This window comes from Capra hircus, chromosome 22 (genome assembly GCF_001704415.2).
Source record: "Capra hircus breed San Clemente chromosome 22, ASM170441v1, whole genome shotgun sequence".
Classification (NCBI taxonomy): domain Eukaryota; kingdom Metazoa; phylum Chordata; class Mammalia; order Artiodactyla; family Bovidae; genus Capra; species Capra hircus.
The window spans coordinates 6606275-6719484 of NC_030829.1; the positions used below are offsets into that span (position 1 = coordinate 6606275).

The 113210-nt window shown below is 46.4% G+C and overlaps 1 protein-coding gene and 1 non-coding gene across 3 annotated transcripts; both read left to right on the forward strand.

Moving 5' to 3' along the window:
* CMTM8 (CKLF like MARVEL transmembrane domain containing 8) lies at window positions 9831–105877 on the forward strand. 2 transcript variants are annotated; one of them, XM_018038315.1, is made up of 4 exons: window positions 9831–10064; window positions 98971–99144; window positions 103915–104031; window positions 105597–105877. In XM_018038315.1, the coding sequence occupies exons 1-4, from the start codon at window positions 9918–9920 to the stop codon at window positions 105678–105680; spliced, it is 522 nt and encodes a 173-aa protein (XP_017893804.1). In that variant the 5' UTR covers window positions 9831–9917; the 3' UTR covers window positions 105681–105877. The 2 variants fall into 2 exon arrangements, with proteins under 2 accessions (XP_017893804.1, XP_013828903.1); XM_013973449.2 differs by lacking the exon at window positions 9831–10064 and adding an exon at window positions 46290–46349.
* TRNAD-GUC lies at window positions 26755–26826 on the forward strand. Its single transcript has one exon. It is a non-coding gene; the product is annotated as a tRNA-Asp (tRNA).

Consider the following 113210-nt stretch of genomic DNA (forward strand, 5'->3'; position numbering starts at 1 on the left):
TGAATGTGGGAATTCAAAGACAAATAAACCGGGGTGATTCTTGGCATTAATGTGCTGCGTGCTAAGTCGCTTCAGTCATGTCCGACTCTTTGTGACCCTGTGAACTCTAGCCTGCCAGGTTCCTCTGTCCACAGAATTTTCCAGGCAAGAACACTGGAGTGGGTTGCCAGTTCCTTCTCCAGGGGGTCTTCCTGACTCAGGGATCAAACCCAGGTCTCCCACATTGCAGGTAGATTCTTTACCGTCTGAACCACCAGGGAAATCCTATTATTAACAGGCAATAGAATTTCTAGAGCCATCCCATAATGCCTTCTACCTTTTATTTGCCAGCAACTCTTCAAGGATGCATTTCAGTGTATCTTTTTGTACAAATGCATGCTTTTCATTTGCATGCCTGCCTGCCTGCTAAGCTGCTTCACTTGTGTCCAACTCTTTGTGACCCTGTGGACTGTAGCCCACCAGGCTCCTCTATCCATGGGATTCTCTAGCCAAGAGTACTCAAATGGAGTGTTTTATTAGTGGTTCTTGGACTCTTTGGCTAAAGATCCTAGCCACCCTTAAATTTCTCAGCTCCATCCTCTCTCTTCAGTCAAATAGTTAACCATCAAGAAACAAACCCTCCAATTAATTCTTTCTAAAGCAAATGTACTTGGTAAGCAAACATCCACTCCCTAAATCGCTTGCTTAATACGCTCCTCTCAGAGAGCCTTCTGGAGAGAACCATGATGGATATAATTATCCTGCTTTTTCATCTCTGCTGTCCAGTTTTGGGGTGTGCTTCTGATCTCAATTGGGAAGATTCCTGGCGCTTCTTAGGGTGTAGTCAGCTATGTGGGGACAGGTCTTTGCTCATCCAGTAACTGGGACAGAGGAATTTGTATGTGGGCGCCTAATTAACACCATTCATTAGCATTAATTACCTTTTATTCATTAAAAGGTGTTGGCAACAGGAACCTCAGATTCACCTCTGTTTCAAATTGTTGTAAGAGCCTAGAACTTTTTTTTTCAGTCCTACAAAAGCCTGTAGATTTAGCCCACAGAGCCTCCACTATTCACAAGCACAGGGTATTCTAGCTGCCACTTCTTCAGATTTTCCATCACTTTTGGAACTTTCTAGGGTGGCTCCTCCAAATTCAGCGGGTCTCCTCTCTAAATCCAGCACCCAGCCACGTGGGCCTCATTCTCAGACACATTCAAGGGTTTCCATTCATTTGTGAGCAATGTTGTCTGTATTGTTGTTTGAATGTGATAAAAGGGTCCCTGCAAGGTATTGTAGGACAATTTGCCCTTCCTCCTAGAAACCTCAGTTATTTTCCACTTGCAGACCTGGTGTGTGGGGCGGGGGTGGGAGTGGTCAACTAACCCGCCCTTCTTGGGGGAGTGACCTGGTACACACCCCCGACCTCCCTTGATCTCTTCTTGATCTTTGGTTTGGTAGCGATGTTACATGTATCGCCCATTTAATTTTCTACCGGCTTGTAAAGTAATTGCAGAGAAAAGTAAAAAACCTATAGACCAAAAAAGTCTCAAATACCTGACCTTGACTTTGTTCACTTCTCTAAGAAGATGATATACGCATATACACCCAGGCACACCCCTGTACCTCTCAGGGTCCAGCACGATCATGAGCTTTATCAGTGTCATTGACGGAATTTCTCCCTGTCTCCCCCTCTGCCAAGCACAGTGTAATCACTGTTTATGGACCAGATGGAGAGGGGGCGGGGAGGTCCGGTTGTTTTTCACCCTGGACAGTCAGGAGGGCTAAAGCCCCCTCTCGGTACATCTCTCAGCACACAAGCAGATCCAGTGCTTCCTGAGGGGGAACTGCATCCTTCCTCCGGAATTTCCTCTTCTAGTCCCTGATTCTTTGCTTAGCTAACTTTGAATGGCCCTTGAAAACACTTAAATGTCTGCTTCTGGAAGAAAAGAACCTTGGTCCCCAGGCTGACCATGCCACCTTTCCCCGTGCAGGCTGACATGGGCCCTCCCCTGGCCAGGCAGAGATCCCCCCATCACTCACTCACTGCTCTCTCCCCCTCCTGATATCATAGTCAATAAAGGAAGGGACAGTTGTACCGAGCTGTATAGCCCAATCGTGCATGGACCTTGTGGATATTAGATCAGTGTTTCTCGAATCAGTGGCTGCAGCCAAGAACTCTGGGCAATCCATCTCTTTCATTGAGATCAAGACTCATAAGATTTCTAATTTTTATTTTTACTTTTAAATTTTATTTTATTTTAAATTTTAAGTTTCATTTTAGTACGGCGCAGCTTGTGGAGTCTTAGTTCCCTGACCAGGGATCTAACCCAGGCCCTCTACAGTGAAAGCATTGAGTCTTAACCATTGGACCACCAGGGAATTCCCAAGAAGGTTTTAAAAAAATCAAATAGAATTCAATAGAATTAAGGCAGTGCTTGACCCAAAACAGACCAATAATAAATTAATTACTCCTTATTATTTTTACATCTTCCAAATAGTAATACCTACTTCTAAATCAGCTGATTTTTTTTTTTTAACCATACCTTGTGTGGGATCTTAGTTCCCCTGGCCGGAAATAGAACTGATACCCCCTGGGTGGAAGCTCAGCGTCTGAACCACTAGACTGCCAGGGAACTCCCTAAATCAGCTGGTTCTTTTTTTTTTAATGGGAGGCTAATTGCTTTACAACATTGTGGTGGTTTTTGCCATACAGCGACGTGACTCAGCCATGGGTGTGCATGTGTCCCCCATCCTGAACCCCTCCCGCCTCCCTCCCCACCCCTCCCTCAGGGCTGCCCAGTGCACTGGCTCTGACTGCCCTATTTCATGCCTTGAACTTGGACTGGTGATCTATTTCCCATATGGTAATATGCATGTTTCAATGCTGTTCTCTCAAATCATATCACCCAATCAGCTGATTCTTAACCCCCCTATATTTGTCCCAATCTTAACCTTCCTTGGCCCCAGAAAACCCTAGTAGGCATTTATCTCTCTCCTCAGTAGGTCCTGCATGACCCCTCCCAGCTCAGAGTCAACACTTCCACCCCAGGTTTCTAGAGGGCCTCCCAGAGGGAGGGGGAGGGGGGAAGAGCGCCTGCTCCCTGTGTGTCAATTAGATGAAGCCAACTGATGGATTCTCGGATACACTGTTCAGCCTGCCAAGGTGGCACATACTGTCTTTTTAAAATGATGAATGTTAGTTGCCACTATTTCAAAATTGGGGTACTTTTTAAATCGGGAGCTCCCTGGTGTCCCAGTGGTTAGGATTACAGGCTTTCACTGCCATAACCCAGGGTTCAATCCCTGGTCAGGGAACTGAGTTCCCACAAGCCAAGAGGTGCAGCCAAGCAGTTAATGTAAATAAATAAAAACTGGGATTCCTAGCACTACTAGGCCCCAAGCTTTGGAACTGAGCTCCTGAAAGCTGCATGGTGTGAGCAAAGTAAAATAAAATAAAATACTGGGATTTCTAGCAGTAGTAGGCCCAACGTTTTGCAAGGTAGCAGTCAGGTGGAGCAGAAACCCAGCTGGCTCTCCTAGAGTGCTCCTGCTCCCGTTCACCACAGTCCCCACCAGTCTGTTACATCCCCCACAACTGAGTTTGTGTGTTGGGCTGATTTCATTACATTCTCAGATTCCCAAATGTGGCTTTATGGTAAGAACAAAATGAGACATTTCTGGTCCCTGTGTTTAAAACCAAAGCACCTAAATACAGTGTGACCAAGGAGAGCATGTACTTCAAGAAAAAAGGGAGTGAACTGACTCCTTTGTGCGAGGGAAGAACTGTCTACAAAGTTAATATTTAAGCCCCAGGGTATCTGGTTAGAAGACCATAATTCAAAAAGCCATTCTGAAACAAAACCGACTGATGCATCTTCTTGTTTGACCTTATCTGCCCAAACCCCAGAGGATTTAAGGTCTCTGGTCAAATTGATAGAGTATCTTGGAGCTCAAACAGACCCTATCTACACCCAGACCCAGGTGAATGGATCTGGGCCCAATGTCTGCCTGTTCTCAAATTGAGGAATAGATCAGACTGACTGATAGCTTTCAGGGCTGAGTGGAAAGAACATTCTTACTTCTCAGCCAAGCTCCTTTTTTCCCTACAAGACCTTAATAATAAGTGGATGGGAAACAGGAAGTTCTGGGGTGGATAAATCACTCAGTCAATTGTGCTTGGAGGATATGAACTACCGTTGGAATTGGAGAACTCTATTTGTGATCAACCATAATCACTATTTTGATTTTCTTAACTTTGGGAAGTAATTTCAAACTAACCAAAAAGTTGCCAAAAAAAAAAAAAAAAAAGATGTCCTCTAAAGTATCATCCAGACCCCACAAATGTTAACATTTTACATAAGATGTAAATTGTGGAATTAACATGGATACAATGCTGTTATCTAGCTAATGTACAGAATTTTATTCAGATTTCCCCCACTGTCATGCTGCTGCTGCTGCTAAGTCGCGTCAGTCGTGTCTGACTCTGTGCAACCCCATAGACGGCAGCCCACCGGGCTCTCCCATCCCTGGGATTCTCCAGGCAAGAATACTGGAGTGGGTTGCCATTTCCTTCTCCAATGCATGAAAGTGAAAAGTGAAAGTGAAATCGCTCAGTCGTGTCCGACTCTTAGCGACCCCATGGACTACAGCCTACCAGGCTCCTCCGTCCATGGGATTTTCCAGGCAAGAGTACTGGAGTGGGGTGCCATTGCCCGCTATCGTACTGAGGCTTTTTTCAGAGTCCTCTAGCAATTTCACTTTGCACTTGGCTCTCAAGTGTGGAACAATTCCTCAGTGTTTGTCTTTCCTGACCTTGATACTTAGTAAAATGTCCTTTGAGTTTGGTCCATTTCTTCCTCATGATTGAAGCTGGGTTATTCGTTCTGATAAGAAGCCCACGGAAGTGACGTTACCTCCTTCTTGATGCCTCACATCGGGAGTTACAACACTGTCTGGTGACAGTGACTTTGACGTCTGGTGGTGTCTCACAGGTCTCCTCCCCTGTAAAGTTACTTACAAATTCATAAGTATTAAAAGGGAAAACTGTATCTTCTGGGGACACACTCTGAGATGATGCAAATATTCTTTTCATTCTCATCATACTTTCATGCACTAATTCTAATATCCATCGATGATGATTGCCTGAAACAACCATAATTGGTTTTAAACTAGAATAATAATGAAGAGAAACACGTCTTAGGCGTATCTATAAAAAATTCTTTATAAAATGAAAATGTCCCTTGACCCTCTTTTAGATAGCAGGTGGAAATCGCAAGGTGCCCACCTTTTCACTGGATTATTGACAAGCCCTGCATCTCTATGGAGTGGCCTGGGCTCCGCAGACTCTTGGCAGTGCTATGTCTCATAGCTTGAAGGTGAAGTGCTCAGTCGTGTCCGACTCTTTGCGACCCCATGGACTGTAACCTACTAGGCTTCTCCTTCCATGGGATTCTCCAGGCAAGAATACTGGAGTGGATTGCCATTTCCTTCCCCAGGGGATCTTCCCAACCGAGGGATCGAACCCGGGTCTCCCGTATTGGAGGCAGACGCTTTAACCTCTGAGCCACCAAGGAAGCCCTGTCTCATAGCTTGCTTGTTGGGTATTATGACCTGGTGGAAACCATAATTTGACTCTGTATAAACCCTCAACATACCCCACACAAGTCCTTTCTTCCATGCCAACAGATCTCCTTAGATTCTCTGTATCTGTTCCCGGCCTACTCCTGGGAGACTTGTAGTGTCACCTGGCCTGGTCCTATAGGCTGGGGTGATGTCTTTCTTACCTGTCCACCTTCTCCTCCAGTTTAACAAATTATATACCTCCCACAAGTCTCAGCTCAAAGCTCTGTTCTGCATGAAGTCTTTCACAGGAGGGCAGGGCCTACCTTTTCTTGCTCTGATACTTTTCTGCATTTAAGAGCAGAGTTTAGGGGAGTTCCTTGGTGGTCCAGTGGTTATGAACCCACCTTGCAATTCAGGGGACACGGGTTCGATCCCTGGTCAGAAAACTAAGATCCCACATGACTCAGAGCAAGTAAACCTGGAAGCCACAGCTATTGAGTCTGTACTCCCCAACTAGAGTCCGTGTGCCACCATGAAGGACCCCACATGCTGCAGCTAAGACCCGATGAAGCCAAAGAAAGAAAGAAAGAATAAAGTTTGGGTTTCTACATTCATTCAACACTTCCTCTGGCAGGGAGGGAGATAAAGAAGGGTAATTCAAGTCCCTCAAGAAGAGGTAAGGAGAGGTGCATAAAATTAATGAATTGTAAAGGAAAGACAACAGCAAGCTTTATGAAAATCTGGAGGAAATCACAGAAAGGTGGCTTTGGAAATGGGCCTGAAGGATGCAGGTTGGAGCTGTGGATGAAGTAGGCGGCTTTCTAGGCTGAGAAAAGCTGGTTATGGCTATAAAGCGGTCATACCTACAGAGACATGTGAAAATGTATTTGAGGTTGGAATGGGAAGCATCCAAGGGCAGTTGGGAAAGGAGCTGCAAGTGTGGGGTGTATCTCCTCCTAGTGGCTTTTACACTGTGCACAGTGAGACGTTAGCCCAGATCCGAGCCTGGCGTTTTGGGACAATAATTCTTGCAGCAAAATGAAGGGTGGATTGAAAAAATATAATTGGAGGAACAGGCATCCCACTGGGAGGCTTGCAGGCAGAAGATGAGCACATGGGTTTAGGCAGCAGTTGGGAAGAAGAGGACATTTGTCAACAACCAGTGTAGAACTGCTTTTTTTGTAATTCTGAAATCTAAGACGCTGAAACCCAAAAGTTTCCTCTCAAGCTGGCAGAAAATGTATCTGGAGAAACATCCAGCTTAACCTGATAGGAAGTTAGTCACTGTTGTTATTTGCTCCACTTCATGGACGAAAACACGGCCACAACCGTTTTCTGCTCCTCTCATCTGGACCTGGTGTCTGTTTCCCTGTTGCCTGAATCAGGCTGCCCCAGTTACTGGCTTTGACCAACAGAGGGGCGGAAATGAGGCTCTGTGGCTTTCAAGGCTGGACCTTAAGAGATCTGCAACTTCTGCCCATATTTTCCCCTCCTGGATGCCAACTTCTGTATAGAAGTCCATCTACTCTGAACCCACCATACTTTGAGGAAGCCCAAGCTTCATGGAGAGAGAGAGAGAGAGAGAAGCCAGGTAGTGGAGCGCTGAAGTGCCAGAAAGGAGGTGAACAGAATGTGAATGAAGGCTTTTCAGACTTTCCAGGCCTGCCCTGCCCCCATTGAAATCAGCTGAGTGAATGACTCCAATAGGCATGAGGAGCCAAAGAAACTGCCGCCAAGTCCCACCCAAATTCCTGACCCACAGATTCATGAGTAAGATGGTTGTTATTTTAAACCACTAATGTTTGGAAGCATTTATGACATGGCAGTAGAAAAGCCAAACACACACTTATTTCATTCATGTGTTTTCATTGCCCCAAAGGAGTGTATTTGATTCAAGTGCCATTCCACCACACCAAAGGTGTTATATAGTGTGTGGCATATGTGCATTTTACCTTCCTAAATTAAAGATCTGAGTTTTGAAGTCCATTTGGTCTCAGGGGTTTTCTGAGATGGGCTTGTCCTTTGTAATACAGAAATAGAGCTGTCTTGACTTCCTTCCTCCCTTCCTGCCTTTGATAATGTCCTGCGTGATGCCACAAACTACTTCTCAAGCCATTCCATGTGTATCTTTTATTTCTGTAGCTGCGAGATCGGTTTCTCTAATCCACTAGCTCTCAAACTTCAGCGCATATCAGAGTCTGCTGCAAGGCTAGTTCAAACACAGCCTCCTGGTCCTTGCCCTCAGTTTCTGATTCAGTGAATTTAGGGTGGGGCTTGAGAACTTCCCTTTCTGAGAGCTCCTGGGTGATACTGATGCTGTTGGTCTAGGCACCACACTTTGAGACCCACTGCTCAAGGGGAAAGGGCTATATTTTTTGTTATATTTACCCACTGGCCAGAGATGCTCAGCAAATGTTCACAGATGGAATTCCTCTAAATATCATCATCTTTGCTTTTTTTTTTTTAAACAAACAATCAAACATGTTGGCACACCCTTGTCACCACCGAGACCACAGGCAAGCTAGGGAGCTGCTTCTTTGCTGTCCGTGTATCTTCCTAGAAGTGAAATATCTATTAGTAGCTTTTACCTATTAAAAAAAAAAAACGATTTATTTAATTTTTTGACTGTGGCGGGCCTTCGTTGCTGCACTGGGGCTTTCTCTAGTTGCAGAAAGCCAGGATCCTCTCTAGCTGCGGTGCGCGGGCCTCTTGTTGCCCAGGCTTCTCATGGTCTTGGCTTCTCTTGTTGCAGGCTGCGGGCTCAGCAGCGGCAGAGCATAGCCTCAGTTGCTCCATGGCGGGTGGGCTCTTGGCTCACCTAGGATCGAACTGGCGTCCTGTGCATTGTCAGGTGGATTCTCAAACACTGGAGCACCGGGGAAGCCCAGTAAGGCTTCTGAAGTCTTTTACTTCCTGAGGTCCTCCTGCGTAGGCCCTAGATCTAAAAGAAACGAATTCCTCGTTTTACTAGAGTGTATCGATCGGTTTTGCTTTCTTCTCAGCTCACTCAGCTGACAGGACATGGTGGGAAAAAATGTCCCTTCAGACCTTTTCCCAAAGGTATTTTGGAACAGATAAAGCGGGAATGGAATGCCTTCGCTGTGACCTGAGAGCAACCCTCTCTTTGTGAACAAGGATTATTTCCTTTGGGGCGTGTCTGAATAAAATAGAATATTTCTTGCCATTCTTTCACCAGACAGTAGGAGAGTGTGCCAGGAAGATGTTCTTGTTGGCAAGGCGTCCACCTAGGCATTTTACAGACGGTTCCACTGAGGTCCAGAGACGTGGGGCCCCTTGCTCCTGGTCACACGGCTGAGAAATGCAAGTGTTGAAATTCGGGTCAGCCTGACACGTTGCCTGCACGCGTGGGGCTCCCCCATCCCCTCCCGAACCCCAGGAAAGCGCAGCCCGTCAGAAACTTCACTTTGCACGACCCACACAGTTTTCTAGCTCTCCCCCGAACATTTCCTCCCGAGGCGATGGGACACTGATTCATCGTGACCAGGGACCCCCAAAGATCTCCCCGTTCCCATCTCCGGGCCAGGCGCGGCCTCCACGCATCCGCGCGATCGAGCCTCTGAGAGCGCCTGGAAGCGTCTCGCCTTCCAAGCCCGGCGATGAAGCTGGTTCCTCAAATTGTTCCCGGGAGGAGGGGCAGGAAATCCCGCCCGGCTGCGGCGGGCGCCGCGGCGGGAGGGGAGGCTCCGGCCGGAGCGTCCCGGCAGCCACGCAGAGATCTCGCTCGAGCCTAAGGTCCGGCCAGGTCGGAACTCCAGCCGCTCTTTCGCCACCTGGAGTCATCGCCCCGCCCACCCCCTCCATTCCCGGAGCCACGCGGCCCGGAGGCCTGGCCGCTGACCTCCCTTTCCACCTGGCGGCGACCCGGCCCCGGGAGGCGGCGCCGGGCTGGGCCGAGCAGCCGGCGGCGCGACCCCCGGCCTCCGCCTGCAGACCCCGCGCCCCGCGCCCCCCGGCCGAGCAACAGGTGAAGCGGCGCCGGCCGGCGGCGCCTCCGCGGGGCGGTCCCGTCCCCGCCCACCGCGCGCCCGCCCCTCTCCACGCCCCCGCCCCGCCGCCGGGCCGCCGCCGCCTCCCTCGGCCGCCGGCGGCTCCCCTCCCGCCGGGTCTCCCGCCGCGGCGCCCCCGCGCAGCCCGAGAGCCCGCGCTCGCCGCGGAGAGGGGGCGCCGCGCGCTCGCCAGACTCGCGCCGCGGCCGGACGCGCCCGGCAGGCGCCCCCGCGCGCCCGCGCGCCCCCGCCGCCGCGCGCCCCTCCCCCGCCGCGGGCCGGGGCCCCGGGCTCAGAGCCGCGCGGCCCGCCTGGACGCGCCGGGGGTCCCCGAGGCGGGGCCGGCGCCGCCCGGCCCGGGCGCGACGATGGAGGAGCCGCAGCGCGCCCGCTCGCACACGGTCACCACCACCGCCAGCTCCTTCGCCGAGAACTTCTCCACCACCAGCAGCAGCTTCTCCTACGACCGCGAGTTCCTCCGCACCCTGCCCGGGCTGCTCATCGTGGCGGAGATCGTGAGTGCCTCGCGCGCGCGGGCGGGCGGGGGGCGCAGGTGGGCCCCGCGCCGTGCTCCTCGCCTGGGAGCTTGCTCGCATCCTTCCGACGGCGTCCGAGGAACGCTTTCGGCTGAGCCGCGCCTTCATCCCGAGGTGCCGGACTCCGAGACCCCCTCTCGGAAGAGGGTCCCGTCTCACCGTGGGCTCTTCTAGGGGAGAGGGTCGTGAGCTTCGGGAGGACTGCTGGGGAGAAGCCCGACCTGCTGGGCCCTCTCTGCGGTCGTGCCGTGTCCCCGGAGCGGGATGCTTGGTGAACACTGAGTTTGTGCTCATGAGTGGCAGAGATACCTGGTGCCTCCCTCACCTGATGTCCACGTGGCTGGCCTTTTCCCCAAAAGCGAAGCTTCTCGAAGATCAGGGGAGAAGACTTCTTTTTCCTAGTTATCTCCTTGGTAGATAATTCACTGAGGTGAATCAGGAAGCGTTTACGGAATAAATTCCGAGGGTCTCCTGTCTGGTGCTGTTTGAGGATCAAAGGGGTTCTTGTCTGGCGCTTTGCACATCCTGGTTTAAGACTCAGACCATTCCTCGGGAGGGGGCACATAAACCAGCCTTCTCTCTAGAGGAGAACGTGGACGCTGAGAGCTATCGCGCCTTGAGGTTTCCTCCTGGCTGAGAAAGATCCCGGCTTGTTAACAGCTAACGGAGGCTACTGTGTACTGGCTTCACCAGGTGCCAGGGTCTCTTCAAGCCCTTTAGATACCTTCCTGCCCTCATGTCCTGCACAACAGCCCTATCCTGTGAAAAGTGAAAGAAAGGGAAGTCGCTCAGTCGTCTCCGACTCTTTTGCGACCCCCTGGACTGTAGCCTTTTTACCGTCTGAGCCACCTGGGAAGCCTGTCCTGTGAAGGGAACGTTGATTATGATCCCATTTTACATGTGAAGAAACTGAGGTTTAGAGAGAGGAAGTAGGTCACACCTGCGGGTGGAGGTGGGATTCAAACCTAGGCCTGCCTGTCTCCAGGGCCCTGCTCTTAACTGTTAAGGGGCATCCCTTCCTTCTGCCATATCGCACTGTTTATTTGTGGCGTGTTCAGTTGTATCTGACTCTGTGGCCCCATGGACTGCAGCCCACCAGGCTCCTCTGTCCATGGGATTTCCCAGGCAAGAATACTGGAGTGGGGTGCCGTTTCTTACTCCAGGGGATCTTCCCAACCCAGGGATTGAACCCACATCTCTTGCATTCCCAGGCGAATTGTTTTTTTGTTTGTTTGTTTTTGATTGCCAGACTGGTGTGTTTCAAAAAGGGTGTCATACAAAAGGGCAGGGGACCATGCCTTTTCCAATGGCAGGCGGAATTCTTCACGACTGTGCCACCTGGGGAAGCCCCATGTTCCTCATAGTTTCACTTAAACCTTTGTGGGATTGAAGTCTAGCTTATGTGAGCTTGGGGACGTGATGGTACCAAAGTGCCTGAGGACCCCAGATCCCGTAAGAAACCTGCAACAAAGCATGTAACATAGCTCATCCACTTTTCCAGAGACTCAGAGCACACCGCAGGCCAACTGAATACATCCCCGTTGGTTCCAGTGCATAGAGAGTTTCAAGGTTGGCTTAGCCCATCCCCCATTCCGTTCCCCCAGCTGGCACTGAGGCTGGGGAGATCCAGTAGAAAGCTCGGGTATTGAAATCACCTTGCAGGGCCTGGCTTATAGGAATTCAACAAATATTTGCTGTGTGGATGAAGGAGTTGGCAGGCTGCTCTGCTCCAACATAGCTAGTGGCAGCTACAGTGACAGAGGTGGGGCTTCTACCCTGGTGTGGATGCGGACCAGGTGTAAAGTAGAACACCTCTTGTCTTCTGATTTATGATCAACAGACTCCATGTTCCATGCTTTCTCTGAAAATAGGAAAGTGAGAGAAAAAATGTAAATGGCCCACAATTCTGTTACTAGAAATAATAAATGTTGGCATGTAGACGTTTTGGAAACTGATGGAAAAACATGTGAGAAAAATTATCCTGCATGACTACGAGAGTTTTTATTTTCGGCAGATCTCTACATGCTCAGGTTTTACAGTCACTGGCCTACCGGTAGACATCTAACTCCCCCCCACCATTGCCGTACCAGAGGTACCCACATTCCCATCTCTCAGACCCCTCCCCCACCAATGGTGTTATCCTTGGCTTTGCACGCTGACAAATGAGGCTTTAGCCGTCTTGGGCTACCCCTTCCCCACCCGCATTATACGTACACCTCTATGTCTTTGGGTTAGGTCGATAGCCGGTGCTGACCTTAGGATATCATAAACGCTGTTCAAGAGGAGCTGCTGAGTGGCCTATGAGTGCTTTTCCTTTGCTGTCCAATTTCTTGTTTTTCCTGGAGATTGTGATTTTCCATTTCTGAGTTCTCTAGGTCCTTAGTCGCTGACTTTACTGTTTGAGTCTTCACTCAGGAAACAGAGACAGCAGGTATTCTATCAGGGCCATCTTCTTGACCAGCCCTCCCTGGGAGTGTCTGATCCCCTCTCACCCAGCCTTCTCACCTGGACACTGCTGATGGCCTGGGGTCTCCTACATGTGCCTATTGAAAGCCCCTTCCTCTTTCTCCTGAGTTGATCCTCTGCCTCCCAGGACCAGTGTCCTCCTCCGTCTGGAGGGAAACACACACCCTCTGGTAGTCTCCTAAAAAAGGACGCATGTGTAAATCGAGAGGCGCATCTTTCAAAATGTCTTCATTCCACTGTTACACATAATTAATAGTTTGACTAGGTGAAGAATGGTAGATTGGAAATTTTTTCCTTCAGAATTTTGAAAGCATTCCTCTGTTATCTTCTAGCTCTTCTAATTCTTTTTAAAAGATTCCAATTCTTGATCGCCCCCACCCCCTTTCTGGAAACCTATAGAATCGGTTTTCTTCCAAGATAGCTGTGACATCACAGTGGTGCGCCTTCACATGAGTGTTTTCTTCCGTAATACCAAGAACCTGTTCTCTCAATCAGGAAACTCATGGATATTTAAAGAGATTTAAAAAAATTTTTTTAATATATTTGGCTGCGCTGGGTCTTAGTTGCAGCACATAGAATCTTTCATTGTGGTGCCCAAACTCTCTAGTTGTGGCCCCTGGGCTTAATTGCCCCACAGCATATGGGATCTTAGTTCCCTGGTCAGGGATCGAACCCACACCCCCTGCTCTGCAAGGCGGATTCTTAACCGCTGGACCACCAGAAAGTCCCCTAAAGAGGTTTTGTTTTTTTTTTTCCTGTTTACGTTATATTCATTTATTCAACAAATACATATTGATCACCAATTTTGAGCCAAGTTACTTATTCTTTTTCTAGGCATGCTCCAAATTGCCTATGTCAAATGTTTAGAATGGCCTGAGAAAGTAAGTAACATTCTCTAAGCCTGCTTTATCCATTGTAGTGGAAATTGCTGTAGAAATTTTAAAAACCTTCACTGAAATGCTGTTTTAACTGGAATTTCTTTTACACCATCTTAGCCTCTAGCACAGTGACTTTAAAGATTTAATGAGCATAAAAATCACAGCACTGTACTAAAATGCACATTCTAGAGTGCTGACTACAGAAATTCTGTTTCAGCAAGTTTGCTTCAGTGAGACAGAAATCAGCATTTTTAACAAGCTCACTAGATGCTATTGCAAAGTGTTCTTGGATGGTCCTTTGAGAAAACAGCTACAGAATGCTTAGATACTTTCTTTTATCATAATATGCTATTATCTATAAAACAAAGGTCAATTGCTAATTATTTAAAAAATTCCAATTATGATATTTCAAGTGAGTCAATTGATGATTGCAGAGTTTCTTGTGCTGTTTTACAGATTACGTTTATCTAAATAGATGTTGGGCACGTGGAATGGGAGAGGGTGTCTTCATTCATTGGAAGAACACTTCATGAACTTACTGTCCTTACATGTGTGCTCATTAGCTCAGTCGTGTCTGACTCTTTGCGACCCCATGGACTGTAGCCAGCCAGGCTCTTCTGTCCAGGGGATTCTCCAGACAGGAACACTGGAGTGGGTTGCCATTTCCTACTCCAAAGAGATTCTTAAAATTTTCCTTTTCTTATTTTCGGCCATGCCATGTGGCTTGTGGGATCTTAGTTCCCTGACCAGGGTTTGAACCCAGGGCCCCAGCAGTGAGAGCACCAGGTCCTAACCACTGGAATACCAGAGGATTCTGTAGAACTCTTGAAAATGTTAAAGATCACCCTAAATAGTATATACTACATTTTATTGATCCAGTATACTGTTTATATTTTATAAATATTTTTATTTTTGTTCATATTATAACATCTGAGTCAGGATGTAGCTTGCAGTGGATGGTTTCTTGAACCGTAAGGAAAATGGAACCATGAATTCTTTATTTGGGGGTAGAGGTACAGCAGGTTTCAAACTTTTGCTGTTCCAGCCCTCTTTTAAACCTGCCTCCAGAAGAATGTTACTTTCTGCCTTGAAAAAGCAAAATACTGAGACAAAGAATTACTAAGAACCTGACTTCCTGCTTGAGCCTGGGGGAAATAATAGAGGGTAAAACACACAGTTTCCTCAAATCTGTTGTCAGGATCCCTTGGCCTGGCTTTCTCACAGAGGTGACCTGCTAAAACACCCTAGACAAGGCTGGTGTAACACGGCATGGCAACCAAATTGTGGTGGTTTCCTTCCTCTTAAAGTTTTATAGCAAGCTAGAAGCAATCCAGGACTTGACCTGTGACTTGTAGGATGTTGTGATCTCATAACAGTTATGAGGATTGGAAGAATAAAAGCGATTTGTCAGAAGCTGAGTTATATTGCAGCCTTGCTGTCGTTGGCGACTTCAAAACGAGTTATGTCATGCAGGTAATAATGTCAGATCGCCTTTTGTTTACTTACTGTCATGAGCAAACTTAATTGGGGGAGGACAGATAGGGTTTCCTGAGAACTGGCATCTAAATTTAATTTATGCTGGGACTTGCCTGGCAATCCAGTGGTTAGGGCTTCAAGTTCCCAATGCAGGGGACAAGGGTTCGATCCCCAGTGGGGGAACTAGATCCCACATGGGGTGCGGTGAGGCCGGGAGGAGTTAAATTAGTCTATCCTCTTGATTTCTTTTTGAAGAAGGATGAACACAGTTTCCTAATCTTGGCAGAAAATGAAAAATGTAAGTAAGAAAAAAAGAAAAACCTTGAACCGTGTTCCCTACAGTGGTTCCTATCAGGCGTGTCAATATTGACCCACGTTTGAGCGTGGGGGAGGCTTTTCAAAAATTTTTGGTTATTGTCATGCCTGTTCTCCTGATGTTCAGTGCCCTGGGGTCCAGGGAGTCTAATGTCCTAAAGCCCTTGGGACAGTCTCCAGCCATGAAGAGTTGCTTCACTAGCTGCCTACAGCCCCACTGTTGAGAAACTCTGGGCGAACCACTGTTTACCCCTTGGAGTAAACCACTCCAGGGTTTCCTAAGTGGTTGTGTGTTACTTATCTGCAGTTTTTAAAAAAATGCAGCCACTTGTGAACCGCTCCTTGTTTTCTGCTAAGACCATCTGTGCTGGACGTCTTCCATTCGTCACTCAGAGGCACCCTCCACCCGGCTCTCCATCCTGTAGGGTGACTTGCACAGACCTGGCTGTCTCCAGGGTCCCCTCTGATGCCACACTGGATTCCAGGGTCCTCCTGGCACCTGTAGAATGTGGTAGGTGGGAGGGGAGCAGGTTCAGGGCGCTCGTTCTTGGGACTCCTCCCTGCTGGGGCTCAGCAGCCTAGCTATGTCCCTCTGTGCAAGGCGGGCTCTGGCAGCCCTCGGCCCTAGGCTGTTTTCCCTGGCTCTGTTATCCGGTCACTCCCAGCCACTTCCTATTGCCAGGCCCTGTGCTATGGCTTGTGGTTTTCCTGCACCCTACCTTCTAAATAAGACCTTTATTAAACTCTGCTCAGATTACCCAATCTGAATGTGCCAGTTTCCTGGGGAGACCTGATAAATTACCTTTCCTCATCAGCGGTTCATTTCTTTAGGCATTGTGTTTTGTTTTGTTTCCAATTTTTAAAAACATTTTTTCTTCTGTTCCTGGCTTTAAAAAAAATTATTGAAGTTCTTCAGTCTTTCTTAATGGCTGCCTGTGTGCGTGCATGCTAAGTTGCTTCAGTTATATCTGACTCTCTGCAACCCTGTGAACTGGCCTACCAGGCTCCTCTGTCTATGGGATTCTCCAGGCAAGGATACTGGAGGGGCTTGCCATTTCCTTCTCCAGGGGCTCCTCCCGACTCAGGGATTGAACCCAAGTCTCCTGTGGCTCCTGCATTGCAGGTGGATTTTTTACCTCTGAGCCACTGGGGAATCCCAATGGCCACCTAGTATTCCATAAATATCCAGGCTCCCACTGTTCAATTTAGATTTCTTTCTTTCCTGTAACGAGGTTGTAACAAACATTCCTTAAGCTCCGTCCTTCTGGATACTCTTTTAAGATTTTCTACGGATGTGTACTTGGAATTGAGTAACAGGGCATATGAATCTTCTTGAAGTAAAATTTTATTGATGTCTACAGTAAAATTTACCCTTTTTAGTGCACTGTTCTATGAGGTTGGGCATATCCAGGTTTAAGATACAGCTTTATTGAGATATTAGCCATAACAGATTGATGATTTTTCCTTAAAAAACTAAAAGCAGAGCTATCGTCTGATCCAGCCGTCCCACCCTGGGTGTATATTGGGAGAAAAGACACACGCACTCCAGCGTTCACTGCAGCATGCTTTACCGCAGTCAAGAAGTGGAAGCCGCCGCAGTGTCCGCTGACAGACTCATGGATACAGAAGACATGGTACATACATACAGTGGAACATTACCCAGTCATAAAAAGTAACGAAATAACGCCATTAGCAGCAACATGGATAGATGCAGAGGTGAAGTAGGTCAAAGACCATTATCATGTAGGATATATATGTCCTTTGCTGTACACCTGAAACATTTAAAATCAACTATACCTCAAGAAAAAATTAAGTAAAAAACAAAAAAAAATGAGAAAAGTGAAAATATACATGAAAAGTTGACCTTTTAAGGGCGTACAATTCAGTAATTTTTTAGGATATTCACAGAGTTGCACAGCTTTCATCATTAGCTGATTTTAGGACATTTTTGTCGCCGCAGAAAGAAATCCTATACCTGTTAGCAGTCGCTCCCTGGCCTCCCCTCGCCTCAGCCCTTGGTAGCAGCTGGTCTGTTTTCCGCCCCTGTGGATTTGTCTGTCCTGTTTATTTCTTGTAGATGGAATCCTATAGTATGTGGCTGCCGGGGTCCAGCCCCGGTGGATCCAGGGAACTCGAAGGGTGGACGGCGTTGGCGTGGAAAGACTTGTTTATTTATTAATATAAGATTAGATTAGGAAACTATAGTGTAGTAAGAAGATTAAGTGGAGGAAGAGGGCTGAATAGCTTGGTTTACGCGGAAGGCCAATAAAATTCCAGACAAGGAATTTGCACCATCTACGCTGGGCCACCGGCGCCCGCTTGAATATCTAAGGGTGCCTCGCCTTAAGCTCCCTTTCGTGCGGGTCTTAACAGCCGGGGCAAGTAAGTAGACCTGGCGAGCCTCCGTGCCCCAGATGGAGATTCAGCCTGAAGTTAAAGTAAAGAACAGAGAGAGGGAAGGGGAGAGAAGAAGAGAGAGAGAGAGACATGGGGGGAGCCAGAGTCCCAAGAAACCAGGCCGAGAGACTAGTTTGAGAAGCTGGCCCGAGAAACTGGCCCCCGGCCCCTGGCCCCCATCCTTTATTGTTCAGAAGGCCTTTTATACTTTTGATAAAACATGGAGATCAATGGGTAACACAAAATTATGTAGCGTTCGCAGCCCAGACTCTTTCTATACATCATTTTGTATACAAAAGGTCTCAGGTGATTTACATTATCTTCTGGCCAAGAAGCTTGTTAACACTTTTTAGCTCTCTTCCTTAATGAATGTTGATTTTGTTTCCCCTGAAGTGTTTTTCTTTAATCTGCATCTCCTTAAAGCATTAAAGTTACATCTCTATAGAACAAAGGTGCAGTGGGTTATAACAAAGAAGGTACTTAACTCAAAGATCTAATGTTGCTAATACCAGGTCTACTACTTGTTTTTCTATATACCAACTATATCTAAAAATAAAGGATATGAAAATTTGGCAGCAAGCATTGACCCAAAAAATGAAACTTTTAATCAGTCCTATTCTAAAGATTTTGACTCCTCGGAAGCTCCTGCATTCCTAGGATGTTTTAAGCTTCCTGAGCCTCCTGCGGTCAGGAGGCCTCAAACAATCACATGCGCAGCTGTACGAGTCCTGCAGGCAGGCTAGAAAGCCATCAGAGGGTTTTTGGATTGAAACACTCTTTCAAATGCAGAAGACTAAAGCCCTGAATTGACTTTTTCCAGAAAATGTCAGAAGAGTGGAAAAGCAGAGCACAAAAGCCGGCAGATTTTTGTTGGGGTACATGCTTAGGAATTTCCAGAGGGGTCCCTGAAGTCTGAGCACGCCTTGCGTATGTCAGCTTCCTTCCTCATGACCTTGTCACGGGCGGGATTCCTCACACTGGCTCCCGGCATGTGGCCCTTGCTTTCTGGCTTCTTCCACTTAACATAATGTTTCCAAGGGTTATCCACGCTCTCGCATGTCCCAGTACTTCATTCCTTTTATGGCCAAATAATATTTCATTGTATTATGCATATATATGCATTGCTTATCCATTCACCAACTGGCGAACAGTTGGGCTGTCTCCACACTTTGACTGTTATGAGCACACTGCTGTGAAACTTCATGCACAGGTTTTGTGTGGACTTAGTTTTCAGTTCTCTTGGGCATTTACCTGAGAAAGGAGGGTGGACTGATGTGGTAGGTCTTTCTTTACCATCTGTCAGGGTACTGCTAGACTCTTTCCAAAATGGTGACCCTAACTTATAATTCCAGCACCAACACGAGTGTTCCGATTTCCCCACATCCTCCCCGAGATTTATTTTCTGCCTTTTCTAATCATCCTACAAGGTATGAAGTGATAGCTCATTGTGGGTTTAGTTTGTATTTCCATGATGACTATTGATGTTGAGTATCTTATGTCATTTGTACAGCTTCTTTGGAGAAGTGTCGATTCAAATCCTTGGCCATTTAAAAGGAACAGCCAGGCCCTGAGAAGTTGAAAAGTAATGTCACCAGCAACCTAATAAAGATAATGTTAACAACCAAAAAATCCTTTGCCATTTAAAAATTTAATTTCTCTCGTTGTGGACTCGTAAGCATGCTTTTCATATTCTGGATACCAGTTCCTTATCATATGTCAGATAGATGATTTGCAAATATTTTTCTTCCATTCTGTGTGTTGTCTTTTTGCTTTATGTGATGGTGTCCTTTAAAGAACAAGGGTTTCCTGATTTGACAAAGTACAGTTTATGTATTTTTTCTCTTGTTGCTTGTATTTTTGATGTCATATCTAAGAAGACTTTGCCTACTGCAGGGTCGCAAAGATTTGCTCCTCTGTTTTCTACTGGAAGTTTTATAGGTGTTTTTTGGGGAGGGGGAGGGCGGTGCTGTGCTGCAGTGCGTGACACGCACAACTGCCCTGACCCGGGATCGGACCCGTGCCCCCTGCGCTGGAAGCACAGAATCTTAACCTCGGAACCACTGGGAAAGTCAAAAGTTGTATAGTTTTATGTCTTACATTTAGGTCTGTGGCTGATTTTGAGTTGATTTTTATATTGAATGTGAGGAAGGAGGGTAATTTCATTCATTTCCATGTGGATATCTAATTGTCCTAGCACTATATGTTGAAAAGACAATTTTTTCCCCCACTGACTTGTGTTGGCACCCATTGTTGAAAATCATATGGCCATAAATGCAAAGGTTTATTTCTGCATTATCAGTTCTGTTTCATTGATCTAAATATCTATCCTTTTGCCAATACCACGCTAACTGTAGCTTTACAGAAAGTTTTGAAATCAGACTATGCGTTTGCAAGCTTGTTCTTTTTTGAAAATTGTTTTGGCTATTCTGGGTCCCTTGCATTTCCTTGAGTTTTAGTATCACCCTGCTGATTTCTGCAAAAAGGGCTGCTGGGGTTTCAATATGGGTTGTGTTGAATCTGTAGATCAGTTTGGGAAGTATTGTCATTTGAAAACTGTTTTCTAATTCATGGACATGGGATACCTTTCTGTTTATTTACATCTCCTCTAATTTCTTTAACAATGTTTTGCAGTCTTCAATGGACATATCATATATTTGTTTTGTTAAATTTATTCCTAAATGTTTTATTCTTTTTGATGCTATTGAACATGGAATTATTTTCTTAATTTCATTTTCAGATTGTTTATTGCTACATCATAGAAATCCAGTTGAGCTCTGTATCCTTAACCTTATATTCTACAATTTTGCTGATTTCATTTATTAGTTCTAATAGTTTTGTGTTGGAGTGGGGTTGCTTTATGTGTTTTTAAGGCTTCTGGTATCACTGCCCAGTTGTACAGAAAGGTTTATACCAATTGGCGTTCCCTCTGGTTCTGTTTAATTGTGTTTGTGTGTTTGTGTTCTGGTGGTGTTTCAGTGGGTTTGTTTCTTCAAATACTCAAACTTAACATTTTCCAATTTTCTTGGGGTGGGAGATACTCTAATAAAACCTATTTGGCATTGACACCCACCGGTCAGAGCATCAGCTAATATTCAGGGGAGCCTTGGACATGTGAAGAAAGAAATTTTTTAAAATTTGTATTTCTGTGATGATTAAAATTTAGCATTTAAAATATGCTTATTAGCCATTTATTTCTTCTTTCAGTAAATGCCTGTCTTTCCCCTTCTACTCATTTGAGAAAATAGGGCTCTTTCTTTCTTTAAAAATGTTATAGAGATAGAAAAGGGAGTGAAAAAGTGAAAGCGCTGCCAACATCGCTCAGTCGTGTCCGGCTCTTTGTGACCCATAGACTGTAGCCCGCCAGGTTCCTCTGTCCATGGGGTTCTCCAGGCAGGAATACTGGAGTGAGTAGCCATTCCCTCCTAAATGGGATCTTCCCAACTCAGGGATCAAACCCATGTCTCCTGTGTTGCAGGGAGATTCCTTACTGTCTGAGCCACCAGGGAGTGAAGACATTTATGAAAATTTACTCCAAGGAGGGAAATAAGATTGGGCTGTGGGATGTATTTGAATAGGGAGGTTTGCTTTTTAACTCCTTATTTTTTACATGGTTTTAATTTTTTTGTAATGAGAATGTATTTATACATTAATGTAACTAAAAAAACTTAGCAGTGTGTTCATTGTAAAAAACTTCAAATCATTTATATAGAGTGAAAACTGAGTATCTCTGATAACTTACCTCCTTCACTCTATCCAGCATCTACCCCCATCTACTGAGTGTTCGCAGACCTTTTTCTGTGTGTGTGCATATATATGCACACACATGAAAGAGTGTAGTATACATATTCTGCAACGTCTTATTCACTTAGTGATATCTTGATATTTTTCCATATTGCTTTTTTGTTGATTTGTAAGTTTCCTGTATAAGTATTACCTTTCTCACGTCACTTGGTGTTAGTATCATTCATGCCATTTTCATCAAAATAAGTTTCTAACTTGCATGAAATCTAGAGTCTTAACCTTTATTCAGCCTTCTTGGGTTTACTTTGCTTAAACATGGCTTCCATATACCCAGGATTATACAGATATTTGAAGAAAATACCATTCTTTTAAATGTTAAAAATAGTTACCAGCAGGAGTTCCCTCAATTCCTGGTCAAGGAACAGACCCTGCAAGCTGTGCGGTGCTACCAAATATAAATAAATCAACAATTTTTAAAAAATTGTCATCTGAAGGCATAAGTTCTTTCTCTGTGGATAAGAATATAATTTCGTGATCATGGTATCTCCCCTGCCAGAGTGAAGTAAGTCAGAAAGGGAAAAACAAATATCATATATTAACGCCTGTGTATGGAATTTAGGAAAATGGGTGGAATCTAGAAATATGGTACTAATGAACCTGTTTACAGGGCAGGAATAGAAAACAGTCTTGCGGACCCAGCAGGGGAAGTAGAGGGTGGGATGAACTGAGAGAGTACGACTGACGTGTACGTTACCATGGTTGAAATTCACAGCTAGTGGGAAGGTGCTGTGGAGCACAGGGAGCTGAAGCTGGTACTCCAGTGGGGTGGGAGGGTGGTTCACGAGGGAGGGGACACGTGTATCCCTATGGCCGATTCACATTGTTGTATGGCAGAGACCACCACAACATTGTAAAGCAGTTATCCTTCAATTAAAAATAAATTTAAAAGAATATAATTTCATTTTTCCTCCAAATGGGTAGCCAGTTGTCTCACCATTAATCATATTCCTATATATGTGTAACTGTTGCTTGATTCTGAGTCAATTCTAAATTGACTGTAGCTTTATCATGCATTTAAATATTCAGTAGGGTTAGTTCAGTTCAGTCGCTCAGTTGTGTCTGACTCTGTGAACCCATGGACTGCAGCACGCCAGGCTTCCCTGTCCATCACCAACTCCCGGAGCTTACTCAAACTCATGTCCATTGAGTTGGTGATGCCATCCAACCGTCTGATCCTCTGTCGTCCCCTTCTCCTCCTGCCCTCAATCATTCCCAGCGTCAGGGTCTTTTCAAATGAGTCAGTTCTTTGCATCAGGTGACCAAAGTATTGGAGTTTCAGCTTCAGCATCAGTCCTTCCAATGAGTACTCAGGACTGATTTCCTTTAGGATGGACTGGTTGGATCTCCTTGCTATAAATCATACCAGTTTCCCTCTTTCTTGCTGTGCTTTTGTATACTTACACTTGGAGGTGATTTTTTAAATCATTGTTCCTTACATTCCACTCTGATTTTGATTGAGACTGCATTAAATTTATAAATTAAAGAGAAGTCCTTATGATGTTGAATCTTATCACTTAAGAATATTGTATCTGTTTATTTAAGGTCATTTTATGCTCTTGAAGTCCTAAGTTTTTTCCAGATGAGTCTATGTACTTCTTCTTATATTTGAGAAATAGGATTTCCAAAAAATGAATTGGATTTGGCAATTTGTAACTGTAGTTCGAAAAAAAGCTTTTGATTATCTTGTTTTATATGTAACCATTTTATTTGAATAATTAGTTCTAGTTATTATAGTTAGTTCTAGTATTATTTTATAAGTTATAGTAATATCTGAACACGGATGGTGTTCTTCTTTTTGTATATTTACTGTTTTTCATTATTGCATAGGTTAGGAATGACTGAGACGAGATGGATATCTTTGGCTGACTCAACTTTAACTGCAGTGTTTCCAATGCTTTAATTATAATACAGGTTTTACTGTGGGTTCTGGTAGATATTCTTTGTGGAACTAAGAAAGGGAGGTTTAACTCTGTATTTTAATCAGGAATGATTTCTGAATTTGGGAGCTAGTATTTGGCTGGGAGGGTGCCTTTTGTTAGGTCACCATATAGGGTTTTTTTTCTTTCTATTTGTTAATGGAGTGAATTACATTAGAAAATCTAACGTTAAGTCATTCTTGTACTTCTGATATAATCTCTATTTAATTATAATGTATTTTTTAAAGAAACTATTGGATTTTAACACTTCCTTTTTTAACTCTTGGATTTGATTTGCTGGTGTCATATCTGAGGGCTTTCTGATTGTGTTAATATATGACCAGCCTTCTAGATCACTTGGCTGTGTTCTGTTTTGTCTGACTTTACTAATGTCACCCCAGCTTTTTTTGGCTAGCATTTATCTGATATGTTCTTGTCCCTTTATTTTTAATTGAAGTGAGATTCACATAACATATAGGCATACTTCAGAGATATTGTGGTTCCAGACCCGTGTAATAAAGCAGTACCAAAATAAAGCTAGTCAAATGAATTTTTCTGTTTCCAAGTGCATACAAATTATGTTTACATTATACTATAGACTGATAAGTATTCAATTCAGTACTTTTAAAAAACTAGGTACATACCTTAGTTAAAAATGATTTATTGGTAAAAAAAAAAATGCCAACTGTCCCCAAGTCTTTAGCGAGCCATAATCTTTTTGATGGTGGAGACTCTTGCCTGGATGCTGATGGCTGCTGACTAATCAGGGTGGTAGCTGCTGGAGGTTGGGGTGGCTTTTGCAGTTCCTTAAAATAATACAACAGTGAAGTCTGCTGCCTTCGTTGACTCTTCTTCTCATGAACAGTTTCTCTGCAGGGTGCTGTGTTCTTTGATAGCACCTGACCCACAGTAGAACTTCTTTCAGAGTTTGCTTCAGTCCGCTCACACCCTGCCACTGCTTTATCAGCTAAGTTTATATAATGTTCTGGATCGTCAGCCGTCGGTGCAGTTCACCACCTTTTATGGGCAAGGTTTGTGGCACCTCAGAACAGTTACAGTCGTATCATCAGAGATCACTGATCACGGATCACCATAACAAGTGTAATAATAATGAAAAGGTGTGAAGTATTGTGAGAATTAACATCTGTGACAGAGACCCAAAGTGAGCAAGTGCTATTTGAAAAAGTCAATAAGGCTTCTTTGATACAGGGTTGCCACAAACCTTCAGTTGTGAAAAACAGTATTTTTGAAGCACATGAAAGGAAAGTGTAATGGAATGAGGTATGTCTGTAAAAGTGGCTATTTAAAATGAACAATTGAGTGACATTTAGTATAAAACATTCGATCACTTTTATCTCGTTCTGGAACATTTTCATCTTCTGAAAGGTAACTGTACCTTCAATATTTTCCTTTCTCTGTCACCTTGTTAAGTCTTCTATATTGATCATGTAACTAGTTGTATACCCAGTCTGAGAATTCATCTTTCAATGTGGAAATTTTTAACACGCTTATATTTATTGTGATAACTTATTTAGAATTCTTGGTTTTCCTTATTTTTTTTCTCTAGTGATTATAAGTTATAAATTCCATTTCTATTTTGTTTGGAGTTATCTTTTAAATTTTACCCAAAATATTTATATATATTTTGCTAACTACCCAGAGACTTAAGATGTGTAACCACATAATTCCATTCAAAATATAACACTAACCTTGTCCTTATCATGCTCTTTGTGTTAGACAGTTTTTTATGTTTTTCTTAAATATGTTTTTCTTTCGAGATATAATTCACATACCATACAGTTCACCCACTTGAAGTGTACAACTCAGTGGCTTCTGGAATATTCCCAGGGTTGTGCAACCATCATCATAATCGATTGTGGAATATTTTCATCATCCCAGAAAGAAACGCCCTACTATTAGGAGTCATTTCCCGTTTCTCCACACGCTCTTCCTATGTTATCACTGATTCTGCATTCTGTGTCTATCAAATTTGCCTATTTTGGACATCTCATATGAATGGAATCCCATAATATGTGATCTTTCATGCCTCACTTCTTTCGCTTAAGCTAACATTTTCAGGATTCATCCATGTTGAAGCATGAGTGAGTACTTCATTTCTTTTTATTGCCAAATATTATTTCATTGTGTGGCTTCATTTTATCCATCCATTCATGAGTTCATAGACATTTGGGTTGTTTTCCACCTTTTAGCTATTGGTAACGCTGCAAGAAAATTATTAGAGATATCAAGGGAACATTTCATGCAAAGATGGGCTCGATAAAAGACAGAAATGGTATGGACCTAACAGAAGCAGAAGATATTAAGAAGAGGTGGCAAGAATACACAGAAGAACTGTACAAAAAAGAGCTTCATGACCCAGATAATCATGATCGTGTGATCACTCACCTAGAGTCAGACAGCCTGGAATGTGAAGTCAAGTCGGCCTTAAAAAGCATCACTGTGAACAAAGCTAGTGGAGGTGATAGAATTCCAGTTGAGCTCTTTCAGATCCTGAAAGATGATGCTGTGAAAGTGCTGCACTCAGTATGCCAGCAAATTTGGAAAACTCAGCAGCGGCCACAGGACTGGAACAGGTCAGTTTTCATTCCAATCCCAAAGAAAGGCAATGCCAAAGAATGCTCAAGTTAGTTAAGTCGCTCAGTCGTTTCTGACTCTTTGCGACCCCATGGACTGTAGCCCACCAGGCTCCTCCGTCCATGGGATTCTCCAGGCAAGAATACTGGAGTGGGTTGCCATTTCCTTCTCCAGGGGATCTTCCCAACCCAGGGATCGAACCCAGGTCTCCTGTATTAGAGGCAGACACTTTAACCTCTGAGCCACTACCGCATAATTGCACTCATCTCACACGCTAGTAAAGTAATGCTCAAAATTCTCCAAGCCAGGCTTCAGTAATACGTGAACCGTGAACTTCCGGATGTTCAAGCTGGTTTTAGAAAAGGCAGAGGAACCAGAGATCAAATTGCCAACATCTGCTGAATCATCGAAAAAGCAAGAGAGTTCCAGAAAAACATCTATTACTGCTTTATTGACTATGCCAAAGCCTTTGACTGTGTGGATCACAATAAACTGTGGAAAATTCTGGAAGAGATGGGAATACCAGACCACCAGACCTGCCTCTTGAGAAACCTATATGCAGGTCAGGAAGCAACAGTTAGAACTGGACATGGAACAACAGACTGGTTCCAAATAGGAAAAGGAGTACATCAAGGCTGTATATTGTCACCCTGCTTATTTAACTTCTGTGCAGAGTACATCATGAGAAACACTGGACTGGAAGAAACACAAGCTGGAATCCAGATTGCCGGGAGAAATATCAATAACCTCAGATATGCAGATGACACCACCCTTATGGCAGAAAGTGAAGAGGAACTCAAAAGCCTCTTGATGAAAGTGAAAGAGTCCTCGTTTGTATAGTGGTGAGTATCCCCGCCTGTCACGCGGGAGACCGGGGTTCGATTCCCCGACGGGGAGCCAAAAAAAAAAAAAAAAAGAAAGTGAAAGAGGAGAGTGAAAAAGTTGGCTTAAAGCTCAACATTCAGAAAACGAAGATCATGGCATCCAGTCCCATCACTTCATGGGAAATAGATGGGGAAACAGTGGAAACAGTGTCAGACTTTATTTTTTGGGGCTCCAAAATCACTGCAGATGGTGACTGCAGCCATGACATTAAAAGATGCTTGCTCCTTGGAAGGAAAGTTATGACCAACCTAGATAGCATATTCAAAAGCAGAGACATTACTTTGTCAGCAAAGGTCCGTCTAGTCAAGGCTATGGTTTTTCCAGTGGTCGTGTATGGATGTGAGAGTTGGACTGTGAAGAAAGCTGAGTGCTAAAGAATTGATGCTTTTGAACTGTGGTGTTGGAGAAGACTCTTGAGAGTCCCTTGGACTGCAAGGAGATCCAACCAGTCCATACTAAAGAAGATCAGTCCTGGGTATTTATTGGAAGGACTGAAGCTAAAACTCTAGTACTTTGGCCACCTTGTGCGAGGAGTTGACTCCCTAGAAAAGACCCTGATGCTGGGAGGAATTGAGGGCAGGAGGAGAAGGGGATGACAGAGGATGAGATGGTTGGATGGCATCACCAACTCGATGGACATGAGTTTGGGTGAACTCCAGGAGTTGGTGATGGACAGGGAGGCCTGGCGTGCTGCGATTCATGGGGTCGCAAAGAGTTGGACACAACTGAGCGACTGAACTGAACGCTGCTAAGAACATACATGTACAAGTTTTTGTGTAGACATATATTTTTGTTTCTCTTGAATGTCTTCCTAGGAGTAGAATTTGCTGGCTCGTATGATAACTATATTTAACTATATAAGGAACTGCCAGACTGTTTTCCAAAGCGAATGCATAATTTTACAATCCCTGGGCTACTTTTTAAAAAACTAATTTCTTAGGAATAATTTCTTGCCAGTTGTCTGATGCTTTTACCCATAATGTTGTTGTTGAGTCACTAAGTCCCGTACAACTCTTTTGCAACCCCATGGACTATAGCCTGCCAGGCTTCTCTGTCCATGGGTTTTTCCAGGCAATAATACTGGAGTGGGTTGCCATTTCCTTCTCCTGGGGATCTTCCTGAAGCAGGAATCAAAGCCATGTCCCCTGCATTGGCAGATAGAGTCTTTACTGCTGAGCCACCAGGCTGTAATACCGTTTGATATTACACCCGTAATACCAAGTGACTCTTTTGACAATTAAAAATTTAAATTTTTTCATGCTACTTTTTGGGTCATTTGCTTTCTTGGTTTATTTTTCACTTTCAAAGTACTTTCCTGAGTAACTCCTTTAGCAAAGGTTTAAAGGTGTTGAATTTTTTTGAACCCTTGCCCTTCTAAGAGTGTCTTTCTGTTCACCTTTATACTTGAGTAATTTCATTGGGTAAAATTATAGGTCTTAAAATTTCTTTTCATTACTGCTTTGAAGATGTTGCTTCAATGTCTTCCAGTGTCCCGGGGTGTTAATAAGAGACCTGATGGTCTGGTAGTCCCTGCACAGGCCTGTTAGTTTCAATATCGTACCCCACCCCCAACCCCTAACCTTGTGACTGCCATTCCCACAGATTTAGTTGCAGTACAACCTTGCATGAATGATGCCTTGCACATTCAGTAACTGTAAGAATGTAGAAGGTTGGTATGGATGGTGTAGCAAGAAATGGTAGGTGGATTTTCTTTACGCAGTCAGGGTGAAATGGCTCATGCAAGGCAGTTTTGCAACCATAGGAGGTAATTATACTGGAGCTTCAGGTTGATGTGGTTAGGAATGAAAGAAGATTGTTGAGCTTCCACTTGGAGTTTGCTGAGTCCTGGTAAGATCTGTCCCTGGGCAGGCTGAATACCCTCACCCCATCCTGGGAGAAATCCAGAAGACCTTGAAACCCCTATCAGGACAGCTGTAGCCTGATGTTCCCTGCTGAAAACAAACCTTGCATCTATTTCAGTGAACTATGAGGTTTATGGTATTTAAGTCACAGGCTTGTTTTACTAGCTTTCAAACCCACAACTCTTGGGGAATCAGGTTCTCACTTCCTTTTTTCCTTTAATGTTCTTTTAAGTAATCAAATTTTTTTTAAAAAGTCTCTTTGAATGCTTTTGGAATTTTCTTCCCTTCTTTAGAGGGTGACTTAAAACTCATCTCCCCCAGCACTCCTTGGACCCTTTATAGCTAATACTCAGATCTGTCTTCAGTGCAGGGAGATTCCTTATATTTCTTATATCTCTTCTTTCTGTTTTCTCCTTCAAAAAAGTCTTTATTCAGTCCAGAAGTTCCAGGAGAGATTAAACTGTCTTCAGTATCTTCTAACTTTTCTTCTATACAGTCTGTGTTCTCTTGCAGAGTCCTAGGGAAATAATACTGACGGGTCAAAGTCAGATTTTCAGTTGACTGTGTTCTGCCCTTCAGCCCAACTGCTGAATTAAAAAAAATTTTTTTATTGAAGTATAATTGATTTCTAATGTTGTGTTTATTTATTTTTAATTTTTGGCCACACCCTGTGGCTTATGGGATCTTAGTTCCCAGATCAGGGATGGAACCCTCCCTCCCTGCATTGGAAAGCAAAGTCTTAACCGCCAGGGAATTACCCCAACTGCTGAATTTTAATTTTGGCTTTGATAGTTTTAATTCCCAACGTTTTGTCATTCTTTTTACTTTGCAGCCTGGTTGTGTTCTATTGAATCACTTTAAGACTGTTGGGTATGCAGTTGACGCTTGAACAGCATTGGTTCAACTGCCTGGTTCCATTTACAAGTGGATTTTTTTTTTTGTAGTATCCAACCACAGGAGCCAAGGTTGGCCAACTATAAGTTTTACTTTGATTTTCAACCACAGAGAGTCGAGGCACTCCAACCCCTGTGTTGGTCAAAAGTCAACCATATCTAAACTTTATGGAGAGACCACTTTTACTTGTTGCGTCTGTTGCTTCCCATGTGGCTGTTTTCCTCAACCCTTTGTTGATGATTGTTGGTTTGTGGGGTTTCCCTGGTGGTTCAGACAGTGAGGAATCCACCTGCAGTGTGGGGACCTGTGTTTGATCCCTAGGTTGGGAATATCCCCTGGAGGAGGGCATGGCAACCCACTCCAGTAGTTTTGCTTGGAGAATCCCATGGGCAGAGGAGCTTGGTGGGCTACAGTCCATGGGGTCACAAGGAGTCAGACAGCCTGAGCGACTTAGCACAACACAGCACAGTTAGTAATTGTAGATGGTTGGAGGCTGCTTGGCTTACATGAGAATCCATGAGCCCTCAGGAATGAATGCAGGTTTTCATCATGTGACCTTTCAAGACATGATCTAGTGTCTTTTTTTAGAGAAAAGGAATTACTAACGGTGGGGAGCAACATTGGGAGAAGTGTGGCTGCTCGGACTTTGCTATGAGATGTGCAGATAGCTTGTTGGAGCATCTGGAAGTCTTGAGGCTTTATCTTGGGGGCTCTTTCCAGAAGTAACTGCTGGAGAGTGTGTGGAGAGAATGATCGACTTGACAGCCTTCTAAGTCTGTAAATCTTTTCCTTATCAAATAACCCTTGGCACATTCTTTTCCCCATCTTTGCTGTTACTTTTAACCATTGGACTTTTTTGAGCATCTGCTTGGAAACTTCCCCTTTTGACGGTCCTCTGTTTCCCTCTCCAGGGCTGAAGACTGGAAACCTTATTGCTTGCCATTAGTTTGTTTCCACATGCCTCCCAGGATTCCCTCATGGTTACATATTGTTGCTATTGCTCTTTCCAGCTTTTTAGCACTACTGCATATGTTAAAATTATTTCTATGTATGGTGTTTTTACCTTTTTGTTATTTCAGCGGGATTTAGGGAAGATGGAGAGAGAAACATAGAGGTCTAGTCAGCTGCCTTGAGAGAGCTCTGCCGTTTTATTATTTATATAAAGGCATATGTTCTCATTTTATTTATTTTGCCTGTGCTGAGTCTTTGTTACTGCACGGGTTTCCAGTTGTGGCTGCTGCTGCTGCTGCTAAGTCGCTTCAGTCGTGTCTGACTCTGTGCGACCTCATAGACGGCAGCCCGCCAGGCTCCCCTGTCCCTGGGATTCTCCAGGCAAGAATACTGGAGTGGGTTGCCACTTCCTTCTCCTCCAGTTGTGTCAAGCAGGGGCTGTTCTTCAGTTGCAGTGCAGGGGCTTCTCGTGGTGGAGCGCAGGCTCTAGGGCACAGAGGCTTCCGTCGGTGTAGCTCTCAGCCTCTATCAAGTGTGGGCTCAGTAGATGTGGTGCCTGGGCTTGATTGCTCCAAGACCCGTGGGATCTTCCTGGACCGGAGACCAAATGTCCCCTGCATTGCAAGGTGGATTCTTAACCACTCGACCACTTGGGAAGCCCTGTAAAGGCATTTTTTATGTCATATAAGGAATAGTCACCTTCTTTCTGAGTTGAAAATGTATTTTTCCAGCTTCTCATGCTTTGACTTTATTTACAAAAGCTTAAAGACTTATCTTTAAGTCTATCAGTTGTGTTTTTTCCTTACATTTGGTTCATTAGAAAGTTCTACCTCCCTAACAAAACTAAGTGTAATTAACTGTACATGGCTTTTTAAAGTTTTGTTTGTTTGTGGCTGCGCTGGGTCTTCGTTTCTGCATGCGGCCTTTCTCTAGTTGCGGTGAGCAGGGGCTGCTCGCTAGCGTGTGTTGCTTGGGCGTCTCACTGCAGCGGCTCCTCTCGCTGTGGAGCTCGGGCTCTAGGAACAGGGCCTTCGGTGGTTGCGGCACGCAGGCTCAGCAGTTGTGGTGCGTGGGCTTAGTTGCCCCCACAATGTGGGACTTTCCCGGACCGGGGATTGAACTCCTGTCGCGTGCATTGGCAGGTGGATTCTTAACACCAGGGAGGTCCTGACACAGTAATTTTTAACCTGTATTTTTCTTGTAGTATGTTTTTCTGTTTAGCCTTAATATTAAAATTTACTTTAGCTGGAGGTAGAAGGTTGGCTCTAAGGTTGGGTAGAAGGTTGGGTTGTTTTAAGATGTCTTCTCAGTTGTCTCAGCATGATATATTGATACTCTGTAAGTCTGTTTTTCATTAACTAATGTGGATTGCTCCCTTTATTTCACTGATGTGGTTCATGCATCTATTTGGGTTCACCTCTGTACTTCCTAGTCTATTGCAGCCTTTGCTCCCAAGGTTTAAATGTACGCTTTAACATCTGACAAGGCAAACCACCCCGACCATAATTTTTAGAATTTTTTACAAAGGCATTCATTACCATGCCCTGTCTTTTCTGTGAAATTATCTGGCTTTAAAAAAATTTTTTTAAAACTTTTTGGCCTCACCTTGTGGCGTGTGGGAATCTTAGTTTCCCTACCAGGGATCAAACCCCACGCCCTCTGCGCTGGAAGGCGAAATCTTAACCACTAGACCACTGGGGAAATCCCTGTCTTGGCTTTTGATTGGGTGATTATATAATACCTAGATTAACTTTGGAAAAGAGGTTTATACTATATAGTTTCTAACAAGAAGATGCCTTAGCTGTTCCCTTGTCTCCCGTTACGTATTCCTGTTGATTCTTCGCTCTTCAGGGTCTTTTCCAGTCTATAATGGGAGTTTTACAATGTGAATTAATAGTGCGTATCTTATTTATTCAGTCATCAAATGTGTGCTGAATAATTGTGTTCTAGGACCTTTGTCTTGCATTTAGAAAATAGTGGTATAATACTTTTCTATTTTTATTTAAGTGGATGGTCAATGATAGGATGTAAGACATGAAAAGAAACATATACTTAGAATGATATTGAAGGATAGTTTTAAAAAAAACTCTCAAATTTTCAAATTTGAGCAGAAACTCAAGAGTCATTTATTCCTTGTTGGCCTTTTGCCTTTTACTTACCTCACAGACTTAAATCTAAAATTTAACAGATGCAAAATACGGTTTCTTTCTGTTTTTGCTAAGGTTTATGACTAGAGGTATTCCCAGGAAGGTGGTGGTACTTTTCCTAGACGCACACTTGATCACTCGTCTGCATTTAGAAGGCAATGGTTTTTCACACAGATTTTCTCGCTTGATATGAACCATCCTGACTTTGGGGAACTCCTTCTTTCATTCCCGTTTCTAGTTGAGCAACAATGTGAGGAAACAGTTTCCAAATTACATTTGAGTGAGTCAGCTGTACCCTGTGGGATGCAAGTGAAATGGTTCCATTGGTTGCGTCTCTCTCTTCCATCTCACCCAAGACATTCATGGTAACCAGGCCGGTAGAATCTCCCTTCTACGAGAAAGTAATACGTCAGTTGTCTCAGTCGAGTTTCACTTGCAGACAACATCTGCTCTAGCTAGTGGGAGCAGCGAGAGACTGATTATACATTACTGGATGGCTTCCAGAATTTTTGGTGAGGCTGGAGGCTGACCGGCAGCACCTCCCAGAATGTCAGCCCAGACCTGGCCTGCCTGTCCCGGGAAGTGGAAGCAGGATCTCCTCAGGGCTCCTGGATCTTGGACCTCCCTAGTGACACATGGCCCCACGAGCCCCCTGCTTATCTCTCAATACTCTGAAGCTTGGGATGGGGAAACTGGGATTTCAGTTATAGCTGCCACAAAAAACCAAATGCTGCCTTGGCTGAGTCTGCCAGTGGGAATGCAGAAGGTACCAAAGCGTGTCTTCTGGGCCCACGATGTTCTCTGGCTTCCAAGTCCTGCATGGGTGTGTCTGCCCGAACCCCACCGTGTGTGGGGCCTGAACTTCCGTCTGACTTCCGCGTCTCCTGAGAGGAGGCCATGCTCCAGGGGGAGGGGAGTGGAACTGAAGGGTCCCCGCAGTGCTCCCCACAGCCGCCGTCATTGGGTTTCACCAGGGCCACTGCAGCCGAGGTGGAAGACCTCCTGTGATTTGTCACACTTCCAGAACGTTCTAAGCACTCGCTCCTGTTACATCTGGCTGTGCATCTTCCTGCCTCCCTCCCTCCCTCCTTCCTTGCGGCTTGCAGGATCTTAGCTCCCTGACCAGGGATTGAACCTGCACCCTCAGCAGTGAGAGCTCTCTGTCCTAACCACTGGCCTGCCAGGGAATTCCCTCTAGATGTGGATTTCATTTCTAGCTCTGTGACCTTGCACAACCAATTGAAGATTTCCTGAACTTCCATCTATAATAATGAGAAGGGTGATGATGCCTTTACAGGCTAGCAGATGAAGTGAGCTAACATACCCATAAGCCCTATCCAAGAGGGAAATGTTAGTTAATTTCTTGGGTAAATGTCGGCTCATTTCTTCCCTTCTTCCCTCAGTAGTAGGTCCAGACTTTGTAGATTAATTGCATTTGAATGGGGCTGCATTTGGAATGAGTGGCCACATCTTAGTGAGTTCTCATGTACCCAGCAACAAGCAAGAATATAGAATTTGCCCTTTGTGGCTTATAGTGGGATTAGGGTTAGGATAAGACTTATTCTCTGCTGCAAGGCATGCCTGATCTTCCCAGAGAATCAGACCAGGAATCAAACCTGTTCCCCCTCCGGTGAGAGCATGGAGTCTTAACCACTGCACCACCAGGAAAGCCCTAGGATCAGACTTTCAACTAAAAAAGCTTAAAAGTCACATTGAGAACCACAAAGACCTGCTTATTTTAACTTTCAACACGGGTAGTTCATTTAGACTGTGCAAGATTAATAGAAAGATCTGGCCACAGTTGTGAGTGATTCCAGCTTTGTAGATGCAGTAAGGAAGGTTTCATTGATTTGTGTTCCCGGATAGACTTTACTCAGAGAAGGTCCGAAAAACCGCTGGGTGGCTTCATTTTCCAAAGGTCTGAGTTGAATAGCCTGTTTCGGAAAACAGGCAAGCCATCGACCTTATCTTGCGTCACCCTTCCCTTCGTCTATCCAAAATCTAATTACCAGAAATGCCACTCTCCAGGGAAAAAGTAATTCAGAGGAGAAAGACATCTTTATCGTTGATTCATAACTTGCCTTGTTTCCGGGAAGAACTCGAGGCAGGACAAAAATCTTTGAATTGAGGTTTTTAAAGAATACAACTGGAAACCTATGTCAGTCACGGATTGATAAGCTTCAGAGATCACTTTAGAAAAAGAAACACTTAATCTGACGCACTAAACCTGAACAGCCTTGCAGGGCCATTCTTGAATGAAGTTCCCAGAGACGGAGAGCCCCTGTTGTGTCTAACACAGGCAGGTCAGCTAACGCTGCGCTGTTGCTTGCCTGACAGCACGTGCAGCCGTCATGGGGAGAAAATATGGAAGACTTGTCAGCTCGTCTTCCTTCAGCTTCCAATTTACTGGAGGAGGAAAAAGTCTGTGTGCTTTGAGGCTCTGGCCTCCTGATTTCAAGGCCCAGCAGTCTCCTTAGACATGGATGTTTGAGGAGATCTATAATAGCAATATCTAATACTCTACTAGCTTGTACTTTGGAAGTCATGGCTCCTTTAACTGTGACATGAATCTTGAGTAGTTTTTCTTTTCACTCACATGTCAAATGAGGAGCTGATGTTCACACTGCTCTGGGAAGCGAAGGTTGGATTTTTAACTTCCCTTCATGTGATGAGGTTGATTTCATGAGAGTTGGGAGACCAGAGCTCAGCTTACCTAGGCCCCTCGTTAAGGTCGGCCTGCCTTTGCTGCCAGCTGGGCCATGACGCTTGGCTAGGACTCGTGCCCGTTCTCCAGCTCTCGCAGCACTTGAGAAAGATGGAGCCGTAATCCTTCTGTGCCTGACATACAATTGAGAAGTGGGCAAGTGTTGTCTGCAGGTTTAATCATGCCCCCCAGAACTAAGATTCCTTCAAACTTCTTTGTATGGAATATCAAACAGCACTAAAACCTATGTATGATTTAAAGAATGGTATATCAAGTAACCATATGCTATCCACTCAGTTTAAGAAATAGAACATTACCCGATCTTAGAGGCCCCTGGTGTGCCCTGCCCACTTCTGCAGAGGTGACTGCTGTCCTGGCTGAGTATTCTGTAAAGTTCAGGGTCTGGCCATTGTTTAGCCTTGACCTTTTCAAAAGGCATTAAAAAAAAAAAAATCGTTGTTATTTTATAATTTTTTTTGACTGTACCTTGCTGCATGTGGGGTCTTAGTTCCCTGATCAAGGATTGACCCCACCCCCTGCAGTGGGGGCACTGGGGAAGTCCCAGCCTTGACTTCCCTTGAATGTCAAGAGAATATAGGATCACATATTTTCTTCTGTGACTTGCTGCTTTAATTCATCACTCAGTGTTTCCATGTTGCTACATGTAGCTGTTCACGCAGGTTAGAAACTGTACTGTAGTCCATTACACGAATATACTATAATCTTCGTCTTCTGTGTTGATGACCGCTTGGATTGCCAGGTTTTAGATGAATTAAGTTCTATTTTTGGATTTCTCATTTCTTTCTTTCTCCTCTTTGTTTGTGAATTATTCTCTGTCTGTTCTGTTAGTTGATTCTCCAGCCATCATGACAGGCATAATAGTCTCATCCAAGTCAAAATGAGGCTGTATTTTTCCCCTGCTCCCAAACGAAGACCTTGGAACTCTTAACTCAGATGACATCCCTCACAAGCTAAAATGGTTCTAGGCATTTAGTTCTGTCCTCGTTCCCACCTGCAAGCTAGGCATGACACTTGTATGCCAGCGACAGTTTGGTTTTATCCACAACCCAAATAGTGGCCTGACATCCGTGCTCACTGTTCTTTCTTCCATCTCAGACCTCCCATTAGCCTTTGTCTTTCTGAAAATCGTTTTCTTCCTCATTCTTGAAAGATTGCTAGGCCAAATTCCACATGACAGTCATTTTTGTCTCAGTTCATTGAAGGTATCGTTTTTTGTCTTACTGGTTTCCATGGTTGTTGTCAGAGTCGGCAGTCAAAAATGCAGGTCGCCATTTCTTTTTAACTGAGCTGATTTGCTTTTAAAATTGTCTTTGTCTTTATATACAGCAATCTCACTGTGATCAGTCAAGCGGAGGGCTTTCTTTTTATTTACTCTTGGGTTTAGTTGGAATTCTTGAATCCAGTGATTGCTCTTTCAATAGTACTGAAAAATCCTCAGTGTTTATATCTTGAAATGTTGGAAGTATTGCCTTTCTCGTTTTGTTGCATCTCCTTCTGAAATTCTTAATGTGTATTAGATCCTTAATCTCTATTTGCCATGTCTTTTTTTTTTTTTTTTTGCAGTATTTAAAAAAATTTTAGTTAATTAATTTGGTGGTGCTTGGTTTTAGTTATGGGATGCAGGATCTAGTTCTCTGACCAGGGATCGAACCTGGGCCCCCAGTGTTGGGAATGTGGAATAGCCACTAGACCACCGAGGAAGTCCCTGCCATATCTTTTAAACTGATAATTTCCAACTGTGTGTTCCTGATATACATAGCAATATTATTGCTGTATCTTCCAATTCAGTGATTCTTTCTTTAGCTGTTTAATTCATAGTGTTGCTTTTTGGTTGCTGAGTTGTGTCCAGCTCTTTTGTGACCCCTTGGACTATAACCTGCCAGGCTCCTCTGTCCATGGGATTTTTTAGGCAAGAATACTGGAATCAGCTGCTGTTTCCTTCTCCAGGGGATCTTCCCTACCCAGGGATCAAACCCAGGTCTCCTACATTGGCAGGCGGATTCTCTACCTCTGAGCCACTAGGGGAGCCCCGTTTAATTCATATACTCAAATTTAAATTTCAATTATTTTACATTTCTAGAAATTCTTTACCTTTTTCAGATCGATTGTGCCCATCATAGTCTATGTAGACTCAGACCAAACCCAAAGGAGAGACTGCATATGAGTCTAAGTGGAAAGGCATATTTTTTAACCCCTTTACCAGTTGCCAAGGGTATTGGTAAAATTGCTGAGGACCTCAGTATCCCTGTAGGAGGACCCTCAAGGCTTCCGCTAGCATTCTCTCGGTCTTCTCTGCGTCCTCCCTGAACTCCCCTGCCCTTCAGCGTGGCCCAACTCCAGTGTCCATAAGAAGCCTAGCTGTCCACGTGCTGGGTTAGTTTCAGGTAGTGACCAGTGATGGGTGTGGGGCTCTGGCCAGTGCAAACTGACCTCTCTCTTCTTTCCCCTTCTTGTGTTTCCTCCTAGATTACTCACCCTCCTCACCTCCAAATCCTTCTGCCTCTATTGTGCAGGGAAACCATCTCCCGCTCCTACCCGCAACTTGTGTACCTTAACCCACTGAGGGCGCCTCAGGATATAGGCTGCCCAGTGAGCTAGGGTCCAGCTCCCTAGAGGGATGGCGTTGGACATAGGAACTTCGTCTTCTCTAGCGTGGTTGACCTTTGTTCTGCTCATGCTGTTGCTTGTGCACCAGTAAAACCCTGGTGTTTCGTGTATCGTTATATCAGCTCTCGAGGATGTCACAGGGTCTGTACCTGTCTGAGCACCTTGATGACACTGCTGCCTCTGGGCAGGGGTAGGGGTTGGCTGCGGCTCCCTGTGGACCTTAGCCTGGGTGACTTCCTCTGCACTCCTGGACAGAAGGAGGGCTGGCGGAGGTTGCGTCACCAGGAGATCACTGTTTAGAAGGATCAGTTGGAGCCATGGCTGGCAGCGCTCGGGTGCTCTCCGCAGCCTGTCTCATGCATGGATCCCACAGAATGAGTGGTGGGTGTCAGACCTTCCGCGTCTCCTGCCACCTCCCGCTCCTTCTCCAGGGAGCTGTCTGTCCGCGTGAACCTGTTCGATGAGGCTCCCAGACCTTCCATACTGTCTGTCATATGAGGGATGCCTTTTTCACCGTCTGTTCTTCGCACAAATGAGTGACATCTCCGTGAGACTGCCGTTTGTCCCCTAATCTTGAAAACAAAGGGGAAGGGAGAGAAAGAAATGGAAGCGTTCACCCTGGTGAAGGCCCTGCATGGTGGGTGTGGGCTGCAGGCAGGTAAGGCCCCAGGACTGCTACTGTTGCTGTCAGACTAGGGCAGTCGGTGGCCCGGGGGCAGAGCTGCCCTGGGGCCGTGACTGAGAGTGGTTGAGCCGGTAGGAACTCTCCAGTGTGGCCCAAACATGCAGAACTCTGAACGTCTCGTCACTGTTGTCACCCTCAGTTCAGTCGCTCAGTCGTGTCTGACTCTTTGCGGCCCCATGGATTGCAGCACGCCAGGCCTCCCTGTCCATCACCAACTCCTAAAGCTTGCTCAAACTCATGCCCATCGAATCGGTGATGCCATCCAGCCATCTCATCCTCTGTCGTCCCCTTCTCCTCCTGCCCTCAATCTTTCCTAGTATCAGGGTCTTTTCTAATGAGTTAGTTCTTTGCATCAGGTGGCCAAAGTATTGGAGTTTCAGCTTCAGCATCAGTCCTTCCAATGAATATTCAGGACTGATTTCCTTTAGGATGGACTGGTTGGATCTCCTTGCAGTCCAAGGGACTCTCAAGAGTCTTCTCCAACACCACAGTTCAAAAGCATCAGTTCTTCGGCACTCAGCTTTCTTCACAGTCCAACTCTCACATCCATACATGACCACTGGAAAAACCATACAGCCAAAGGCATAGTCAGTGAAGCAGAAGTAGATGTTTTCTGGAACTCTCTTGCTTTTTCGATGATCCAGCGGATGTTGGCAATTTGATCTCTGGCTCCTCTGCCTTTTCTAAAATCACCTTGGACATCTGGAAGTTCACGGTTCATGTATTGTTGAAGCCTGGCTTGGAGAATTTCGAGCATTACTTTACTAGCATGTGAGATGAGTGCAATGGTGTGGTAGTTTGAGCATTCTTTGGCATTGCCTTTCTTTGGGATTGGAATGAAAACTGACCTCTTCAGTCCTGTGGCCACTGCTGAGTTTTCCAAATTTGCTGGCATATTGAGTACAGCACTTTCACAGCATCATCTTTTAGGATTTGAAATAGCTCAACTGGAATTCCATCACCTCCACTAGCTTTGTTTGTAGTGATGCTTCCTAAGGCCCACTTGACTTCCCATTCCAGGATGTCTGGCTCTTGGTGAGTGATCACACCATTGTGATTATCTGAGTTGTGAAGGTTTTTTTTGTAGAGTTCTTCTGTGTATTCTTCCCACCTCTTCTTGGTATCTTCTGCTTCTGTTAGGTCCATACCATTTCTGTCCTTTATTGTACCCATCTTTGCATGAAATGTTTCCTTGATATCTCTGATTTTCTTGGAGAGATCTCTAGTCTTTCCCATTCTATTGTTTTCCTCTGTTTCTTTGCACTGATCACTGAGGAAGCCTTTCTTATCTCTCCTTGCTATTCTCTGGAACTTTGCATTCAGATGCTTATGTCTTTCCTTTCCTCCTTTGCCTTTAGCTTCTCTTCTCAGCTATTTGTAAAGCCTCCTCAGACAGTCATTTTGCCCTTTTGCATTTATTTTTCTGGGGATGGCATTGATCACTGCCTCGTGTACAATGTCAGGAACCTCCGACCATAGTTCTTCAGGCACTCTGTCTATCAGATCTAATCCCTTGAATCTATTTGTCACTTCCAGTGTATAATCATACGGGATTTGATTTAGGTCATACCTGAATGGTCTAGTGGTTTTCCCTTCTATCTTCAATTTAGGTCTGATTTGGCAATAAGGAGTTCATGATCTGAGCCACAGTCAGCTCCCAGTCTTGTTTTTGCTGACTCTGTAGAGCGTCTCCATCTTTGGCAGCAAAGAATATAATCAGTCTGATTTCGATATTGACCATCTGGTGATGACCATGTCTAGAGTTGTCTCATGTTGTCGGAAGAGGGTGTTTGCCATGACCAGTGCATTCTCTTGGCTAAACTCTATTAGCTTTTGCCTGCTTCATTCTGAACTCCAAGGCCAAACTTGCCTGTTAACTCCAGGTATCTCTTGACTTCATTCTTTTACATTCTGGGCCCCTGTGATGAAAAGGACATCTCTTTTGGGCATTAGTTCTAGAAGATCTTGTAGGTCTCCATAGAACCATTCAACTTCAGCTTCTTCAGCATTACTGGTTGGGGCATAGACTTGAATTACTGTGATACTGAATGGTTTGCCTTGGAAATGAACAGAGATCATTGTGTCATTTTTGAGATTGCACCCGAGTACTGCATTTCGGACTCTTGCTGACTGTGAGCGCTACTCCATTTCTTCTAAGGGATTCTTGCCCACAGTAGTAGATTTAATGGTCATCTGAGTTAAATTCACCCATTCCAATCCATTTTAGTTCACTGATTCCTAAAATGTCGATGTTTGCTCTTGCCATCTCCTGTTTGACCACTTCCAATTTATCTTGATTCATGGATCTAACATTCTAGGTTCTACGCAATAGTGCTGTTTACAGCATTGGACTTTACTCCCAGCACCAGTCACATCACATCGCAACAGCTGGGCGTTGGTTTCGCCTTGGCTCCGTCCCTTCATTCTTTCTGGAGTTGTTTCTCCACTCTTCTCCAGTAGCATATCAGGCACCTACCGACCTGGGGAGTTCAGCTTTCAGTGTCTTATCTTTTTGCTTCTTCCTACTGTTCATGCGGTTCTTAAGGCAAGAACACTGAGGTGGTTGGCCATTCCCTTCTCCAGTGGACCACGTTTTGTCAGACCTCTCCACCATGACCCATCCATCTTGGGTGGCCCTGCACGGCATGGCTGATGGTGTCATTGAATTAGGCAAGGCTGTGGGCCATGTGATCAGCTTGATTAGTTTTCTGTGATTGTGAGTTTATTCTTTCTGCCCTCTGAGGGATAAGAATAAGAGGCTTATGGAAGCTTCTAAATGGGAGAAACTGACTGTAGGGGAAACTGGGTCTTGTTCTGATGGGCAGGGCCGTGCTCTGCTGCTGATAATTCGCTTCAGTCATGTCCGACTCTGTGCGACCCCATAGACGGCAGCCCACCAGGCTCCCCCGTCCCTGGGATTCTCCAGGCAAGAACACTGGAGTGGGTTGCCATTTCCTTCTCCAGTGCATGAAAGTGAACTCATTCAGTCGTGTCCGACTCCTAGCGACCCCATGGACTACAGCCCACCAGGCTCCTCTGTCCATGGGATTTTCCAGGCAAGAGTACTAGAGTGGGGTGCCATCGCCTTCTCCAGGGCCATGCTCAGTCAGTCTTTAATCCAATTTTCTGTTGATGGATGGGGCTGTGTTCCCTCCCTGTTGTTGACCTGAGACCAAACTGTGGTGGAGGTGATGAGGATAACGGCGACCTCCTTCAAAAGGTCCCATGCACGCACTGCTGCACTCAGTGAGCCTGATCCTGCAGCTGGCCGCCGCTGACGCATGCCTCTGCTGGAGACTCCTGGGCACTCACAGGCGAGGTTGGGTCAGTCTCTGGTGGGGTCACTGCTCCTTTCTCCTGGGTCCTGTGCATACAAGGTTCTGTTTGTGCCCTCCAAGGGTCTGTTTCCCCAGTCCTGTGTGAGTTCCGGCGGCTCTGTGGTGGGGTTAATGGGGACCTCCTCCAAGAGGGCTCATGCCATACCCAGGTCTGTGGCACCCAGAGCCCCTGCCCCTGCGGCAGGCCGCTGCTGACCCGTGCCTCTGCAGAAGAGACTCAAACCCTTACAGGCAGCTCTGGCTCAGTGTCTGTGGGGTCTCCTGGGGTGCACGAGGTTTTGTCTAAGCCCTCCGAGTGTGTCTGGAGTGTATGGGATTTTATTCTAAACGCGATTTCACCCCTCCTACCGTCTTGCTGGGGCTTCTGCTGTGCCCATGGACGTGGGGTCTTTTTTTTGGTGAGATCCAACATCCTCCTGTTGATGGTTGTTCAGCAGCGAGTTGCACTTTTGGAGTTCTCGCAGGAGAAGAGGAGCGCGCACCCTTCTACTCTGCCATCTTGGGTATTATTGTCACCCTAAATTACATTATTCGTTCTAGTGAAAAGTCTTTGCTTCAGAGAAGCCCCTGGAACAGAAACGAGACTGGCCTGTATAGTGTAGAAAATCAGAATTCATCACCAATGTGTAAAAGTCAGAAATTTTAGGAAAATCTGGATTTCCTCTGGCTTTCCTGGCGGTCCAGTAGTTAGGACTATGAGCTTCCCCAGAGCAGGGGGCACAGGTTGGATCCCTGGTCTGGGTACTAAGATCTGCAAGCTGTCTAGCACAACCATCCCCCTCAGAGAAAAAATCTAGATTTCCATCTTCTCTGGGAAAATTGGATCAAGGCACAACACTGGGCTCACAGTCGCTTGTGGCAGTCATCCTCTGGCCTCTGCCTGTAAGAGTGTTGGTTGCACGCATGTTTGACTGTTGTGACAAAGCCCAAGATAAGGGGCTGAAACCAGGCAGGAACGTGTTTCTGTCCCACCCAGCAGCCACGGGCTAGTGGCACAGAGCGGACGGGGCGGCTCTGCGGTGCCAGGCTCCTGCCACCTGTGTCCTGTCCTCGCTGTGCCCTGTGCAGGGGCTCACCATGGTCCCAGTGCCGCTTTGCTCGTCATCATCACATCTGCTCTGGGAGGAAGACAGTGGAGGGTGCAGCCCTCCAGGACCCAACCTGAAAGCTGCACGTGTCATTTCTTCTCTGTTGGCACGTCCTGTGGGTGTGGCCACGCCTGGCTGCAGCGAAGGCTGGGGAAACGTGCTCTCCGTCTGTATGACCAGGTAAATAGCCAAAGCCCACTTCTTCATGAGCAGAGGAGGTGAGAGTGGGTCTTGCTTTATGCCCCCCGAGGCCCCATGTGCACCTTTCTGCAGCCCTCCATCCTGGGCAGTCTTCTTGCTACTGAGACCAAGAGTCATTGCTGTTCCTTGTGGGCTTCACGCACTTGTGTTACCTGCTTGGTCCCAGGAGGCATTTAAGGTTGCTTTCTCAACTGTGCCCTGATGAGCTTTTTCAACATGACAGCCCCACCTGTCGTACTTCTGCTGCCTCTGTTTAGAACTCCCTTCCCTCCCTTTCCATGGACAGAGGAGCCTGGCGGGCTACAGTCCATGTGGTCTCTAAGAGTCGAACACGACTGGGCGACTTTCACTTTCCATCTTCACTTTCCCTCCCTTTCAGGCCTGGCAAACTCCCCCTGAGGATAACTCACCTCCTCCTTCCTTTCCCAAGTTGAGTTCTCTCTGCTTTGTCCCATCCTAATACACAAACTGCTAATTCTACACGTTACCTGTTATTTACCTTCATATCCTGAAAGCCTACAAAATACCTGGTATGTAATACAGAGTAATGATCAGCACCATTTATTGAGTGTTCAGAGAAAGGCACTGTCTAGAACTTCTATACACATTTTGTAATGTACCGCAGTGAAATAGCGTGTTGGTCATGGCCTTTCTAGTTGTGGGTGATGGAAACTTGACCCAGACTGACTTGAACAACAACAGAAAGGAGGAGCATTTACTGATTCATGTATCTGAGAAGGAGAGGTGTGGGCCTAGCTTCAGCTACAGCGGAAACCAAGAGCTGAAATAAAATGATAGCAAATCGCAGTCTCTCTCTCCATCTCTTGGCCATGCTTTCTTCAGTGTAGACTTTGTGCTTAGGAAGGCTTTCTCTGCAGGATGACAAAGATGTCACCCACAGTTCTATAGTATTTTTATAGTTACTGATCCCAGGGAAAAAGAAGAACATACTCTTTCTCTTCATAGTGATAACCAAGTGCTGGAGGAAGCCTCATATGGGCCTACGTTGGTTGTATGGCCATTCCTTGTCCAATCAGTATGGCCAGGGAGACCGAGTACACGGACCACACCTGGGTCATCTGTCTGCTTCTGGTACTAGGGAATGGAGTCAGCCCCACTCAGATTACATTGCAGAGAAGCTGGATCTCCAAGGAGGGAGATAAGAGGCAAGAACACATGCGCATTATATCTAGAACTACCCTTATCCTATTTTATGGTTGAGGCTAAAAGAGGTTATGGAGACCTAAAAGCACAACCAGAAAGTAGCAGAACTGGGATTCAAATCAGGTCTTTCTGACTCCAGATGCTGGGTGCTTAATTCACTGCACCTAACTTTTTCGAGCCAAAGCCTTTAGCTGTGTGGATCACAACAAACTCTGGAAAATTCTGAAAAAGATGGGAATACTAGACCACCTGACCTGCCTCTTGAGAAACCTATATGCAGGTCAGGAAGCAACAGTTAGAACTGGACATGGAACAACAGACTGGTTCCGAATAGGAAAAGGAGTACGTCAAGGCTGTATATTGTCACCCTGCTTATTTAACTTCTATGCAGAGTACATCATGAGAAACACTGGGCTGGAAGAAGCACAAGCTGGAATCAAGATTGCCAGGAGAAATGTCAATAACCTCAGATATGCAGATGACACCACCCTTATGGCAGAAAGTGAAGAGGAACTCAAAAGCCTCTTGATGAAAGTGAAAGAGGAGAGTGAAAAAGTTGGCTTAAAGCTCAACATTCAGAAAACGAAGATCATGGCATCTGGTCCCATCACTTCACGGGAAATGGAAATAGATGGGGAAACAGTGGAAACAGTGACAGACTTTATTTTTGGGGGGCTCCCAAATCACTGCAGATGGTGACTGCAGCCATGAAAGTAAAAGACACTTACTCCTTGGAAGAAAAGTTATGACCAACCTAGATAGCATTTTCAAAAGCAGAGACATTACTTTGCCAACAAAAGTCCGTCTAGTCAAGGCTATGGTTTTTCCTGTGGTCATGTATGGATATGAGAGTTGGACTGTGAAGAAAGCTGAGCACCGAAGAATTGATGCTTTTGCACTGTGGTGTTGGAGAAGACTCTTGAGAGTCCCTTGGACTGCAAGGAGATCCAACCAGTCCATTCTAAAGGAGATCAGCCCTGGGTGTTCATTGGAAGGACTCATGCTGAAACTGAAACTCCAATTCTTTGGCCATGTTATGCGAAGAGTTGACTCATTGGAAAAGACCCTGATGCTGGGAGGGATTGGGGGCAGGAGAAGGGGACGACAGAGGATGAGATGGCTGGATGGCATCACTGACTCAATGGACATGAGTTTGAGTAGACTCCGGGAGTTGGTGATGGACAGAGAGGCCTGGTGTGCTGTGATTCATGGGGTTGCAATGAGTCGGACATGATTGAGCAACTGAACTGAACTTTTTTGAGAGTGAATGACCCTGGAACTCCATCTTTGTATGGGGAAAAATGAGGTTTGCTGCCCATATGTATGACTGTCAGAACACTGAATTTTCTTATAGCCCCACCATGGGAGGAATTTGTGTAGAAGCACACATTTAGGGAACTTCCTAGTGGCCCAGTGGTTAAAACTTCACCTTCCAATGCCTAGGGTGCAGGTTTGATCCCTAGTGGGGGACCTTAAATCCCACATGGCTTGTGGCCAAAAAACCAGAACATAAACAATAGAAGTAATATTGTAACAAATTAAATAAAGACTTTTAAAAATTACTACAGATTTAGCTATAAATTCCACTTTCCCTGGAATATTTCCAGTGCTGTACCTGGAAACACTTTCCTTGGCTGGTATAGAACTCATTTTACTTGCACGGAAGTAGGAGGAGTTGGGTAGCTGGATTCTTTTCTTGGAACGTGTTGATTGCTTTAGTACACACATTCCCAACTGAGGCGATGTTATCTGCAAGGGAGGGAAAACTGGTTCCAGTTTGGGGGAAGTGAAGAAAATCTTCCTGTTATTTATGTATAAGTGCATCTGGATGCGGGCTTCTCTGGTGACTCAGCAGCAAGGAATCTCCCTGCAGGTAGGAGATCCCAGTTCTGTCCCTGGGTTGGGCAGGTCCCGTGGAGAAGGGAACGGCCACCCACTCCAGTATTCTTGCCTAGAGACTCTCATGGACAGAGGAGTCTGGCAGGCTGCAGTCTGTAGGGTCACAGGGTCAGACACGACTGAAGCGAGTAAGCAGCAGGAGCGTATGTACATATAGCGCATAAATGCACGTGTGGTTTATCTGTGGTATTTTTAAAAATAGTTTTATTTAGGCATAATTTATGGACCGTAAATTTCGTCTGTTTTTAAGTGTACACTTCATTATTTTTTAGTAAATTTACAGTTTCTTAAAAATATTCATTTGGCTGCCCCGAGTCTTAGTTGCAGCGCATGGGATCTGACCAGGGATCAAGCCGGGGCTCTCTGCATTGGGAACGTGGAGTCCTAGTCACTGGACCTCCAGGGAAGTCCCGGGCGGTTTGTTTTTTTGATGTTTGTATGAATTCTTTGTGTATTTTGGATATCAGCCCCTTATCAGATACATCATTTGTAAATCCCCTCTCCCATTCAGTAAATTGCCTTTCCAGTCCAAATTCCAATGGTGTTGGTGGTTTTCCTTTGCTGTACAAAAGCTTTTTAGTTCAGTGTAGTCCCACTTTTTTTTTTTTTTTTTTTTTTTTTGTACTTTTGCTTTAGTTGAGCTTGCCTGAGGAGACATACACACAAAGATATTGCTAAGACTGAGGTCAAGGAGCTTTATTGACAGTTATCATAAATGGATGATGAATTTTGTCAAACTCTTCTGCATCTAATGAGATGATTTTTATCCTTTATTATAATGTGGTATATCACGTTGATTGATTTGCAGATATTAAACCATCCTTGCATCCCTGAAATGAATCCTACGAAATCATGGTGTGTGATTCTTTTAGTGTCTTCCTGAATTTGGTTCCCTTATATATTACACAGGATTTTTTTTGCATCTATGTTCATCAGAAATCTTGGCCTATAATTTTTTCATCCAATTCATTCTCAAACCCACTCCAGTCAACCTGTCACTATCCCACCCAACCAGATTGGTCAGGGTTGCCAATGGTGCCATTTTGCCAAACCCAGTCATAAACTTTCGGTCCTCATCTTACTGAACCTACTTTGACCCAGTTGACAATTGTTTTTTTCTTTTAAGTACTTCCTTTCCTTGGATTTGGGCTACTGTCCCAAGTCTGTCCTTATTTCTTTGATGTGCTCCTCATCTCCTTTCCTGGCACCTTCTCATCTCCTCAGGTCTAAACATGGGAGTGTGAGGACTCAGGCCTTACAATATTTTTCTTGCCTGTCTATCCTTATTGAATTCCAGAATCATGGCTTTAAACTTTCTCTCTCTATGTCTATGACTCCCAGTTTGTATCTCCAGCTTGAACATCTTCCCCAGATCCCAGATTTGTATATACCAACTTACTGTATCTCTTGTATATTTCATCGACAACTCAGTGCTAAGTGCCAATACACAGGATAGGGAACCATGTTTAAAAAACTCATGGGGATGCAATGAGCAAAATCCAGACTATGCTTATAGGACAAATGACCCAATTTCTTAAATAAAAAAAAAAATTTAAAGAAAAAAATAATGAGAGTAATGGAAGAGAAACCTTATAAATTAAGAGAGACTTAAGAGATAAATGTCAGTTGTAATATGTGGACCTTACTTGGATACTGATTAAAATAAGCAAATGGTTAAAAAAATAAATTATGAGATTATCAGGGATATTTGAATATTGATAAGTATTAAATATTACTGCTAATTTTGTAGCCATGATAATGGCTGCTGCTGTTGAGTCACTTCAGTCGTGTCCAACTCTGTGCGACCCCATAGACAGCAGCCCACCAGGCTCCCCCGTCCCTGGGATTCTCCAGGCAAGAACACTGGAGTGGGTTGCCATTTCCTTCCCCAATGCATGAAAGTGAAAAGTGAAAGTGAAGTCGCTCAGTCGTGTCCGACCTTCAGTGACCACATGGTCTGCAGCCTTCCAGGCTCCTCCATCCATGGGATTTTCCAGGCAAGAGTACAGGAGTGGGGTGCCATTGCCTTCTCCGTGATAATGGTGATTTGGTTATATTAGGAAAAAAACATTTTTTAAAAAAACTACCCAGAATGTTGTCAGTTCTCACCAAGGTCTGTGATCCACAGACCACAAGGGACAATTATACATGAAATTGCCTTTTGACTGATCTCCATGCTTTTACTACCTGTTTCCAGCAAAGCAGCCAGCGAGATCCCACTAAGATGAGTCACATTATACCCCATCCATCTCACTTGGAATAAAAGCCAAAGTCTGTTCAGACTGCAAAACCCTGTGTCCTCCTCCCCTTCTGGGTCGGCCTCTCCAGCCACTCCGCCTCCTGGCGCCTGCCTTGTTTTTCTGCATAAACATTTATCACCATCTGACTACCTGTAATTTTGGGGCGCTGATACTCCCACTAGAAGGAGAGTGATGTGAGGACTGAGACTGTTTATATTGTTTGTTTCTAAACCCCCAAGGGCTTGAAATATCTCCTCACACATAGCAGACTCTAAGTAAATGTTTGTTACAAGAAAAACATGTTTCATGGTGGGGAGAAACGGAAGACTTTAGGACGAAAATGTTTACAAAGGTTCCTTGGGAGTGAAGGACAGTCATGAAACACGGCTGAGAAATGGGCCCCAGCCCGAGTCGTGGCGAAGCATGTGGTTGCCTAGGTCGGGGCTGCCGCCCCCTCATTGCCGTGTTGTTCTGTCGCCTTTTCCCCAGTGGGGCGGGCTGTCATTTTATCTATGACAGCTGCGTATCACTAGGCAGAACGTGGCCAATCAGTTCTAACAAGGAAGTGGAACTCGCTCAGTCGTGTCCAACTCTTGGCAACCCCGTGGACTGTAGCCCACCAGGCTCCTCTGTCCATGGGGATTCTCCAGGCAAGAGCAGGTTGTCATTCCCTTCTCCAGGGGATCTTCCCAACCTAGGGATCAAATCCCGGTCTCCTGCATTACAGGCAGGATCTTTACTGTCTGAACCACCAGGGAAAGGCCACTTGAATTTCTTCTTCTTGAATTGAAGCACAGTCTCTTGAACTCGTCCTCTGTGGCTAATACTGACCATCATGTGGGGCTTCCGTCCCTCCACCCCATGGCAGGATGTTTATTGCTTCTGGCTCCCAGGATTCATTTGACAGCAAAAAGACATCTTCAGTATGTTTCACACACATGCCCACTCCCTGCCCCCCTGAAGAGAACTGGGGTATCAGAGAGGCTTCTAGAAGGAATAGTGAAGAAATGAGGCGATCCGTGCAGAGGCTCCAGTGCACGGTTAGTTTATGGCTGGAATATGATGCTCTGGATATTTGCAATGCCTTTGGAGTCTTTTCTGAAACTCAGTTTGTAATTATTCACTGAGTATTTTATTTGTAGTTCACTTGTTTCTGAAGAGTTTAAAGTAGCTTTTCTAGTATATATAACCCCCCCCACACACACAAATATACACTGAAATTTAACAAAAGTGGGGAAAGCTCTAGCCCGGGAGAGCAGGAGGAGGCAGGTGAGTGAGCTCTGGTCGGGGGTGGTGAAGCGGGGTTCAGTGGGGGGTCACCTGAAGCCCATGCTTTCTGCCGCCCACCAGCCAGGAACTGGGGAGGTGTGCTCCCGCCCTTGACTGCCACACTTTGCTTCGTCATGCATCGTGTTTCCCCCCGCCACCTTTGGTCATCAGATTGTGCTTTTTACTGAGAAGTCTAAATAACTGGCTCTATAGCATCATTGAAAAAGGTGGATTCAGGACTTTGAGTAGACATTCTAGATGATTGGTGTCTATCTCCACCTCCTGCCGAGATCACGGCTCCCAGAGGCCATGAACTGTGACTGTTCCTCTCGTTACTCCAGTATCTGGAAGGCAGGAGGAACTCGGTAAATATTTTATTGAGTAAATGAATGGTGTTACAGTTCTCCTTACTGGAAAGCAAGAAGCCAGTCAGTTGTTTGAGCGAGAGTTTGGTTGGTTGTTTTTTTTCCTGGCTTGTTTGGTTTTTTGTGTGTGTGTCGATTTTTTTTAAAAGTTGTGTTAGTTTCGGGGTACAGCACAGTGATTCAGATATATATATATGTGTATATGTGTGTGTGTGTATATATATTCTTTTTTAAGATTCTTTTCCCTTATAAGTTATTACAGAACATTGAGTACAGTTCCCTATGCTATATAGTAGGCCTTGCTGATCATCTGTTTTATGTATGTGTGTATGTAAATCCCAGCCTCCTGATTTATAGCTCCCGTGCCCCCTCCTGAGTCTTTCTGAGAGTTCGCTCACATGAGCAGTTATACCAGGAATGTTGAATGGCATCCCGGATCTTGTCCTCAAGGAAACTTGAGAGAAGCTTCAGACGTAGGGTCCACCCGGCCTTTCCTTGTCAAGGGAAAGTTGCAGGCCTGGCATCACAGAGCAGTTGAAAGGGGGGCAGCGTTTCAGAGGCCCCAACAATGCAGTCTAGGCACACACTTGGGCTCATCCCACCCGACCCAGGAAGGGAGCTTAGAACCCTCCGGGCATGTGGAGGGCAGCCCCTAGGCGTTCCTGCTTCCGGGGCAGCAGTGGGTGCCTGCTGGAGGTGGTTCAGCTGGCAGGCACAGTAGTGAAAAAGCAGGGCCCTTGCACAGAGTTACATGTTAAACATATACTGGAAAATATATATGCCAAAGTGGATGAAATCCCTGTAATTTCTGTAAACTAGTTAAATGTATTGTGCCTGTCTCAACGTATCAGTGTCCTGTTTTTAACGAAGTACTACAGTTATGTAAGATGAGAGAAGCTGGGTGATGGGTACCAAAGACCTCTGGATACTATTTCTGCAACTTCTTATGAGTCTATCATTTAAAATAACAAATTTTTAAAAATTAATTGTTAAAGCAGGGACTAGCACCAGAGCTGGCTTCAGCCCCACACTTCCCTGTGCTGAGCAGTAACTCTGTCCCTTATCCGTACAGATAACTACATATCACTCCGTGCCTCTCTCCCCTTGGGCATGTAAACTCCCTGGAAGCTGTATTCGTTTTGTTCACTGTTAAATTCCCCTCCGCTTAGCATGGAGCCTGGCACCTGTTTTTTGTACCCGGGTGTCTGAGTGAAGGTAGCACAGGTGACTTAGAATCCGAGGCTCTTCGGTGCTGTGGCAAGAACGATGCCATTTCCTCCGGGCATTGGGAGAATTAAGTGTCCATCATGTGGCTGGGGGCTGAAGCTCCGATCCTTTGGCCATCTGATGCAGACAACTGACTCACTGGAAAAGACCCTGATGTGGGAAGGATTGAAGGCAGGAGAAGGGGGCGCCAGAGGACGAGATGGTTGGATGGCATCACCGACTCGGCTCGACGGACATGAGTTTCAGCAAGCTGTGGGAGATGGTGAAGGCCAGGGAGGCCTGGCGTGCTGCAGTCCAGGGGGTCGCAAAGAGGCGGACACGACTGGACAGGAAGGACAACAATGTGGGTAGAACTCAGGGCCTGCCTGGGGGCAAAAACTGAGAAAAACATCCGGACTGTGTGTCATGCTAATTCTGGCGAAATTAGCATGACATGTAGGGGTCGGCACACTCTCGTAAAGAGCAGAGAACGCGTTTGGGCCTTTGCAGGCCATGCAGCTCTGCAGGACAGTGAGGAGCCGTGGGTAATCTGTAGCTGAGCGAGCCTGCCTGTACTCCAGTGCAGTTTCACTTGCAGACATTGGAACTTGAACTTCATATAGCTTTCACTTTATGAAGTGTTTGCCTTCTTTTATTCCTACCCCCCACCCATTTTGAAAATATAGAACCCACCGTTAGCTCATGGGCCTGTGGACTCTGCCTTTTCCCCTAGCCCGCTCTCCATATCACTGGCACACACGGAAGCTCTGGAAACTCGAGCCTCTGGGGGCAGAGTTCATATTTCCCCTCACAAGGAGTCGGCTTAATGATCCCTCTGTTGGCCCGGAGGAAGGCTGCTCCTCTGGCCTCAGGAGACCCAGCCTGCGTCGCCGTCAGGAAGCCCCTTTCCCCTGTGTGGGTTTCACAGAAGCCCCCTCAGTTCCAGGCTCCTCACGGTGGTCTCTTCGGGTGACTTGTCTCCTGGAAGGTCAGATGGGTTTGGGCTCAGCCTGCTCAGCCTGCTCCGCCCCAGGGGGCGTGATATGCCCTTCAGCCCCTTGGTCACCCACCAGTCTCCACTCTGGGGTTGGAGCTGAGATGTGCAGTGGGGTCAGGTTTGGGGTGTTACTCATCTTTTAATTTGGACTGGCTGAGAGCCACTGAATCCTCTTTCCTGACTAAGCAGTTAGACTCAGGCAATGAAGAATCAATAGGCTGCTTTGAGAACTGACATACAATAGCACATAACCACTGTTTTTATTGGGTACCTTCTGTAATAATTGAACCCAGATAAGGTAAGGGAGTTCCCAGCTAGAAAGGAGTAAGGTAAGACTGTCTCCATTCCTTTAGACACACACACAGCCAGTCTGTTCTTAGCTGGAGCTTTTCCTTCAGTGTTTTGTTTTTATCAAAACTAGCCTGACACAGTCATAATTTTTTTCTCAACGTTTTATTTAAACCTCCTAGATATTTTGTTCCTAAACAGCCAATGTCGTGACTACTTTTACTCCTAAAATCATGACATACTTTAGGGGCTAATACTTTTAAACTACTACTAGGTAAATTATTTTCTTAGTGTCAAACAAGTCTTTTATTTTGTCTTTGTGTACAACAAGAATTATAGTTATTCTGCCAATTCAGGACACAATTAAATTAGAACATTGGATTTAGGAAGGTGAAAGTTTAGCAAAATATCTGAATGTCTGTTGGGAAGCTTTTAAAAGTTGATCGGATTGGTAGAATCTGAATAAATGTTTTAGAAAATTATTCTTTGAATAAAAATCTACATGTTTCATATATTCTGTCAACCATATAGAGATGGCCAAATCAATTCCATTTCTGTACACAAACAATGAATAGTTTGCAAATACAGTTTTAAAAACTTAATATACAAGACCTTTATGGAGCAGAACTATGAAACTTCATTGAAAGGTAAAGATCTAAAAAAAACAGAAAGCTATACCATGTTCATAAATGGGAAGCATCCGTATTGCACAGATGTCAACTCTTTCCCAAATAATTTCATTCAAAGTAATCACAGTCCAAATCACAAAGTCTTTGTGTGGGTACGTGTAAGGTAAATCAGGCTGCTTCTAAACTGTGTTCGCATGTGAAGCAGGCTGATAGTCTGAGGCCAAATTTGGAGGACTTTGGTGCCGGAATATGGAGTTCAGATATGATTAATATGGCAGTGTTTATTAGACTGGGTCAGAAATGTAAAACAAAATTTTTTTTGCCTAACTTTAACGTTATAAGCAAATTCTGGAGATTCCCGGTTTACCCAGGGGTTGCCAGGCGTCTTCAGGGAAGACCCTTGCATTTGTGTTCGCGTCACCTCGGTGCTGAGCTGCAGTCATCCATCATGGACTAATGATGGAAGAACAAGCAGACTGATTTTATAAAGGTCAGCTTAGGCCGAGTGAGGCCAGGTGATGCCAGAGCTCACAAAGGGGCTTGCAGCAGCTGGAGCGAGTGACTGGAGAATTGCACCGTCACACAGGGCATGACACACGGAAGAGCTGGCACAGTGCGCTTGGCACCATATCTGAATTTCAGGGAGTGTTCAGTTTCATAAAATCTGGCCACCGAAAAACAACTAGCTGTGTTGATTTGAAGTTTATTGGATTTGTGGGGTTTTCTTCTATTTAATTGCAAATTTGATTTTGTTTTATCAGTGTGAAGGAACCATAAGTAAAAGACGTACGTTTAAGAGACAGACTCAGAGACTAAAGAGAATGAACTTACGGTTGCCAGGGGCAAGGATGGGGGGAGAGCAGGGATAGTCACAGGGTTTAGGATGGACATGTCAACACTGCTGTATTTAAAATGGATGAGCAACAAGGGCCTACTGTATAGTGCAGGGAACTCTGCTCAGTGTTATCTGGCAGCCTGGATGGGAGGGGAGTTTGGGGGAGAATGCATACATGTGTATGTATGGCTGAGTCCCTTAGCTGTTAACCAGCTGTTAACATTGTTAACTGGCTACACCTCAGTACAAAACAGAAAGTTAAAAAAAAAGGTCTATGTTTAGCTCTTGTTCATACTGACATTACACGACTTAGCTGTCGCTGAGGGCTATTGTAAGAATTATTTTCACTTTTTTTTTTATTAAAAAAATTTTTTTGGCCATGCCATGTGGCTTGTGGGATCTCAATTCCCCGACCATGGATTGAACCCCAGGCCCTTGGCAATGAAAGCACGGAGTCCTAACTGCTGGACCACCAGGGAATTCCCTGTTTTCACTTTAAAGAGGCTCATGTACTATTCAAAGCTGAGAAATACTGAAACATGCTGAATAGGACTGGACTGTGATGTAGATTTTAAGTTTTCTTTCTCCACTGGCAATCTGATGGGAGGGGAGAGGGACAATGAATTTCAGTGGAGAAATTTGTTTGTCTTAGGTCAACTGTTGAGAAGTCTTTAGGCGTTTCATTTAATCAGATGAAGAAACTGAGAACAGTTAAATGGCTTATCGAAAGCCCCGTAGCTGGAAGTGAAAGGAGGATGCCAGTTCAGCTCGAATCCCTTCTATCAGGCTGTCTTACAGGGGTGAACAGTGGCCTCACTGGGTGGTGATGGCTGGATACAGGAAAGGAATGAATCTGGAAACCTTATTTCTTGAATTTTCCTGTTCCCACCTAACAGAGATATCTGGCGTCTGCCTGGTGTGTGGTGAGTTAAGTTAAGCCAGTGGCCTAAACTGTTAAGTCCTGGGCCCTGCATCCTGCCTCCTTACACAATATTTATTTGTCTGTCTATTTATTTGTTCATTGTTGGGTGCTGCATTCCCCCCCCCCCTTTTTTTGGCTGCCGTGTGGCATGCAGGATCTTAGTTTTCCGCTCAGGGATCAAACCTGCATCCCCGGCAGTGGCAGCACTGAGCCCTAACCACTGAACCAGCAGGGAAGTCCCGAGTCTTATTCACCTTGAACAGAGCACTCAGCGAAACTCAGCCTTGCCTGCTTTCGCCTGAGTGACAAGTGTCCTCCACGCATCTGTTTCCAGGCCTTTGCTTTCGCAAAGATGGTTGAAGCCTAGGATGGACCGTGGACGTGCGTTCTCGTGTGTTCAGCCCAGCCCACTTGGAATCCACTTTCCTTCGTGGAAATCCGGTTTCCCTCTGCCACTCCCTTGAGCATTCTGCTCCTGGTACATTACTGGCCCACTGACCCTGGAGAGGTCAGCTGCACTCCTGGAGCCGTTATTAAATGACCTGCTGGGGCTGTGGGATGGCTTCACCCAGAGCTCTGGCAGCATTATTCCAGGAACGATGCCCTTAGGGGAGTGTAATGTTGCTTCACATGTTCCTGTCCGACTTGAGGTTCCATGGGTTGTGACCCCTGCTTTGTTCACCCAGATTTTTCTTGGGAAGAACAGGGGCTAGATCAACCACAGAGGTGCAGGAGGGCTGTGTGCCCGCATGTTTGGGTGCCTTAGTGTGTTGTTGGAAGAAGGCAATGGTACCCCACTCCAGTACTCTTGCCTGGAAAATCCCATGGACAGAGGAGCCTGGTAGGCTGCGATCCATGGGGTCGCGAAGAGATGGACACGACTGAGTGACCTCCCTTTCACTTTTCACTTTCATGCATTGGAGAAGGAAATGGCAACCCACTCCAGTGTTCTTGCCTGGAGAATCCCAGGGACGGGGGAGCCTGGTGGGCTGCCATCTATGGCGTCACACAGAGTCGGACACGACTGAATTGACTTAGCAGCAGCAGTGTGTTGTTGATCCTTGGCCCCGCCAGTAGAGGGCAGCAGAGCAGCCCACCTAATGTCCACATTTTCTTTATTTTAATAAGCTTCATGAGGCTACCTTTTCAGCTCTTTCCCCATGTTTGCTCTCAAAAGATGGTTGCTTTTCTGGAAGATTTGTGTTCTAGCCACTGGACAAAGAGACTAAGTCACTCTATTATGTGTTAGTGTTGCAAGATGATTTTAGGGAAATTGCCCTCTACTTTTGAAGAGGGATTGCACCAGTTCCTGGCCTTGAATGGACACATGACTTGAACTTCTTCACCAGGCTATTTATTCTCTTTTATGAAGCAGCATTCATGACATCAGCGCCTCTTGTGGGATAAATGGGAGCCTCACCCGGAACCCCTCCTGGCTGGTCTCAGCCCTGTCTGCTGCTGGGGTGGGCGCTCCAGGCTGCTTTGTCTGCCTGAAATCCCAGGAATGTCCTTATAGTGTCTTGTGCAAAATGGTGGTGGTGAAAGATAACAATTTCTTCTATTGTTCAACAGCCTTATCTGGAAGAACATTTAATTACCAGCTTGTGGTAGTTCAGGAAAATAAGATTGTTAAACTCAGGGGACTTTGACAGTTGAGATAGGAAAAGAAGATCTGTATGTGGGAAGAATTTGGAGTAGTTTGGGTACAAATTTAAGTATTTGAAGTGTTTGTTTCTGAGGGAGCCCTAACAGTTAAAAGTTAAAGATGCTGAAGGAACCCAAGTGTGGGTGGAGGTAAAGAGGTCTGGTTTGTGTTCCCAGCACACATCATGGTTATTGGCCATGTTCCTTGCTCATAGAATTTCTGCATAATCTCAATAATCCCCTGGCTAAAAGCTTTGTGTATTGGAAGATCTAAAACATGAGACATGCAATAGACATATGACTTTGTTTTTAAATATCTTCCCTTTTCTTAAAATTTTTTCTTCAGAACTCTGGGTCTATTTCCAGGGAAACCCTAGCTAGGAATTTCCTTATATCCAGTTTCTGCTTATAAAATGAAAACAATCCTGATTTTATATTTCATTTGCTCTTAGCAGCCAGTCCCACATGGCTAGTTTAATCCCATCTTGGTTGGATTCACACCTTAAAGAGTGTGGTGTGTTTCCTGTGGAGAACAGTCCACGGTCCCGGACGTACAGCGTGAGGTTTAGAGGATGTCAGGGCACCGTTTCCGAATGTAAGTTCTCTTCCTTCTACTACTCCTTTTTGGAGAAGAGTTCAAAAGGGCGCATTGGATTAACTCAGTGATAATGTTGGTTTAGGTTACCCAGTATTTTGTAAACATGTTGGAGTACTTTGGGTTAATCATGGGAATGCCAGGATTCTATCTAGCTTGGCTGTTCCTACACTAGAGAGAGGTTTTTCTTACATGGGGGTCATTGAGAAACATCAAAAACCAGTGGAAAGGAATTTTTAAGAAAAATTTATCCGAAACTTAAATATAAGGCAAAAAGAGATTACCGAGTATGCTTTCAATATCCCACTGGAACATTGTTTAACAAGCCTCCGGCGGAGCACATCATATTCTAGGGCGGAAGCCAGCAGTTTTTTTTCTGTAAAGTGCCACTTAGTAAATATTTTAGGCTTTGCAGCCTGTTTGGTCTCTGAGGTAACCAGTGAGCTCGTTTTGTGAGCACAGCCATAAACAGTGCATAAACAAATGCATTCAGCTGTGTCCCAATAAAACTTTATTTATGGACTTGTTGACATCTGAATTTCATGTACTTTTCATGTGTCATAAAATATTTTTCTTTTGATTTTTCCAACCATTTAGAATATAAAAATCATTTTCGTTCACAAGCCCTATGAAAACAAGCTGATATTAATAAGTTGCAAATGATTTTTGTCCAATTAAGGTGTAGAATGATTTCTCCCATGTAGGGAAGGCCCATCAAGGGTAAAAGCTTTATGCCCTAATGGATGTTAACTAGTTTCTTGTTTGATTTTTGTTTGTTTTTGGCACAGCTTGTGAAACCTTAGTGAAAGCGGGGAAAAGTACGAAATGGAATCGTGTGCCTCTGTTTATGCTGCCGAGTGTCTTTCACTGGATCTTTCTGTTCCTGTACCTTAGGGCCACTTCTTGGGTCAAAGCTGGTGTTTGAATCTGAGAGCAAAGATTTCCTGGGCTAAGGGAGGAAAAGAGGAAACACAGCTTCGAAAAGGCAGGTTGGCATCCCAACAAGCCAGGACCTAGGGGAGAGAGATGGAAACAGCAGATAAGGAATCAGAGGCCCTTTTAAATTAACCACTACTCTTGTGGGTGCTTAAAGCCCCCTGAGTACTTCAAGCCCAGAGGAGAGCACCTCTCAGAAGGTGTTGCCCCCTAACCTTTTGGGGAGGTCAGGGGTCTCTTGCGAACCAGGGAAATCGAAGGCTCCTCTCCTCATAAATTTATGCACACACACCAAGTTTTGCCTGTACCTTCAGGGTCTTTTGAAACCCCAGATAGAAAGAGATTGACTCACTAAATTTAAACAAAACTCCAGGGCCTTTGGTGTAGAAACTTGTCGTCTCTGGTCTCTAATGCCCAGTGGCCCTATTAAACTGGTAAAACAGGGACGTCCCTGGTGGTCCAGTGGTTAGGACTCTGCGCTTGCGCAGTGAGTTCGAATTGGATCCCTGGTCAGGAACCTAAGAGCACGCATGCCACACAGCATGGCCAAAAACGAACAAACGAAAAACTACAAAAATTACAAAAAGTAATTTTCTCTCTCTAACCCCTAACCCTCACAGTCAGCCTCACACCCAGCTGGGCAGCCTCCTCCTGTTCTCAGCGAGTTGCTCTTGGTCACCATTACCTGAACTCTTCAAAGTCCAACTGCATAAGTCCCAGAATCCAAAATAAATAAATTTGGGTTGTAAAGAAGAAAGGTTTTTTAAAGAAAATCCTTGCTGTCTTATTCTAAGTTGCTGAGAGTCACTGCTTGCTGGAACGAAGGCCTTTCCTGGCAAGATTTCCCTATATTCTTATGAGAACACTTGTGTTAACATGTGGCAAAGATGACTTTAATCTTCGCTAAGGATTCACTTGGTGCATGCCTACGTCCTGAAGCCTGTTACTGTAGTAGTCATGAGAAATTTCTAGGATTTTTGAGAACTCTGATGCATCAAAACTTCTGGGTTCAGCTCCCATTCTTAATGTGGCAACAGAATCAAAACATGATTAGATTCAAGATTTTTTCTTTTTAATTGTAAATCTTAGGTTCCAAACACTTAAAATAAGTCTGGTCACCTATCTTCAGATTTGAGGAACAAAATAAGGGTCTTAATACTTTCTTCCCCATCACGTGATACGTTTCTGAAGCGTTCTGGCTTGATTGCATATGGATAGCAACAGATCTATACTTAGCTTTCTTTTTACTCCCAACTTTAATTTTGAGAAATTTCAAATCTGTAGGAAAAGTGAAAGAACAATTCAGGGACTTCCCTGGTGGTCCAGGGGTTAAGAGTTTGCCTTCTAATGCAGAGGGTTTAATCCCTGGTTGGGGGGAACCCACATGCTTCTAAAACATAAAACAGAAGCGATAGTGTAACAAATGCAATAAAGACTTTAAAAATGGTCCATGTCAAAAAAAATTTTTTTAAACAGAAGAAGGAACATTTCAACCCACTTTTGTAGACTCCATTTAAATTCCCAGTTAGCATTTTGCTGCACTTGCTGTGTCTCCTTATGTGTACTTATTTTAATTTTTGTTCCGTTGCTATGAAGTTTCAGGTATGATACTCCCTAAATACTCTAGTGTGTCTCCCAAGAACAAAGGTACTCTTATATAATTGCAGTCATCTTCACACTGAAGGCATTTATTAATAGCGTCAGTTCAGTGCCGGTGGTTTAGTTGCTAAGTCCTGCCTGACTCTTTACAACCCCATGGACTGTAGCCCACCAGGCTCCTCTATCCATGGGATTTTCCAGCAAGAATACTATAGTGGATGCCATTTCCTTCTTCAGGGGATCTTCCTGACCCAGGGACCATACCCATGATTGTTAGTGCAGCTCGTGTTCACACCCGCCGAATGTCCTTTGCCGCCCCAGTGTGCCCCAGTGTGCCCCAGTCCTGCCCTCTCCCTCTGCCTCCTGTCTCAGGGTCCAGCCGGAGTCACACGTTGCATTTGGTGGCCACGTCTCTTTGATCATCTTTAATCTGGGAGTGTCCTCAGCCTTTTTGTCTTAGGACACTGACATTTAGGAGTCTAGGCCATCTTCTGGAATGCTCCACAGCCTGGTTTGTCTGCTTCCTCGTGATGAGATTCAGGTTAGAGCATTGGGGCGAGGATATGGGTGAGTGGTGCTGTGTATTGCTGATCAGGGCCCCTCAGGAGGCACGTGACCACGGGCTGTCCCCATGACAGCGTGGCCGAGTGTGGTCCCTGGGTTCCAGGCGTGCCTGCGAGATCTTGTAAACTGGGGCCCTCCTGTCCTCAGTCTGCAGGGGCCTATTTTGAAATCATGTGCATGTACTTTACCCTAATGCACTTTCACCCGCTGATGTTCTTCTTAGCCCTGTTGCATCTGTTGCTGGAGGCTGCAAGGAAAAGCAGAAAAGAAAAAGAAGTGAAAAGCAAAGGACATCCAGTTAGATCTGTGTAGAACCATCCCTAGTGCTCCTTTATTTGTATAATTGCAAGGGATGAATGCTGTGAGCGCTCTGTAGTTCCCAGAGTGTACAATCAGTCTCTGTGAACAAAAAGAAGCTTAGCTGGGCTCCGTCTCCCCATAGAGACCTCCAAGGCAAATATTTGTCTGGGGTCGGTAGCCTGCAGTGATTACTGAAAGTCTGGGTGAGGTTATAGAAATGCCTGGTGTTTGCCCTGGTGGCGTGCACAAGACAAATGAGGCAGAATTGTGTGAGCATGGTTACACGTCGCTTTTCATGTTTAGTTAACAGACAGAACAGGGACATGGGCTTCAGCAGCCCTGGCCGGATAAACAACCTCTGCAGAGTCGAGAGAAGAGTCAGCACTGTCTACTGCTGACTTAAAGGGACACTGAAACTTTGTAAATAAAAGGTTTGAGTGCAAAATAGCTAACCAACAAGGACCTAGTGTATAACACAGGGAGCTATACTCAATATTTTGTAGTAACCTATAAGGGAAAAGAATCTGAAAAAAATAAAGTGTAATTAAATCAGTGTGCGGTACACCTGAAACTAACACAGTAATGGAAATCAACTGTATTTAAATTAAAAATAAAATAATAGGCTTGGCTAAAACCTTAGAATCTTTCTGCATGGATGTGAAACTTTGAGTGGATTTTGTTTTTTATTTTATTTTTAAAATTTTTAGTAGAGTTAGTCGATTTTCAATGTTGTGTTACTTTCTGCTGTATGGCAAAGTGTATCAGTTATACATATATCAAGTGGATTTTGTATTTCCTCTTTCCCCTTAGAGAAGTGAGCTAAGACATTAGTTTGGAGCAGTGGATGTGAACCATCTAAGGGAAGATGTTGGCCATCTGAATGCTCCTGGGGAGGTATTCTGCAGAGCATGGTGTAATTTGGTTGTCTAAGACGTTTGTTTCAAACATGCTCATTGTTTGTAAAGTGCCATCTCAGCATCGTAGCATCATGTAGCCCAATCCTTTATGACACTGATTTTCAGCCAGGGAGTGGTTTTGACCCATAAGGAACAAATAGCAAAATCTGGACCCACTTTGGCTTGTCACAACCAGGAAGATGCTTTGGGCATCTACCAAGTAGAGGCAGTCTGTCAGTCACTCGGTCGTGTCCGACTCCTTTCGACCCCACAGACTGTAGCCTACCAGGCTCCTCTGTCCATGGAGTTCTCCAGGCAGGAATACTGGAGTGGATTGCCATTTCCTTCTCCAGGGATCTGCCTAACCCAGCGATTGAACCCAGGTCTTCCACACTGCAGGCGGATTCTTTACCAGGAGAGCTGCTAAAACACGCTTCAGTGAACAGACACCATCGTCCGCCACACACACACATACATTGCCACTGACCAAGGAATATCAGGTCCAGAATGTCAGGAGTAGCAGGGTGGAACAGCTCCTTTTTATATGGTTTATCAGCAAATGTTTGCAGTATATGAGGCACCAGGTATTTGAAGAAAATTAAGTCACTCAGAAGACTGATGCTGAAGCTAAAGCTCCAGTACTTTGGCCACCTGATGTGGAGAGCCGTCTTGCTGAAAAAGACCCTGATGCTGGGAGAGATTGAAGGCAGGAGGAGAAGGGGATGACAGAGGATGAGGTGGTTGGATGGCATCACCGACTCAGTGGACATGAGTCTGAGCAAACTCTGGGAGATGGTGAAGGACAGGGAAGCCCAGCGTGCTGCTGTTCATGAGGTTGACTGAGCAAGTGAGCAACCACAAAGCTGATCGCCTCGTTGGGAAAAGAGACAGCAGAGGATCTCCACATTCTGGTACAGTCATGTTTGCATTTACAAGCCACCCTAGCTGTTGGAGAGGAGCTGGTGCAGCAGGCTGTGAACAGGAACTTCCTTTGCGTTGGTGTTTACCGGGTGAGTCAGTGTGGAGGGTTACAAAACCACTCTTCTGCTCAGACCTTGGCGTTGACCCCTGCGAGGCATCTTACTACTTACCCGTTAGCCACCTTTCCCTCTACAATGCCAACCGTACTTAGGGTTTAAACATAAATCTTTGATTTTGGGGTTGTTTTTGCCCATGAAATGTTTTCTTGACTTTCGAGGAGATCTTAACACAACTGTATTTGCATAAATCTTCCCACTTCGTTTCTTTTGCAGTCAGCTCTGTGCTGTTGACTCAGTGCGTTTCACTCCCCACCCATCCGTCGTGTTGCCTCTCATCGCTGCATAGCCCTCCTCGGAGTGGACGTCGGTTAGCCGTGCTCAGGCTGTGGCATAGACAGTGGGGGAAGGGACTTCGGGGCGGAGACTGTTCAGGGCAGTGATTCTGAAACCTCAGCATCATCCAGGAGATTATTAAATCGAAGCTCATTGATCTCCCCCACACACACAGGGTTTCTGACTTGGTAGGTCTGGAGTGAAACTTTCACGTGATGTTGCTGCTGGTCTGGGGACCACACTTTGGGAACCCCCAGTCTGGGACAAAAGTACACGTGGGGGACCGTGATCGGGGAATATGTGCAGAGGGACATAAGCTGCAGGGGAGTCTGGCCGATGTAAGCTCTGGGAAGACAGGAGGGTCCTGCCTCAAAAGGAGCTGAGGTGAACGTTAAGCTCATTCCTGTTAGAAACGCAGTTCGGGAAGGAAAGAGAAAAAAGGGAGATGGAGAATGGGATTTTTCTTTTTTTCTATTAGCAGTAGCTCTATTATGGGCTTCCCAGGTGGCGCTAGTGGTAGAGAACCTGCCTGCCAGTGCTGGAGATTTAAGAGCTGCGGGTTCCATCTCTGGGGCAGGAAGATCCCTTGGAGTAGGAAGTGGCAACCTACTTCCGTATTCTGGCTTGGAGAATCCCGTGGACAAAGGGGCCTGGGGAGTCACAAAGGGTCAGGCGTGGCGGAGCGCCCACCTGTACACAGCACTGTTATTACTATTAGTATTATCACCACCATTGCTGTTAACATTACCCCTTCAGGATGGAGGAGGCATAAGCTTTCTTTCCAGAAAAATAGATGAAGAGTCACGCGCCCCCTCCCTCCCCGCCTCCAGTGTCTGATTTGCTCTGGGTGGGAAGATGCCTTCAGGCCAAATGGTCCTGCTCTCAGCAGCTTCAGACAACGCAGAAGCAGGTTCGTGTCTGTGGACTATTAGGGACCTTAGTGGCATAAAGAGGGAAAGACAAGCAAGCTGCAGGGTAGTCAGTCAAGTTTTCCGTACAAGGAGAAGCAAATGTACAAGCTCTTCCTCCCCGTCTCTGTGTCTGTGCCCAGAAGGAGACAAGATAACTTTGTAGGAATGCCCAGGTGGCTTAGTGGTGAAGAACCCTGCTGCCAGTGCAGGAGACGCGGGTCAGGAAGGTCGCCTGGAGAAGGAAATGGCAACCCGCTCCAGTATTCTTGCCTGGGAAATCCCATGGCCAGAGGAGCCTGGCGGGTTACAGTCCATGGGTTTGCAAAGAGTCGGACACGACTTAGTGACTGAACCCTTAGCGATCCTCGGGCACCTCAAGCACTCAGTCCTGCCCCAGAACCCCGGGGTGCTGGGTGAGACTGTGGGAGGGGCGCTGACACAGGGCCTGAGGAGACTGGACTCTGACTCCATTCACAACCTCAGTGTCATCTGAGCTCTTCATGCTTCACTGCCAGGCACGTAGTAAATGCTTAGAAACAAATCTGAGTATTCACTGCTGTTGGGTTTCTAAAAATTGAAGTATGGTTAATTTACAAAATTGTGCCAGTTTCGAGTGTAAAGCAAAATGATTCAGTTACATATACATAACATATGTATTCTTCACCAGATTCTTTTCTAAAACCTGCTCTTAGATTTGAATATGGGTTGATAGGAACCGTGGAGCTTAGTGAATTTTCGTCTATTATGTGCTAGATCCCATGGTATCACCTTTTAATGAAAATTATGGCGTAGCATCCCTCGGAATTTAAGGTTCAAGACTGTTTCACAGTTTGGGGTCACGGCAGCCCCGCCAGTTAGAGATACACTACCGCCAGAAGGTTGTCCTGACAGCTCTGTAGTCAGCAATGCCTGCGGGTGGATGGCACCCACGTGGGCACAGCCGCTGCCTGTAGGGTCAGGGAGCTGTGACGGCGTGTAGACAGAGCGAGGTGTCCCGGGGAGTTGGCGTCAGGTCATACGACTTGAGTGGCTGATCTCTAGACACCTTTAACCCCCTTCTCTGAACTGTGAAAAGCCTCACTCCATTGCCCCCGTGCTGTAGCAAGAAAAGCTGATTTGAGTTTAAATCAGGAAGCACTGATGCCTGAGCTGAAAACCAGTTTCTTCTTCCGCCCCCATGCTGGACTCACGGCCCACAAAGGGTCCCAAACTTGGGGTGTCCTGGTATCTCATTTTGCCTCAGAGTCCCACTCACTGAGAGCCCAGCCATGTTTTTGGTGATGCAGCAATCCTAGCCAAGGGTTTGGTCCAGCAGGAAGTCGGGAGTGGACACTGAGACCCTGCAGCAGCCTTGTCCGTGAGCGCCGAAGAATCGATGCCTTCCAACTGTGGTGCTGGAGAAGACTCTTGAGATTCCCTTGGACTGCAAGGAGATCAGACCAGTCCATCCTAAAGGAAGTCAACCCTGAATATTCATTGGAAGGACTGATGCTGAAGCTGAAACTCCAATACTTTGGCCACCTGATGGGAAGAACTGACTCACTGGAAAAGACCCTGATGCTGGGAAAGATTGGGGGCAGGAGGAGAAGGGGGTGACAGAGGGTGAGCCAGTAGGGTGGCATCACCGACTCAGTGGACCTGAGTTTGCGCAAGCTCTGGGAGATGGCGATGGACAGGGAAGCCTGGCATGTTGCAGCCCACGGGGTCACGTTGGACAGGACTGGGTGACTGAGCAGCGAAGTCCAGTCGGGGCTGGAAGCTTCGTACGGTGGCACCGGAGCTCAGTGGGCCCCTGCCCATGGGTGAGGGGAGGGTTTGCCGCCTCTGATGACCGTTACCCTTGACTGTGCTGGGTTGGCCCTGCGTCTTGCAGGGTCATTTGGGATTCTCATATCCAGCCTTTCTTTTCCTGGTTTAATCTTTAGAAAAGAGGTAGCAAACAAAGGACATTTCAAAACAAAACAAAAGCAGAGTAGGAAATTCATGCTAACATTCGCCATGTAAGTTACATTTGGGGGAAGGAGCAAGTGAGGGTATGGGTGATTTTAAAAAATTTTTTGAGTTTTTTTATTTTTCTTTCTCAGTAACTCAGATATCCCAAAACTACTACATGGATTTTAACAAGCCACCTGGGAGAACTCCCTCGCAGTCCTGTGGTGAGAAGTCTTGCTTCCATGACAGGGGGCACAGGCTTGATCCCCGGTCAGGGAACAAAGATCCTGCGTGCTGCAAGGTGTGGCCAAAAAGAAAAAAAGTCACATGGATGCATCTTTGAGGGAAGGTTGCTGGAAGATCCCATCAGAATTCCATCATGGGGGTTGGAGGAATTCTGCCTGCGCTGCAAGGCAGGAGCTTGAATTTACAGGCCAGCGCCCTTTTGCTCTAATGACGAGTACATCTGATCCTCTGGAGGTGCTTTAGAGATGTCCCATTCAGTAAATGACATCTCAACAGGGAGCTTCGTCCCTGACTGCAAGGGGTGCCAAGGAAGACACGAGTTCAGTCGAGCTAGGTTGGACGTACAAGCCCTTGACTGCTTTGTTCTAGGGGCATTTTCCTGCAGCGCAAGAGAGCGTTGTGTGGGGGGGTTTCCTCATGGGAACCTGAGAATCTCACGGCCGGGATTATCTGCTCATCCTTTATCATCAGCTCTGGGCACAGGCTTTGAACAGTGCCTCTGCGCCTCTGGACTAACCATTTAGTAAATACCTTGACTTGAAGGCAGGGTTCCGCTCAGGGAGTATGAGTAAGAAGAGTAAGACAGGAATTCTTTATTTTTTAAAAAAGTGTTTATTTATTTGGCTGTGCCGGGCCTTCGTTGTGGCCTGCAGGATCTAGTTCCAGCTGGGCCCCCTGCATTGGGAGGGCTGCGTCTTAGCCACTGGACAGCCAGCAAGGCCCCTGTGGAAATTTTTTTCTTAGTGTATCTTTTTTCTTTCTTTCCATTATTGGTAAGGAGGCAGAGTTTTCTAGAATGGGCCTGTGGGTCCGGTTGAGGCATCACCGATGGAGACCTTGACAGCCTCTTGCAGAGATGTTGAATTGTGAGTTCTGGTGAGCTTGATGCTTGAGTAAGTGGGGGAACTCCCCGTCACATCCGTCCATTTCTGTGTTCCTACTTGCCTACTCTGCAGCACCTCGGTGGGCCTTTGGGCGTCCATTCGGTGGGTGAAGTAAATGGGGAAACACACACGGAGCTAAGCTGCCTTCGCTGTTTTCAAAACTTTACAGGTAAAGGAGGAAGAGATGTGGGTACTGACCAGACACAGGCAGGATGAAGAGTGGGAGGAAAGAGCCGAGCAGATCCCACGCTGGGATCCCTGCAGTGTTACCCTGGAAGTGAAAGAGGGGCCGTGCGGAGTCAGTCTGGGAAAGGCCAGGCTAGACAGTGTTGATATTATTCCTGGGAGGCCCTTCTGAGGCTGTAATGGGCTACATTTCTAAGTCCAGCCTTTCCCAGACTAACTGGACTGTGAACCCTGTTTGTTGGACTGTCTCAGAACGTACTTTGAAAAATGTGACTTAGGGAGCTGGTGGCATATTTTCTGGTGGCTTGTGGTGTTAGACCCTAATTCCTACGTTATCTGGGGTTGACAGCCTATGTGATTCCTTTTAAGAAAACCAATTGCCTCTCTCCCACCTCCCCTTTTTAAAAATGAATTAGCTCTTTTTTTTTTTTTAATGTTATTACCTTTCTTTTTTTTGGCTACATAGCATGCCGGATCTTAGTTCCCTGACCAGGGTTTGAACCCACAGCCCCTGCATTGGAAGCATGGTGTCTTAGCCGCTGGACACCACTTACCCACTCGCAAGTCTTACATTAGCTCTCTTTTCAGAAGCTCTTGACACTCCTTGAAATAACTAGACATCCTCTGGGAAGATCCAAAAGGAAATTCACTGAAATCTAAAACTGTACTCAGTAACTCTTTTCATTCCACCTTTATGACTTGCTGGGATCCGTCTCCTGGTGGAGCCGACTGGATGAGATTGAGGCCATTGTCTTTTTCAAAATGTCCCTGGAGATGACTGAGACCCTTCCAGATGCCTAGTGTTTTCAAGGGTGGTCTCGAGCCCTGAGAGATGGACAGCTTCTCAGAGCAACTTAGAATCCAGTTGACAAAAGGCAGGACAAGAATGTGAACTTTTTTGTAAGAGTTTGTGGCCAAACGTTTAGGGCCTTACAGAGGCGTCGAGTCATTTGTGAGCTTGAAGCTCATGAAACGGAAGCTGAATAAAAAAGTGCCTGCTTTGCGAATTTGGGAGTGGTTTTCTTGGACAGCAGCAACTTTCAGTGAGACTCAAAATATATTTGAGGGGGTTGAGGTGTGAAGGAGAACTGAATGACTTCAGTTGAAAGCTGAACTTTTCAGTTCAGTTTTTAGAAACCAGTCGCTTACATGGTGAGAGACCTCCTCAGTGCTAAGTTCAGTTCTTTTTTTTTTCTGCATCATAGAATATATGGACTGCTATGGGTTTAAAAAAAAATTCTTTTTTGATGTGGACCATTTTTAAGGTCTTCATTGAATCTGTTACACTATTGCTCCATTTTATATTTTGGTTTCTCAGCCGTGAGGCATGTGGGATCTTAGCTTCCCAACTAGGGATTGAACCTGCACCCCCTGCATTGAAAGGCAGAGTCTGAACCACGGGACTATCAGGGAAGTCCCTCTCCTTTTTTTATGTGAAACATCTTCCATTTATTAATATTTCAGAACTCCACCCTCAGCTGAAATCTGACTGGTTGTGAACCCAGTCTGTTCACAATCTGTCTCTTTGCCAATATGGTGGATATTTTGCTCTGATAAGAAACTGCTTTTGTATATAATTTATTCCTAAAAATGCAGGACAAGACCGTGTTTGAAAACGGAACCACAGACTTGCATGTTACTGTTAGAGGCCTGGATACCGGGAAGTGGCCTGGGATCTGAACTGGTAAGCTTTTCCGACTCTCAGGGCAGTGGGGGGAGAAGCAGGGGACGCCTGACATCGCTCTGGCACTGTGCAGCCATGCGTCCCGGGACGGTCACTCGGTGCGGGCTTCTCTCCTCATCTGAACTGAGACTGGCGGTAGAATTGACCTGAGAATCGTGCAAGGTCTAAGCATGTGGATACACGGAAAGGGCTTGCAGCACCGCCTAGCGCTTAGGGGCTGCCCAGTGAATGTTAGCTTATTTTTATGGAAGACTTAAAACATAGATTAAACAGTAAGTGTAGTCAACCGTGATTACCTCTCTAAAGTCAACTCGTCACATCTGACTTGGTCCATCGCACTTAACATGACATTTAGCAGGAAAGTAAGTGTTCATGTTGGAGGAAAGACTTGGTGTTAAAGGGTAGGAGGCAAGAGATACTCCTAACGTTGTCCAGATTTTATTTTGAAATTCGCATATTGCCAGTGGAAAAGTAAGTAAAAGTGAGCAGAAGTCTAACCTTTATGAAGGGCAGTTCAACAGCTGTTCTTTGTAAGGACAGACCCAGGTACTCTGACTTAGGAGTTACACTGCTGTATAAATTTTCCCTACAGCGAGCCTGGTTGCGTATGAAATGGTATTTGTACAGGGTGATTCCTTGCAGTGCTATTGGCAGAGCGGGAGACCGGAAGCAGCCAGCAGAGACTCTGTACTCGGGAACATTATGTAGCGGTTTAATGAGAAACAGGATGCCTTCCGCCGGGTCATCGAGAAAGCAAGAGTTCCAGAAAAACATCTATTTCTGCTGTGTTGACTATGCCAAAGCCTTTGACTGCGTGGATCACAACAAACAGTGGAAAATTCTTCAAGAGATGGGAATACCAGACCACCTGACCTGCCTCTTGAGAAATCTGTATGCAGGTCAGGTATCAACAGTTAGAACTGGACATGGAACAACAGACTGGTTCCAAACAGGAAAAGGAGTACGCCAAGGCTGTATATTGTCACCCTGCTTATTTAACTTATATGCAGAGTATATCATGAGAAATGCTGGACTGGAAGAAGCACAAGCTGGAATCAAGATTGCCGGGAGAAATATCAATAACTTCAGATATGCAGATGACACCACCCTTATGGCAGAAAGTGAAGAGGAACTCAAAAGCCTCTTGATGAAAGTGAAAGAGGAGAGTGAAAAAGTTGGCTTAAAGCTCAGCATTCAGAAAACTAAGATGATGGCATCTGGTCCCATCACTTCATGGCAAATAGATGGGGAAACAGTGGAAACAGTATCAGACTTTATTTTTGAGGGGCTCCAAAATCACTGCAGATGGTGAATGCAGAAATTAAAAGATGCTTACTTCTTGGAAGAAAAGTTATGACCAGCCTAGACAGCATATTAAAAAGCAGACATTACTTTGCCAACAAAGGTCCATCTAGTCAAAGCTATGGTTTTCTCAGTAGTCATGTATGGATGTGAGAGTTGGACTGTAAAGAAAGGTGAGTGCTGAAGAATTGATGCTTTTGAACTGTGGTGTTGGAGAAGACTCTTGAGAGTCCCTTGGACTGCAAGGAGATCCAACCAGTCCATCCTAAAGGAGATGCAATGAACTGAGTGTTCACTGGAAGGACTGATGCTGAAGCTGAAACTCCAATCCGTTGGCCACCTGATGTGAAGAATTGCCTCATTGGAAAAGATTGAAGGCAGGAGGAGAAGGGGATGAAAGAGGATGGGATGGTTGGATGGCATCACCAACTCAATGGACATGAGTTTGAATAAGCTCCGGGAGTTGGTGATGGACAGGGAGGCCTGGTGTGCTGCGGTCCATGGGGTCGCAAAGAGTCGGACACGACTGAACGACTGAACTAACAAACTAATTAACTAACTACGGATGCCTCCTGGGCTTCCCAGGTGGCACCAGTGGTAAAGAGCCTGCCTGCCAGTGCAGGAGACTTGGGAGACATGGGTTCGATCCTTGAGTTGGGAAAAGCCCCTGGAGAAGGGCACGACAACCTCCTTCAGTTGCTTGCCTGGAGAATCCCATGGACAGAGGAGCCTTCAGGAGACGACTGAAGCGACCTAGCACACGTGCACACACAGGATGCTTTCTAAGTTCTTGGAAAAGATCCCTAAAGCGAATTGTCAGGACAGCAAGGGGAGGCGGAGGGGGAGAGTGAAGTATAATTTGGGAACGACGCAGGAGAAACTAATAGCAGCGTTTGCCCCTGGGTGGAAGGAGGGTAGAAGGGAATTGCTGTGGCAAGAGAAACCCAAGAGGGACCTGGTGACCCCAAGGCGCCTCGCTGTCTGCCTCCGTGCTTCTCCATTTCCAGCTGTAGCAGCATATTACCTGTTTGACAAAGCAGAATAAGCAGGAGGTGGGAATTCCCTGGTGGTTCAGTGGCTAAGACTCAGCTCCCAGTGCAGGGGGCCTGGATTCAATCCTGGGTTGGGAACTAGATCTCACATGCCATAACCAAGACCCAGGGCAGCCAAATAAATAAGTAAATATTAAAAAACTTTTTTTTAACATTAGAAGGAATTTCCACCCCAACTTTCCTCTTTCCATAAAGGTGACAGCAGACGGTCAGCATAACGGTGCTGAGACCCTGGGAATTTCTCTCTAGGTTTAGGTCTCAGGAATGTATGCCTTTATTTTAATTTTATTATGAGAAATTTCAAACTGAGTATAATATACTCCCATCTACCTACCACCCAGCTTCAGACTTTATTAATTTATGCTGCTTCTATATTCCTACCCATTCTGCCTCCAGGAGGACTTAGAAGGAAATGTCATTTCACCTGTAAATATTTTAGTAAGTAGCTCTAAAAGGTAGGAATTATCTTCTAATATTTCTGACAATAATTATATTTTATAATAAAAAATAATCAAGTCAACTCCGCAACCCCTTCTCCAGTCGCAACACTGTCCCACTTTAAATTTGACCATGGGGTTCTTTTCTCGAAATGTTGATTCTCAGTCTGTGCTTTAGAGGTTTCACCACTTTGTTCATCATTGCACCTTGCTTTTTAGGTGCTCCCCAGAGAGCTACTTCCAGCATTTCCTACATGCGAAGTTTTCTCTTCTCAGCTGGACGGTCTGCTCACTTTGGTCCTGTGAACACGTAGTTAACGATGCTGTTGCCTGCACTGGTGGCTCCCCTCTTCCATGTAACACTCACTCTGATGAGCTAAGAAGGGTGACAGGCAACAAAACATTCAGATATTTGTGTAGACCAGCTCTGCTGAGAAGGCAGGCATGGCAGAGCTGTCAAAACCACCCTCGAGAAAAACAACCCACAGTGGGAAATAGGGGTTTGTCAGCTCACATCAGGACGTGTGACATAAAAGGCTTTGGGAGTTGCAATCAGTAATGTGCAGAGTGAGCTTGAAAGTCGAGGCCCTGTGGACTTCCTCCTGCAGGCGTCCTGCGCTGAGCAGCTGTCTCAGAGAGCGAGCTCCACGAGCAGCTTCTGCTTCTCACTGGAGATCTGGGAGTCTGTTGTCGAAAACCTAAACTGACCTCAGTGCCACTGTCTCCAGTCCTTAGTCAGGTTCCCTCGTGCATCTGAAAGGGAATTAAGAGTTCAGAGAAACGAAACTGTACGCCCACACAAACACTTGGATAGTAAAAGCTAAAAAGCGGAAACAACCCAAGTGTCCACCAGCTGATAAGTGGATGGGTGACATGCAGTGAGGCGCACAACGGAGGGTTACTCAGCCATCGAAACAGTAGCACATGCTGCCGATGGGCACTGCAGCGCGGAAGCCGGGCGCAAGGGCTGCGCATGACACAATTCTGTTTGTGTGAAATGTCCAGATCTGTAGAGACAGCAGATCACTGGCGGCTCAGGGCCAAAGGTGGTGATGGTGGCAGGAAAAGGGGAGAGACTGCTGGTGGGGAAGGCGTTTCTTTAGGGTGATGAAAATGTCCCGGAACGATGGTGGCAGTCGTACAGGTCTGTGAATACATTGAAATGCATTGCGTTGTGCACTTTAAATGGGGAGGTTTTATAGTTGGTAAATTACATCTCAATAGGGACTTACCTGGTGGTCCAGTGGCTAAGATTCTGTACTCCCAACGCAAGGGGTCTAGATTTGATTCCTGGTCAGGAAACTAGATCCTACATGTTGCAGCTAAGAGCTCTTATTGGGACAGCTGAAGATCCAGTATGCTGCAACTAAGATCCAGTACGACCAAATGAATAAAGTTAAAAAAATAACTCTCAGTAAAGTTATTATTAAATACCATTGGCACCTCCCTGGTGCCTCAGTGGTAAAGAATCCACCTGCCAATGCAGGAAACAGGGGTTTGATCCTGCATCTGGGAAGATCCCACATGCTGAGGACCGGCTGGGCCTGTGAGCCACAGCTGTTGAGCCTGTGCTCTGGAGCCCAGGACCTCAGCTACTGAAGCCCGCGTGCCCTAGAGCCTGCGCTCCGCAGCAGGAGAAGCTGCCGCAGTGAGAAGCCCACCCCTGCAGCTCGAGAGTCGCCCCCGCTCTCCATAGCCGGAGAAGCACCTGTGCAGCAGCAAAGACCGCTGCAAAGACCCAGCACAGCCAAAAATAAACAAATCAATACAGTTATATTTTAAAGGCATTGGATTTACTTACAGTGCCTCGAAATGTACCTGAGTCTCTTCCTTGGCGTCTGTTGTGGTGTTTGTCTGGACTGGGGGTGTGGTGCAGCCCCGGCGTTGGGGTGTGTTAGGTGAGACGAGGAAGGAAGGAGATGTGGCTTCCTTTCCTCTCTGAAACTCCATGCAAATCTTGTTTCTTTCCCTCCCAGATCACTGGGAAACAAGTGACTTTGCTTGACCCCGTGGTCTTATTCTACTTCCCACCCTTCATTCAAGGTTGGACAGTGGTTCCTTTAGCAGCTAATGACTTCTTTTTTCCTCTCTCTACCCCCACCCCAAAACTTGTTTCTAAAGTATCCTTGTACTTGCTGGGTGACAGTCGGTGACTTTCCTTTTCTGGAGTTTTCCTGTGTTGGCAATTGTTTTGGTCTTCAGAAATCAGTGCTGGTATGAAAAAGACTGCCCCTTTTATTTATATGACCCAAGAAGGAGAAAGAGTTTAAAAACAACACCTGGAGGATTTCGCTGGTGACCCAGTGGCTAAGGCTCCTAATGTAGGGGGCTCGGGTTCAATCCTTGGTCCAGGAACTAAGATCCCACATGGCACAAGGCCTGGCGCAGCCAAATAAATAAGTAAATATTAAAAAAAAAAAGAGAGAGAAAAGAACCCAAGGGAATTCCTTGGCAATCAAGTGGTTAAGACTCCCAAGTTTCCACTTCGGAGGACCCAGGTTCCATCCCTGGTTGGGGAACCAAGATCCCATAAGCCAAGTGGTTTTGTGACCAAAAAATAAAAAATAAAACAACACCCAGATCAAAGGTGTATTTTTCTGCTGATGAAAAAGCTGTATCAGCATGCTGCCCTGGGAAACATGGTGCTATTTAAGTGGCATCAGGGACCTAAGTGAGACTTGGGTCGTGCACCAGCTTGTTCACTTGACAATCTGCTAAAAATAGAAAATCGTATGGGGAGAAGGGGGTGCTTCTCCAGTGCCTCAGCCGCAAAGAATCCACTGGCAATGCAGGAGACATGGGTTCGATCCCTGGGTTGGGAAGATCCCCTGGAGGAAGGCATGGCAACCCACTCCAGTATTCTTGCCTGGAGAATCCCATGGACAGAGGAGCCTGGTGGGCTACAGTCCATGGGGTCACAAAGAATCGGACACGACTGAAGCGACGTAGCACAGCACGTGGGGAGAGACGGAGAAACACACAGCTGGTGAAAGTGTGCCTGTGTGCGTGTATGTGTGCTCGAGTGTGTACGTGTGGACTGACTCCACAGACCTCCTTCCTGGGAAGCAGAGGGAGAGAGACGTCCTGCCCTGACATCTTCAGGGGAGCATCCTGGTGAAGAACTCCCAGGTAGGGGAGCCCGACCTTAGTATCCTGAACTACTTTTGAAGAGCAGGGAAATGGTGGTTGTAATTTGCTAGATCGGGAGGAGGCAAACCACGTTCAGGGGGCCAAGTCTGTCCTGGTGCCAGTTTTCAGGAATGTTTGTTCAAACGGCCACGCCCCTTTGTTTAGATATAGGCTGCTCCCAGGTCTCAGCCACAGAGCTGAGTTACTGCAACTGTCTGTCCTGCAAAAGCCTGAGATATTTACTGTCTGGCCCTTCACAGAAAAACTTTGCTGACTTCAGTGCTCAGTGATGGAATTCCCTTCCCATCAGAGTCCTTGGAAGAGGCCTGTTCCATGGTACTTGGAAATTGAGTCCTGGTGATACTTAGAAATCCCTTAGCCCATAATACGAACTCTGGGAATGCTGGCTGTTTCTTTTTATTTTCTCCTATAAAATGATGCAGGCCCCGCCCAAGGCCGATTGGTTCTTTCAGTTGCCGGCGTGTTTGGGTGAACGCAGCAGTGGGTTTGGAGAAGGCAATGGCACCCCACTCCAGTACTCTTGCCTGGAAAATCCCATGGATGGAGGAGCCTGGTAGGCTGCAGTCCTTGAGGTCGCTAAGAGTCGGACACGACTGAACGACTTCACTTTGACTTTTCACTTTATGCATTGGAGAAGGAAATGGCAACCTACTCCAGTGTTCTTGCCTAGAGAATCCCAGGGAAGGGGGAGCCTGGTGAGCTGCCGTTATGGGGTTGCACAGAGTCGGACATGATGAAGCGACTTAGCAGCAGCAGCAGCAGCAGCAGCGGGCTTCCCTGGTGGCTCAGGTGGTAAAGAATCCACCTGCAATGCAGGAGACCCGGGTTTGTTCCCCGAGTGGGAAAGATGCCCTGGAGAAGGGAATGGCAAACCTTGCCTGGAAATTCTGATGGACAGAGGAGCCTGGCTGGCTACAGTCCATGAGGTCACAAAGAGTCAGACACAACTGAGCGAGTACACCAGCCCCTGTTTCTACAGCTGAGTTGGCTGAGCTTTATTTCTCCACCAGGACCGACCTTCTTTTTCCATCTGTTCACAGTGATCAGTCTTCTCATTTTACTGGTGGTTCGCAACACCACCTATTGGGCCATCTACTTAGGAATAGTCAAGTGTGGTGTCTGGGGCCTGGGCTCAGAGCTGTTTGATTATGACATGGAAACATTTCTCAAGCTGTATCTCCTGAGTTCAGAAACCTGCTTCCATCCACACGTGCCCTCGAGTTATCCCCTGTGAAAAATACTCTCTGGGCCTCTCCTTTCAGAAGAGAGAACACGAACTTGTTATAAAGATTATAAACGCCTATTTGCTGAAATGTTCTGCCTCCAGTGGGCAGGCTGCCAGTTTAGTGTAATCATCTCAGGTTTATTGACCTGTTTGTCCTCTTCGTACGTGGAGCTTTACTAGGCCTCTCTGCGAGAGTGAAGGCTGGACCTCTTTTCCTCATGTAGGGAGTTATCACTGTTAAGCTCGTCTAAGGGAAAAGGAGGTTGGGGTCTCTCACATCACCATGCCCAGGCAGGAGCTTGGTGAGCTGTTCACAGTCAGCTCGACTGGCAGCAGCATCTCACTGCAGTTTTCATGGGAGCTGTATCGCTGATCCTGTCCGTGACGCCAGTTGTCTTGCTGTTCACACTGTCCGCGCTGTTTGCTGAACCCAGGGTGGGGAAGGGCAAGGTAAGAGGCGAGAAGGAGCCATAGTAACTGAACACGTTTATTCTCTCCTGGCCGGCACCGTAGCCTTAACACAGCCTGTCTCCTGGCTGACGCAGCCCCAGCAGCAGTCACTGCATAACCGTAATGCAGCAGTAATGTAGCCACAGCGTGGCCTCATAGGACGAGACCATTGCATCGCTCCAGTGTAGCCCCAGGGCAGCCAGGGTTTTCATGGTGAAGCTCACACGGGCGTACCACACAGAGTAGTCCGTGACCAAGCCGGTACCTAACGATGCGCGTGCACAGCGCTATGCGTGATCTCAGTGTTAATGGTCCTTCTTTACGCTGCATGGGGTGAGAGTCTGAACACACCATCTCGGCTAGTTTGCTCTCTCCCCACAGGAGCACTGGTTTGTGACCATCTCCGGGGGGAGCATCACCTGTCTATTTAAATAGTGAAATAGACCTAGGGGTTCCTGGTGTAACTCAGCTACAAGGAAAAGGTCCAGAAATAGAGATGCATTGTTACTTACTGACTGCCTTCAAAAACGCCTCCATGGTTGCCTCTTCTTCAGGGAAAGAAGATAATCAGTTTCTTGGATAACAGGTTTCTCCCGGGGGAGGGGACTTGTCTTTCAACATTCAGTGGAAGGAAGGTGTGACAGTACCTATCCAAATTCACCAGTGTTGTTTCTATGAACCTGGGCTTATCAAGTTTTTCAGCCAGAAATTTCCCCAACTTCTGAGAGCAAACTCGAGGATCTGAGGGTGAGGCCTGAAGCTACCCAGGTGGGTTTGTTTCTGTGGTTTTTTTTTGACAGGAGTGATTTTTATATTTAAAATTCCTGGGAGCCTTCCCCTCTGCAGTATTTCTGACTCTGATTCTCAGCGTAAAGGTACTGTCTTAATCTGCTCAGCTACTGTAACAAAATAATATAGGCTAGGGGGCTTATAAACCGCAGAAAACTTTTGACTGTTTTATGTATGTATTTGACTGTGTTGGGTCTTAGTTATGGTAGGCGGGATCTTTGCTGCAGCATGTGCGATCTTTTTTATTTTTTCAGTTGTGGCACAGGGACTCCCTAGTTCTGGAGCTCGGGCTAAGTAGTTGCCACACGTGGGCTCCGGAGCACGTGAAATCTTCCCAGACCAGGGATCAAACCTCCGCCCTCTGCATTACAAGTGTATTTTTAACCACTGGACCACCAGGGAGGTTGCAGCTGCAGAAATTTCTCTCTCACAGTTCTGAAGATGGGTGCTCCAAGGCCAAGGCACTGGCAGAGGAGGTGTCTGCTGAGAGCCTGTTTGCTGCTTGATAGATTGCTGGCTTCTCACTGTGTTTGTGCATAGCTGAAGGGGAGAGGGAGCTTCCTGGTGACTCTCTCATAAGGATCCAAACCCCATTCATGAGGACTCCATGCTCATGATTGAATCATCTGCCAAAGGCCCCACCTCCAGGTAGCACCATATTGGGGGTTAGATTTCAGCATAAGAACTTGGTGGGGGAGACAGACATTCAGTCTGTTCAAGGAACTTAGGTATTTATCTGTGATAATACCTTTACCCTAACTTATCCCTCAATCTTTGGCTTAAAATGATGCTAAGATTATGTGGCTTCCTGATAGCTCAGCTGGTAAAGAATTCGCCTGCAACGTGGGAGACCTGGGTTCAGTCCCTGAGTTGGGAAGATCCCCTGGAGAAAGGACCGGCTACCCACTCCAGTATTCTGGCCTAGAGAATTCCATGGACTGTGTAGTCCATGGGGTCGCAAAGAGTCGGACACGACTGAGCGACTTTCATACTTTGGCAGAGGGCCAGGTTCTGCCCATGATTAGGTGTGTGTACAGTATTCCTGCTTATCAAAGGAAGCCCCCAGGGGCCAGTGGTTGACTGTAAAATGCCAGGTGGAGCATCTGAACCCACCGAGTTGGGGGGAGGGGATCACTCTCCCAGGAGCAGTGGTAGACAACAGCATCACCTAGGATGCAAACGCTTAATGGTGCCGACGAAAGAACCCGGCTCAGAACCGGCTGGCTTAGAACCTGCTCTTAGGGCTGCAGGTCTGTTCCCAAGCAGCAGCAGAGGCAGCCAGGTGGCGTGGAGGCCAGCCCGGCAGGGCCCCCGCTGCACTCCTCCCACCCGCTGGCTGTCTCAGCGACGTAACATTGAAACAGATCCTCCCAATTGCTCGCCCACACTCAATGACATGACTGGCTGTCCCCGTGCAGCTGTTGCCAAAGGAAATGTTGAGAATGTGCCTACTCTGAAACACTGACGCCAGAAATACCTGTTTCCAAAAGTGCCTCTGGTCCTATGACACCTGCCTGGTGAATAAACTCTGAACTCCTTAACCTGCTGGTTTGAGCTCCGCAGTTTGGCCCCAGCCACCCCATGTGTCTCACTGCCAACCCTCTGGCCTTTTCCAACATCCTTAAAGCAGGTGGGTGCCAAGTCCCAGCCTTGCCCCTGCCTGGAGGGCAGCTGCTCCCATCCTGGCCTTCCTGAGGCTGAACGTCATCTCTGGGCACCCAGAGTCATTTATTGCTCCTTCTGAATGAATCGCCCAGCATTTCTTGGCGTGACTGCATTTCCTTGGCCCTCACCTTGGGCTGTGCTACGGGGTTTTCTGTTTCTTTCATCTCCCTGGCCACACTGAACATTCTGCAAGGGAAAGAGCTGTGTCTTTTTCCTTGCACACACTCTCTGGCCTCGTGCAAGCCTGTCTCTTTGCTTGTCCTGATGTCCTTAGTGACTTTCATTCAGCTGTTGGAAGGAGGGAAAAGGCGGAGTTTTACACAGATGTGCTATAAATAGGTGCAATCCAGGAAAACTCAAGTTTACATGGAAACTAAATTAAAAGGTAATTCTGCTGCCAAACAGGATTTTAGGCATCTTGTGAATGGCTCTTCTCTAAGGCTTATAAATTTTGATTTACAGCAACTTGATAATCTTTCAGGAAAAAAAATTGAGTGGTTTGAATTTGAAACTCTGAAATAAAACTGCCAAAATAACCCCATTGTATTTTTCTTAGTTGCAGAATATCAGATTTGGCACACAGGGAAGTTTTGGAGGGCAGCTGGAAGGGTCCATCCCAAACTATCAAATTACATAAGCTGTTCCACAGCCTCCAGTAGTCCTTAATGTAGGAGATATTTCAATTTTTAGATGACAGGTCAGAAATACCGAAGTATGAAATACACCAATAAGAGAAACTGCCTGGTCAGTCTTCAGTAACATGGTGAATGGCCCCCTTTTCCATGTGAATTCTTTTCTGTTGCAGTAATAGGTAAACCTTTAATCAGTGAGTATTAAAGCTCAGGTTTATATACTTATATCTGTGTTATAGAGGTATGTGACCCTCACCATTAGGAAAGCAACACTTATTTTTTTTTTTTTTAAAGATCAACAAAATTGACAGATCCTTAGCAATAGGAAGAAAAGAGAAAAAAAGACTGAGACGAAATCAGAAATGAAAGAGGAAACATTACAACTGATGCCACAGAAGTAAAAATGCTCTCAAGAGATTACTGCAAACAATTATACATCAACAAATTTTGCAGTCCAGAAGAAACAAATTTTGCAGTAGAAGAAACAAGCTTCTAGGAACATACTGTCTTTTATGACTGAGTCATAAGGAAACTGAAAATTTGAGCAGACCTATAACTTAGAAAGAGACTAAATCAGTCATCAAAAACCTCCCACCAAAAAAGAACCCTGGACAAGATGGCTTCATTGGAGAATTTTAACAAACATTTAAAGGAGGCTTAATACCAGTCCTTCTCAAATAAAGTCCTTGACATAGAACTGTGTGTCAAGAGCTGTGTCTTCCCAGAAATTGAAGAGGAGAGAACATGTCCAGCTGTATTCTGTGGAGGCAAGCATTACCCTGATCCCAAAAGGAGACAAGGATACTACAAGGAAATTGCAGATCAATGCCCCTGTTGAACACAGATGCCAAAATCCTCCACAAAATACTAGCAAACAGAGTTCAACAACATGTTAAAGATAGTATATATCATGACCAGATGGAATTTATTACTGAATGCAAGGATGGTTCACCGTATGAAAGTTAATTAGTGTATATAACATACCACATTAACACAATGAAGGACAAGGGCTGTGTGATCATTTGTCAGGGGGTGTCTAACAGGAGGATTCCTGCGTGCTGTGTCTCACAAGTCCTTTGTTTCTTTTTAAGCGGAACAGCACGCTGCTCCCAGGAGCTGGGGTCATTGTGTGAGACAGGCTTCAATCTCCATTAGTAAACATTCTCTTTACGACAAAGCTGCTTAGCCTCAATCCCCTTTCTTGAGACATGGATTGTCTCCTGACCTTGTGGCCATCAGCATCCCTCGTTCCCTTGGTAACGGTTACTGTATGTGTGGCTTTCTCTTTATCACTGATGAAAGAAACTTCTTGTACTACAGCCTATATATACTCACAGAAAAATCATTGAAGCACCTTTGCTCCATCAGAGCTTGGGTCCCTGTGTCTTTCTTTCTGTCTCTCTCTCTCTTCAGCTGATTCCCTGGAGCGCAGAGACCCGTCTTGCTCACTCTCCTGCCCGGCCTTCTGAGATTCTCTCAAGAAGGCGCCCTGTGCCTTCACCCCCCCTTGAGAGGGCACCCGGTGCCTTCGTGAGAGACACAAGTCCTGTGTCAAGGACTTTATTGGGTTTTGGCGTAAACCAGGGAGTATCAGCCTCTTTCTCTCTTTCGCTTTCTTATCGTTGCCGCCGAACCACGAGGTCCCGGTCCATTAAAGGACCCCAACAATCATTTCAATTGACGAAGAAAAAACATCTGACAAAATTCGTCACCCTTTCGGGATGAAAATGCTCAGCAAGCTGGGAACAAACTCCACTTAAGACTGTATATGAAAACCCATAGTTAGCATTGTACTCAGTGGTGACAAACTGAAGGCTTTCCCTCTGAGATAAGGCAAGGATGTCCACTCTCCCTACTTCCATTCAACAGAGTACTTAAAGTCCTAAGCAAACTAGTCAAGAAAAAGAAATGACAGTCATCCAGATAGGAAATGAAGGAATAAAGTTATCTTTCTTCACAGATGACATCATCTTATATGTAGAAAACCCTAAATATTCCACACACACACACAAAAAAAGCCACCGTTAGAACAAATTAATGAACTAAACAAACTTTCAGGATACAAAATCTACACACAAAAATTCATTCTACTTTAATAAGCTAACATGGAACAGTCCAAAAAGGAAATTAAATAATCCCACTTACAACAGCATCAAAAAGAATAAAATACATTGGAATAAAATTAATCAAGGTGGCAAAAGATTGGTATTGTGAAAATTACAAAACACTGCTGAAAGAAATTAAAGAGGATACAAATAAGTGGAAAGACATCTGTGTTTGTGATTGGAAGGCTTTATATTGTTAAAATGTTCAGACTGCACAGAGCAGTCTACAAGTTCAATATAATCCTATCAAAACCCCAAAGGAATTTGTTTTTCAAAAGCAGGAAAAATTTCTAAAATTCATATAGAATTTCAAAAGATCCCAAACATCTAAAACATCTTGAGAAAGTAAAGCAAAGCTAACATCCTTACACTTCCTGATTTCAAGACTTCCTGCAGTCATCAAAACAGTATGGTACTGGCGTAAAGACAGATGTCAAGCTGAGTACTGTCACTGTTTAACAGTCCCAAGGGAGTGGAATGTCGCTTACGGATTACCAGTCTCAGGAAGGACTCCAGACTCTTCTGCCATTGTATCTTGGTATTAGAGTTAGCAAGGAAAACACAGGTGATGGGGCAAGGCTTTACCTGTATGGTGAACAGACATCAGTTTCAATAGTAGACATCAGTAACTCCTCATCCGCTGGTTCCCCTCATTAGCCAACATGGGGCAGTTGGCCTGTGAGCACCCCTCTTAAGCCACAGTAGAAAGACCTCAACCCTTCCCCTGTGTAGTCTGAAATACTGAAAGCTGGGGGAGTGCCTGAGGGCTGTTGTGTACATGCTAACGCAGAACAAAGGAACATTCATTGTACTTCAAACAGGAAAAGTTATTCCCACACAAGGTGATAAGCCCTGCTCAGGCTCTCTGGGTTCTTTATCTCTTGGGTAATGCAGTGTTCCAGGCCCGAGGCTCATTCTTATACAGCTGAGTGAGGGTCAAGAGACTGCACGGACAAGACTGCCTTTCCCAATAGCATGCAGCCCAGTGGGTCAGAACAGAGAGCCCAGCAATAAACCCTCCTGTCTGTGGTCCCAGGAGGCGCTAGTGGTGAAGAACCCACCTGCCAGTGCAGAAGGCTTAAGAGACGTGGGTTCCATCCCTGGTTCTGGAAGATCCCTTGGAGGAGGGCATGGCAACCCACTCCAGTACTCTTGCCTGGAGAATCCCATGGACAGAGGAGCCTGGCAGGCTACAGTCCTCAGGGTCTCAAAGAGTCGGGCACGACTGAAGTGACTTAGCACGCAATCTATGGTCACATGATCTTCAACACAAGTGCCAAGGTGAGGCAACGGGGAAGGACAGTCTTTTCAACTAACAATATTGGGAAATGTGGATATCCACAGGCAAAAGGATGAAGCTGGACACATCCAATGAAGTTGGATACCTTACCTTACATCATATACAAAAAGGAACTCAAAATGAATTACAGACCTCAAGATAAGACCTGAATTATAGAACTCCTAAAAGAAAACATAGGGGGAAATCTTCATGACTGTGTATTCACCAGTGATTTCTTGGATATAACACCCAAACCAGAAGCCAAAGTAGGGAAAATAGGACTATATCAAATTTTTAAATTTCTGCACAACAAAGGAAGCCATCTGCAGCATGAAAAGGCAGCTGACAGAATGAGAGAACATATCTGCAAGTCAAGTATCTGATATAGAATTAGAGTCCAGAATATATAAAGAGCTCCTACAACTTAACAAGAGATTCAGTTTTTAAGTGGGCAGAAAACTTGGCTAGACATTTCTCCAAAAAAGATACACAGATGGCCAACAACAAGCTCATGAAAAGCTGCTCAACATCACTGATCATTAAGGAAATGGAATCAAAATCAAAAGAGATGTCACCTCACACCCAATGGGGTAGCAGCTATCAAAAAGACTCAATGACAAGTGTCGCCAAGAATGTGGAGAAATTGGAACCCTTGTGCCCTGCTGGTGGTGGTTTAGTCACCAAGTCATGTCCGACTCTTTGCAACCCCATGGACTATAAGCCACCAGGCTCCTCTGTCCATGGGATTCTCCAGGCAAGAATACTGGAGTGGGTAGCCATTTCCTTCTCCAGGGGATCTTCCTGACCCAGGGATTGAACCCAGGTCTCCTGCATTGCAGGCAGATTCTTTACCGACTGAGCTATGAGGGAAGCCACATGCCCTGCTGGTAGGAATGTGAAATACTACAGCTGCTATGGAAAAAAGTGTATAAACCTTCATCAAAAATGGAAAACAGAATTAACGTTTAGGTGCTAGTCTCTCCTTAGGTGCCTGTCTGCTCCCTGAGTAAGAACACGCCTCTGCCGGGGACTTGCTGGGTGACTTCCACTGCGGGGGGCGTGGGTTTGACCCCTGGTTGGGGAACCAAGATCCCACTTGCGTCTCAACCCTCTTCACCTCCCCCCAAAAAGAACACACCTCTTTCTTACCCTCTGATGACCTGGGGCAAGGACTCCAGGGCTTTTCTGTCTGAAAAGGAAGGAAGGGAAGGGCCGGAGCTGATCTCCAGGGATACTCACGGGTCTGTCCAGCTGGTGCGGGGCTGCACCCTGGCACCCCTCCCAGCTCTCTGTCTGGGAGAGCGGGAACAGCATGATGCCTTCCTGTTGGTGCCAGTCTTCCTGCCCGCAGCGTGTTTGTGCCCATCTCCTGACAGGTGTGGACTGAGCGGGTATCTGGGGGTCAGGTGCGCTAGCTGGCAGGTGGAGGGACTCCGATGAGGTGTACATGAAAAGGGGGGTCGGACTCACCTTCAAACAGAGTCTGACATTCTTGATTGTTTCCAGGGGCCAGATGGTTGTCTTTCTCCACTTCGCAGCTGTGACCTCACTGACCGTGGCCTTCGGCCCCTCTGAGCCTGGTCTAGCTGGTGCCAGGGCCATGTGATGCAGGTTGCCTGTCCCCAGGTGCTTCCTGGACTGGCCATTAGGATGGATGTGTGCATGTATGGTCACTGGGTTGCGTCCAACTCTTTGCGACCCCATGGACGGAGCCCGCCAGGCTCTTCTGTTCATGGGATTCTCCTGGCAGGAATATTGGAGTGGGTTGCCGTTTCCTTCTCCGGGAATTATGGTGTATAACTCACCCCAGTTTCCTTCGGTTTGAAACAAAAAGGCCTGATAATCATAAACCACGGAATCAAGAATGGCCTTTGCAGCTTCCTAGAAGGAAAGGGATCTGCCACTCGAGGGATCCGAGCTCTCAGCCAAAGATGCACAGCCTTATTTTCTACTCTCAGAGGCAGTGAGACACCCACAAAGCAGGTGGACCGAGGGAAGGACAGACTGCAGAGACCAGCAGCCCGGACAGACAGCTGCAGAGCTCCCCGACCTGGAATGCAGTGGTCCGGCTTCCTTGACATGAGAGTAGCTTTCACACCCGCCGCTGTGGGGCGAGCGCCTGGCATCCTTGGCAGAGGGAAGCAGTTCATACCTCTGTGCTTGGCTTTTATTTCAGGCCTTTTAAGATTGACATTAAAGAGCAGCCGTGTGGCTCCTAACGTTGTACTGTTGACAGCGTGTGAACCGCTCCGTCTGATCTCCCTTTCTGGTGCCTCAGGGAGGACAGAGGTGGGAATCCCTGCCCCACATCGTGGACACAGACTCACCCAGGGTGGGGCGGGGGGCACGTGCCCACAGGGGGCCCTGATGCAGTGGTGGCAGCGTACAGGAAGACTAGTTCATGTGAGATGGTTTTTTTTGACCTCAGGTGGAGCTGTGCCCCTGTGGGCGGTCCTGGGAGGAGAGAATCCCCAGACCCGGCTTTGTAGACCGCGGTTTTCAACCTGCCCTTGCCCAGGGAGCGGGATCCTCTGCACCGTGTGGCTGCGTGTGTCTGAATGAGATCAGTGCTGGGAGTGGCAGTGCCGTGGACACACAGCGATGCCGCTGAGAGGCAGGACGGCCGTGGTCATGGGGGTTGGAGCTTCCCTCCACGGAGAAGACGGAGGGGCTGCTTTGTGCTGACTCTCACCCCCCTGCACCCCACAATGCCTTTTTCCTCTCCCTTCCTACTGCTTCCTCCCTGTAAGCCTCTCTTTTCCTCCGCCTCCTCCTTTTTGGTGGCCCTGAGTCTTCACTGCTCACAGCCTCTCTAGTCGCGGCGAGTGGAGGCTGCTCTTGAGCTGCACTGGTGGGCTTCTCATTGCTGTGGCTCCTCTTGCTGCGGAGTGCGGACTCAGGAGTTGCGGTGCCTGGGCTTAGTTGCTCCGAGGCATGTGGGAATCTTCCCAGACCAGGGACTGAACCCATGTCTTTGCATTGGCAGGCGGATCCTTAGCTACTGAGCCATCAGGGATGTCCCCCATAAGCCTGTCATCTCTTTGCTATTCTTTAAAAGGTATCCCTTTTCCTTCCCCTCTTTGCCCGCACTTCACCCAAACAGAAGGAAATCAGCAAGGAATTTTGCTGAAAGAAGCCAGCAGGGCTGGGAGCCAGGCGGGCGTCCGACCTCAGAGGGCTCCCTCAGCCGTGGGGATGTAGGTGGCCTTGGGGTGTCGCTGCATCCAGTCTCCTTACCCTGAGAGTGTGGCTACCACTTGGTTCTATTTTCTGGAAGACTCTAAGCTCTCTGACCAGGACTGGCTGCTCCTTTGCTTAACCAGGACCATGAATGAAGTGTTATTCACGGATTCCTGGAGTATATTGGAGCTGGTGTGTGTCCTTTGTGAGGAGATCTTTGATCGAGTCAGTGTCACCCAAGATCCCTTGTAAGTCCCTGGCGCATGGGGCTCCTGAGGGAGTCAGAGGGAAGGGAGGAGGAAGGGCCTTCTCAGAGCCAAGCTGCTGGAGACTTGTGAGGACTCGAGGGTGGCCCGAGAAGGCATTTCTAACAAGCTCAGGGTGGTGCGGGCCGGCGGAGGGGCCGCCTATGTGGCCGCATTGCAGTGGGGACCACGCCCTCTGCCTCTGCAAGGCTCAGGGGCAGAGGCTGGCAGATGACGGCCCACCTGCCCTCCATTTCGTCGGCTGCGCTCGATCTCTGCTGTGGTGTGCACGGGCTTCCCGTGCCGCGGAGCGTGGGCTCTAGAGCATTCGCATTCCCTGGTTGGGACGCGCTGGCTTAGTTGCCCAGCAGCATGTGAGATCTTAGTTCCCTGACCGAAGGTTGAAGCTGAGTCCCTTTATTTTTTTAATTGGAGGATAATCGCTTTTCAATGTTGCATTAGTTCCTGCTGTACAACAAGGTGAATTAGCTCTAAGTATACGTTTCCCCCCTCCCTCTTGAGCCCCCTTCCCAGCACTCCCCACCCCACCCCTCTAGGTCCTCGCAGAGCACAGAGCCCTGCTCCCCGTGTCCTGCGGCCGCTTCCCACCAGCCAGCTGTTTCACACGTGGTGGTGTGTGGGTTTCAGCGCTGCGCTGTCCATCGTCCCACCCTCTCCTTCCCCGGCTGTGTCCACAAGTGTGTTCTCTGTGTCTGCATCTCTATTCCTGTGAAAGGTGGATTCCTAACCCCTGGATCTCCAGGGAAGGCCCTGCCGCCTGCTATTGTAGTTTTCGTGGAACACAGTTACTCCCATCCTCCTGCGTGTGTCTGTGGCCCCTTTCATGCCCCAGGGGCAGAATTGAGTCGTCGTGATGGAGATCTTGTGGCCCAGAAAGCCCAAAATGTTTACTCTGTAGCCTTTCCCAGAAAAAAATGTGCCAGCATCTCCTCTAGCATGTCCTTGACCCCTGAGCCCCGTGGTTTTAACTACAAGATTAGACCCCATTTTCTTCCACTGGCTAAATAGTCTTGGACCCTTAACTGCCAAGATGCCAACTCTGCTAAGCATCCTCTGGAGGAGAAATATATGAGACTAATGACTGCTGTTTACCTAGATCTTTGGAGATCGCAAAACACCTCCAGACCTTGCAGCAACCTTGATAGTGCTGTACCCATCTTATGGAGGCACAGACTGAGGCCTAGAGGGGTCAGAAAGTTAGTGATGTACCTAGGTCTTTGGTTCTCCCTACCTCCCACTCTGCTTCTTGGATACAGCCCACGTTGGATGCACTTGGCGTGCGAGTCATCTGTTACGTGCATGCTAAATCGCTCTTGTCGTGTCCGACTCTTTGAAACCCCGTGGACTGTAGCCCACCAGGCTCCTCTGTCCATGGGATTCTTCAGGCAAGAATACTGGAGTGGGCTGCTATTCTCTCCTCCAGGGGATCCTCTAGGGATCGAACCCACATCTCTTACGTCTCCAGCTTTGGCAGGCAGGTTCTTTACCCGTAGCGTCCCTGGGAAGCTCTTACTGTGTAACAGATTCCCCCCAAGCGTCACAGCTTCAAACGGCAGTAAACACGTGTTACCACTTGCAGTGTCTGCGGACCCGGAGTTCAGGATCCGCTTAGCTGGGCAGTTCTGGCTCAGGTGTTTACCTGAGGGTCAGTCTGGTATCTTCATGGGTTGCAGTCAGTTAAGGCTTGACTGAGCCTGGAAATCCACTTCCAAGGCAGTCGCTCACCTGGCAGGCAAGTTGGTGCAGGCTGCCCTGGAGACCTTGTTCCTCTCTCTCTGGTTCTCCCCTCAAGGCCACTCCAGTGTGCTCACAACATGATCCTTTCCACGACTTAGTCTCCCAAATCACGCAGCGTCATTTCTGCCACACACTGTTCATCAGAATCATTGGAGAAGGAAATGACAACCCACTCCAGTACTCTTGCCTGGAGAATCCCATGGACGGAGGAGCCTGGTGGGCTACAGTCCACAGGTCGCAAAGAGTCGGACATGACTGAGCGACTTCACTTTCACTTTCACTGTATCCAAGAAGTGCATCCAAGAATTTGTAGATGTATGTTTTTAACTTTTCTTTAACCCCAAAAGCATTTTACATTGCTGTGGCTGCTTAGTCACTTCAGTCATGTGACCCCCTGGACTGTAGCCTGCTGGGCTCCTCTGTCCGTGGGATTCTCCAGGCAAGAGTACTGGAGTGGGTTGCCATGCCCTCCTCCAGGGCATCTTCTTGACCCAGGGATCGAACCTGGGTCTCCTGCATTGCTGGCAGACTGTTTACCGCTGAGCCATCAAGGAAGCCCATTTTGTTTTGGGGTATAGCCAGTTAACAATGTTGTGGTGGTTTCAGGTAAACAGTGAAAGGACTCAGCCATACCATATACATATATCCGTTCTCCCCCAAACCCCGCTCCCATTCAGGCAGGCTACCTCCCATTAAACACAGATATATTTTTAAACGAGCCCAGTGTGCAGATTCCCATTCCGTTGCCTGCTGGCACTATTGGGCTTCTGTGGATCCCCTCAGTGATTGACATTTTTAAATATTTGCTTGCTTATTTGACGGTGTCGAGTCTTCGTTGTGGCAGGTGGGGTCTTCACTGTGTCACCCGGAATCTTTTGTTCCAGAGCATGGGCTCTCTAGTGGCAGCACACGAGCTTAGTAGCTGCTCTGCAGCATGTGGGATCTTAGTTCCCTGACTGGGGCTCGAACCCGTGTCCCCTGCATTGCACAGTGGATTCTTAACCACTGGGCCAGCAGAGAAGGCCCCCTCAGTGATTTAATTGGCCGTACACGCCAGACTAAAGCTCTGAGTAAAAGCAGGGTGCAGTCACACCCTGGCATCACCTAGGCTCAAGCCTTGTTCTGCTCTGCAGCCCCTGAAGGTCCCCTATAGTGGTATTTGCGGGGGGGGTGTCAAGGAGGGCCAGGGGGAGACACCCACTTTCTTGGCATGTGTGGAAGTGGGAAGATGACCAAGAAGAAAGTGGTTCAAAGTGCACTCCCCCCCCGCCCCCCGCACCACACCAGGTCATTCAGACCTGCATGTCCTAGGTCCTGGTGACCTACTCCCATTTGAAAACAGTTTTTCTAACTCGACCTTCCCCACCTCCCAGATCAGAAAGCAGGGGCCCAAAGAGGCACAGTTTCTTGTTGGCGAAAGCAGCAGGTATAAAGCACACTTCAGTAAAGCTTCGTAGGGGTGCACAGATTAAACTTGCCTTCCCAAGTCTTTGTGTTGGTTACTCCTTACTGCAGCTGCTGCCCACGCTTCTTGTCAGATCTCTTTCCAGGCCACGTCTGAGTCTACTGGGTAAGTCCTGGCCCGAGTTTGTTCCTCTGTGCCTTGCCACCTCTGTGGAATGTGCTTCAGGTGCAGAAACTCCTCTAGACAGATGGTAAACTCTGATTTCTTCCCGCCTAACAGGGACGGGAGCACCTGAATCTCGCATAAGAAGGGTTTGGTCACCCTCTAGTGGATAAATGGAAAAGGTGGCCATGCTCGCTGAAGAGAAATGCTGCTGATAATTGCTTTATAATATTGTAAAGCAGTTACCCTCCAATTAAAAGAAGTCAAACAAAGGAAAAAATAGATTCTTAAATTGAAGATACATACATTTGCCATATGGATGGAGAATTTCTTGAAATCTAATGTTAACTACCTGCCATGTAACTGGTATGTGATAAAACAAATTATTGACCATTACTAATAGAAACTTGGGCTTCCTTGGTGGCTCAGCTAGGAAAGAATCTGCCTTCAGTGCAGGAGACCCAGGTTTGATCCGTGGCTCGGGAAGATCCCCTGGAGAAGGGAATGGCAACCCACTCCGGTATTCTGGCCTGGAGAATCCCATGGACAGAGAAGCCTGGCAGCCTACAGTCCATGGGGTCGCAAAGAGTCGGACACGACTGACGCAATAGAAACTCAACAAAAGAGAAGCGCTGCTGATCTGTGACGTGGGGGTGACTCTGAAAGCTCCACTGGTGTTGGGAATTGTCCTGAGGAGCGCGTGGTTCTTTGATGGTGCAGAGACAAGATGCAGGCTTATTGTTCTATCATCTCCTGTGGCCCAATATACTAACGATCTGATTCATTTACAACAATGCAGGAAACAAATGAAACAACAGTATGTCGCGTGTGTATATTTCCTGATGCAGAGATAAGCACGATGGTCCACAGCAGTGGTCCCCACCCTTTCTGGCACCAGGGATCAGTTTGGGGCTGATTCAACCGCATTACATTTATTGCACGCTTTATTTCTATTATTATTATATCAGCTCCACCTCAGATCCTCAGGCATCAGATGTCAGAGGTTGGGGACCGTTGGTCAACAAGATTGGCTACATTTTTTCTATAAAGGGCCAGGTGGTAGATACTTTAGGCTTTGCAGCCAAAGACCATGGACCCTGCCGTCGTAGCATGGAAGCAGCCTTAGATGGTGCTTAAATGAATGAGCATTGGCTACATTTGTGGACTGTGCGTAGCGGGCCGTGGGCTGAGGGTAGCCATGGACCATGGTTATCAGCCCCTGTGCAGAAGAAGGAGCTGGACTGCGTTCATCTCTCGCACGAGGCAGTCAAGTCCTCAGGGGCCGGCTCTCATGCCCTGCTCACCTTTGGACGCTTGAGCGCCCAGCACTGCATCTGGCTGGCAGCAGAGCTGCTCTGGTGCCAGCTTCTGTCAGGTCTCCGCTGTGGCCTGCGGGCTTCCCCTCGTTGTGGTGCACAGGCCGCTCTCATCGTGGAGCAGGGGCTCTCGCTCACGCAGGCTGAGTGGCTGTGCTCTGAGGGCTTAGTTGCTCCTTGGCGTGTGGCCCTTAGTTCCTGGACCAGGGATCGAACCACCGTCCCCTGCATTGGAAGGTGGATTCTTAAGCACTGGACCGCCAGGGAAGTCCCTGCCTACTCAGTCTTCATCTGCTTCTGACCATCCAGATGTGGCTGGGACCTTGTTCTTAAAGGTCTGTATCAGCCTAGGTTCCTTGTGTAGAGCTTGTCACAGTTCATAGTCAGATACCCATTGATGGACCTTCTCCGGAGGCAGAAATGTCTGCTTCACTCAGCAAGACACCACCCGGGCACGCTCAGTGAGCTTTTTGATTGACTTCTTGTCACATGTGTGTGGTAGTAAACGCAGCAAGAGGACACCACTCAGCATAGTCACACTGTGCGGGTCTCTCCTTGCGGGACACGTAAGAGTGACTCTGCAGGAGCCTGTCTCCAATGCTGCCTAATTGCAGGGAGTCAATATGGTAAGCGATTGCAAGCCCAGTGAGGTATTTCAGAGGTGTGCTGAGCTCACCTGCTGGATCAGCGCAGCTCCGAGGGGCAAAGGCAGCTGGAAACAGCTGGCACATGGCTCTCAGGGTAGCCTAGTTCATCATCAGAAGTCACCCATCTATTTTGAAGATGGAAAGGCAGATGGTAATCATGCTCGTTCCAAGCTAAAGTCAGAAAGAAATCAGCCAGCCCGTAGTGCCTAGAAAAAGCCCTGGCTCATAAGAGACGCTCAGTAGACATTTGAATAAACGAGACCCTTTGAACTCCTCTCTGCAAGCAGAACAGCTGTCACAAGGCCCAGAGGCTTCACAGGCAGGAGAGTCCTCATGGACAAACTCAGTGTCATTTTTCAAAACCTAAGGCATCTGTTTCCTTGGTTCGCAGGACATGGAGTATGGAAGCTGTGCACGGGTGAGTACACACAGCCGGGCTCAGTGACAGCCTCAAGAGGTCACCAGGTGGAAGGCTTTCAACATAAAAAAAGTTTTCTTCATAGAAAAACCTGGATATCTGGTACCTTTTGGGGGTGGGAGTGGGGATGGGGCAAGGAATCTTACTCCTCAAGGTAGTAACTGAAGAATTCAGTTCACTGCATCATCTCTTGCTTTTCTGTTTAAACATTTATTTATTTGGCTGTGCTGAGTCTTAGTTGCAGCATGTGGGATCTTTAGTTGTGGCAGGTGGGATCTAAGTCCCTGACCAGGATTCAAACCCAGGCCCCCCTGCATTGGGAGCTCAGAGTCTTAGCCGCTGGACCACCAGGGAAGTCCCATCCCTATTGCTTTCCTCCTCCTTGTTATCATTTGTTCAGGTCAGTATCCAATATTTATTATCATCTCTATGTAAATATGAGAGTCGCGTATTAGAGTGAACTGGTAACTACAAACAACTCCTGTAGTTTCCTTTGCTTTTCACTGAAGTCAGTAACATGCATAATTTTTAAAAATTTGCTCACTTGTCTTTGTAGCTAATTGTTCTCACATTTGTCCAATAGCTTTTCAGTAATGTCTCCCGGAAGCCAGTCCCATCAGATAATGAGTTCTCATTTTTCACTTGGACAAATTTCTCCGGGGGATCTCCCTTCACCTTGAAACTCCTGGATCCCTTATCGTCCTCTTTCTTGGCTTCCTCCCTCACTTGGGGTGGAGCAAGTTCCCTAGTAGTCTCACCAGGTGAAAAAGTAGGGAAAATAACATTCAGCGTGGTGCTGATGGCCGTCACCGTGCCTGTCTTTTGAGTCACTTGGCTCCAATCTACCTGGTTACCGTCTGTGCCTGGGTGCCTATCATGTCTAGATTTCTCCTCCTCTGGGGGCTTACCAGAGTTCTGTTGGCTTACTCTTTTGTTCCTCTTTTAGAGTTTATGCCCTCATTTTGTTGGGTCATATCCTTCAGTAGATTCCTGAGAAAGAATGTGTGGAAGGTGGATTTTTTTAGACTTGCGTATCTGGGGAAAAAAAAAAGTGTCTGCCTCTTGCTTTCATTGCTAATTTTCCTGGGTCATTTCTGGGTTAGAAATCGCTTTCCCATCTGAAACCATTTGTCATTATTTTCTAACATCCTGTCTGCTTTTGGAAAAGTGAAAAACCATTCTGGTTTCTGATCCTTGGTGGGTCTTTGGTCGTTCGGAGCATCTTTGCACCTGAGGTTCTAAGATTTCATGCTGAACCTCAGCTGAGTCTGTTTTCATCCATTGTGCTGGGTACTTGGGGGAGCCCCTTCTAGGTGGACATTCATCCAAGCTTCAAAAAAATATGTTACTTTTGTCTCCTTTCCTTTTCATCTCATTCTGATGAAAGTTTTAAAAAGGTTTGGGAAAGGAACAAAATTAGATTCATGTGTTCATTTTGACATCTTTCCCCCAAAACCTAAAATATACGCCAGAGCTATAGGAGTTGGCACTGGCATAGCAGTACCAGGTGGAGGTGATGGGGCTTCCCTGGCAGCTCAGCAGTGAAGAACCTGCCTGGTACACAGGATATGCAGGTTCAGTCCCTGGGCCGAGAAGATCCCCTGGAGGAGGAAATGGCAACCAGCTTCAGTATTGTTTTTTAATTTAAATTTATTTATTTTGATTGGAGGCTAATTACTTTACAATATTGTATTGGTTCTGCCACATATCAACATGAATCCGCCACGGGTGTACACGTGTTCCCCATCCTGAACCCCCCTCCCACCTCCCCCCCTCCCCGTACCATCCTTCCGGGTCATCCCAGTGCACCAGCCCCAAGCATCCTGTATCGAACCTGGAGGGGCGATTCGCTTCTTGTATATTGTACGTGTTTCAGTGCCATTCAGCTTCAGTATTCTTGCAAGGAAAATCCCACGGACAGAGGACCCTGGTGGGCTAAGGTCCTTGGGGTCACAAAGAGTTGGACATGAATGAGCGAGCGATTGAGCACAGCACATAGCAGCCAGTACAGATGAGTGGGACAAAATAAAGATTTCAGACACTGACCCAATATATGAGACGTCACTGACCCAGAATATGAGACGCCGCTGACCCAGTATATGAGACGCCGCTGACCCAGTATATGAGACGCCGCTGACCCAGTATATGACGTCACCAGTATGTGATGACGGATCACCTGACCATCTGTGAGAAAGAAAGAAAATTGGACCTTCTTCACCCCATCTGTAGAACTCTGTTCTAGTCTGTTTAAAGATTAAGCAAACACACAAAGCTCTCAGAAAATACCAGAGAATATTTTTATGATATGGGTTCTGAGGAAGCCCTTCCTAAGCATGTAGGAATAAAAGAAGGCTCAAAGAGTGACCTATCGATTGTGTAAAAAATTTAAACACTCACGAGACTGAAGACTGAAGTTTAAAAAGTAAACTGCATGGAAAAGATTGCTGCATGTGTTGCTGTTACTGTTCCTGCTATGTAAAGATTTCTACAGATCAGCAAGGACATGATTTGGTACAAATATCAGGAAATCAGAACTGGAAGTGGCTAATAAGCCTTTGGAAAGATGCCCTTCCCTCCTCACGACTGATCAGGAAAATGCGAACTAAAATAAGAAGGATACTGCACATCAGTGGTTCTTGGTGTGCAACAGCACCATTTGGGAGTTTGTCAGAAACACAGATGCTCAGGTCCCTTCCTAGATCTACTACTGAGCACAACCTCGGGCACGGAGCCTCTTCACCTGAGGGTTAATGAGCCTTTCGGGTGATTCTCTGATGTTTGAGAACCGGTGCTGTGAAAACACGGTGGTCAGTGTCATGGATGAACCTCACGTTGCTGAGTGAGAGAAACCACGCATGGGGGTGTAGACGATAAGGTTCCATGCCTTTGAAGTTCCAGACCAGGGATGATAGAAACCGGGGGACTTGCTCCCCTCGGAGGAAGGAAGAAGTTAACTAGGAGTGAGGGTGGAGCCCCCAGGTGCCCTGTTTCTTGAGATGGATGCTGGTGACACAGGTTAGTCCAGTTTGTGAAGATGCGTGGATCTGTTCGCTTAGGGTTTGTGCACTTTTCTCTGTGCTGTACTTCAGCCAAGCAGTGAAAGGCAAAACATGAGATCTCTCTCTCTCTCTTTTTAAAATCAGGTTTTTAATCATTTAAGACCTGGGCATTTAATGAGGTTGGAAAGGAAGAGCAGGCATGCTCTGATGAGAAGATGAGTTAGCACAAGATTTTTGATGGCTAATTTGACAGTACCTCTGAAGCTTAAAATAGCCTAGAAATTGCATTTCTAAGACTATTATCCGGGAATTTGGGTTTGCAGGGTATACATTCTGTAAGAATGTTTCCTGGACATGTTCTGTAGAAGCATAAAGGTGACAACTTAAATTTTTCTCCATAGGGAGAGGGTCCCATGAATTATGGAAAACTGGGCAGCTGTTAAGAATTGACGTAGATCTGGAAGGAGGGCCTCCGTGGTACAGCTGACCGAAAGACAGAAGTTATAGGCACCATATACCGAGTGATCCGTATTTTTAAAGGAAAAAGAAAAGGATTTGCAGGTGGTGATGACAGTGATAAATGGAAGCGAAAGAAGCTAAGAAGGGTAGACATAAAATTTTTACGTTGGTTTCTCTTGAGAATTTACAACTGGTAGCTGGAGGTTAGAACGTCTTTGTGTGCTTTATATGTGTTTCGTCTATTGCCATGTTTATTTTTGCCTGCATTTATCACTTTCAAAAGTTTTTTTTAGGTCTCAGATTTACCATTCCAAAAAACGTGTTAGCCTAAATAACGCTTGTCAGTGAAAAACAAACAGTATTTACCATTCCAAAAAACGTGTTAGCCTAAATAATGCTTGTCAGTGAAAAACAAACAGTATTTTTGAAGTCTAAGCAAATAAAGATGTAGAGCTTGTCTTAAATACACACACACACACACACACGTGCGCACACACACACACACACCAGGAGATGAGCATTTTTGTAGAGTGGTTTTCATAAGCATTGGTTATAGTGAGAGACAAAAGTTGCTTCTGAGTGTGTTTCAGTTGCCCAAGAAATTCACTTGCATAGGAATTTTCTTGAAGACAATTTTCAAAAAAACTGTCTTTTCTTGACAGTTCTTTCCCTGTGTTTGCTGATGAGATCTTGGGTCAAAGATTCCTACTCTTTGACAGACAGCTCAGTTAGAGATATCGTCCTTGTCTGTAAAAGATAACCACTGCTAGACGTTAGACAGAGCATCTCTGGACAGTGGACCTCACTTGCTTTTAATAATGAAAAGCATTTTCACATTCAGAGTCAAGAGCTCTTAGTTAAGCCCTTGTACCCACTCCAGTGTTCTTGCCTGGAGAATCCCAGGGACGGGGGAGCCTGGTGGGCTGCCGTCTATGGGGTCGCGCAGAGTCGGACACAACTGAAGCGACTTAGCAGCAGCAGCAGCAGCAGCAGCTGGATATGAGCTTGTCCTGGCAACTCTCAAACCCTTGCATGCTCCTGGAGAGACACCAGCCCCGTTAGCAGTGGCTCCTCCTGTGGTTATTTCCTGGGTGTGTCCTCAACAAAGGACCCTTCCCACCCCTTCAGTTTGAATCAAGAAGCCCTTGATGTTATTTCAGGTCCTGCCATGCCATGTGACATGTGTTACCTGTCCTGTTGATACAATGGAATGTCACATCTGTGTGTGTAGGTTACCTGTCAGTTATGGTGAATTCTGGACCATAACCCCAGGGGTGTGAGTCTTGACACTTTCTGGGATTTTATCCTGTTTGATACTTCGCTCTCAGTAAATTCCTTTGCCACAGGTGTGAGCCCCAAAGTACGTAAATGCTTCTTTAGATTCACATACGACATTGGGCAGATAAAAGAAGCTCAACTTTCAGCTCTAAGGAGGGAAAGTAGCAGTGTTTAGAGTCTACTCTCTGCTCTCCCTTGCAGACATCCAGACTTGGACAGGGACATGGACTTGTCTCCAGGAGCACTTTCAAGTTCCCCTGGAAACCTGTCTTAGTGATGCTAAGTGATGCTCACAGGAAGTCTTCCTTCCTAAAGCAGAACTTGAGCTCTTCCCCTGGACCAACCACTTCTAATCCCATCCCGAGGTCCCAGGCTCGCTCCGATGGGACAGGTTGTAACCTGAGCCCAGGTCAGCCCTGTTAACCTGTTCCTGTATTTCATCTTTTCAGCTGAGAAGGTGACACCCTAATCCACTGGGGAGTTTTTCCAGAGACCCGGGTGTAATTCCACTGTATTGTAACCTAGTCCATCAAATCCGTGAAGGTCCTGACTCCTAAAATTTGCCTCGAATCATTCACTTCCCAGTACTCACCAGTGTCTTAATCTTAAACACATTGTCTTCTTCTTCCACTTGGATTATTACAACAGTCTCTGAATTTGTCTCTCCACCCCACCACCCAGCCACCTACATGCCCGTTCTTGCCACGCAGCCAAAGTGATCTTAACAAAAACTTAACCTGTTCATATCGTTGTCTTGCTCAAAACCCTCCCTTAGCTCGTAGGATAAAGTCCGAAGTCCTTAGGTGTCCTGGCCCACAGAATCTGACCATCGCCAAGCCTTCTAACATCTTGTACCCATGTCCTACACTTTTCTACAGGTTCTAGAAGGCCCTTCCCCTGCAGCTGTCTGCTCACATCATGCCCTCTGCCTGGGACAGCATCCGCTCAGCCGTCTGCATAGCTCTTAGTGGGTCTTCAGGCTCTTCCTCAGCATGGGCACCTCTGATACTTGCCGTTCCTGCCCTCAAGCTCACAGCCCCGTTCCCGCAAGCTCACAGCCCCGTTAGAGATTCTGCTCACACCCTTTATTTCCTTCGTAGCATGTTCACGATTGTGACTGTTCGTATATCTCCCCTCACGAGACTCTTAAGTGGTGCATGAGCAGGTCGGCTCGGTTCCTGCCTGGCCCTGTCCTCGGGGCCCATAAGCAGGAAGCCCAGCCCGTGGTAGGTGCTCAGGTGTCAAGGCCGAGTGACCAGAGAGATCGGAGTCCGTTTTGTGTCACACCCACAGAAAGAGCTGAGACAGGAAGGAAGCTGCTTGCTCTGAGTCATACGCAGCCAGCGCCCACCGCGGACACCTGATGCTATCTCCTGCGGACAGGGTTTAGAGGCCAGCTTTCCTGTGACTCAGGAATGAAGTCCTCCTGGGCCCTGGAAGTGCTGGGCGGGAGATGGACACTTGGTTGTGGCCTTCCTCCTTGAGAACCAGGCATCCACAGAGCATGGGGCAGCAGCCTTTCTCCACTCAGTGCTGGCAGGGCGAGCCCAAAGCTCTGGGCGACTGCTGCTGGAGTAAACCCCCGGTTTGTTTCTTGTCCCCTTGACGGGTGTCGGGAACAGATTCCAGCCACAGATGTGTGTTGTTTTGTCCCTCTTTATTAGCACTAACGTTTGTTGATTAATTCATTCATTCATTCATTCACGCCTGCATGCTGCACCTTGAGACGTGTGGGATCTCAGCTCCCTGACCAAGGATTGAGCCCAGGCCCTCACGGTGAGAGTGTCGAGTCCTAACCACCAGACTGCCAGGGAATTCCAGGGCTGGCCTTTAAAAATCAAGATTATCAGCACATACAGACTTGAGTTTCTGTGTTCTCCTGGGGGTAGGCAGGGAGAAAGATCGAGAAAACCAGCCCACAGCAATTGGCGGGAGCTGGGCAGAGACAAGGCATGGACGGGCTTCCCGTTTGCCCTGGTCTCTGCGCAGCCTGCTCTGCTCTTTCATTTTACCTTTCTGGTGTTTGCGGGAATGTGAATTTGCCCCCCCAGTCGCATTTGTTCCATGTTTCCATATGTATGCATGAAAGTTGTAGTTGGCACTTTGTCTAATTGGTTTTTTCCTCTGTGTCCACTTCCTCCTCCTCCTTTATTTTCTCTTCCATCTCCCTTTTCCTTCCCACTGCCTCTCCCGCTTGACAGGTTCTGGGACTGCTGGTGTGGACGCTCATCGCTGGAACGGAGTACTTCCGGGTCCCTGCCTTTGGCTGGGTCATGTTCGTAGCTGTGTTTTACTGGGTCCTCACCGTCTTCTTCCTCATCATCTACCTAACGATGACCTACACCAGGATCCCCCAGGTGCCCTGGACCACGGTGGTAAGCAAACCACGAGTGTTCTTCCTGTCCGTTGCCCCTTAGGTGGGGTGGAGTGTAGTCCTCCAGTCAATTTGCGATTGTCTCTATGCCGGTAAAGCAGAGGGCAAAGCCAGGGAGAGCCCAGCACCGGTGTTTCACACCTGAGTGTGGAGCATCATGTTGGAAGGTCCAGGAATTCCTTTTAGGCAAAGTAGCAAAGCAGTCCTCCGAAGACTGAACCAAGAGAAGCTCTGTTGGTTTATTAATTCTCAATAAACAGTGACACCTGGATACAGGTGGGTCAGGGCACAGCCGCAGCAGATCTTGCGTCCTTCCAGCCCCTTCTGATGCCATGGCTTTAGCTCTTTGATATTGAGATGCAAAGAATTAGAATGAAAAATGAAAGACGCTGTTAGAACAACTAGGTGTGCTCATATTTGGGAGCAGGAGCAGGCAAAAGTGACTGGATTGTGGTCCCGACTCCATGCGGGATGCAGGATAACTAAGGGAAACACAGAGTCCGGAGATGCTGGCTGTGGATATAAGAAAACGTATGGACTACAGAACCGTAGTCTGCTTGGACACCAGAACAATACCCTAGACGTTCAGTGACAGCAGTTTCTTGCAGTTCTAGAGGCGAGACATCTAGGATCAGGTGTCAGTGAAGTTGGTTTCTGGTGAGAGCCCTCTTCCTGGCTTGCAGGTGCCTGCCAGTCTTGCTGTGTCCTCACATGGCAGAGAGAGAAGAGGCGATGTGAACTCCCTTTCATTTCTTAGAAGGGTGCTAACCCTCTCAGGTGGACCTCACCCCCATGACCTCCTCTGACCCTAAATACCTCAGAGGCCCCTAACTGAATACTATCGCATTGAGGGTTAGGGCTTCAGCATATGAATTTGGGGGAAAAACATTCAGTCCATAATATTCTGCCCACCCAAATCACACCCATCTCACAGGCAAAGTGCATTCATTCCATCTCAGCATCCCTCAACCTCATTCCAGCATCAACTAAAATCTAGGTCCAAAGTCTAGGGACTTGCCTGGTGCTCCAGGAAAGCACCTGGTGCTCCCAGTGCCGGGGACATGAGCTTGATCCCTGATCAGGGAATTAAGATCCTTCATGCCACACATAAAAATAAATAAAAAATAAAGATAAATCAGACCTGCGAATCAGATTAGCAGGTGCTAATCCTGCTTAAGAAACAACCCCCCCCCCACACCCAAACCAAAGTCTCCTTTAAACACTATCTGTGCCAGATATGGGTGAGACTTGAGGTGCAGTTCACCCTGAGGCAAAATTTCTCTCCAGCTATGAACCTGTGAAACCAGGCAAGTTGAGTGCTTCCAAAATACAGTGATGGGACAGACACTCCCATTTCAAAAGGGAGAAACAGGAACGGAGGACCGCGTGGCAGGTCCCCAGCAAGCCCGGAAAGTTGCCAGGCAAATTCCATCTGATCTTAAGGCTCCATAATAATCCTTTTTGGTTCAGTGCGCCATCTTCTGGATCCATCAGGAGAGCACTGTCACCGCAGTGCCTCTGCAGGGTCCCTCCCCCTGGGACACTGGGGGGGACATGCTGGATCACAGAACCAGAGAGGTAGCCCCACCCTTTGAAACTGAGGGGGAACCAGCCTGCCCAGTGGGCCCATGACAGGAGAGCCAGCCCGATGATCTCTGAATCGCCTTTATTTCTGTGAAAGATAAAGCTGCGTCACAGTCATATAGTTCTGTGGTTCTGTCCTGCAGAATCCAGGTTCAGCTCCCCTCCTTCGTTCTGGGCTATCTCCATCCCCTTCTGTTCAAACTGGAAGTGTTTCTACTGGTATAATCCCTTACTTATTCATGGCTTCTACTGAGATTATTATTCAACTAAATTGTGCCAAGTTGTTTTCAACTTTTTGTGACCCCTTGGGCTGGCAGCACACCAGGCTTCCCTGTCCTTCACCATCTCCTGGAGTTTGCCCAAACTCATGTCCACTGAGTCGACGATGCCATCCAACCATCTCATCCTCTGTTGCCCCCTTCTCCTGCCTTCAGTCTTTCCCAGTGAGTCTGTTCTTTGCATCAAGTGGCCAAAGTATTTGGAGCTTCAGCTTCAGCATCAGCCCTTCCAATGAATATTCAGGGTCGATTTCTTTTCAGATTGACTGGTTGGATCTCCTTGCAGTCCAAGGGACTCTTAAGAATCTTTTCCAACACCCCAATTCAAAAGCATCAGTTCTTCAGCACTCAGTTTTCTTTATGGTCCAACTCTCACATCCATACATGACCACTGGAAAAACGATAGCGTTGACTAGACGGATCTTTGTTGGCAAAGTAATGTCTCTGCTTTTTAACACACTGTCTAGGTTGGTCATAGTTTTTCTTGTTAATTCTAGTTCCAAAATCTGTACCCAGCTCTCTGCCCCAAATTCTGTATTCATCAGGGTTCTCTAGAGAAATAGAAGTAATAGAATGTTTATCTATAGAAAAAGATTTGCTCCAAGAATCGGCTCATGGGCTTATGGAGCCCAAGACATCCCGAGACCTGCAGACAGCAAGCTGGAGGCCCAGGAGAGCTGCTGTTGTAAATTCTAATCCAAAAGCTAGCAGGCTTGAGACCCAAGAAGACCTGAAGTTTCAGTTGAAGTCCAAAAGCAGGAACAAAGACTGGCGGTCCCAGCTCAAGGCAGTCTGGCAGGAGTTCCCTCTTACTCACAGGAAGGCCAGCCTTTCTTTGGAGTTAGGCCGTTACTGACTAGGTGTGGCCCACCCATACTGGCAGGGGCAGTCTGCTTTACCTGGTTGGTCTACTGATTCAAACATCGATCTTATCTAAAAACACCTTGATACACATCCAGAATAGTGTACCAGCATAAGTTAACACGTCAGACTAACCATCCCAGCACTTTGTGTGATACATACTAAAGTGGGGGGATGTACCGAGTGGGATGCCCACATCTGTATTTGGGGAAGCAGATTGACTGACTCCCACCTGTTTACCCAGAAACAAAAGTGAGGATTCCCCATGAAGACCTTCAAGAACCGGGTGTAGTTTCTGAGAGTCAAGTCTATAGTGGTCCCACACATGCCTGGGACAGTGGAGGCAGCCCTGGGGGAGCTGGCACCCTGCTTCCCAGGCAGGCGCAGGGAAGACTGCCTCGTTTGGTTGAGGGAGTCATGGAAGGCTGCCACCCTGAAGCTGTGGCACAGGGGATCCAGGTGAGGACGAATCACAGTGAGTTGGGGAAATTTAAGGAAAGCTGATTTGGAGGAAGAGGAGTCTTGAACCAGGTCTCGAGGAAAACGCTTCAGTGCTGGGAAGAAGATGAGCCTGGAAAAGGTAACATGGGAGCCAGTGGTCCAGATGTGGGAATGGGCAGGACCCTGACTTCCACCTCTGCCCAAGTCTCAGTTCCAAGCCGATGCTCTGGACCAGAGGCTGGCAAACTTTCTCTGTCACAGTCATTCAGCTCCGCTTACTGTGGGAGAACTGCCTTAGACAGACACTTAGTAAATGAACAAGCATGACTGTGCGCCAGCAAAACTTTTTACGTAAAGACTGGCAGGTAGGAGACCTCCCTGGAGGTCCAGTGGTTAAGACTCAGAGCTCCCAGTGCAGAGGCACGGGTTCAGTCCCTGATTGGGGAGCTAAGATGCCCACATGTTGTGAGCGGTGCAGGCAAAAAAGTTTAAAAAAAAACTGGTAGACTTGAGTTTCTCTGGCCTTTTCACACATGGGTGAGCAGCCCTGACGGGGAGGTGATGGTCTTTCTTGAAGCAACAAAGTGATTAAACACTTCTGAAGGGGCTCCAAGTCTCGTTCTGCTGACTGCTAGTCAGGATCCTTTATCTTGCTGACCTTCAGCCTAGAGCATCTATTAGTCTCTCTCTCCTCCAAGCCTAAGATTCCTTCATTGATCTATTACATTAAAAATTTAAAACATTGCCTGTAATGTTACTTTTTTTTTTTCACTTGTTTAATGATGCTTCCTTCTGAAACTCCCTGGTTTTAAAATGCTCTGATTTGCATTTTCAGAATTTGTCATCGTGAGGCATGTCCCATCCCCATTCTACCATAAAGAAGCTGAGGTTTGAAGCCTCCTGACTTTGCGCAGGTTCACACACATCTGGGCCCATGTCTCTCGCCTTCCACCCAGCAGGTTTTCTCTGCCAGCATCCTGCTCTGGGTGTTTCTCTGCCCGAGAAGTAATTAGAACCCTGGCCAGCAGCCAGGAGACCCCTTCACATCAGGAGCTGTGCGCTCACACATGTGAGGAGACCAGAAGGTCAGACAAATGAGTGTAAACTCAGAGAGAGTGGAATCCTTGCCACCCAGACCCACGGACTTAAACAACTGCAGAGTATTCTTCAACTAGAAATAAGCTGTGTTCCCAGAATCTCTAGGTCTTCTGTTGTTGGCTTCCCCCCCCCCACCCCCGGAGAATCCAGAAATCTGGGTTTCTGTTACAGCTCCCCCATTTTGGAGACGTTTGCAGCCAAATTTTGGAAATTTCATGTACTGCCACTAGACGCCAATAAAGATCAGGCGTGTCTGGCCTCTAGTTGGGACGTTTTATTTGCTCTCATTGAGGATCCCTTTGCAAACCCTCATGCCTGTGTGAGTGGAGGAGTAGCATGCAGAAGGGACCCCTAGGCGCCAAGGAGCCGCCTTCTTATTAGCCTTGTCCCCTGCCTTCTTCCTGCGTCCACTTGAGCGCCTTGCCAAGTGCGATTCTAGCTGCTTCTGGGGTCTGGGGGTGCCCAGACCTTCCCAGGCTCCCTAAACACTCTGCACCTCTGCTTCCCAGGGTCTGTGGTTTAACGGCAGTGCCTTCGCCTTATACCTCTCAGCTGCTATTGTGGACGCATCTTCCGTCTCCCCGGAGAGAGACAGTCACAACTTCAACAGCTGGGCAGCTTCGTCGGTGAGTGAGCCTGTCATCCCGGGGGTCTCTTCCTCCCCGAGGCCGGCTGCGGATCAGAGGGAAAAGGACAAAGTTACCTGCAGAACTTCCCAGGTGGCTCGGCAGTAAAGAAAGCGCCTGCCAACGCAGGACACACAGGAGATGTGGGTTTGATCCCTGGGTCGGGAAGATCTCCTGGAGATGGAAATGGCAACCCACTCTGGTGTTATAGCCTGGAGAATCCCATGGACAGAGGAGCCTTGTGGCTACAGTCCATGGGGTCACAAAGAGTTGGACGTGACTAGGTGACTGAGGACACGTCACCTGTAGGGAAAAGCATCACCTGCCGGGGGGACTCCTTGGCAATGAACTTCTGCTTGGAGTATCATGGGGCCTCCTGATGGCCTGGAGTGTGAAGAGGCTGAAATAGTGCACTGGAGTGGAAGCCAGACTCTGGAACAAAACAAGTATCTGTGGGAGAAAAATCATTTGAGGCGTTCTAAGAATAATTCTGCTGCCTACAGCATCAGTCTGGGGAGAGACAGAGATGAGCACTCTAGGATTCTGTTTAAGTAGAAATTGTTGTTTACACCCTAACGATGCCTGGAGGGATAAACCCTAGCGGAGATTCCTTCCAGGGACTGTGATGGTTCATGAGGGTTGTGGGATGAGAGGCTTCTGCTTTTTAATTCATGTACTTCTGTACTGTTGGTATTTTTGAATCATGTGTATTTTTCAAATTTAAAAAACTAACTTTAAAAGTTTCTCTGAGATTGGCCTTGAAATATTTCATCAGCATCAGAAGTGTTAGGGGGAATGGGCAGTTAGACAGGAAGGCCAGCAGGGTGATGTTAAAGCTGATGGGTGATACATGGGTGTTTATTGTACCAGTGCTTTAAACTTATATTTCAAAATCTCTGCATGCATGCATACCAAGTTGCTTCATTCATGTCTGACTCTTTGTGACCCCATGGACTGTAGCCCACCAGGCTCCTCTGTCCATGGGATTCTCCAGGTAAGGATGGAGTGGGTGCTTTACCCTATTAGAAGATAAACGGCATGAGTCCACATGAGATTAAAAATCACGGTCTGTTTTAGTTAACGCACACAGCAAGACTCAGCTGGGCAGTTGCAAACTATTAGCTATAGGATGGATAAACAGCCAGGTCCTACTGTATAGCACAGGGAACTATATTCAGTACCCTGTGATGAACCATAATGGAAAAAAATATGAGAGAGAATACATATCTATATATAGGCGTCCCAGGTGGCGCTAGTGGCAAAGAACCCTCCTGCCATCGCAGGAGATGGAAGAGACACGGGTTCGATCTCTGGGTTGGGAAGATCCCCTGGAGGAAGGCAGGGGATTGGAGTAAAGCTACAGGCTTCCCAGATAGTTCCAAGAAAGAGAAACAGCCCAAGTCCATTCCAGAAGGAGGGTAATTGAACCAGTAAAGCGGTTTTAGACGAGAAAACCTGGAGTCCAGGGATGCTGTCAGTACATTATTCGATGGAAGTGAAGTGGTAGCTTTTGCTAATTGGGATGAATTCTAAACCCCCTTTCTACTGTGTTTTGTTTTCTCCAGTTCTTCGCCTTCCTGGTCACCATCTGCTACGCTGGAAACACATATTTCAGTTTTATAGCTTGGAGATCCAGGACCATACAGTGATTCACCATTTTGAAAATTAAAAGGGGGTGGGGGGGAAGGAAGACTCACTGTAAAACAACCAAACAAAAAACAAACCTGTAGGTATAATGTATATTTCCAGAGATTTGTATTTAACTAATGTTTTTATATACTTAGTTAAATTTGCTCACACTGGTTTGTTACAATTAAACTGGATACTTATTTGCTGTAGCTTCTAATGACTGTCTTCACTGTCTTGTTGCTGTCTTCACAGACCTTATTTTCTTAGGCGATGTAGAGAGAGATGAACTGCTGATAGGAAGAATGCATCAAGTTTATCAACCAAACTTTTAAAAATGCTAGATTCTTTTTTGACTAAATGTTGCAGAGTTGAGGGTGGCATGGTGTCTCATGCAAGAAAGGAGACCTTTCGCTGAAGCCTGAGGCTGGGGGCTGCCAGGAGTTCTTCACCCTCAGGGGGCTGCCCAGGGTTGATACTGCTGGGAGACACTGTCCACAGGCCAGTGTGTCAGAGCGATCCATCTCCCCAAGCCTGGGGGTCATTGGCATCCATGATTCTCAGACGCTGACTGGTTGGCACCAAAAGCATCTAACGGCCAGTAACCTTGGAGCTTAGTAATGAGCTCCCCTTAAGCGATGCTCTGAGCACAGTGGCTGATGCGCTGCTGGTTGGTTTTTCTAACACTGATTAAAATAAACCCGTAACCATTAAAAGAAAAAATACTTGCCTGTGCCTTAAAACCGTCCTGCTGACCCCAGAGACAGAAGTACCGCATTGAGCGGAACATGTGTCCCAAATCTCTAGGCTCCAGCCTGAATAGTTTGTAACATTGTTATCAGGTCTTAGGAGACAGTGGGACGATGCCCGTTTGGGAGGCAGATGTGCACTCAGAGGAAGTGTTCTCGGGCAGGATGGCTCTTGCTGGCACGGCAGTGTATCTTCAGTGATTTTTCTTACGGAGCCTCTTTTGAAAAACAGAAAGCCACAGAAACGCTGGTGTAGTTGGTGAGCAGGAGCGGGTTCAGCCGAACTCTGTGGACGCGGCCCCGTGGCCCCCGCCGTTCTGCTCATGTGGCGGAGCCATTTCTTTCGCTTGCGGGTTGTTTGTGCTGGTTTCCCTGTTCCTCGTATAAGAAGGAGAGCTGGGATTTCTCCAGTGTCTAATGACACCCACCCCAGACCTTTGAAAGGAACAGTGAAGAATGTTCTTGGCTTGTGGGTCCAAAGTGGTTGCGGAGAGGGGACACCAGGAGGGAGGGGGGTGCGGGGCGCGGGAAGCCTGTCTGAGTCCCACCTGTAGTCTCGATGCTTCGGCTTCTGCAGCTCACACCTGCAGCTGACTGGAGCTGCCCGCGAGCTTCCTGGAGTTTTGTTCCCAGGCATCACCCGGACAGCCTGCGACTTGCTGGTTTTGCAGGAAAAGCTGAAATAACTAGTCAGGGTGTGTGCACTGCCTCTCTCCATCTTTCCCTCTCACACTCGCAGAAGCCTGTTCACCTTCCACATACCTTCCGTGTATCCATTTTTCTTAAATTGAAATACAGTGGGTTTACAGTGTTGTTTTAAGTGCACAGCGAGAGATACACTTTAACATATACATAAGCATATATATTCTTTTTTTTTGCATTATCTCACATTACCGGGTGGATTTTTCAGTACTTTGTATTGCAGTTAAGCCTCCTTGAAAGGCAGAAAAACTGTAACCTAAGAGGTCTGTTTCTGTCATGAGTAAGAAGCCTGTTTTTATGATCTGTGTGTGTGTGTGTGTGTGTGTGTGTGTGTGTGTGTGTGTGAGATTTCTACAATCATGGCCACATTTATAGGAAGTAACTTCTGGGGTAAAAGATTTCGTTAGCCAACATGAAATAGCCGCCAAATAGACTACAACCAACTGTGGACCTTTCCTAAACTGGCAGCACCAAAGGGATCAATTTCAAGGGATCCATTTCAAGAGATCAGTGTTTCATCTCTGTCCATGCGGGGTGTGGGGGACTTGCCTTCTCGTCTCTATTTGTGGCTTTTCAAGAGCATGACCCTTAGCGTTGCCTTGAAAGTTCACCTCCAAAAAACCACCCAAAAAACAAAAAGCATTTATTTTTAGCTGAAAGGAAGTTCTTATTTCTTGTTTTGAGTGCTGACTTTGTTCGTTAATAATTTTTAAGTGTGAATTTTTAGACAACAAAATGATTCTCTGCTGAAGCTGGAAGTTTTGAGCTGGGTTTAATTTTTCTCTGGAAAAAGAAGGAATAAAAAAAAAAAGCAAAGCCACATGCGACACAGCCCGCATAACAAGAAGAGTAGTTTTCTGGGGATGAGAAATATTATTCCAAGTACAGTAGAATGTGCTTACACGCTGTTGTGTTGGCCCTCCCAGCACCATCACATTCTCTTTCATAGAACTGAGGGGGGCGGGGTTCATTTGATGTATTTACCCACTCATGACAAATCAAGAAATGCTTTAGGCGTTTAATTTCTCTCTATGGCTATTTCCAACTCTTAGCCCCACAAGGTAAATGTTTAGCCAATATTTTAAAACTGGAAGAAAATCGAGGCAGGAATGTTCGGCATCAGTTACCTTTGTACATTTTTAAATTCTCCCTTCATAGGAGACTCCCCACAGGATATCAGTGCACAAGCATGTTAAATACACAAGCTGTCTCTGCACAGACATTTAACAACACTAACTGAAGATGCAGCCCTGGGTAGGAAACCAATTTAAAAGTCTGAATTTCTGTTCCCTAGACAATTCTTAAATTGAAAAGAGATTTTCACAGGAAAAAAAAACAATCCAGGCACACCTCATTTTATTGCCCTTCACTTTACAGATACCGTGTTTTAGACAAACTGAAGGTTTGAGGCAACCCTATGTGGACCAAGTCCATTTTTCCAGTAACATTTCCTCACTTCATATCTGTGTCGCATTTTAGTAATTCTCCCAGTATTTCAAACTTTCTCATTATTATGTTTCTTACAGTGATCTGTGATCTTTGATGTTACTATTTGTTTTCAGGTGCCACAAACCGTGCCCATATAAGATGATGACTTTAATCCATAAATGTGCGTGTCCCGACTGCTCATTCCCCATCTCTCTCCTTCTCTATAGGCCTCCCTGTTCCCTCAGACAGCAGTATTGAGATTAGGCCAGTTAATAACCCTGCAGTGGCCTCTTAAGTGTTCACGTGAAAGGAAGAGTTCCATGTGTCTCAGTTTAAATCAAAAGCTAGAAATGATTAAGCTTAATGAGGAAGGCATGTTGAAAGCCCAGACAGGCTGAAAGCTTAGCCTCTTGTGCCAAACGGCCAAGTTGCAAATTCAAAGGAAAGGTTCCTGAAGGAAATTAAAAGTGCTATTCCAGTGGACACAAGAATGATAAGAAAGGGAAATAGCCTAATGGCTGATATGTAAGTTTTTGGGGTCTGTGTAGAAAGAAGATCAAAACAGCCACTTTTCTTGAAGCAGGGGGGAAAAAAAAAAGCCTAATCCAGAGCTAGGTCATAACTCTTTTTAATTCTAGGAAGGCTGAGAGAGATGAGGAAGCTGCAGAGGAAAAGTCTGAAGCTAACAGGTTGGTTCATGAGGTTTAAAGAAAGAAGCCATCTCTTTAAAGTTGGAGGTGAAACAGCAAGTGCTGACGCAGAAGCTGCAGCAAGTTGTGCAGAAGATCTAGATAATTCATAAACGTGGCCACTCTAAATAACAGATTTTCAGTGTAGACAAGTCAGGCTTCTATTGGAAGAAGATGCCATCCAGGACTTTCAGAGCTGGAGAGAAGTCAATGCCTGGCTTCAAAGCTTCAAGGGACAGGTTGACTTTGTCATTAGGGGTGAAACACAGCTGGTGATTTTAAGTTTAGTGTTCATTTACCATTCTGAAAATCCTAGGGACCTTAAAGTGAAAGTGTTAGTCGCTCAGTCGTGTCTGACTCTCTGCGATCCCATGGACTGTAGTTCATCAGGCTCATGAAATTCTCCAGGCAAGAATACTGGAGTGGGTTGCCATTTCCTCCCCCAGGGGATCTTCCCGATCCAGGGATCGAACCCGTGTCTCCCATCATGCAGGCAGATTCTTGACCGGCTGAACCACCAGGGAAGCCCCAGGGACCTTAAGGGTTATGCTGTATCCACCCTGCCTGCGCTCTCCCAGTGAAACAGCAAAAGCCTGGATGACAGCACCTCTGTTGACAGCATGGTTTGCTGGCTACTTTAAGCCCACCGTTGAGACGCACTGCTCAAAAGAAAAAAAGATTCCTTTCCAAATATGACTGCTTATTGACGAGGCACCAGGTCACCCAAGAGCTCTGGTGGAGATGAACACGAGATTAATGTTGTCATGCCTGCTAACACGACACCCGTTCTGGAGCCTGTGGATCATGGAGTCATTTCGGCTTATTATTTAAGAAATACATTTTGTAAGGCTTTGACTGCTGTAGATGGTGATTTCTCTGACAGATCTGGGCAAAGTCAGTTGAAAACCTTCTGGAAAGGACTGTTTTTTAACAACTGGTGTCACTTAGAATATTCGTGATTCATAAGAAGAGGTCAAAAGAGCCACTTTGCCAGCAGTTTGGAGAGAGTTGGTTCTAGCCGTCGTGGAGGGCTTTGGGGGATTGAGGCTTCAGCAGAGGAAGTAACTGCGGATGTGGAGGGAAGGGCAGGAGAGCCAGTTAGAAGTGGAGCCTGGAGCCTTCCCTGGCTGTCAGTGGTTAAGACTCCGAGCTCCCAGTGTGAGGGGCCCAGGTTTGATCCCTGCTCGGGGAACGAAGATCCCACATGCCGTGAAGCAGCCAAAAACGAGCCAACCAACAGCTGGGGCTGGGTTGCTGCCTCTCCTCTCCTGATGAAACTCTGGTGGATGAGGAGTCGCTTATGGAGGAGAAAAGACAGTGGTCCCTTGAGATGGAATCTTCTCCTGGTGAAGAGGCTACGAAGACTGTTGAAATGAGAACAGAGGATTTAGAATATTACAGAAACTCAGCTGCTAAAGTAGCAGCAGGATTCGAGAGGACTAACTCCACTTCTGAAAGAATATCTATGGGTAAAAGCTATCAAACAACACTAGCAAGTGCAGAAATCATTTGTGAAAGGAAGAGTCCATCAGTGAGGCAAACTTCAGTGTTGCCCTATTTTAAGAATAAGACGGCCACCCCAAAATTCAACAGCCACCGCCTTGATCAGTCAGCTGCCATCAACATCCAGGCCAGACCCTCTACCAGCAAAGAGCTTATGATTTGCTGAAAGCCAGAGGATTGTTAGCGTTTTTTCGTGAAAAAGTATTTTTAAAATTATGTACACTGTTTTTTAGACAGAATGCTAATAATAGACTATAGTATAAACAGAACTTTTATATGCCCTGAGAAACCAAAAAAAATTGTGTGACTCTCGTTATTATGGTCCGGGACCAAACCCGCCCGATCTCCGAAGAAAGCCCATATCGGCCTAAATACACACAGGTGCGCACTGAAAGAGCAACCTGGGAAATATTTCCTGACTTGGAGTTACATAAATATTCTGGCTACGTTCTGCTGCCGAAGTGAATCGTAAGCGTACAGAGGTTAAAGAAGGTAGGTGACTCTTCCAGTGCTGGTGACTTTTGGGCAACGGGAAAGATCAGAATATCTGTTGTTAAAAGTAGACAAGTATTTGGTGTATATAAGAGCGTATCAGGTTTGAGGGAAAGTGCTTGGCAACCCAGAGGTGATGACTTTTCAGAAACTTAAGGTGAGTGGCAGGAAAGTTGAGGCATTCACTCATTCCATCTGGAAGGTGTGTTTTGTGTCAGTGGCAGACTTCTTTTCTAGAATATTCAGAGTAGCAGTCAAGTCAGGATGTCGCAGACCTTGCCGCTGCGTCCTCAGCGTCTTCCTCTTGTCATCTGACTGCCCTTAATTTTTTTTTCAGTATCCACACCGCTCACTTACACCCCAGCGACTTCCGGGAAAGCCAGTTCCACTGTGCTCTGGGATGGAGCGTGTGGCCAGGGCTAAGCCCATCCCACCCTGGCCGCAGCAACTGGCTCAGGCAGCAGCATGTGACCCAGGCTTGCTGGGGAGCTCCGAGGCAATGACAAGCGGGAAGTTGTTGACAGTTATCCTGTGACCATGAGGAGGAGCCAGCCATGGGATGAAGGCAACGGGAAGAAAGATAAAGATGGAAAGATACTTCATGATGACACGGCTGAACCTCCTGCTCCTCCAGCCTAGTGGATAGAAAACATCTGTACTGTGAGAAAAGGAACTAGGTGAAAACTACATAGGCTGTGGGAATGAAGTGGCACAACATTTCCAGAAATCTGAGTGTGTGTATGAAGAGTCTTAAAAATATTCATTCCCTTTGATTTGGGGATCCTTCTCTTAGGAGTCTTAAGATTCATGCCCACAGATGCTAATCCTGGTCTTATGTATAATAGGAAAAAAAATAAATTAGCCCAAAACCCTACCAGTAGGAGAATGATGGGTCAATAAATCACTGAATGAAACTTTATAAATGAATGCAGTACAACCCAAGTTTACTCAGAATCAGAATTGGCTAGCACCATCATTAATGATTTAACTTTGTATTTCTCTGGGCCAGGAAGATCCCCTGGAGAAGGAAATGGCAACCCACTCCAGTACACTTGCCTGGAAAATCCTATGGATCAAGGAGCCTGGTAGGCTACAGTCCATGGAGTCGCAAAGAGTTGGACACGACTGAGCGACTGACACTTGTATTTTTAACACATTTTTTAAGCTGTGCTTGAACTGTGGTTGGTAGGTTGATGACGAAATTGAAAATCAGTTGTTAAAGTGCTGTCTCTTTAAATACATAGAATGAAGAAAAAAAAGCTATACACACACAAAAAACATCAATGCTGCCACAAAAAAGTCTTTGTGAGGAATTTCTAACAGGAAATTGTGGTATGATTCAGAGCTTAATTGTAAAGGATCATGGGGTGATTTTTTAATTTCTTTGTTTTTCATGGGAAAAAAAAAGAATACACAGTGAGCATTTCTGTTCAGACTTAATTTTAATTTAATAGAACAGTGAAATTGATCTGACCTGTTTGATAGTCACAGTTATTCTTGGGCTGCATGGCTGTGCTATGGTCAGATGTGTCTGACTCTTTGCGACCCCATGGACTATAGCCAAGTTAGTGGGCCCCCTCACTCTTGGGAGTGCACCCACCTAACCCCTTGCTCCCCAGGGGGCAGCCCTTCTCACCAAGAGGGCATCACATTGTGTAGACATCTCCGTGTACTTGGCCACAGGTCTGGTCTGTGGAGCGTCAACACTCCAGATCAGCAGACGGCTCTTGTGCTGCCAAGCCTCTCACTCCAGCTTTTTAAAAAAGAAAAAATTTATTTGGTTGCACTAGCTCTCAGTTGTGGCATGCAGGATCTAGTTCCCTGACCACGGATCAAACCCCGGGTCCCCTGTATTGGGAGCATGGAGTTTTAGTCCCTGAACCACCAGGGTAGTCCCTCTCGCTCAGGCTTTTAAGTGATCGTGATAAAGTGATTAACACAGAATCGGCCACCACCAGTGATTACGTCTGATCGAGGCTGGGTGGCACGT

Coding starts and splice junctions, on each gene's coding strand:
- CMTM8 (XM_018038315.1), top strand. CDS start 9,918: ATGGAGGAGCCGCAGCGCGCCCGCTCGCACACGGTCACCACCACCGCC. Junction 10,065..98,970: donor TGCTCATCGTGGCGGAGATC/GTGAGTGCCTCG, acceptor CCCGCTTGACAG/GTTCTGGGACTGCTGGTGTG. Junction 104,032..105,596: donor ACAGCTGGGCAGCTTCGTCG/GTGAGTGAGCCT, acceptor TGTTTTCTCCAG/TTCTTCGCCTTCCTGGTCAC.